This window comes from Podarcis cretensis (genome assembly GCF_951804945.1).
Source record: "Podarcis cretensis genome assembly, chromosome: 3".
In the NCBI taxonomy this organism is placed as follows: Eukaryota; Metazoa; Chordata; class Lepidosauria; order Squamata; family Lacertidae; genus Podarcis; species Podarcis cretensis.
Window position 1 is genome coordinate 106440356 of NC_137172.1, and position 132236 is coordinate 106572591.

At 43.9% G+C, this 132236-nt stretch overlaps 3 protein-coding genes and 3 long non-coding RNA genes across 22 annotated transcripts; 4 read left to right on the forward strand and 2 right to left on the reverse strand.

Annotated features, from left to right (window-relative positions):
* Positions 1-23455: 23455 nt before the first annotated feature.
* Positions 23456-25187, reverse strand: RHOB (ras homolog family member B). Its single transcript, XM_079970189.1, has one exon. The coding sequence runs from the start codon at positions 24670-24672 to the stop codon at positions 24082-24084; it is 591 nt and encodes a 196-aa protein (XP_079826315.1). The 5' UTR covers positions 24673-25187; the 3' UTR covers positions 23456-24081.
* Positions 25188-30617: 5430 nt separating this feature from the next.
* On the forward strand, positions 30618-34597 carry LOC307212713. The gene is made up of 2 exons (XR_013837131.1): positions 30618-32540; positions 32571-34597. It is a non-coding gene; the product is annotated as an uncharacterized lncRNA (long non-coding RNA).
* Positions 34598-35544: 947 nt separating this feature from the next.
* Positions 35545-46405, reverse strand: LOC307212504 (b(0,+)-type amino acid transporter 1-like). Its single transcript, XM_079969943.1, has 6 exons — positions 45405-46405; positions 41783-41916; positions 38828-38957; positions 36860-36984; positions 36143-36230; positions 35545-35977 (listed from the first exon to the last, which is right to left on the reverse strand). Exons 1-6 carry the CDS (start codon positions 46146-46148, stop codon positions 35744-35746), a joined length of 1455 nt encoding a protein of 484 aa, XP_079826069.1. The 5' UTR covers positions 46149-46405; the 3' UTR covers positions 35545-35743.
* LOC307212802 lies at positions 45708-46606 on the forward strand. Its single transcript, XR_013837231.1, has 2 exons — positions 45708-45807; positions 46395-46606. It is a non-coding gene; the product is annotated as an uncharacterized lncRNA (long non-coding RNA).
* Positions 46607-55535: 8929 nt separating this feature from the next.
* On the forward strand, positions 55536-116740 carry PUM2 (pumilio RNA binding family member 2). Of its 17 annotated transcripts, XM_079969685.1 has the most exons (23): positions 55635-55763; positions 64435-64797; positions 70267-70335; positions 72202-72307; positions 72503-72690; positions 74230-74405; positions 76216-76489; positions 76958-77051; positions 77533-77655; positions 79704-79846; positions 84145-84283; positions 88595-88672; positions 90138-90281; positions 92346-92627; positions 95035-95271; positions 104482-104749; positions 106463-106592; positions 106846-106980; positions 107205-107342; positions 109997-110122; positions 110439-110560; positions 111167-111359; positions 113937-116740. In XM_079969685.1, exons 2-23 carry the CDS (start codon positions 64474-64476, stop codon positions 114066-114068), a joined length of 3621 nt encoding a protein of 1206 aa, XP_079825811.1. In that variant the 5' UTR covers positions 55635-55763; positions 64435-64473; the 3' UTR covers positions 114069-116740. The 17 variants fall into 17 exon arrangements, with proteins under 17 accessions (XP_079825815.1, XP_079825816.1, XP_079825811.1 ...); XM_079969689.1 differs by lacking the exons at positions 55635-55763; positions 64435-64797 and adding an exon at positions 55536-55554; XM_079969690.1 differs by lacking the exon at positions 64435-64797 and having other exon boundaries at positions 55607-55763.
* On the forward strand, positions 81735-84138 carry LOC307212759. Its single transcript, XR_013837186.1, has 3 exons — positions 81735-81866; positions 82172-82540; positions 82672-84138. It is a non-coding gene; the product is annotated as an uncharacterized lncRNA (long non-coding RNA).
* Positions 116741-132236: the final 15496 nt, after the last annotated feature.

Sequence of the window (132236 nt, forward strand, 5' to 3'; positions counted from 1 at the left end):
GTGTGAGCTTGTGGAAATCTTTAAGAGCAACAGGCGTAACACTGGAGACCGGGGACTAATAGATCTTTGGAAATCAAAGCTACTTAGGCTGGATCTAGACACATCAAAGAAGCGTTTCTGTTAAATGCATTGCAAACTTTGTACCAGAACCAGGGCCTTTTTGGCCGTGGCCCCGGCCTGGTGGAATGCTCTCCCACAAGAGACTAGGACCCTGCGGGATTTGACATCTTTCTGCAGGGCCTGCAAGACGGAGCTGTTGCGCCAGGCCTTTGCCCAGGGAGAAGTCTGACCTATTTTCCTGTGTATAAGAACAAGCATGAAGGAGGCCTCCCAGCCTGTTCACAGGTCCTTATATGATCAGTGAAAACAGTTGGTCCTGGCAAGTATTAACCGCTCTCAATCTTAACTGATAACTGCCATTTGTCCAGATTTTAATTTGCCTGAATTAATTTTAAGATGTATTTTAATTAATTGATGCCTGTTTTTATGTATACAGTGGTGCCCCGCAAGACGAATGCCTCGCTAGACGAAAAACGCGCAAGACGAAAGGGTTTTTCGTTTCTTGAGTTGCTTCGCAAGACGAATTTCCCTATGGGCTTGCTTCGCAAGACGAAAACGTCTTGCGGGTTTGCTTCCTTTTTCTTAAAGTCGTTAATACCCAGGGAAACCGCGCTCCGCAAGACGAAAAAATCGCAAGACGAAGCAACTCGCGGAACGAATTAATTTCATCTTGCGAGGCACCACTGTACTGTGTCATTTGTATGATGTTAGCCACTCAGAGCCTGGCTTCGGCTGTGGAGGGCGGGGTACAAATAAAATTTATTATTGTTGTTGTTGTAATATTTATTGCATAAACAATGCATATAAAGCACTTTTTCTTTGCCAGTGTAGCTGAGTCCAGAGTCTCAGACTACACACGTGAGTTCAAGGAACTTTGAGGAAATCAAGCAGCCCTGATCTTGCAGAGATGGAGAGGCGCTAGCTGGATGATCTGAAAATGTACCATTTTTGAACAGAGATTTCATTTATTTCTTTATCAAATGCATGCACTGCTTTATATCCTTAAGAAATTTCAAAGTGGCTAACAATACAATAAAATCAAAATAAAGCAACTGGAATGTCCGTTAATGTTACTATAGAAAAATAAATTCCAGCTAGCAACTGGTGCAGTAACCTCAAAAACATAAGCAAGCAGAGAATTTGTCTCAGTGGGAGGCAGAAAGCATGGATTCATATGACTAATCTAGACATTGAGGAGGTTCAGATATATAAGATGAATTACATGACAGTCGATTACCAAGTAGTAACATAGAACAGAATGCATATAGCCACTTGGTAAACTGGTCATCAATATTATTAAGGATTTCTGGGAATTGTAACTCTGTGAGGAGTTAATTACAGTGCCCAGAATTCTTTGAGGGAAAAGATGTGCTTTGAATGTGCTCTAAAGGCATAACGTGTGGGCAGACTTAATCGTATGTAGGTGTAAATATGGATTTCACATAAACGCCTTAATAAAACAAAAAGAAAAATGGAGTGCTGCCCTTTTAAAGTTCTTTCTTCAGACTGTTACCACATCATGTTTTTAATTGGTTCACCCCCCCCCCCCAACAGTACCAGAAGTTCTCTTTTGAAGCTTGGTCTTTGCTGGTAACAAAGAGGGGAAATTGGCTCAATTTCACTCGCTGCAGTTACAAAGCAGTCTTCTTAAAATGGCTGCCAGTTGCCAACAGATTCAGGAAGGAAAGGAAACTTACAAGCCCCTTATAACACAAAGGAACATAGGCAGGCAAGGAACTTGCAATGTTGTTGGGGTATTTCACAACTATTTTGAAAGCCTGTAAAGAAAACCTCGGTAGCAAGCTTTTCCTATGGGTTCAGGGCTTTTCAGAGAGGACATAAGCAGGCATCTCTCTTGCTTAACAACCAGTTCCTAATTGTGCTGCGAGAACAAAAATCTCATTTTTTCACTATAGACTCACTGCCATAAAGGTGGCTACTCCATGCTTCAACTCTACTGAACATGCACAGAAATGTCCTTCCTTCATAATTCTGCTGAGTGGTTACATGCACAATGGACTAAAGCTAACTTTTAAAGGGTTGTCTACATTGACCTTACTTGACTCCTTCAATCGCATGGTGACTTTTTCCAATAATTGTACAGCAATACCCACAAATTGGGATGGCTGAAGTGTTTTGATACCATGGGGTAATCTCCGTATCGTTCCAGTTTTTAGTATATGTGCTCATCATACATAGATATTTCCAGCACGAAATATAATGACTCCTTCCTTTGAGTTTGTTTTATGCAAATTTGATTGTATTATGTGGGAAAAGAAAATGGCTGCTTATGTCTGGAGAGACAAATGAAGTATTTAAAACAAACTTAAAAACAACCCACTTAAAAAAGATAACCTCTAAAGATAAAACTATCCTTACTGTGCTGAAGAAGACCGGAAGACCTGGCTGAGAAACTTGTTAGTGTTCAAAGTGTTAGATGGTCCTCATCCTCAGAACAATTTTGTGAGGTCAGTTGCTGGAAATCCTGTGTCACAGATGGGGAAATGGAGCTTGAGAGAAGCAACTTGTCCCAGGCACCACTGTGAGGCCATGGCTAGAGTGATAGTCGGGCAAATGGGTCAATCTGTTGCATACCCCTAAACTGTCCAGCTTTAAGTGGGGCATCCCAGAATCGCAAAAGCCATCCTGGCTTCTGATTGGCTCCCAGGATGAACTGTTTGAGCTCTTGCATTTTGGTGAGCCATGCTCTCACATGAGTCACTGCCGAAAACTGGGATGCACAACTTTCGGGGCCACAATCCTGAGCAAGTTGTGTGACTCGTATGAGATCACAGCCCTCATCCCCATGCACATCTTTTGGGGACGTGATCTCACACGACTTGCTCAGGATCGTGGCCCTGAAAGATGTGTGTCCCAATTTTCGGCAGTGGCGTGTTAGAGGGGATGTTTTTATTCCCTCCATTGGTGTACTGTTGAGATCTGGTGCCACTGATATATTCCTAGCTGCCCAGTATAATACGATATCATGTGATGTCACTCTCCCTACCCATCCCTTCTTCCATAGAGTTATTGTTATGTACTGAGTTGAATAGGATCCAAAATGCAGCTGTCTGATTAGTCCTAGAACAATAGAATTCAGAATGCAGCAGTCTGATTGGTCCACAGGAGCTACCCAATCCAGCTCCAGGTGGAAGTGAATCCGCAACCTGATTGGCCTACAGGAGAATCCCAAAATTAGTCAATCACGTGGGGCCCATTGTGTAAATAATGTATATAAAGCAGACATTCTGGGGAAACTTCCATTCCTCCTCACCACTATGAGCTGAATAAAGAGCATGAAATCCACTCTCAACTCCCAGTATATTTCAGTTATATTCAGGTGTTAAGCTAAGTGGTCATTTGTGAGGAAGGCCATCTTCTGTCTTCTAGTCAGAAAGGCTGTAGAATGAAGTGGAAACAAACCCACTGGATTTCAATGAGGGTTCATTTAGTTCAGCATCCTGTTTTCCATTTCCAGGTGCTTCCCCACAAGCAACCTACAAAGATAGTCCACACACACACACACACACACACACCATTTTACATGACCAGACATCCTCAAAAACTGATTATCCGTAGATACAGCACAAAAGGGTTTGCGGCAGGAAGTGCAGAAGTGAAATGAGCCTGAAATAAATTTCAGAGCATGTGCCAAGATTACCAAAGGAGAAGGCTTGGGTGGGGTAGCAGGAAAATAATCTAAACAAAAAGAGAGAAATGCTGAATCATGGCTGCTGATAAACAAGTAGGCGAAATGAGCTGGAAATGAGACTTGACTCCAGAGGGCTTCGAGCTCCACTTTAGGTATAAAGGAAAGATATACAGTGGTACCTCGGGTTACGAACTTAATTCGTTCCGGAGGTCCGTTCTTAACCCGAAACCGTTCTTAACCTGAGGCATGCTTTCGCTAATGGGGCTTCCCGCCTGCGGCACACAATTTCCGTTCTCATCCTGGGGCAAAGTTTGTAACCCAAGGTACTACTTCCAGGTTAGCAGAGTTTGTAACCCAAAGCGTTTGTAACCCGAGGTACCACTGTATTGGCTTCTGTTACCACCAACAATCAAGCTAAATCAGCCTCCTATACTGTTAAACTGCACAGCAGAAGGTGACGAGTTCACAATGGTCGTCTTGCAGTACTAGTCAGTGAGGAGACACAGAAGCAGGGTAGTATTGCTCAGAGGCTGGCACTGTGGTCTGAAGTGAAGACACAAGACAGGTGTTGATCATCAGGTGAGCTATGCGGAAGCAAGCTGCTTGCTAAAACCCGCAGAGGCTCCTTTTATTGACACAATATGCAAAACCAGGCAGATACTTTTGGACTGTGACCTTTACACATCTTCCAATCCCGAGATTGAGGGGTGGTACTGGTTATTTGGCACCTGTTTCCACTGCATCACTTTCCGCTTGCACAATGCTTTTACTCGAAGGAGACAGGGGTCACAGGGCAGACTACTAAGACTGCAAAAGGTTAGACAAAGGGCATGATGTTCAGACAGCTGTGGCTTTGTCTGTGGGGGGGTGCCCCGCACCCCAAGGTCATGCGCGGGTTGCAATCTGGTGCTTCTATGCATGTGCAAAACCCGGAAGTACTTCCGGGTTTCAGCGGGTCCGTAACCCGAAAAACACAACCTGAAGCATCTGTAACCCAAGGTATGACTGTATATGTATATGTGTATATACACACACACACACAATATTAGCAATTTACAATAATGAACACCTTCACTTTTGTAGACAAGATGCTTACTTAGTTTATATGCACTAAATGAAAACACACAGAGGTCACACACAGTGACAGGATGTTGAGTTTTCCCTCCCGGAAAGTAGTTATGACTTCAGGTGACTTTCAGGATGGGATTTCAAAACAGTATGGCAGAAGCCAAACTTATTCCCTTTCCTTGTGATTTTCAGTGAGAATGGAGCTGTTTACAAAGCCACTCCAGGGCTGTTGTGTCATCCCCATGGCAGGGATAAGTACACAACTAAACAGAAAGATAGCCAGCGATAAGTTTGTTTCATAGTGCAGGGAGGCTTTTGTTTCCAACGCCCACATCTCAAGTCTGTTTCTTAGCTGATTGTTCCTCTGCCAAACTCCCAACGGCAACATCACTTCCAAAAATCTATCAACAGCTGACCAGGATCCTGTTCTGGTTTGAAACACTTTTGTACCATTTTGGATTATTGTTCTACAATGCTCCACACACTTATGTTGTTTGGTCGTTTAGTCGTGTCCGACTCTTCGTGACCCCATGGACCAGAGCACGCCAGGCACTCCTGTCTTCCACTGCCTCCCGCAGTTTGGTCAAAATCATGCTGGTAGCTTCGAGAACACTGTCCAACCATCTTGTCCTCTGTCGTCCCCTTCTCCTTGTGCCCTCCATCTTTCCCAACATCAGGGTCTTCTCCAGGGAGTCTTCTCTTCTCATGAGGTGGCCAAAGTATTGGAGCTTCAGCTTCAGGATCTGTCCTTCCAGTGAGCACTCAGGGCTGATTTCCTTAAGAATGGAGAGGTTTGATCTTCTTGCAGTCCATGGGACTCTCAAGAGTCTCCTCCAGCACCATAATTCAAAAGCATCAATTCTTCAGCGATCAGCCTTCTTTATGGTCCAGCTCTCACTTCCTCCACACACAAAGCAAGCTGTTTTAAACCCAAGTCCCAGAGTTCCTGCCATCTTCTCTTCTCTACCTCTCAACCATCAATTTCCCAGGTTTAGGCAGCAATCTTGCACATTCCTGCCCAGGAATAAGCCTCCATGAAACTCAGTGGCATTTACTTTCTGAGAAAACAATCACACGATGGATCAAATAAATCCCTTCTAGGGATTCCAGCAAAAGAACATTGCAACAATGCAATGAGCCCGTTTAGTTGTGTGCTGCACCTAAATCCCACCTTTCTGTCATGAAATTCAACACAGTGCAGTTTTTAAAAGTGAAGAATGGAAAAACAATGGCAGTTATGGCAGCAGATAAAGGAATTCAACAGGAAGCCAAAATGTAAGAAATTATTATATTGAAAGCAAATTGCGTATCAAATTTTGTGTTAAAAAACTAATAACAATTATTTTTAAAAAGAAAGGAAAAGCTTAGCAAGACAGAGCAAGTCTTCTCCTGCCAAGATATTATAAGAACAGCATGATATTCTTGAAAAATTGATTCAAATGGAAAGGAATCCAGGGGAAAATGTATAATTTACCTTAAAAATCATTGTAAACAATTTAAATTATTAGTAGGATTGGAATAATACTTGTAGTTTAATGTTAAATAATGGCTGTAATGGAGATTTAATAGAGTTGGATTAATAGAGAAGATGCAGGATGAAAAAATTAACTAAGGACCCACAAAGGGGAGGAGGGAAGTCCAGTGGAATTTACAGAATTCTCTTTTTATTTTGGTTGTTTGACAATTGTTTGTAAATTTCAAAATTTGAAAAACTAAAAAAATTCATTTAAAAAAAACTTTTAAAATCCAAACATTAATAAAGATTAGCCAAAGAGCAACCTAGATTCCAAAAAACAAACAAATTAATTAATAAAATTTGAGAAACCAGTGGTCTCTTCAGCAGGGTGGAAGGGTGGGGAATCAACTCTATGACCAGGGATTCTCCATAACAAAAATGAGGAACTTAAATGCTCTGATATACAAAATTCTGGGGGGAATTCAGCCATTGTGTTTTGACAAACCTGTTTAGAAGACAATAAAATCCATTGTGTAACAGGAAAAAAATAAGGCTTCAGTTATGGGAATTGAAATTCTGCCAGACATTGTCTGATTGCTGGGGAGACCAGTAGTGGGGGGGGGGGGGGGGGAAATGTCCCAGTTGTTCCGCTAAAGCTTTCTGGCTGAAACCCAGAATACACAGCTAGTAATAACATGGAAAGGGTGAGTTGGGATCTAGTACATTTACTCATTGGGTGACCACACTCCAAGGGTGTGTTCCAAGCAGGGGGGTGTTTGTGGCCCTCCAGATGTTGTTGAGGTATGACTCTCATCATCCTTGACAACTGACATGCTTCTTGGGGCTGATGAGAGTTGAAGTCCCAAAACATCTTGGCTACAGGTTCCAATCCATGCCCTTGTTTCAGACACAAGTATGCTTTAAACTAGAGTTTCCCAGCTGTTTTCGTACTACAAACCCCACCATCCCTAGCTAGCAGGAGCAGCAGTCAGGGATGATGGGAACTGTAGTCCAAAAACCCTGAACTAAAGGAATTCACAATGAGCAAAATAACTATTTACTCAGCCGGGGGGGGGGGGTCCCTAGATTAGCAGGAGGGAGATTTTACCACCACATCCAGTTTGGCAGGCAGAGAGCTAGTGCTTGCATTAAGAATTACCGCTTCTATCCTGGAAGGGGAAAATGGGGAAGAGAGAGGGCAAAATTTAGTAGTCTGCTCTTAGTTAACTTAGTTTATATTCCTGCCCTGTTAGTGCGCTATGTCTGGGACAGTCTTTGACTTTAGGGTCCAGACAATGCAGAATATAACTGCTAGCACTGGGATTGGGCATCATGATCGCATTACATCTGTGCATGGTTTCTGCTCACAAATTATAGTCTTGGTTTTGGTCTTTCACGCTCATCATAGCTCAGGACCACAGCACAACGCCTCCATATGTACCTACGAATACAGTAAGATCTTCAGTGGAGGGTCTCCTATGGGTGGCCCTGAAAGTTAAGGGGATGCGGGTGGTGCTGTGGTCTGAGCCTCTTGGGCTTGCCAATCAGAAGGTTGGCAGTTTGAATCCCCGCGATAGGATGAGCTCCTGTTGCTCTGTCCCACCTCCTGCCAACCTAGCAGTTTGAAAGCACACCAGTGCAAGTAGACAAATAGGTACTGCTGCAGCGGGAAGGTAAACTGTGTTTCCATGCGCTCTGGTTTCCGTCATAGTGTCCCGTTGCACCAGAAGCGATTTAGTCCTGCTGGCCACATGACCCAGAAATCTGTCTGTGGACAAACGCTGGCTCCCTCGGCCTGAAAACAAGATGAGCACCACAACCCCATAGTCATCTTTGACTGGACTTAACTGTCCAGGGGTCCTTTACCTTTTTTACCTTATGGATGGCCCTGTCATCTGTGGTGAGGAGGTGGGACTACCAGAGAGTCTTTGTGATGATGGTGGCATTCCACTTGTGGGAATGCTGTGCCCAGAGAACATACACCTGGAAGACAACTTATTGTCCTTTTGGTAACAGTTAAATACCTTTTAAGAAGTTTTTAGCTGACCTAACCGGAAGAGTCCGCGACCAGAAGGAGGAGGAGTATCAGGAAGAGTGGATTAAATTTAATGATTATTTAGTTAAATATGTTAAGTTAAATTAACTGAAAACAGCTTGCAGATACTTAATTGGCTTAGGATTTTATTTATGTTAAGTGATGAATTAATATGTTTAATTTCATAAAGTGAAGATTTAAGGATGTTAATGTCTAAGTTAAATTTTATAAGAATTGTGATTTGGGAAACCGTTAAAAGGATATGCAATGAAATTCAACCAATGGGAAGTGGGGAAAGTTAATAAGTGTAATTTTCAATAAGGCTACGATTTAAGTTTGTTTGTCTTATGTGTTTGTTTGTTTATAATATTGTGAAAACTAATAAAAAAATTTGGGAAAAAAAGAAGTTTTTAGATTAGAAGCCAAGAGGTGGTATGCAGATGTCCCTTCTTTCATTCTACAAATCATATTGTCAGGGGTTCAGGGAGAGAGGCGCAGAGGAGGGAGGAGACCGAGAGTGAGGGAGAAGGATTCCAGCCTGACGAGGAAGAGGACGACAATGACCCGAGATGGTCCATGAGTCCGTCCAGTGGATCGGAGGATTCCCAAAAGGGAGCCCCCCTGGTCAAGCCAAGGGGAGCCCAAGGGGGAAGCAGTCAGGAGCAGGGGAACGTAGGGGGAACCGCCAGTGGGAGTTGGAGATCGAGACCTGCTTCTCCACCGGAACGGAGTGAAGAGGGTGGAGTTACCAGTGTGTCGGGAGGAACAGAACAAGGAGCAGAGGGGGGAAGGAGATCGGGGCAAGACGTCCTGCCGGAAGGGGCGGAAAGCAGTACCGGGAGCAGTGTGGCTGTTGAAAGGAAGGTGAGGAGCAACGTACGCGCGCCAAGTTCAAATGTGGAGGCGCGCGGAAGTGGGGAGAGCTCTGGGGAGGAGCCTGGTGCTAAAGCACGAAGGAGGGGGCAGCAGGCAGGAGAAGACTCAGCCTCTGGGGAGTCCCGGAAAGAGGGAACACAGGGGGGCAGGAAGACCCTGCGGAAAAGGAAGGAGAGGAAAAGGTGGAGCAGCACAAGCCTCTTAAATTGGTGCAGGGGAGGGACGGACTCAGAGGGGACTTCTAACATCTAAGGGTAACAGATGTGGAGCCACGGAGTTTGGATGTAATGACGACAATGATCTTCAATAAAACCTTTTGTATATAACTTGGACTGGACTTTGGTCTCTTGTGAGCTGGGACCCAGGGTGGCTCTGACAGTAAGTCCCCTCCAAAGAACGCAAAAATTTTTTTTTGCAAAGCTCACGAACGGTGACAGCCATGAGTGCGGAGGAGCAGTTGACAGCTCTGCGAACTACAGTTTCCGAACTCACTGCTGCAGTCCTTGCGTCTCAGAAGAAGCATGACGAAACGGAGAAGCGCTGCCAGGACCTGCAAACCAGGTGGGAACGTGCAAGCAGGGAAGGGATTGGACTTGGACGGAGGGGGGGCAGCCTAGTCACCCACTTCGATGGGAACCTGAAGCACTACCCCAGTTTCAGAGCAGACGTTTTGTATGCATTGCACTTGCTTCGTCATGACTTTAAAGATGAGGAGGAGAAAGTGGGGTTTATTGTTTCTCACTTGCATGGGCCGGCCAGAGACTGGTTGCGCAATTTGTGGCGTGAAGATGGCCCTGCCCGCCGCGATGCAGATGAATTCATTAAAGCAATGGATGCCTGCTTCCAGTCAACTGTAGATGTGGATCTTGCACGCAGGGAAATTTTTGGATTGCGGCAAGGCAAAGCCACTGTGCGTCAGTACCATTCCAGATTTTTTGCTTTACTGACTGCGCTAAGCTGGGAGAAGGATTGTGCACCTGTGAGGGATTTGTTCTGGGAGGGGCTCAGCGGTCCCATTAAGGATGAACTTGCCAGGGGAGACAGACCCCAGACCCTGGAGGAGCTTGTGCAGAGGGCTTTGGCGATTGGGATAAGGCACGAGGGACGTCCTTGGCACACTGAGAAAGAACGTCAGGTGCGTCCACCAGCGAGGACGTCTTCTTTCATCCCCAGGGAGTTCAGTCAGTCACATCCTTCGCCACTGGGAAGGCAGGGGGAGGAGCCCATGGAACTTGGTGGTGCTAAGGCTCAAGCAACAGCCAGAGCCCCAGCTTCCGGTGCAGTAAAGGCACAGCCTCCTAGAGGGACCAGGAAGTGTTACATTTGCGACAGTGCACAGCACATGGCGAAAGAGTGTCCCCAGAGGCTGCAGAAACACACTGCAGCTTTAGCAACTGTTGCAGCAGAAAGGATGCAAGCAGAGCAACCTCAGGGAAACGACAGTGCCTGGCTGGAAGCAGAGCTGCTGGGGCTCAGCCAGGCGAATCTGTAGAGCAGTCCCCAGCGCTTTTGCAACGCACAGACCCTTTACCACCCAAGCCAGCGGTGCAGCTCACTGCAACACTTCAGTTGCCGAATGGAACCACCCTGGAAGTCCCCATCACGATTGATTCTGGTAGCAACGCAGATTTTGTGGGGACGCACTTTGTCAAGCAGCATCGCATAGCGCTTCTGCCAGCGACAACACCTCTGAACGTAGTCACGGTGGATGGCAGGAAATTGCTAGGAGGACAAGTTGTGCAACAGACGCCTCCCATGGTGATGAGGATTGGAAATCATCGAGAAGTCATCAGCTTCAATGTCACCCGCCTTTCAGACACGCCTATAGTATTAGGCATGAGTTGGCTGGAGAGACACAGTCCTGCTGTAGCGTGGTACCAACGGCAGATCACCTTTTGCTCATCGTACTGTGCTCAACATTGCATCCAGTCCAGCCAGGAGGAGGGAGCTGAGCAGCAGTTGCAACTTGGCATGGTGCAGGCAGTACCCCGCAAGTACGAGGGGTTCCTGGAGGTTTTCTGCGAGAAGGAAGCTGACCAGTTGCCGCCCCACAGGCCTTATGATTGTGCCATCGACCTGGTGCCAGGGGCGCAGTTGCCGACTGCAAAGCTGTATTCCATGTCTGAGGACGAGATGCAAGAACTCAGGGAGTTCATAGAGCACAATTTGAAGCGCGGATTCATCCGAGAATCGAAAGCGGTGGGGGGCAGTCCTGTTTTCTTTGTAAAGAAAAAGGACACGCCCCAAAAAAGACTCATTGTGGACTATCGATTCATAAACAGTAAGACCAAACCCAAGGCCTTCCCCATGCCCAAGATAGATGATCTCCTGGCAACCGTAAGGAAGGGGAAGATCTTCACCAAATTGGATCTGCGTGGAGCGTATAACCTCATACGCATCCGGGAGGGCGATGAGTGGAAGACGGCCATGTTCACGCCTCTGGGCACGTACGAATACAGAGTGATGCCATTTGGTCTCCAAAATGGATCTCACGTCTTTCAAGCATTTATGCATCACGTGCTAGCGGGACTTCTCTACAAGAAATGCGTGTGTTTCCTCGACGACATCCTGATCTTTTCGGAAACGGAGGAGGCCCATGAGAAGGACGTAAAGGAAGTCCTGCAGAGACTACGGGAGAACAAGCTCTACGCCAAGTTAGAGAAGTGCCAGTTTGATGTGACGGACGTGGATTTCCTAGGCTACAAGCTGTCCGACAAGGGGTTGGCCATGGACAGCGCCAAGGTCCGCGCGGTGTTGGACTGGAAGAGCCCTCGCAATCGGAAGGAAGTCCAAAGATTCATCGGCTTCGCCAACTTCTACCGCAAATTCATCAGAGGTTTTGCAAAGGAGACGGCAGCGATCACGGACACTCTCAGTTCCAAGAAAAAGAGGTTCGTGTGGACGGAACAGGCGGAGCGCTCTTTTCAGAAGCTTAAAAGCCTTTTCGCCTCCGAGGAGCAGCTGCTGCACGTGAATCCAGGCAAGCCCATACGAGTAGAGACCGACGCGTCAGACAGAGCGGTTGGAGCCGTACTCCTGCAAGAAGATCCACATGGAAACTGGAGACCCGGTGCCTTTTACTCCAGAAAGCTCAGCAAAGCGGAGCAAAACTACACCATATGGGACAGGGAGCTGTTAGCCATTCACGCAGCGTTCAAAGCGTGGCGACATTTCCTCATTGGAGCCAAGCACACAGTGCAGGTCCGCACGGATCACAAGAATTTAGAGTATTGGCGCACGGCGAAACTCCAGAGCCAAAGACACATGCGCTGGGCAGAGTTCTTCGCGGATTTCGACTTCAGGATAGAGTATGTCCCAGGGGACTCCAACGTTATAGCCGATGCGCTCTCCAGGAAACCGCAATATCTTGAGGAAGCGGCGCCAATAGCAGCCAGGCACATTTTTGCACCGCAGGCGTGGGCGTGCGCTGCCATCGCTGTCGACCTGGACGCAGTGCGACGCGCGTTGCAGGTAGATCAGTTTGCACAATCCAAAATAGAGGAGCTGCGTAGGGGTTCGCTGAGAGACGATGAGTTCCAGTTACGCGACGGACTGTTAACTCACAAGGGTGCCCTCTACGTGCCGAGCGACGAGCTCCGAGCAAAGGTTCTGCAGCAGTTGCACGACGCTCCCAGTGCGGGCCATTTCGGCAGGGAGAAGACAATAGAACTGGTGGCCAGGGACTTTTGGTGGCCCCAGATGCGAGGAGAAGTAGCAGAGTACGTCGCCAGATGTGACACTTGTCAGAGGTCCAAGCCAGTACACCAGAAGCCGGCGGGCTTGCTGGAACCACTGGAAACACCACAGCAACCGTGGGAGAAGGTGGCGCTGGACTTCGTCACTGACCTGCCCAGTTCCAGAGGCAAGACGGCGGTACTGGTGGTGGTGGACTTGTTCACCAAGATGGCGCACTTCATTCCCTGCGCGAAGGTGGCGACGGCGGAACAGACCGCCAAGCTCTTCATCGACCACGTGTTCCGGGCGCATGGGCTGCCGCGGGCCATCCTGTCCGACAGGGGGCGCCAGTTTATTTCCAATTTTTGGCAGAAGCTCCTAGGTATCCTGCGCGTCAAGATCAACCTAGCGTCGGCAAGACATCCACAAACCAACGGCCAGGCCGAGAGGGTCAACGCGATCATGCAGCAGTACCTGAGATGTTATGCAAATCAGCGACCCACAGCTTGGGTGGACTACCTACCGATGGCGGAGTTTGCCTACAACAACACGAAGCATGCGTCGACGGGGGTGACGCCGTTCTTCGCGAACAATGGACGTCATCCCAGGACCTTCCCGGGGTTCGTAGCACCAAGAGAGGGGGAGCCGCAAGAGGCCGACCAGTTCGCTGCAGAACTACAAGAGGTGCACGAGGAGCTGCGGAGACATTTGGAGCTAGCCAAACAAGCATATAAGGTGCAGGCAGACAAAGGCAGAAGATTGGGAGAGGACATCCAGGTGGGGGACTGGGTGTGGTTAGCGGCCCAGGCGATGCCAACCAAGTCGTTGGCCAAGAAGAAGCTAGGGCACAGGCAGCTAGGACCATACCAGGTGGAGGCTAAGATCAACCCCGTGGCTTTTCGACTGGCCCTCCCCGAAGGTTCCAGAGTCCACCCGGTTTTTCATAGGTCGGTGCTCACTCCCTACAAGGCCCCGCACAGGTTTCAGGAGTCTGAAACAGTACCGCAGCCACGCACAGAGTCACCTAGGAGGGAGGGATCGCCTAAGGTCGAACCACTCAACGAGGTCACAGAGATCCTGGACTCGAGATGGGGGGAAGAGGGAATAGAATACTTTCTAGTCAGAGAGGGTGCACCAGTCAGTGCCAGTGGGTGGGTGCCGGACTACGCTTTAGACGAACCTCTTTTAAAGGACGAGTTCCATGCCCTTTTCCCACATAGACCCATGCCAGCCGAGTACTTCGATGACTGGCTCTTTACCCCCACATGTTCAGGCAGCACTTTCCACGGCTTTTCTTCAGCCGAGGAAAGAACGCCGAACTCAAACTCGCCCAGGGGATCGTGTTCGGGGGTGGACACAGAGCCCTCTTATTGGTGGGATGAGCAACCAGAGGAAGCCTGGCGCAAGAAATGGCTGAAGGGGCCTTGGCAGGCAGCACCAAACGAAGTAGCAATGGAAGAGGGAACTGCGAACATGTTGGGTGAAGAACCCGAATTCGAACACACGTACACCGAGCTGCCAGCAGAGGTCATGGACGTAGCCGACCTGTATCCTGCATCTACCTCCGAGGAGCTGCAGTTCCCACAACCCGCACCCGATGGGGGGGAGGGGGGAAGGGGGGGCTTCGAGGGGGGGATGGATGTCAGGGGTTCAGGGAGAGAGGCGCAGAGGAGGGAGGAGACCGAGAGTGAGGGAGAAGGATTCCAGCCTGACGAGGAAGAGGACGACAATGACCCGAGATGGTCCATGAGTCCGTCCAGTGGATCGGAGGATTCCCAAAAGGGAGCCCCCCTGGTCAAGCCAAGGGGAGCCCAAGGGGGAAGCAGTCAGGAGCAGGGGAACGTAGGGGGAACCGCCAGTGGGAGTTGGAGATCGAGACCTGCTTCTCCACCGGAACGGAGTGAAGAGGGTGGAGTTACCAGTGTGTCGGGAGGAACAGAACAAGGAGCAGAGGGGGGAAGGAGATCGGGGCAAGACGTCCTGCCGGAAGGGGCGGAAAGCAGTACCGGGAGCAGTGTGGCTGTTGAAAGGAAGGTGAGGAGCAACGTACGCGCGCCAAGTTCAAATGTGGAGGCGCGCGGAAGTGGGGAGAGCTCTGGGGAGGAGCCTGGTGCTAAAGCACGAAGGAGGGGGCAGCAGGCAGGAGAAGACTCAGCCTCTGGGGAGTCCCGGAAAGAGGGAACACAGGGGGGCAGGAAGACCCTGCGGAAAAGGAAGGAGAGGAAAAGGTGGAGCAGCACAAGCCTCTTAAATTGGTGCAGGGGAGGGACGGACTCAGAGGGGACTTCTAACATCTAAGGGTAACAGATGTGGAGCCACGGAGTTTGGATGTAATGACGACAATGATCTTCAATAAAACCTTTTGTATATAACTTGGACTGGACTTTGGTCTCTTGTGAGCTGGGACCCAGGGTGGCTCTGACACATATATCCACTGGTGTGCACCCTGCATATGCATATCTCCTTTTTAAGTGAAATATCTTTACTTTTAAACAAATCAGTGCTTCTTCTTTTTTTTTAATGGAATGACATTCCTTAAAGAAACAGTATCACTGAGTGCACTGGTCTCAAGTGCTTGGCAGCTGCCCGCCCAGAATTCTCATGCTTCAGTTAAACCCTGGAGAAAGACTGTGTGAGTTAACTCCTCCCATGGGAATTCATTGAAGTCAGGAAGTGCAAGCAGATGCGGAGGCTACACAGTATTGGAAAATGCTTAGCGGGGAGAGAAACCACTCGCACGAGCCTCTGGCCCTTTGCAATGCTAAAGAAAGCTCAATCTTGCTCCCAGCAAAAGAATAATGAAATTCTAAAGTGCCCTTCAAAAGACGCAGGAAAATAGAAGCCTCTTTCATTGATGAGGAAGAAATTGTTAAACTACAGTTCTTGTTCTGCTTACACTTAACTTTATAAAGAGTTATTACAAGAAGAACAGTAGTGCTCCGACATTAGAAAAGCCTCTGTTGGCTCTTATCTTCCTGGTGACTAGAAGATGTCGAGTAATATCAGGCTACGTGGGCAGATCTGAAGTAGTTTGCTTGCCAGCTACTGGAAAAATGGATTTTGTGGCTACATCAAACTTAACAACCCTAAAGTTGCATGAGTTCTATACAGTGGTACCTCGGATTAAGAACTTAATTCGTTCTGGAGGTCTGTTCTTAACCTGAAGCACCACTTTAGCTAATGGGGCCTCCTGCTGCGGCCGCGCCGCCGGAGAACGATTTCTGTTCTCATCCTGAAGCAAAGTTCTTTACCCGAGGTACTATTTCTGGGTTAGTGGAGTCTGTAACCTGAAGTTTATGTAACCCGAGGTACCACTGTAAAGCCAAATGTCTAGATTGTTTAAGGCTGCCAAATGCAAAGAGCTACTGCTTTGGGGGGAAACTGCAGGTTTTGTTCAGGGAGTGTGATGTGCCTATTTGAGCTCACCAGCATTTTAAAGCTTCTTGTTTTTTTTAAAAAACGCCTCATTTAAAAGAATCCTGTTTAAAATACACCAAAATGTACTAGCATCTTGATGCTCATTCTGGAGGTTACACCCATAGAGGTTACATCTGGAGCTTACACACCTATTATTCCAGGTGGTAAGCAAACTGCTCTGTAGTCACTATTTGAGCTCCACCCCTCTGCCCCTTTCCTGAGAAATCTCTATGTGGGACAAGAAGCTACAGTTAGAACTGGATATGGAACAACTGACTGGTTCAAAATTGGGAAAGGAGTACGACAAGGCTGCATTTTGTCTCCCTGCTTATTTAACTTATATGCAGAATTCATCATGCGAAAGGCTGGGCTGGATGAATCCCTAGCCGGAATTAAGATTGCCGGAAGAAATATCAACAACCTCAGATATGCAGATGACACAACCTTGATGGCAGAAAGTGAGGAGGAATTAAAGAACCTTTTATTGAGGGTTAAAGAGGAGAGTGCAAAATATGGTCTGAAGCTCAACATCAAAAAAACGAAGATCATGGCTACTGGTCCCATCACCTCCTGGCAAATAGAAGGGGAAGAAATGGAGGCAGTGAGAGATTTTACTTTCTTGGGCTCCATGATCACTGCAGATGGTGACAGCAGCCACGAAATTAAAAGACGCCTGCTTCTTGGGAGAAGGGCAATGACAGGCCTAGACAGCATCTTGAGAAGTAGAGACATCACCTTGCCAACAAAGGTCCGTATAGTTAAAGCTATGGTTTTCCCAGTAGTGATGTACGGAAGTGAGAGCTGGACCATAAAGAAGGCTGATCGCCGAAGAATTGATGCTTTTGAATTATGGTGCTGGAGGAGACTCTTGAGAGTCCCATGGACTGCAAGAAGATCAAACTTCTCCATTCTGAAGGAAATCAGCCCTGAGTGCTCACTGGAAGGACAGATTGTGAAGCTGAGGCTCCAGTACTTTGGCCACCTCATGAGAAGAGAAGACTCCCTGGAGAAGACCCTGATGTTGGGAAAGATGGAGGGCACAAGGAGAAGGGGGCGACAGAGGACGAGATGGTTGGATAGTGTTTTCGAGGTTACCAGCATGAGTCTGACCAAGCTGCGGGGGGCAGTGGAGGACAGGAGTGCCTGGCGTTCTCTGGTCCATGGGGTCACGAAGAGTCGGACACGACTAAACGACTAAACAACAACCTCTGCCCCTTAAGTTCCACATGTGGCTCTGAATCGGGTTAGAGATACTGCCATGTGCTGACCAAGATCCCAGCGTCATCCACCCAGGAATATACAGAGGACTGTCCCTGTACTGGAATGTGGCTATTCCTTGAAGGAATTAGTAAGAGATGAGGACAAGTGTTTTACTATGTCCCTTGAAGACCCAAGTCTGCTCTCCATAAAATTTTCAGGGACACACAAGGCTTCAGCATGTGGCCATTGGCATGGTCTACTTGGCTTCTGAAACCATAGACCCTTCCTTTATTTGTTCTGGTCCAAGCACTGGCAACGAAAGACCTTCTCCCAGATGTTCCAGTATACCTGCCTGCTTCCACATCACATTCAGATGTTTCTGGGAGGATGACTACAAGAGATTGCACCATCTGAGGCAGAAGCCATCCACCCATGCACATAAGAACAAAAGGCAAGCCTGCTGGATCCAGCCAATGGCCATCCTGTCTTCACAGTGGCCAAACCGGATGCCTTGGGAAGCCTCTGCCCAACTGCAGTTCTCAGCAGCTGAATTCAGAGGCACAATGCCTCTGGCAATGAAGGTAAAATATATCTCTTCCTCTTCCCCCACTCCCAGCAGCGGGCAAACAGTGACTCTTCTTTAAGCTACTCAACAACTTCAAATAACTGGAGTGCAAGGGTCATAAAACTTGCCTGAGAGAATTTTGAGTGGAAACAGAATATCGGGTTTGGTATAAGATGATTAATGTATCAGTTCAGTTACATAACCTTTGTTAGCCAGAGCCACTGAAAAAGTAACATGAGGAAAAGACACTGTGTTTGGAAGAAATACAGTGGTACCTCAGGTTAAGTACTTGATTTGTTCCGGAGGTCCGTTCTTAACCTGAAGCTGTTCTTAACCTGAAGCACCACTTTAGCTAATGGGGCCTCTGCTGCCGCCGCGCCACCAGAGCACGATTTCTGTTCTCATCCTGAAGCAAAGTTCTTAACCTGAAGCACTATTTCTGGGTTAGCGGAGTCTGTAACCTGAAGCGTATGTAACCCGAGGTACCACTGTAGTGTGTTAAATGTACATTTGTCAAATCAGAGGCCTAATTACTTTCCTAGATCAGCACAGTTGCATTTGAAGGGAAACTTTACTCATGGAAACCGTGAAGGCCAATAGTTTGAATTTTCAGAGTATGCACAGGGTTTTGAGGGGGTTTCTACATCAACATATCCAGAAATGCCTTTGCTTGCTCCTCACAATACAGACAGCAAGACTTATGGGAGAGCTGCAAAGAATAAACACGCACAGTTTTTAGCTTTCAACTGCTAATCCAATGCCACTGTATTAGCATCGTATCTTAAAATACTGCACATCTAAATTTACACAGAGGGAGGAGCAATGCCACTTTTTGCACGGTACAAAAAGCATTTCACAATTCTTATTTCATGTCACTGAAGCAACCTTGCAAAGCAGGTTCAACTGAAGGGGTGTGAACATTGCCCAAGGCTCTCTGAAACCCTTCCAAAGGCCAAGAAAAGAACTGGACCTGAACCTTCTCCAAAGCTGAAGAAATCTATCCGCCGCAACACACTCAACCATAATGTGCCCCAATCCCCCTATTGCTTCATGGAGTGATGAATATTACGACAGTCTTCTTCATTTAAACTAGACTAACACAGACAACAAAATGATTTGTACTCCTTGGTAGGTTTGGAATAAACACCCACAAACTTATTTGTTGAATATATGATAGATAAGGCAATGATATGTACAATTTTACAATATGCAGAGGATTATATGTGCAAAGAAACTGGAGAAAGGAGCTGAAGGAAGTCCTGGGGGGGGGATAAAAAGGGGGAAAATGTAAATAGGTATATTGATTGATAATCTGGGTTTTTTGTGTGTGTGTGTTTGTGTGTACACACACACACACACACTAGACTAACACATGTGTTGGCAGGAGGGTGGGGGAGGGAGGAGAGAAGCTCCTTTTCTCTGTGGGCAATGTGTATTAAGTGGCCAGGCCAGGATTAATAACAATTGTCCCAACTCAGTTCTAATCTTGCAAAGGAAGTATTGACCCTGAATGGCAAATACACACAGCTAGCTCATTGGAGTCCCAATGAGTCCTGCAGAAAAATCATCCAGATACACAGCACTGCTGCATACAAATCTTCCTTGTTGTTGTTGTTGTTGTTGTTGTTGTTGTGGAGTGGGAGTTACTTATTGCTATTTATTCAATTTATAGCCTGTATTGTTTGCGTACCTAAATAGTAGCTTATGGGCTTGCTCAGCTAATTTCATGGCAGTTGAGGGGAGCCCATACAGGGTATAAGGGTAAAATCAAGCAGTTGATAAGGTCTGCAGCCCTTGTCACCAGCAAAACACCACCTGTAGTTTTTCACCATGGACCCTGGGCAGATTATTGTGGGGGAGCAAGCTGGTTTCATCAGACCACTCAAGGATTCCATTCAGTTGAATTTTCACTGAGATCATGAAGCGAGCACAGCAAAAATCCAACATATCAGCTTCAAGGGTTCATTATGGGCCGAGGCTAAAGGCAACAGAAAAACAGATCCTATCTTAAATTAACAACACAAGCTGCCCATTAGAAACCTATTCTGGCAGCTCTTCCCAAATTCTCTTGGTCTTCTGTGCTTTCTTGTCCAGATCCTGCATATCTAGCAGGATTTGGTATCCCAACATGACCCGATTAATACCCAGAGATACATGAATGTTAAATTCACTCTGAAGAGTTATATGTATTCATTTAGGTTGTAGGCTAATGTCATCTGAGCTTATGTTTGCAGTGCTAAAGGCTTCCTTTGTATCACATCAGCAGCAATGCCCTTTTATAGAACCATCTACCAACGCCTTTGCCTTCCAAATGACAAAATCTCCCTTGCCCTTCACAGAAAGAAGGGGGAAAAAACCCTCTGTAAGTTGTATAATTAACTCATATCAAGAGATGCATGTGATTGGCTGGGAGGTTTCCAAATTCCTGCCAAAATTAAAAACAGTTAATGTCAACTTCTCTTGAGTTTCTTCACCAACCTGCTGGTGTTGCCGGACTACAACTCCCATCACCCCTAAACACTGGCCATTCCGGCTGGAGCTGAAGGGAACTGAACATTCAGAAGGTGCCGGGTTAGGGGAAGTATCTGCTCCACCCATTCTCTCTCTCCCCCCCCCCAAATAAAAGCTTCCAGTTGTTGTGTGATCACACAGAATGGACCTTGTTTTAGCAGCTCTGTAAAATCAAACTTCCATGTACATTATCAATATTGCAAGATGGTTCTGTACCTAAAACAAAGGGTAGTTAACCTTTTTTGAAAGGGGGGGGGGAGTAGGATCTGAGAACTTCAGGCAGCTTTGACCAACCTTCAGGGACCCACATGCCTCTTGGATGCAACTACCCCACACTCTCTTGCAATAACATAGCCCCCCACCATGCAGATCAGCTGAGGTTATGACCCTTCCCCCAGTTGTTGTGGGCTACTTGATGAGAGTCCCATGGACTGCAAGAAGATAAAACCTATCCATTCTGAAGGAAATCAGCCCTGAGTGCTCACTGGAAGGACAGATCCTGAAGCTGAGGCTCCAATACTTTGGCCACCTCATGAGAAGAGAAGACTCCCTGGAGAAGACCATGATGCTGGGAAAGATTGAGGACACAAGGGAAGGGGTCGACAGAGGATGAGATGGTTGGACAGTGTTCTCGAAGCTACCAGCATGAGTTTGACCAAACTGCGGGAGGCAGTGGAAGACAGGAGTGCCTGGAGTGCTCTGGTCCAGGGGGTCACGAAAAGAACGACGATGTGATGACTAGGGACAGGGCAATTTGCATCCTCATTAGGGTGTTGGGTTCTGCCCCTCACTGCTGGGTCAATTTTTGCCCTGCCCCACCAACGAAATTGGTGGGGCATCGGAGGTCAGAAAAAATTGCTCATGGGGCCAGACCAGGCTCCCAAACTAGGGTTAGCCACCTGCAACCTACAGGAACAATTTGCAAGTGACTTGCATTGATACAAGCAGGATGAATTCAGATGAAATCATTTGGGTTCAATTTGTTTAAAAGCAGCAACAATTTGGAAAACTATTTCCAGAGGTTTGCTCTAGTGAGATGGCACCTTCTTGATTTGCTTCTTCCCACTAGTATTGTAAATCAAGATAGATCAGCAGGTTATGCCAGTGTCGCCTGGGATTTATGTTTTCTCGACAGGGAGGGTAAAGTGTAGCAAAAGCCCACGCCAGTGAAGCTCACATTCACACAATTCTTTCAGTTAAGCTCATGTCGCCAGGAACATATGCACAACAGGAAGGGGGTCATGTCAAAACTCGTAAATCTTTGTTGGAACAAGAATTCTGCCTGGTTGGCAACAGCCCCATTTCAGTCCTGATCTCATCAATGTCTGCAGCTCCCATAGCACTTTGTCATTTACGGCATGTAAACAAAAGTCAGCGGGCTTTAGGACCCAGAAGAGGCACTGACTTCACCCCAGCAGGACAAAGGCTTTTTATGCTTTTCAGCTGCTTGTTATAGAACTAGAGATCAGCCTCAAATACTCTCTCTCTCTCTTTTTTAAAGCAGCTTTCCCCTCACCCCATAAAAGAAAGAAAACTCTCCTTTAGTGCAAGATACTCATAAGCTTAGTGCAGCCCACAAAACTGCAACTCTGCATGCTTTTAGGCTGTTTAAATCCACAAAGTCAATGGGATTTAAAACAATTCACTGCACAGCATTTCAATCTATCCTAAAGAATAAATGCTTCTTCTAAGGGTGCCCCACTATTACAGTTGGGACAGAGTTCTGCAGCCAGAATTATAAATATATTGTCTCAAGAATCATCATCAGCTTCACTTTTTAAGCCTTTTAATGCTTTTTTAAATCCAGGTCCAGGATTCATTACACCTCAAAAAAATGCAAAGAGCATTTGTGAGTGTAGTCATAGAATTTTTTTAATACTTTACATTAAAAAAAACCACCTGCATATACAGCTTATATAATTTTAATGTAAACTACACAGGTCTTCTCTTTTTAACCAGGTTGATTTAGTAGTGTGTGTGTGTGTGTGTGTGTGTGTGTGTGTGTGTTTTAAGAGTCTTTAGTACCACTGTAAAAAAAAAAATAATTGTAAAGGGGAAGGGAAAAGGTGTTCTCCGAAACAGAAGTACAAATTATTCTTACACAGGCCTACAAGTTGCCCTGTGAAAATAAGTGTACTGCTATTTTAAATGAGCCCAAAAGAGTGCACTTAGTACTATATTTTTTTAAAAAAAACTTTTAAAAAGACAAGTAAATGTCACAAGACGTTGTTCCTACTTGTATTTTGAAGGCAACCAAAAGGAAGTTACAGTGGTTTTACTTCTTTGTAAATCAGTAACACAGAAAACAAAGTTGGCACAATCGAGTCAAAATTAAACATTTTCAAGCCCCCTCTTGATCACCAACTGGTGAAAGTGATTTAGGTGCTTAAATCATGACATCACCAGGGGTGTTTTCGAAGTGTTTTGCTGGAAAGTGCTTAGTTGATTTGTGCTCAGAATGAGGTTTGAGGTTCCAAGAGGGCATTTTGCAATGCTACAGTGTTCAGATGGAAGATCAGCAAGTGCATAAAGTGTTCAAAATTAAAATAAACAAAACAAAACAAAAACATCCTGGTTTGTGCAAAGTAGGCTCTTTTTTCTTTTTTTGCAAAGGAAGATAATTTATTTAAATAAACCACAGGGAAGCATTTGCTGACTCAAAAAGTAAGGGGAGGGGAGGGGAAGCAAGAGGGCGAGCAGGCACCAGGCTTATGAAAATTGTCAACCCATGTCCCTCTTCCCCTGCTCCACCCCCAAAACTCATTCTGCTGCCTCTCCATACCTCCAAACTCCTTTCTTAAAAAACCATCACAAGAACAAACACTGAGGGAACAGAGGCAGGCGAGAGAATAGGCCACAATTTCCCCAAACTGAAATATAACAAGTCTCAAGAGAGACTGCGGCCCAGTCCAGTGTTAAATAAGTCACACTATTTCAGTATTCCGGTTTAAACGAGAGAATATTTTATATGTACACACAGCAGAGATCCCTCCCCTCGGAAAACCACCACCCTCCTCCCCTTTTCAAAGCCTCAAGGAAAATACGAATTCACAGCAGGAGATTTGGGCGTGGGAGGGCGGGGAGAGAACGAATCTGTCCAGCACAATGTCTCTTTGTAGAGTTACTATCCATTCAGTCCTGGGTGGGGAGACACCTCAATAGTCTTACTATAGCCTCCATCACAATGGCTCGAGAAATGGATTCCCATATTTGGCTTGGCGATGGGTTTGCCTCCTCCCCAGCAAGGAAAGAAAGAAAGGATGGAAGGAGCCCGGTACATTCAAGTCTCACAGTAGCCCTTTTGGAAGGCGGGGAGAGTCGCTGCCTCTCAGTGTCAGCAAACAGGGCGATGCCTTGGCGAGGGGTGCGCCCTCTGCGAAGATGATCAAGGCCTCTCCGTGTCCCGTGGGGGGGTTCACACATGCTCCCGCGCCCCCTTCTAGAAGCATGCATTCCGACGGCACCCACCCATCTCTCCCCCCGGGTTTGTCCTGCGCGCGGCTCTCGGCTTTCCAGCGCGCCCCTCCAGAAAACTGCCCCTTCTTTGCGCCTTTTTGCGCGCGCCATTATAGCACCTTGCAGCAATTGATGCAGCCGTTCTGGGTGCCGTAGCGCTTCTGCAAGGCGGCTCGCGTGGCCGTCTCGAAAACCTCCCGCACGCCTTCCTTGGTCTTGGCTGAGCACTCGAGGTAATCGTAAGCTTGGATGCGGATGGCCATGGCGCGGCCGTCGTCGGTGCGCACCGGCTCCTGCTTCATGCGCGCCAGCTCGTTGCGCACGTGCTCGTCGTTGCGCAGGTCCTTCTTGTTGGCCACCAGGATGATGGGCACGTTGGGGCAGAAGTGCTTCACCTCGGGCACCCACTTCTCCGGTATGTTCTCCAGGGAGTCGGGGCTGTCAACCGAGAAGCACATGAGGATAACGTCCGTGTCCGGGTAGGAGAGCGGGCGCAGGCGGTCGTAGTCTTCCTGGCCGGCCGTGTCCCACAGCGCCAGCTCCACCTGCTTGCCGTCCACCTCGATGTCGGCCACGTAGTTCTCGAAGACGGTGGGCACGTACACCTCGGGGAACTCGTCCTTGCTGAAGACGATCAGCAGGCACGTCTTGCCGCACGCCCCGTCGCCCACCACCACCAGCTTCTTGCGGATCGCCGCCATGGCTAGCTGCGCCAAGCCCGCGCGATTATACTGCTCCAGCAGGGAAACCGCGGCGACCCCTTCCCTGCGATCGGCAGCAGCCGTCTGCTCGCGCCTTCTGCAGGGCACCGTCGCGAACCGACGCCGGGAGAGAGGCCGACGGGGCCGGGAGGATCTCGCCTGCGGGCTCCGGCCTTGCCGCGGGAACCGCCCACTTCGCCACGTCCAGGCGGGGCAGGTCTCTCGGCGGCTCTCCTCCACCGGCTTCTTCTTCCGACGCGCCGTCGAGGTGCTCTTTTCTGCTCCAAATCTGGACCGGCGGCCTTTTTCGTCGCCGCCTGTTGTCCGACGGCTCCGGAGAAAGGGATCAGTGGAGGCAGGCAGGCAAACCCTCGCAGGAAGGAATCCGACGCAGCTTTGCTTTGCCGAGCCTCCGGGCCGCGATCTGTTCTGCAACAACGACGCGCGCGCCTCGCCCTCTGCGCCTTCCAACAAGCGACTGCTCCCGTCGACTTTATTCCATGGCGCCGCGGCAACTCGGGCTGTGGTATTTAAAGGCGCCGGCTACTTTCTTAATATAGCTGGCCAATGGCGACGGAGAGGGTGAGGTCATCCTTTCCCGGGAAGCCCGCGATTGGCGGCGGGGACTGCAGGCGCTTGGGCGGGGCCAAGTGCCGAGTGACTGACAGCCAACAATGGGAAGAGGGCGGAGCCCTTTCTGCTCCAGAGTGAGGCGCTGAGATTTGCAAGGAGGGGTTTTTGCAGGATGGGGAGGGATCCGGCAGAGCTAGAAGCGGAGACGGCTTCCACCTTTGTGTTTCTAACCTCTCCCGTCCCTTAGGAAGCGCCCCCAGTTCCGACGAGCTCTCCGCAGGGCTGGAGAGTTTTCTTCCAACTTTTCTCCACGGTAAAGACATTTTTGCCCCTCTGATGCAGCAATGAAACTGCTAAATGAAACTGTTAGCATTTCAACTGCTAGCAATGAAACTTTAGCATTTGCAAAGCTAAAGTGGGGTACGGTGTGGTTTCAAATTGGATGGGGAGGGACTCTCTGTTTAGATTCTGACATTGCAGGGCGTTGGGGTTCCTTCCAATTCTATTATTCTTTGCTTGAGAGGTGCGCGGCAGCTGTTGCTCCATCATTCAGAAAAAGGGTCGTGGAATGTTGCTCAGTTCTCCATAAGCTGTTTTCCAAACACCTCTCGCTGTGTGTGTGTGTATTTGTACACAAGCTGCAACTGGTCACTTGTTGCCAGGCACAACATCGCCGAAGTCAAGGAGGTGGCTCTGAAACTGCCCAGTGGAAGGGAATGAAACTGCTGTGGCGTAAGCGGTTCGTTGGCAACTGGGATTTATTGAGCCGTTTGACAGGTTGGTGAATCGCTCATAGGTTCTGCTCTCTGCCAAACACACAACTTCATCATCATCTTGTCCTGTCATTTTCTTTTGTTCTGCAAGTGTCAGAGCTGATGGCAAGGGGGTGGGAGAGAAGCAACATTTCCAGGAAAGCGATTGTGTCCCAATAAGAACCTAAACCTACAAGAGCAACAAAAATACCCCCCCCACACACACAATAGGATTAAGTCCATCATTTTGCAGCCCATGTGGCTTCATTTAGAACACGGAATTGCAATGAAACATCCCCCTCCCCAACTCTTCTGCCCTCATGAGCAGCAAAACCTGTGGCAGGGGCACACACTCCTGTCACCAGATATCATCACTGCAAACCACAGAGCAGTGATAACCATGAAAGATGTGACAAAATGAAACTCAGCTGTTTGCTTATTATTTCCAGAGAGGTCAGGCTGAGGAAAGGAGTTTCCAAATTTTATTTTTATTTTTTTACAGTGCCAGAAAAGAATATGTTTCTTGAAGAATGACTAAGCCTTAAAACAAACAAACAATCTGAAAACCTCCACCCCCACTATTTTACAGTTAGTCGGCATTACTATTTATTTATTTATTTATTTAGCAGGAAATTAATATTTAGTTAGTTAGTTGGGTTTTTTTATACCGCCTTATACTCGTAGATCTCAGGGCGGTTCTACTAAACAATTGGTGAAAGTGTGTGATTCAGTGTTTGGGTTTTGGGGGGGGGTGTATGTTGTCTCCATAAGTTTTCAAGCAGCTTACAGGTTTGCAAATCACAAAAAACCCTAACTGAAACATAAAGCCACAGTGTGTTAAAAGTTATTTATCTCATATAATACACTAAGCATAAAATAAAAATTAATTTTAAAAATCAAAAGATACTGTCCAAAGCTCCATTGAAACAGATCAGTCGTCCATCTCTTTCTAATGGCAAAGAAGAAAGTAGACTCCTGAACCTCATTTTGGAGCTCATTTACTAGCCCAAAAGGCGTCACTGTAAAGTTTCTAGTCCTCAAATGTGTCCTGACATAATAAAGTTGGAATAAGTGGGACTTTCTCCCAGGTATATCTGCTGTACAACAGAGTGAGGGGTGGGGGAGACCTCTAGATGTTGCTGGATTGGCTCCCAGTACGTTTCCGAGCACAATTCAAGTGTTGGTGCTGACCTTTAAAGCCCTAAATGGCCTCGGTCCTGTATACCTGAAGGAGCGTCTCCACCCCCATCGTTCTGCCCAGACACTGAGATCCAGCACCGAGGGTGGTTCCCTCATTGAGAGAAGTGAGGTTACAGGGAACCAGACAGAGGGCCTTCTCGGTAGTGGCGCCCACCCTGTGGAACGCCCTCCCTTCAGATGTGAAGGAAATAAGTAGCTTTAAAAGACATCTGAAGGCAGCCTTGTTTAGGGAAGTTTTTAATATTTAATGCTGTATTGTTTTTAACACTCGATTGGAAGCCGCCCAGAGTGGCTGGGGAAACTCAGCCAGATGGGCGGGGTATAAATAAATTATTATTATTATTACTACTACTACTACTACTACTACTACTACTACTGCTACTACTACTACAAAGCAATAAAGGGCCTGGCTGTCTCCTGCCTTTAGCTGCCCTCTTGCCAGCAACTGCAACTCAGGTAAAGCCTTCCCTTCCACTTTCTCTCTGCAGCAAAAAAATATAAAGGGTCCCTTGCTGAATTTCTGCGTGTCAGTCTGCACATAAAGACACAGAGGCATGGCAGGTGGGGGGGGGGAATCAGCAAACCTACCTGTAAAGATTATTCTGTTCCTAAGAAATCAACCAGCTGATCCGTTTACTGTGCAGGTGTTGTTATTATTAAGACCATCACAGATCATGCCTCATTTTCAAAGATAACTTTGCCTGCTTATGGGAAACCACGAACCGTAGCTCAGTTGGGACTGAGACTCTTAATCTCACATTGGGAGAAGATTCCTGCATTCCAGGGGGTTGGACTAGATGATCCTTGGGATTCCTTGCAAATCTGCAATTCCATTAGTCTGAGATTCTGTGATCCAGCATGTTTTCATGTAGTCTTACTTAAGCTAGAAGTATACAAGAGGAGTTAATACTGTTGATTTTTGTTGGAGTTTACTGCCATCTTGTGGTCTTATGATTTTATATACAGTATAAGTTGGAAACCGCCCAGAGTTGCTGGGGCAACCCAGTCGGAGAAGCTGGGTACAAGTTTGATGATGATGATAATGTCTGGCCTGATGTGAGAAATTGCAGGAACATTGGAAGCTGCCTTATAATTGAATCAGTGCAGCAGGCATCTAACTCAATTTTGTCTATACCAGCAGGCATGCAGGTGGCGCTGTGGTTTAAACCACTCTTGGGCTTGCCGATGAGAAGGTTGCTGGTTCGAATCCCCGCGATGGGGTGAGCTCCCGTTGCTCGGTCCCAGCTCCTGCCAACCTAGCAATTCAAAAGCATATCAGCATGAGTAGATAAATAGGTATCGCTGTGGTGGGAAGGGAAATGGTATTTCCGTGCGCTCTGGGTCTCGTCACCAGTGCTTTTTTTCCCCTAAAAATATATATATATATATATATTTAGGGGTACTCTCATTTTCCTACTCATATTGAAATACTGCCCCTCAATGATGTCAAACTTAGAGTCACAAAATGTTTAGGGGTATGTGTATCCCTGCGTCCCCCCTGAAAAAAAGCCCTGGAAGAACGGTAATAAAATGAATAAATACACAAGGGGTGATTTCTGGTTTTCCACCATTCAGTAATATAGGACCAAAGAGGCAGAGAGGTAGATTAACTAGCTAATGCTTAGCAGGTGCAGGAACAACGGAAGCTTGAATATAAAGCAATAAATTTCATTTTATACATTTGTAAAAAGCTGAACATGGATTAAAAGCCATATAAGCAAATTTAGTAGTGTCAGTTGAGAGCAGTGTCAGTTGAGTGCTGGTGGTTGCTAGGTTGTGGAGGTCCTTGTGACACGCCCTTCATTGTGACACCTCCCTCTGCTGGCTCCTTGGTCACTAGGGCTCTAGGGGCATAGTGATCTCCTTTGGTTTGATCATTCAGCAATTGAGAGAGAAGTGGATGGAGATGTAAGTAGACTTTCTCGTCAGCATCTGCATTCTGTGCTGGTAATGCTCCATGACAGTCTTAGGGAACATTTAAAATAGGGAGGTCCTAAGGAAAAGCAGGACATTCCAGGATCAAATTAGAAACTGGGGCAGCTTCTGTAAATCTGGGACTGTCCCTGGGAAATAGAGGCACTTGGGGGTCTGCTACCTGGCCTTTGACACCAGAGAGTTGTATTTTCAAGACTCGCCCTGTTGACATCCAATGCCCTTTTGTGTTTGGGGGGGGGGTTATTGGGCTGTTTTTGTTTTTATTATGCATTTTGTATTTTAATATTGTGATCTTATCCTGTGAACTGCCCTGACATCTGTGGGTATAGGACGGTATATATCACACACTTCCCTTCAATCTGCAACAGAAAACACTTTGTGTTTGATTCATATACTTTCTAAAGGGAAATACCGTATTTTTCGCCCTATAGGATGCACCGTCCCATAAGGCGCACCTAGTTTTTTTTGGGGGGGGGGAAATAAAGGGAAAAAAATTATTTCCCCCCCCCAGGCGCGGGGCTGGGGCGGGGGAGGCCCGAGCTTCCCCCGACCCCAGTCCCCAAACAGGCAGCTCTCTGCAAGCCGTGGGAGCCCAGGGCTGGCTCCCGCCGCTTGGGAAGAGGTCCGCGAAGCCTGGACGCGCTGAGCTCAGCGCACACAGGCTTCGGCATGCAGGCACCTCTCCGCAAGCGGCGGGAGCGCTCCCGCCGCTTGCGGAGAGGTCCGCGAAGCCTGGACACGCTGAGCTCAGCGCACGCAGGCTTCGGCATGCAAGCAACTCTCCGCAAGCAGCAGGAGCGCTCCGCTGCTTGCGGAGAGGTCCGCGAAGCCTGGAGAGCGAGAGGAGTCTGTGCGCACCGACTCCTCTCGCTCTCCAGGCTTCAGCGAAAGCCTGCATTCGCCCCATAGGACACACACACATTTCCCCTTCATTTTTTGAGGGGGAAAAGTGCGTCCTATAGGGCGAAAAATACGGTAATTGTTCAAAGCATGATGAACCTACCTGGACCCTGAGATCATCTTCTGATGATCTCAGGCAACACAAGAACGGGCTCCCCATCTATGGAATGCTCTCCCCAGGGAAGTTTGCCTGGCACCTTCATTATACACCTTTAGGCTCCAGGCAAAAAGGTTCCTTTTTAACCAGGCCTTTCGTCAATCTGATTGACATCCAATGCCCTTTTAAAATGTGTTGGGGCTGAACATGGATTAAAAGCCATATAAGGAAACATAGTAGTGTCAGTTGAGAGTAGTGTCAGTTGATTGCTGCTGGTTTCTAGGTTGTGGAGGTCCTTGTGACACGCCTTTCATTGTGACACCTCCCTCTGCTGGCTCCTTGGTCCCCAGGGCTCTAGAGGCATAGCGATCTCCTTTGGTTTGATCATTCAGTGAGTGAGAGAGAAGTGGATGGAGATGTAAATAGACTTTCTCATCATCATCTGCATTCTGTGCTGGTAACGCTCCATGAGAGTCTTAGGGAATATTTAAAATAGGGAGGTCCTAAGGAAAAGCAGGACATTCCGGGATCGCATTAGAAACTGGGACAGCTTCGGTAAATCTGGGACTGTCCCTGGGAAATAGGGGCACTTGTGGGGTCTGAAATTTCCCCTATTCCAAACTCAGTGCTTCTGATGCTACAGAAAGTCAGGGATCTCAGATCTCTGCCTTCATAAGAATGAAGCTCTTCCCTCAAAATCCTATCCTGGCCAGAAAACAGGAATCTCTTACCCAGTCCTTTTTTTCTATAAAAAAAGTGTTTAGGGGTACTCTCATTTTCTTACTCATATTGAAATATTGCCACTCAATGAGGCCAAACTTAGATTCACAAAATGTTTTGGGGTATGCATACCCCTGCGTCCCCCCAGGAAAAAAGCACTGCTTATCACAGTCCTCCATTCGCCAGAAGCGGTTTAGTCATGCTGGCCACATGACCCGGAAAAGCTGTCTGTGGACAAATGCCGGTACCCTCGGCCTGAGAACAGAGATGAGCACCGCACCCCATAGTTGAATTCAACTGTACTTAACCATTCAGGGATCCTTTACCTTTACCTTACCCTACACCTAGAACCACTAGGCTTCTCCTCTTGGTGTGTGAAAACTCAATAGGTACTGTGCGCACGTTTAGGATAATGGTTTAATTTTCTGAAATGGGGATGTTTACTCAGGTTAAATTACTATGTACTTTTATCATGGGTTTTTTTTCTCTGGCAGTAGCTCTCATGTGATTGGCTGACTTTGAGTTACATGACAGAGGCATTCCATTCTGTTGTGACTGTTATTCTAGTAGCTGTCGTTTTTACCTGTCTTTCTGCTTCTCTCTCTCTGTGTGAGGGAGAATGGCTGCTGAGGCAGACTTCTCGGGATACTGCTGAGGACAGTTTGTGCTATTGTGATCTGTCTGAAGTGAAAGAGACAGAGGAAGATCCCTCAATATCAATAAATAAAAAAATTAAAATTTAATAGGGAGAAACCTGTGCAGGAGCTCTCTGCAAGGAACAAAGTGAATAAGCACAAGATTGCAAATATGTTCTTTTCAGTTATATGTTTATGAAAGTTCTTTTTGAATATAGAGAGTCTGGACATTGTACAGTGGTACCTCGGGTTGCATACGCTTCAGGTTACATATGCTTCAGGTTACAGACTCTGCTAACCCAGAAATATGACCTCGGGTTAAGGACTTTGCTTCAGGATGAGAACAGAAATCGTGCAGCCGCGGCGCAGCGGCAGCAGGAGGCCCCATTAGCTAAAATGGTGCTTCAGGTTAAGAACAGTTTCCGGTTAAGAACAGACCTCCAGAACAAATTAAGTTCTTAACCCGAGGTACCACTGTATAGTCTTTAGAAAGAAGTTATCAATCACTTAGAAGAGCTATTTAGCTTCCTAGCTGTAAGCTACTCTGTTACTTTACATATCAACAAATACACACACACACACACACAGAGTGTGTATACACACACACACACACACACACACACACACACACAGAGTGTGTATACACACACACACACACACACACACACACACGAAAAACCGCCAGGCTCTGTCTAGTTGATGCTCTATTATTTTAATTATTGTTTAGGTCACCTGATAGGACAATATCCTTTGTTAGTAGCTTACAAACACATAATGGACAAAACACAAATCCAGTAAGAAACACAGTGTGAAACAGCATATGAAGCACAGCTTCAAACAATGCAATACAATAAAGGCAGAGAACTCTATAAAGTGCTTTCCTGGCATCACCTCTGGATTTTATAAAAATAAAAGATCCACTTGGCAACCCCTCATTTGCACATTATTCAGAGCATGGCGATAGAATTCTGGATTGCACTGCTTCAGCCTGCAGATTTGTAGCAGGGTGAGTCATATCTTTGAATGCTGCCTCATGTTAAGAGCGCAGAGAGAAAGGTTTTGAGTAGCTGGGAGCAGTTTGCTAAGGAAACATTCCTAAAGACGAACCTTCCTAAAGATGAACATTTTTTAGACAATGAGCATTTATAGAGTGGCAAAGGTAAAAGTTCTTCCTTTTTCAATCTAGCACCCTTTCCTGGTTTTTTTAAATGTATTTTTATTTTGTACTTTTCAAGTTTATACATTTCACTAATTTTATACATTTCACGAATTTTACAATCATTTTGACATTTCAAAACTTGACTTCTTTCCCCCTCTTTCTCTGGTTCCTTAAATTTGTTTTTAGTATCTTCTGCATATCCAAATTAACTTAATTTGCTCATTTATTCATCTTTAAATATATACTCTTATGAAACTGCATATTATTACAATAACCCTGCCAATGTTTTTATCTGTTTATAATATATCTGTAAATATTCAATAAACCATTTCCATTCTTTTATATATATAAAAATTGTTATCTTGATTTCTTATTCTTCCGGTATGCATATTCCATAAGTTTTTGTATCTACCCCTTTCTGGTTAATGCGTAGATCAACTCCTATTTACCAGCATAGCAAAAAGATTTGGGTCTGTTCCCATTTATTAAGCTAGGCGAATCAATATTTAATTTACACAATGTAATGCTAAATTCATGGCCTAAACTAGGAAAATACTAGGGTTGTTTTTTAAAAAAGTTTTTTTATTTATTAAAAAAAACCACTCTAGGTATAATAGGAAAATATATAGTATTCCTCCAAGCAATTGAGCACTGTCATGCAGAAACAATGCTTTCATCAATTCAGTTTTGTTCTGTACTTTTCACTGTTCCAGCAGTCCCTTCAGCGCATGACTTCTGACTTCAAAGACAAGGATTAGTAGGTCTGGTCAAAATTCTTCCCAGCAGTGTGCTTTGATATATCAGCCAAAGGGTTATAACACTGTCACAGCAGAGAATCTATGCAACCAGCCTCTTTGGCCCCCATAAAGGGAGCCAAGATTCTTGAGTTGTATTCTACCCAGGGAGTATATTGACTCAGTTAAAGAACCACTAGAGCTTTGTCATTAATTCAGGTGACTGAAAGGAATATATCAGTGACTTCAAATCATGTTACGGTCTCCTCACAGAGGACTCAGTTACATTAGTTCCCTTCCCAAATTCATTTTGTTGTTTTTATTTGACTGTAACCATCTTGGCATCTCTACAGTGGTACCTCAGGTTAAGTACTTAATTCGTTCCAGAGGTCTGCTCTTAACCTGAAACTGTTCTTAACCTGAGGCACCACTTTAGCTAATGGGGCCTCCTGCTGCCGCCACGCCGCTGGAGCATGATTTCTGTTCTTATCCTAAAGCAAAGTTCTTAACCTGAAGCACTATTTCTGGGTTAGCGGAGTCTGTAACTTGAAGCGTATGTAACCTGATGTGTATGTAACCTGAGGTACCACTTTAATCCTCTTTGTCCCAATGTGTTCCTCCGTGCCTTTGCAAAATCCCAAACATGGCTACACAATTAATCTTATGCCTTTGTTCTTCTCCGCCACCAGCTTACATCTTCTTGGCTTGCTCCTCAGCCCTCATTTGCTCATTTCTGATGTTTTGAAGTTCCCAGGACATTTCACAACACTCTGCAACTTCACCCTCCTACACACCTGCCTACCTTCTCTGCTGTAGCTAATGCGTCTCCCGGCTGTTCTCCTGGGACCATATGTTTAGCAAAGAGCAGAAATGCTGCCACCATAGCCTTGGCATAAGCCTAAGCTACCCACAGGCACTCGTGCCATGCCAGTTTGCAGAAGAAGACTCACATGAAGAAGCTTTTCAGAGTGACAGATGCATGTGTGTAGGTAGTGGCAGGAGTTAGGCCAAAATTTGTACAAAAGTGTGAAATGGGAGCTATTACGAACACCCTCTATGGAGGTCAACCTCATCAATTCCCATTTACAGATTCAAGAACAGCCGGCATATGCTTAGAAAGTTTCTTTTCTATTATTTACAAATGGTACGTTTCTATGGTAAGATCTGCATTTTCCCTAGCAGAAAACTATCATGCCGTTAAATATGAAACCTCCTCTTGATTTCTATGTGCTTTTAACTGTACAGTGGTACCTCGGGTTACAGACACTTCAGGTTACAGACGTTTCAGGTTACAGACTCCGCTAACTCAGAAGTAGTACCTCGGGTTAAGAACTTTGCTTCAGGATGAGAACAGAAATTGCGTGGTGGCGGCGCGGCAGCAGCATGCCCCATTAGCTAAAGTGGTACCTCAGGTTAAGAACAGTTTCAGGTTAGGAACGGACTTCCGGAACAAATTAAGTTCTTAACCCAAGGTAAAGGTAAAGGGACCCCTGACCATGAGGTCCAGTCGTGACCGACTCTGGGGTTGCGGCGCTCATCTCGCTTTATTGGCCGAGGGAGCCGGCGTACAGCTTCCGGGTCATGTGGCCAGCATGACTAAGCCGCTTCTGGTGAACCAGAGCAGTGCACGGAAACGCCGTTTACCTTCCCGCTGGAGCGGTACCTACTTATCTACTTGCACTTTGATGTGCTTTTGAACTGCTAGGTTGGCAGGAGCAGGGACCGAACAACGGGAGCTCACCCCGTGGCGGGGATTCTGTGGTTTAACCCACAGCGCCACCTGCGTCCCTAACCACTGTATTAAATATCAGTGACTATAGTGGATGGGGGGAAATGTGTGTGTGTGTGTATGCATGTATGCATAAAGGTAAAGGTAAAGGTACCCCTGCCCGTACGGGCCAGTCTTGACAGACTCTGGGGTTGTGCGCCCATCTCACTTAAGAGGCCAGGGGCCAGCGCTGTCCGGAGACACTTCCGGGTCACGTGGCCAGCGTGACATCGCTGCTCTGGCCAGAGCCAGAGCCGCACACGGAAACGCCGTTTACCTTCCCGCTGGTAAGCGGTCCCTATTTATCTACTTGCACCCGGAGGTGCTTTCGAACTGCTAGGTTGGCAGGCGCTGGGACCGAGCAGCGGGAGCGCACCCCGCCGCAGGGATTCGATACCCACACCCAAAAACACACACATACACACCACAATTTACAAAGCTTGTTTCAGAACCATCCAGGTCACTTAAATAATTGGTCTCCAGTTTTGGAAACAGTGGTAGCTTGTGGTGGTTTGATCCCAAATGTTCAGACCGACAGTTCAGACCAGATATACAGACTTTGCCATGAGTCTCTCAAAGCAGGCATGTGACTATTGAATCAGTCCACATTCTTTTCAGTTGGGGCAACCTGCAGAAACAGCTGAAAATGCATAGTAAATTTTCTTAAGAAGGTGGGATGGTACTTGTAGTGAATCAGGGGAAAATAAAAGATGACCCCACTGAAAATGAATAGGATGACGTAAAGGAACTCCATTTGGGGCTCGTCAATGATGGGTGCCAACACAAGGTATATAGACGCCGTCAGAAAAACTACTGGTATGATGATTGGTACCTGTGTAAAAAGATTTTTAATAAAAAAAATTATAGTCATATCTTTTAGAAGGACCCCCTCAGGTAACACATTTTTTTTTTAATCGCAGGTTGTAGTCCAACAAAATCTGGAGGGCCATTTTTCTCTTTAATCAAGAACAAAGCCATCTTCTTTTTAAAGTCTCACCTTGTAAGATCTTGGCAATTCTGGTTTCTTAATCTTTAAGTACAGGAGACCAGCGACAGTTATCCCGTAAAAAAGCCAAGCTGTAAAACTGTGCAGAAATAATGTTAGTAGCATTTACTCTAGACGTGAGCCTTTCTGGCATTGTAGGGCTCCAATGCAGTTTAGCCCCAGTCCTTATGGCCAACAGTCAGAGTCAAGTGAGGTTGTAGTCCAGTAAAACACACACACACACACACACACACACACACACACACTTTTATTTCCTTCTCTCATGCACACGGCTTAAATGGGTGAGAGTGATCTAACCAGTCAATCATTGCTTTCTGCATCTTGCAAAGATTATCTCATCAGGCAGTCTGTTCCATGTAATGTAGGAATTGAGTCTTTGGAACATGCTCACATTATATCTCTGACAGGCCCTGCCTCTGCTATCTTTTTTGCTATCCTTTGAAGACCGTCCTTTTCCCACAAGGCTTTTCAGAGGAGATTTTTTGAAATTGTTTTCACTTTCACTTTTCTTCTTTTTACTGGTGTTGCTTTTATGGTTATACTGCATTGGCATGCTTAATGAAATTAATGAATGGCTAAAAAGTTGCTATCCATTCTTTCATTGCTTTTAAAACAAAAGGGGGGGGGAGAGAAGGCTGTGGAAGCAAAAATAGAATTAATATGATACTGAGAAACCCATGGAGTGATGAGAATACTAAACATACATACCTGAAAAGGTTCACAATCTGACTGAAGCTTCCGGCTATAACCATAATTATTGACACAGCAGAAGTGAATATTAGAGCAGGAGAAGGTGTAAGGTATCTTACATGAGCCATGGATAGAATGTCTGGCTGAAAATGAAGGCACAAAGTACAAGACAATCATCAACACGTTGGAAGTGTCGTTTTTTTTTCTCCTTCACTTCAGCGGAGCTTTCTCCAAAGATCAAACACAAGACTCTGATTAGGAAAAGAGCAGTAAACATGGCTGTTGAACTTTGAGAAATAAACAGAAATTGCCACCAGATGATTTCTGTTGCAATACATTTGTTTCATTTTGAATGTCACTGTTTTACCCAACAGCCTGTAAAGTCAGGCCTAATATAAAAAAAATCCTGGTTCTCCGGAAACTTAACTTGAATGGGAGCCCATTGAATCATAGAATCATAGAGTTGGAAGAGATCCCAAAGGCCATCTAGTCAGATCAGAAGAGAAACCACATCAAGGCACCAGGGATGTCATATGCGTGCACAAGAAAACCACAATGTTATATTTTATTTTGCTTTTGTATTTATTGGAAATCTCCTAGAGTGGCTGGTGCAGTCAGTCAGATGGGGGATATTACTACTACTACTACTACTACTATACTTGACTATTGGCACAGGTTGTCTACCACAGTGATAATTCTCTTACAAAAGAGAAAATATGTGAGCAATCACATAAAAAGGGAAGGAAAATCAGAGTATATTCCTCACCTCATAAATGTCTCGTATTTTTAGCCTTTTATATAGGTCCCTTCCCCGCAAAAAAGAATTGCAACTGCTGCCCTAGCTGGTTATAGGCAGCCACATTAGTCCACAGAGTATTGTCATGACCCAGGAGTCCAGCAACTATCAAGACAGAGGCTGCAGAGGCTCCAGCTAAATACAGTGGAACCTCTGATTAAGATCTTAATTCGTTCCGGAGGTCCGCTCTTAACCTGTTCTTAACCTGAGGCACCACTTTAGCTAATGGGGCCTCCTGCTGCTGCTGCGCCGCCGTCGTGCGATTTCTGTTCTCATCCTGAAGTAAAGTTCTTAACCGAAGAAGAAGAAGAAGAAGAAGAAGAAGAAGAAGAAGAAGAAGAGGAGGAGTAGTTTGGATTTGATATCCCGCCTTTCACTCCCCTTTCAGGAGTCTCAAAGCAGCTAACATTCTCCTTTCCCTTCCTCCCCCACAACAAACACTCTGCGAGGTGAGTGGGGCTGAGAGACTTCAAAAAAGTGTGACTGGCCCAAGGTCACCCGGCAGCTGCATTCGGAGGAGCGGAGACACGAACCCGGTTCCCCAGATTACGAGACTACTGCTCTTAACCACTACACCACACTGGCTCTACAGAAGGTACTACTTCTGGGTTAGCGGAGTCTGTAACCTGAAGCGTTTGTAACCCGAAGCATTTGTAACCCAGGTACCGCAGTAGTAAGACCAGGTGCAGGGCTTTGAGCCTGCCTGAGCCCGAGGCTGACAAACATGAGCAATCAGAAGAACCTCCTATTTTTGCAGGGCAGAGCCTGGACCCTTACAGGCACCTTTGCCTGAGCCTATGGACCATAATGCCTCCCCACAGAATCTCACCAGTCCAGCGAAACAGAAAGTACACCACACAGGAGGCTAGAGAATGGAGGAGGAGTGCCCATCTTTAGGCCAGACGGTTGCCCCTTTAAGAATATAAAGTTAGTCACAAGAGGGCCAAGCCTGGAGGCAGAAGCTTAAAAGGGCTCACGTCTGTTCACTCTGAGCTCTCCATGGTGCTGCTACTCCTGACCTGCCTTCTCTGTAGGGTCTGGCATCAGGCCAGAACATTACACAAAAGAGTCAAACATACATGTAATAGTAAGAGATGGGTTTCGCTTGGCTTGCGTTGCAATGGATGTAAGAGACTAAACCATTGTTTCACACACACACACAGGAATATCAGTGGCTTCACAGCTCTTACCATGTGGCCTTCTCTTGCTGCAATATAACACATGCGGCCTCCGCTGAAGAACGTTCCGTTCGCTGATCCAAACGAAGACATTGCAACGGACAATGACATCAGCCACACCCAGCTACCGAGGACCTTGTTCCTAAAAAGGGGGATGGAGAAGGGATTATGACAGTATGACTAAGAAGGGAAAGCAGCAGCCTTATTTTGTTAAACCACACACTCAACTAATGTGGCAGTAGGTATTACTGGAAAGGCAAGTCAGTAGGAGTGGAGGCAATTTTAATGTAAAGCTTCCTAGTTTGCACTTCCTGGAAGAATCAGCAAATAAAAACACAGATAGCCTTCAAATCTGCACATCCTTGCATTTCACAACGCAATTTTGCAAACAAATAATGTGTACAAAATGCATATATTAGGATAAGATGAGAATGAAAATGCACATATTAGTGCAAAATTCATAAATAATGAGTCTTCTCTTTGGAGACCTGTCTGGTCCAGCTCCAATTAAGAATCTTAAGGAGGAAGATGTTGGCCTTGGAGGTTGTCTGTCATTAGCAGCACCAAGATGACAGCCTTCAAATAATAATAATAATAATTTTTTATTTGTACCCTGTTCTCCCTGGCTGGAGCCGGGCTCAGGGTGGCTAACATCATAAAACTAACTCAGGCACATAACTCACCTGATCTGTCTCCCTTGATGAAGTTAGATGCATTTTATTCTGCTGAAATTATGGTTATGAGTTTTCATCTACGCTTATAAATTAACAAAGACAAATTATGTGCAAATCTTGCGTCCTCTTTTGTTTTCTCTTTGGGTGACAAGTTTCCTCTCTTTTTGGTAATGTGTAAATGGTCACAAGAGGAACACGGGTGGCGCTGTGGGTTAAACCACAGAGCCTAGGACTTGCTGATCAGAAGGTAGGCGGTTCGAATCCCCGCGACGGGGTGAGCTCCCATTGATTGGTCCCTGCTCCTGCCAACCTAGCAGTTCGAAAGCACGTCAAAGTGCAAGTAGATTACCGCTCCAGCGGGAAGGTAAACGGCGTTTCCGTGCGCTGCTCTGGTTCGCCAGAAGCGGCTAAGTCATGCTGGCCACATGACCCGGAAGCTGTACGCCGGCTCCCTCGGCCAATAAAGCGAGATGAGCACTGCAACCCCAGAGTCGGCCGCGACTGGACCTAATGGTCAGGGGTCACTTTACCTTTAAGTGGTCACCCTAATCTGCTCTAGGAGATACCCAGTTCTGTTGAATGCACCATTTAGTTCTTCTACCCCCTTGTTGCCTTCTCCCTGGAATGACAAGGTTAATCAGGCAGAAGAGGGTGTAAGACTTTAAAGGGGTGGGGCAGAGAACTGTAACAGAGAAGAACGGTAACAAATAACTTGTTAATCTGGAGTAATAAGGAAGGCGGTGCATGGAAAAGTTGTCTTGACACAGTGAAATGAGCTTTGTCACTTGTCTCAGTATATATTCATCATGTGAATGGGTATTAACATAAACTCTATAAAAAGATGCATCATAAGTATTATGCGGGGCAAGTTTGATAATGCGCAGACTGAACACCAGTTCAGGCTTGAACATTTCTGATATGATCCCTATATATAGGCAGGTTGATGCTTTGCAATTGACTATTTCACTTCTTTTGTCTTTGCAGAACAATAGCGTCTCGTGCACACTCAGACCCCAGGCTTATGTAAAAACCCAACACCTTCACTGCCCACTTTGTGCAGCAGGGATCATCTCCGGGAAAACTCGTAAAACACACACAAAAGATCATCTTCAGGGTGATGCAGGATGCTTTGCTGCTTTTTTCCAGACAGCAGCAGCTAAAGGGGTGTGTGTGTGTGTGTGTGTGTGTGTGTGTGTGTGTGTGTGTGTATGTACACATGCATACTAACACAGGCATGTAATAACTGATGCAACTTGGTTGTGCAAACTTATTTTATTTCGACTGACTGAAAGTTCAGGGAAACCTGAAAGCCTGAAATAGCCTTAACTATTGGTTGTATCCAACCAAGTCATCCTGTTAGCACAAGGACTTCTGCCTGTGGAACAGAACTTCCTCTCCCTCTCACCCCTAAGTATTGTGACACACCCCCCAAAAAAAAATCTGTTCTGTGTCTCCCCCCATCTTCTGGAGAAGCTTTAGGGGAAGCAGAGGGAAATGGGGGAGAACAAGGAGAGGGAGTTCTATTTCACAGGTGTAATTCCTTGCAGTAAAGGGATGACTTGATTGGATACAACCCATAACCAAGACAGACATCGCTGTGTCTTATTTCAGTTTGGCTTTCACAATCTGTTCTCACAATTCTACTTTCCTCAGTTCCACATCCCAGTTTTTCTAAGCTGGAGGGCTGACACGGTGGATTATGGTATTCCTGTGACAAGTGGATTATAGTATTCCAATGACAAGATCCCCATAGGCAGTGTGGTTTTGGCTTCCCCTTCCTCCTTTTCTCCAAACCACAGCCATCCTCTGCAGCTTGCCTGGTGGGACAGAGCCTTAGGCTAGGTTCCTAGCAAGTGACTCACTAATCCTGAGGGAGAAGCATAAAGTGGAGGAGAGGTTGATGCATTGCAAACACAATGGCAGAGAGAATCGGGGGCTCCTGCTGGCATGTTCGCACCCTGCCAACATCCCCACCACCTTGCTGCTCCCCCTCTTGGCAAGCAACAGCATCTCATCTGCTGGGAAGCCAGTGTAGTAGTTCCATCACTCTTGCACCCATGTCTGCATTTCTTCCAGGATTCTATACTAGAGAGTAGATACTTGACACACTTGGGAAAAATACTATTTCCTGATTAGTTGCAACAATGTGGGGTGATGTGCAGTGGTAACAGAAAAGCCACTTTCATTCAGCCTGCAGCTGAACGTCGATTTGCAGGAACTGCAGAATGAATAACATTGGGTTGCTTTGGGTGAACATGTAGGTAAGTCTTCAGAGCTCTGGAGCATCACTCACCCCCATGTAATGGCCACAGCACCTGAAGACAGAAGTTTGGCAGGAGTCATGGCTGCAAAATAGCTCACATTTACCAGCAAATAGAAGCAGGTAACTAGAGGAATAGCAATCATCATGGCCCTTGGAAGGTTCACCTGGAGAAAGAGTAAAGAAAAGCAAACAAGGCCTGATATGCACCTCTATATTTGATCTTTTTTACTGAACACATACACACACACATGTACACACACACACACACACACACACAGAGAGAGAGAGAGAGAGAGAGAGAGAGAGAGAGAGAGAGTGAGTTAGAGTTGTTTCCCCCAAAGGCCCCCAAACAAAGAGCTGTAGCCAACAAGTTTTAAACTCAGAGTAAACCCACTGAAATTAGGGAGCATCAGTAAGTTGTGTTAATTTAAATGGGTCCACTCTGAGCTTGGTAGGCATTTGATACAAGCCAGGAGATTGCGGGATCCAGGGAACTAAGAAGCATATACAAACTAGTGATGATACTAGAAAGCTTCCAACAGTTCAGTCCTTTCTAAACTGCTCATTTTCACTAGTTGGAGGTCATACTTTTATAATGTTAGAGAGAGATAGGTAGACTGCATAATTAAGGCTGCAGTCCAATGCACACTTACCTGGGAGTAAGTCTTAATGAATTCAGTTGGACTTACTTTTGAGAAGACATGCCTAGGCATACTTAGATTAATGTAAATCTCATTGACGACAGGAGGATGTACGTACTTCTAGCAGTCAATTCTGGGAACTGTAGGTCTGTGAAGGGAATAGGGATCTCCCAGCAACTCTCAGCACCCTTATCAAGCCACAGTTCCCATGATTATCTGGGGAAAGCACAATTGTTTAAAGTAGTATCATACTGGTTTAAAGGTACAGTGCAGATGCACCCACTTGGCTTAAAATCTAAACCAGTTAAGAGCTCAGGATAATTCAAAAGCTTGCTCACTGTTTTGGGACATTTTTATTGTATTGCTCAATTTTGGATTCTTAGGACTAGTATCTTGTTTTCCTGAACGGATCACAGTTATTTCCTCACTCCTCCACTCTCTCCTTTAGTGCAAATGCATCTGCATCATCACTTACTTAGCTGATGGTATAATCTGCACATCTTTAGGAAATGAATAGTGAAAGCTGACACTGATTGACTAAAAACTAGGCATTCTATAACCTTAGACTTTGCTTGCTATTTAAGCTATAAGTGGTAAAAAGTATCAATGTTCAGTTTGCACACGTATCAGAGCTGTAAGGTGCACGTTACAAGTTTGAACTTCAAATCTCAGCTGAGACCTTGGATTGTTGACCCCTGCTATTGTACACCATTTGGAAAGCCGCAATGCATAGATTCACGATTTGTGAACTCAGAATTTTTGTTACGATATTTGTATGCCTTGCGACTGAGTGCTGCCATCTCATGTCATAAATGCAAAATTTCAGGAACCCCATAGTTTGCCAACCATTTTTCTCATTTAAGGAAGCTCCCATCGCATCTCTCTAAACAGCAAAAACAAGATAACAAGGGAGCAAAGTTATCAGCCCAGGGCTGAAAGTAAACAATTTGCAATGTTTGAAAATGATGGCATGTAAAAAAAATTAGAGCTGTAGTCAGCTCTGTGTGAACAGAATTCCACTCCTGCAGATTCACTGTCTTCTCCCTACATGACTCCAATATTTGCTCATCTCCCCCAACCTCTGGAGCTGATTTTTGTGGGTACATGGAACTGTAGGGAAAAAGAGAGGAGTGGAAAGTTGCCTGGCAAAAGCGGAAGTCTGCTGCGCATGTCGAATAATACAACCCAGAAATAACCACTTATGAGAATGTGCCCAGTACAGAGATACGCAAGTGATGCATTACAAATTAAAGCCATCAAGGTAACATAACTGAATCAAATGCTACCACACTTGTCTGAAAACAAGTATAGTAATCTATAACTCAGAGAATCCACCCAGGTAAGTGAGAATTCCGACTGAATTGAATGGATAAAAGAGTTTTAGCTAGAGTAACTTCACACTTTATTTCTACAGGCACATTGGGTGTCAGTGAAATTTCAAATACAGTATGCCAGAGTACAACATTATGCAAGATTAAAAAGGTAAAGGGACCCCTGACCATTAGGTCCAGTCGTGGCCGACTCTGGGGTTGTGGCGCTCATCTCGCTTTATCGGCCGAGGGAGCTGGCGTACAGCTTCCGGGTCATGTGGCCAGCATGACTAAGCTGCTTCTGGCGAACCAGAGCAGCGCACGGAAACGGCGTTTACCTTCCCGCTGGAGTGGTACCTATTTATCTACTTGCACTTTGACATGCTTTCCAACTGCTAGGTTGGCAGGAGCAGGGACCGAGCAACGGGAGCTCACCCCGTCGCAGAGATTCGAACCACCGACCTTCTGATCAGCAAGTCCTAGGCTCTGTGGTTTAATGCAAGATTACTGGTGAGCATTTTGCTATGTGTATGTGTAGAAACCCACTGCCTAAGATGCTTTTCTAGCCTAGGTATGCATGGCTCTTATATATGCATAATTTCACAACAATCGGTATATATACTAGAACTGTGCACTTTCCGTGGTCCAGATCCCAATCTGGCACTCTGGAAGCAGCCTGATTCAGTCAGAAGGTTGTCCATTTTGCGTCTGGTCTGTGTCTGAATCCTGATTTGGAAAAATGAAGCACCACTCCTCCCCCTTGTCTTCAAGATTATAGAGAATTTTTTTTAATGGCTCTCTTTCTCTCATTGTTGTGTTGGGATGCAGCTCAGATTGTATTGGTTTGCATGGGGGGAGAGGAGACCGAGAGAGGAACCTCCAAACTTCCGAAGTGTCTCAGTCCTTTGTCTATGCTGACCCTCATCAACTCTAAAGCAATCACACCGAATCTCTTGATATAAAAAATAAGAAGGCTAAGTTTATTACAGGAAATACATTCTTAGATAGTAAAGGGTTTCTAGTTCTAGTTAAGTTGGAGATGCAAAGGGACATGCCTGCTCCTTGATCTGGCTTCATAAGGGCTAGTTACTTGCTGTTTTGTTTTTTAAAAAATGAAGCCAGGCCCACAAATAGGCCAACCAGCTATCGACTGGCATGTCCAGAATGCAAGCAAAACTCAGACATGTGGGCTATGTGGCAACTCTAGGTGTGAAATCTGCCAATCTAAGGACAGTCATACCTTGGGTTTCAGACGCTTCAGGTTGCGGGTTTTTGGGTTACGGACCTGCCAGAACCCGGAAGTACCAGAACTGGTTACTTCCAGGTTTCGGTGGTCGCACATGCGCAGAAGCGCCGAATCGCAACCCACATGTGCACAGACACGGCGTGGCGCTGCGGGTTGCGAAGGCTGCAGGTTGCGAACGTGCCTCCTGCATGGATCACATTCACAACCCGAGTGTCCACTGTACAAATACACACATACACACAATATAAAATATAAACAATTCAGTGTTCTATATCTATCTATCTATCTATCTATCTATCTATCTATCTATCTATCACCTATCCATCCATCCATCCATCCATCCACTATCATCAATCTATTAATCATCTATCTGTCTGTCTGTCTGTCTGTCTATCTATCTATCTATCTATCTATCTATCTATCTATCTATCTATCATCAATTATTCTCCACTCACCTCCGGCTTCTTAATCTCCTCAGTCACATAATTCAGGTTGTTCCATCCATCGAAAGACCAAAGCCCTTGATAGAATGCAATCCCGATAACCCCGGCTTCCAACCTTGTGTTTTGAAAGGCATTCTGGAAACGGTGAGTTTCCCCCTGAACGAGCAGCACCACGCCTCCCACCACGATGACCAGCAACGCCAACAGCTTGGCCACCGTGAAGACGTTCATGACAGAGGTGGCCAGCCTGACGCTGAGGCAGTTGATGAGAGTTAAAAGCAGGATGCAGGCCACAGCTGCGCATTTGACCGCTACCTGGGGCGAAGGGCACCCAGGATGAAAGGCGGCCACAGTGTATTCAGCAAAGCTCAGGGAGATGGCCGCCACGCCGGCGGGTCTCACGACAATGACAGAGGTAAAGGCAAAGAGGAAAGCGGGGAGGGAGCCAAAGGTCCGCAGGATGTAGATATATTCGCCTCCCGACTCTTTAATTAAAGTTCCCAGTTCAGCATAGGACAGGGCCCCCAAAGTGGACAATATGCCACAGGATGCCCAAATTATGAGGCTGCCAGCCAGGCTGCCTATGTTACGCAGCACCCACTCTGGGGACATGAAAATCCCCGAACCGATCATAGTGCCAGCAATTAATGACACTGCGCTGGCCAGCCCAATCTCTCGCTTCAGTTTCAACATCTCCGTGGCTGTGCTCGGCTGAGCACTGGCTGGACCTGGTCGGCTTGGTCTTCTCTTTCCCATGATGGAACTAGTAGAATTTGCTTCTTGAGAATCAGCACGTGACAGCAGTGAAATAATAAAAAGAGAGCTTTCCCTTCTAAGTTAATGATTATATGCAGCCAGCAAAAGAAAGAAAGAAAGTGTCTTGCCATGTGCGACTCTGGCAATTGAGTTCCTTGGAGAATTTCCTCGTATTGGCTTGTTTTAAGAATTGCTGAGAATTACAAGGAGGCGGGAGACAAGAGTGTTTGTTTCGTTTTGACACAGGCCCTGCTTATGTCTTCATCTTGAGACCTATCGTGCAAGCAAAAAAAAAAAAAAGCAAGAGGATTTTTCTCTCTCTCTTTTGGGTCTCACAGGCTGGTGAGTTTTGTGCTTCCTGTTTCTGGTGAGATTGGCGACAGATAAGCTGCCACCTTCCCTGTACTTTATTCTTTGTGACTGATTAATAAAAGCCATTTGAGGATAGTTCACAGCCAGCTCTGTCATTGGTTGTGTTCACTACACACCATACATCAAAGCACATTGCTTCCTGCAAAGAATTCTAGGAAGGGGAGTTTATCCCTTGCAGTGCTAGAGTTCCCAGCACCCTTAAGAAATGGCAGTTCCCAGGTTGCTTTGGGGCAGGGGTCAGCAACCTTTTTCAGCAGTGGCCGGTCCACCATCCCTCAGACCATGTGGTAGGCTGGACTATATTGGGGGGGGGGATGAATGAATTCCAATGCCCCACAAATAACCCAGAGATGCATTTTAAATAAAAGGACACATTCTACTCATGTAAAAACACGCTGATTCCCGGACTGTCCACAGCCGGATTGAGAAGGCGATTGGGCCACATCCAGCCCACGGGTCTTAGGTTGCCCACCCCTGCTTTGAGGAAAACTTTGTGCTTTCAAAATGCTTTAAATGTGCTGCGTGGATGTGACCGCAGATATAGATTATTGTTATTCTGTTAGTATTAATTACCTTTATTTGTCACTTACTACAAAAATGTCTCAAAGAAACTTTCAGTTAGAAAAGCATACATTAAAAAATCTAAAATACTTCATAAAATAAATAACATTAAAATAAAAGAACATTTTGACTATGTTTTCAAACACCATTTTATGTCTGAACATGTGAATGAAACAAGTTTATCAACTGGACAAATAAGAAGCAACCAAAAAACGAGCACAACACATTCAAGAAGTTTGTTTATTTATGTAGAACAGAGTTGTGCAACCTCATACCCTGTTGTTGTTGTTGTTGTTGTTGTTGTTGTTGTTGTTACTACCCTGCTTTTCTTAGGGGGAATGACATAATTCGCTGGGAATGACATATAAATCTGCCGCTAAAAAACACATCCAGCACTAAAGCAAACTATCATCTCATCAGCTGCCAGCAGCAGACGGCAAATGACCGTCCACTTTACGTAACGGAGGGATGGGGGGGGGGAGAGAGAGATTTATTCCACAGCTTTTTTACTCAGCGATCGATAATGATCCCGCAATCAACCACGATCAACCACCATCTCACAGGGATCTATCTGTTGATCGCGGTCAACCGGTTGGACATCTCTGACCTATCCTATTTTCATGTTTCTGGAGAGTGGCTGTACCATGGGAAGAATGTGAGTTTATCATTTTGCATGGGGATTATTTGAACGTCATGATGGCTCTGAATGAAGTCAATGACTTGCAAGTGATCTTTATCTGTTTATGACCTTTTGCACCTTTTAATGAAGGCATGGCCAAAACCTAAAAGGTTGGGCATCCCGCATTTTAAAAAGAGCTATTTCTGGTTTTGTTGTTTTTAAAAAAGCATCCGTACATCCCATAGAGATTCTGTGGTTGCAGCTAAACTCCCTTAGCACATAAGCAACATGGCTAGGAGTCATTGATAGCCTTATCCTCCAGGAACTTGTCTAATCCTCTTTGGACGCCTTCCAAGCTGGTGGCCATCATTACTTATTGTAGAAGCCATCCAAGTTGGTGACCATCATCTCTGAACTCTGGCTAGGGCTGATGGGCGTTTGGAGTCCAGTAACGTCTCAAAGGCCATGAGTTCTGTTTTAACTAAATAGGCATGCCTGTACACCTTTAATTTGAAGGTATATATGACACCTTATTGGCCCAATGTTGGCTTCTGTATTGGCTCCAATGCTTTCCCCTTACATTTAAGGCTTTCTAACTTTCTATGTTCATTCCACCATGCCTATTGTGCACAAGTTCATCTGCTGTCAGCCCCTTGTGCTCCTGCAGCTCTATGCCTTTCCTTCTATTCTCATTGTAATAATAATAATAAAAATAAGGTCTTAATAAATGTTCATAAATGTACCAAACAAGCACGTACATAGATATGTGGACCACATGTCTGGAAGACCATCCTGAAACCATTTTGACTCCCCAACTGACCAAATGTTTTCTCTGCAAGGAGGGAGGGGGTGAGGGCACCTTCCCATTGTCTCAGGAATTGGGTAATCATCATCTCAAAGGAATGGCCAGACTACCAAGAAAGGCAATCAGATAAGGCATTGTCAGATAACCTGGCAGACAGGAAAAACAACAACATTCAATTTTCTGTTGTAGACCGCCTTTTCCGATGTAGGTATGATGTTTGTGAGGGGTGGTCTTGGGTTACACCCCTTCTGTGATGTATGTATGTGTTAGTGTTTTCAGAACTCATAGGGTTAAAGAGTTCTGTGTGATGTCCCTCAATTCCTGTCACGTGATTCAGAAAGAGGGAGGAGTCGTTCCTCACTGTTGTGTGTCTGCTGCCTGAGAGAGACGGAGGCAGGAGGCAGCCATGAATGCTAGCAGTCCAGGAGAATCTGAGAAATGCTGAGCTGTAAATATTTTGCTGCAATAAAGAACTGTTAATTTGGATTCACAGAGCTTGGTGTGTTTGGATCTAAGCAAGCAGTAACAGTTTTTTCCGCTGTGTTTTTTACTCTGCAAGGCGAAACCGGAGAGAAGAAGGTCGGCGCAGCTTGGCTAAGAAGTGTGCCGGACCGCAATAAACTGGGCTAATTGGGGCCATAAAGCAATTAGCCAATTAAGATTTTATCACAGGTTATGGGAACTAATTACCGCTTGTAAAAACTGTTGCTGAAAGTCTGCCGGTGTGCTTTGAAGTCAGCTTGATCAGCTGGGAAGACGCTACCGAAGCGGAGGTCTGCGTTCTGTGTTTTGCCTGATGCTGAGAGGCAGAGAGCTGAGAGAGCAGCTGAAAAATCGGGTGCCGGAGAGCTGACTGGTTTTACGTGAGTAGCAGCTGGGGCCCCGGGGAAGAGGAGAGAATGGCAGACAGCCAGGTCCTTGAGGACGTTCCGCTTGACAAGCTCACTTTAAGAAGTTGGGCAACCTGGTCCAGAAGAGTAAGGGGTTGGTTTCTGGTTACTGGGCTTTGGGATGTAAGCCAGAAAGAGCCACTACCCCTAAATCCAGGTCCTGAAGGGACAGACGTTGCAGGCTTTGAGGCTGCGTTGCCTGAAGATAGCCAGCAGAGAATGCAAAGAGAGCTTGCTATGCTGAAAGCATGCGTACACGCATCGCTCTTGCCTAGTTTGGAAGGCATAAAGTCAGCAAGGGCTGCCTGGGAGGTGCTGAGAAGTTTGTGTGAAACTTCAGCAGGAGGCCAGGGCCCTGGAGAAGTCATGAAGAGCCTAGAAATGGCTGTAGCCCTTGTCCCTGAGGTGCAAGTCGGGGGGGCTGAGAATTCCAAAGGCAAGTTTCAAAAGTTTTCCACTGTGAGTGCTAAAGTGAAACGCAGTTTCAGCGAGGGCAGGGCTGGCACAGAGTGCTCTTCCGGAAGAAGGGGGGCCAGGCCAGCTGAAAGGAGCCCTGGGCAGTGTTTTTCCACTGGTGATCGTCGTCAGCCAAAGTCTGGAAAGCTGCGGAGAGCTAGACGCTTCAAGGTCGGCCACCTGGACAAAGTGAAGATAAGGCCTAAAGAGTTGCGTGGGAACGCAGAGGCCAGTCCGGTCTCCAAGGCAACGGAGGAGGCTACTTCTACGGAAGCTGCCAAGGTCCTAAGCAAGGGGGAGTTGGTTGCCGAGACAACCAGAGAGGACAGCTGCAGAAGCCCAAAGAGAGGGGGCAGCGAGACGTTTGTTGCTATGGCGTTGTTTGAGAACAGCTCTGAGAGAGACACTGACTTACGCTTTGTCATCGACTCAGGAGCTAACCGAAATCTGATTCCAGAGACCCCTGCAGTCGAGATGTGGAATTGCACAGCAATTCCGGCTGGAAAAACTGTTCAGTTCGCTAGTGGAGAAAAGAAAAATGTAACTAACGTTGCAAATGTATTTTTTTCTGTTTTGCAGGAGCAGATGGAAGTTTGTGCCAGGAATGCAACACTGTATTTTATCTGTGCCTTATTTGTTGAAAAAGGGGTTTAAGGTTTGCTTTGAACACGATTTTTGTACAATCTCCAAAGGAGGGAAGCAACTGGTCAGAGTTGCAAAGGGGCAGAATGATCTCTTCATTCTTAAAACGTCTCTGGAGGGTGAGGGGAAGGTTGAGAAAGCACAAGCCCTGCGTGCTACAGTTCCCACTCATGTTTCATGTGCTTGTGCGTGGCATAAGAAGACAGCTCATGGTTGTCTTGAAGAACTACAGGTGCTACCTGAGGTTAGCAAAGGCTGTAGAATTGAGGAATGTGCAAGAGTCCTAGATTGTCAGGCTTGCAGACAGGCGAAGGTAAAAGGGTGCAGTTACCCAAAGGTGGACAGGGTAACCACAAAACCTTTTGATCTTGTGCACATAGATCTGTTGGGTCCCATGAAGGAACCAAGTTTGGGAGGGGCCAGGTTTCTGCTGACGCTGCAGGATGATTTTTCGCAGAACACCTGGACACATGGTCTCAAATCCAAGGAGGATGCAGCACAGCTGATTAGAAGTTGGATTGAGGAGGTGGAACTAAGGTTCTCCACAAAAGTGCAGGCAGTCACTTGTGACAGAGGTGCACGGTTTACTGGGTCTGCTTTGCAGAAGTTCTTTCACAAGAAAGGGATAAGTCACACAGTGACTTCTCCTCAACAGAGGGGGGTGGCAGAGCTCAGAAGTGAGGCTCTGGTTAAAGCTGCACAGGTGATGCTGTCAGATTCTGGGTTACCTCCAAGGTTTTGGATGGAATCAGTTAAATATGTGAGCTTCACCTGGAATCGGTCCTACAATTCAGTGGTAGGAGACACCCCGTTTTTCATGCTTCACGGGAGGAAACCTCAGGTTCACTTCCTCCGTGCGTTTGGATCAATGGCCTCGGTGCCGGTGCCTGGAGCTTTGCGAGGGCCAGGTGAACCCAAGTTCCAGAAAATGATCTTCTGTGGGTATGAGCCAGCGGCTCGTGCATGGAGGTTTGCATACCCGTCAGGTGATCAGAGTAAGCTGCTGATCAGTAAACACGCTGAGTTCTATAAGCAGGATGAAAGGTCAAAGACTCCTGCCAGGCGTGATGTTCTTTCAGAATGTCTTTCTGATTCAGAGCAGGAAGGTTCTGATGAGGAGGAAGGAGAGCCAGGGGCTGAGTCTGTTGATGACGATCAGCTCACTGACCAAGGTCAGGAGCAGGATGGGGCATCTCCACAAGTTGTAAAAAGAGAGCCCAAGAATGAGCCTAGTTCTCCTGTGAGGGTAATGCAAAGGATTCGAAGACGCGTTAAGTCAGAGGGGGAATCCCGGGATGCAGAGGACACACCTGCTGACCACAGTGAGTCAGAGGAAGTGCCTGAGTTTGTGCCCAGACGGTCAAGTCGCACAACGAAGGGTATTCCACCTGAGAGGTATCAGGCCTCAGGTGCGTGGGTAAGTTTCGCACAGTGCGAATCTGAGAGTTGTGAGGATGTTCCACAGATGCCTGACAGGGACGCCAGGAGAGGGCGCAAGGCATTGGGGAAGGGATTAATCTCACAGAGGTCTGCAAAGGTACATCCACAAATCACCTCAGGAATGGAGGGAAGAGGGGGTGTTAGTGTTTTCAGAACTCATAGGGTTAAAGAGTTCTGTGTGATGTCCCTCAATTCCTGTCACGTGATTCAGAAAGAGGGAGGAGTCGTTCCTCACTGTTGTGTGTCTGCTGCCTGAGAGAGACGGAGGCAGGAGGCAGCCATGAATGCTAGCAGTCCAGGAGAATCTGAGAAATGCTGAGCTGTAAATATTTTGCTGCAATAAAGAACTGTTAATTTGGATTCACAGAGCTTGGTGTGTTTGGATCTAAGCAAGCAGTAACAGTTTTTTCCGCTGTGTTTTTTACTCTGCAAGGCGAAACCGGAGAGAAGAAGGTCGGCGCAGCTTGGCTAAGAAGTGTGCCGGACCGCAATAAACTGGGCTAATTGGGGCCATAAAGCAATTAGCCAATTAAGATTTTATCACAGTATGATGTATGGAGGGGTGGTCTTGAGCTCCAGGGCAGGGAATTTAAAATGTCTATATAAGAGCAGGCACACCTTTGTTCTGGGTCCTCCTCCTTTCTCCTGCGTGTGAGGGGAGCACCCTCTTGCAACAGCTTTAATAAAGATCAGGCTTGCTAGCTGCTTTGCTTCTCAATATTCTCTGGTTGGCCTCTGTTATTTTCTCCTACCGATAGCGAACCCACTTAAGGACTCTATAGGGGCTCTTGGATACCCCATAAGGGAAGAAGGGCAGATTTTGTTTACAACATCATATGACATAAGGTTTGGTTTCATATTTTTAAAGTTTGTCCTCTTGCGTTTCTTCTGTAGAGTCCTGGAATAGGAATGCACATTTGTTCTCGCTGTGACCAAGATAAAGACAGCTGCTGAAAGATAACGGCAGCCACGTTAGGAACTCTTCCACCATTTAATCAACAACACCACATCTGACAATTTGTCCTGTGAAATGCTGACTCACTATTTCATATATAATGATATGACTTATTTTCCTACATACATAAAAATGCAAGGCTGTCGCCACGCAGCTCCCCTTGGAAGTTCTATAGCACTGCATCACAACTCTCCCCAGTCGGGGCTGGCGAGAGGGGAGGAAAAGAGAAGGCAAGTTGCACAATGACATGGGAGTGAGGAGGGTGGGATACTAAGAGGGGGAAAGACATGTTTTAAAATATCTGCAGGGAGGGACGTAAATGACAGTTTTAAACAATGGCAGAGGTTTGAGTAAAGCACTATGGAATATAAGAGTGCTCAGCATCCTTTATCTCTCTCTCACATGATGCTGCTGAGAAATGGAAGATGGAGAACTTTGAGTAAAGTAAGAAAAGAAGACACTGAAAGTGGGGAAAATGTCTGCTTTAAACAAAGCAGATGTTTGAGTAATGCAGGGGTTGGCAAGGTTTATCTTGCCTGGGCCGGATTGGTCCCGCGGAGATCCCTTTGTGGCTGGATCGTGCTTGCCCATGATTTTCGGCGTCTGCACAGATGCGATTTCCGGCACTGTGGAAGCAAGTCCCCGCACCGCGCTGTGCCGGTTTAGCGCAGTGGTTTAGCAGGCAGCTCAGTTCGGGGGTGGCTCGTGGGCCGGTCAAACAACCTCCGCGGGCTGCTTCTGGCCCATAGGCGTTAGGTTGCTGACCCCTGGAGTAAAGCAATGCTGGAGGGTCACCAAGGAACAGTTTGTCTAGCTCAGTATTCATTGGTAGCAGCTCTCTTGAGTTTCAGACATAGAATCTTTTGCCATCCCTACCTGGCAATTCCAGGGGTTGAATAAATGCTCTTTTTTTCCTACCAGAAATGACATTCTGGGAATATACAGCAGAGGTACATGGTTTACACCCTGTGATGTACAAAATAAAAGCAAGCTCAGTTGGTTACATGCTGATAACGCCAAGGTTGCAGGTTTGATCCCCGTATCGGACAGCTGCATATTCCTATATTGCACAGGGTTGGGCTAGATGATCCACAGGGTCCCTTCCAACTCTATGATCCTATGAATTAAGGTACAGTACGTAGTTCCTGTGCCTAAGATCACACCTCAGAGTAAAATCTCTGTGGAATTGTTGCAGCAACCATTACAGCAATTTTTTGCCTAACTTACCAACAATCCCTCTTGCTTGCTTGAAGCAGCACTGAAGAGCTTCTCTAGAAAAGGCACCTGAGCTCTCTTTAAGCATTTATTACAGACCCCATAAGCTGTTGCACTATCCATCTGGTAAAGAGCTGGCTGTAATATGCAATGTTTTTTTAATGGGATTGGAACAGCGTTGGCTCATTCAGTTTAGAGAGGATGGGCCAGCCAGACCAATATGATCACAAACTTTGAAGACAACCGTATGAGAAAGAATCCATTTGCTACGATGTTTGTAGTACACTCATATATTGCCAGCAGTTTACGATTTGCCCCAACCACAAACCCTGACTTTATTAGTTAATGAAACGGAAGCGGCCATACAGATCTTCTTATGTACTGAGTTGCAAATAAAGAGCATGAAATCCACGCTCGACTCCGAGTATATTTCAGATCTCATCATCAAGGAAACAGAGGTGGGTTGTGACCTTGACTGTGACCTATATATCATAGCTATATGGAAACAGTGGCGTCTGTTGCCTCTGGAAAGTGTGTGTGTACTTCAGGCCACACACCCCTGCCCTGCTAAAGTCATTCTGTCTACATCAGCTCCATCCATGGAAACTTCTCCTAAGAGCCATGAGAGTTAAATTTTCAGAGGAAGCATACAGTATCTCTGAACACCAGTTGTGGGCTTGCTGCACAATGGGAGCAACTGACGGAGGAGACCAGCTGCGCCTCCTATTCGCCATGGGGCCGCTGTAGAGGCAGCATTGGATCTGCCGTCTCTAGGGACGCTGCCGCCCGAGGCAGTCGCCTCACCTTGCCTGATGAGTGGGCCAGTCCCCATGAGCGGTTTCGGTGTTGGTTTTGAGCATGACGGCTTCAAAGAACCGCAACTGAGAAAGTGCATTGCATTTACTGGAGTCCCCGCCTCCCCGCCCCCCAAACCGTTCCCATGCATTTGAACGGTCGCCCTCGGGAGGTGGCGGACTCTCCTTCCTTGGAGGCTGGCCACCTGTCATGGGTGCTTTAGCAGAGATTCCTGCATTTCAGGGGGCTGGACTAGATGACCCTAGGGGGAGTTCCTCCCAACTCTAGGATTTGCAACGGGTCCTGGGAACGCGAATGCCCGCTGGACGTGCCCACAGAGAACCGGAAGTATTGAGCACCGGCTCGTTTTCACCACCTCTTTGGCTTTACAATGCCTTTGTGCTTGGGAAGCCGTTCCTCCTCCTCTCTCGCGCCTTGTGCGCAGGCGCAAAGCGCGCGCCGCGCACGTTGGGCGGCGACGCACGCGGCTCCCGATACGCTCCCTTTCCTCCTTCCCTCCCTCCCTCCCTCCCTCCCGGCGTCGACGGACGGACGGGCCGGCGGCGCGCATGCGCCGTAGCGCGTTGCCGTTGCCGCCGCCGTTGCTGCTGTCTATGCCCGTCCCTCTCTTTCTCTCAGTCGCTCGCCATGTTGTTGTGAGTCTCCCTCACGGCGGCGAGGGTGGAGGAGGGGGAGGGACCACGACGGCGGCGGCGGGGGGAGGAGGAGGAGGGGGAGGCGGGAAGGCGACGGGGTGGTTGGGTAATTATAGGTGAAGGTGTACCCGGAGGAAGGAGGAGGAGGAGGAAGAGGAGGAGGAGGGAGCCCGCCCCCCCCCGTGTGTCCGTTACAGGCACACTAGCCCGTGAGTATTCGGCTGCTGAGGCGATGGGATGAGGTGGGTGGGGGAGGGGATGGAACGGCCCATGGAACGGCGGGGGAGGGGGAGCGCGATTGAGGGAGGAGCAGGAGGGCGAGTCCATTATTATCCTCGCCCGCCGCACGGTCGCTCACCCACGTCCTATTGTTTCAGACCCGGGGATTGGAGTATTTTCTTTGGGGTGGGGGGGGGGGAGAAAGACAGGCAGACAGACCCGGAGAAGAGGCCGCTGCTGCAGCTGCTCCGGGCCTGAGCGCACGTCTTCGGTGCCCTCTGTCTCCACCCCCCCACACACACCAACCTCTTTCTCCGGCCCTCCCTTTGTGTTGGCGAGCACTAGGCCCGTCGGGCAGGCCCCTCGCTGCTGGAGGCGGCGGGGAAGCCATAGGGAAAAGCGGGGTGGGGAGAGAGGAGGAGGAGGAGAAGAAGAAAGGAGGGCGCCTGTGTGGGTGTGGTGCTTGCTTGCTTCCTTGCTTGCTTGCTTGGAAGCAAAGAGAGGAAGGAGTCAATATGGTGCTGAGGACGACGTCTGCACGGCGGGCGGGCTGCCGTGTCCTGATCCGGGCAGCCGCGTCTCCTGCTTGTTTTGTTTCGCCCTCTCCGTTTTAAAACGTCTCGTTTTGCTTCGTCTCTGCCAAGCGGGGAGCGCGGGACAGGCGAGAAAGATAATTTTGGAAGTGGGTGGGGCAGTGTGTTGTGAAAGAGGGGGGGGGTTGTTAGAGGGATTTCCCCCCCTGTTTTTGGGTGGGGGAGAAGGATTTCAGTTTCTCCTCTATAACAGAGAGGGGTTAGGGGAATGAATAGGGTTTGTGTAGCTTTGCCCCCCCCCCCAATCGTGTTTGAAGGCCTGCTATTGTGGGGCTGCAAAGAGGCGAGAGGGTTTTTTTTTGGAGGTGCCAGCCAAAGGACTGTTAACCACAGCAAAGAGCACGAAGCAAAAAGGTTAAATCGTTGCCTGCAGAAACTGGTCTGACACGCTCAGCCTAATTTGGTGAGCCTTCTGCTGTGGGACTAAGGTAGTAGCGAGGAGGCTCTGAACCGTGGGGTGTTTTACGGAAAGTGGGTATTGTGGATGGGTGCTTGTTGTGGTGTTGGTCCCTTCCAGCCAGGGGACTGTATTTGATGGATTGGTAACCTGAGAAAGGAGAGAGATGTAACAAAAGGGTGCACAGAAGGGAAATGGCAACTAAAGAAGTGGAGATGGTAAACAGGAACATTCTTCTGTTACACTGGCTCTAGGGGAGGGTGTGCAAAGACTTATTGTAGACTTATTGCACAGTATGTCTTAAAACATTCATTGACATAGTAATCCTGGTTCTGTGGGTTGTTGGTTTGATGCCTATTGTCAGTTCCCCCTGTAGAAGAAAGGGTCTGGATGCCCCTTATATAGTGTACACATGATTCCAGGTGAGGAAATAGGTTACAAATTGATGGGATTCTCTTGATTGGAAGACACTTGAGAAGGTGTTTGGGTCTGCTGGAAGCATCCATGTGGCTTAAAGTGTGAGTCCTTGGGATTTGTTGAAAGGCCAGCCAAAGAGATACAACAGGGAATCTGGAACATGGTGACTTGGAAATTAGTCTAGTTAGGGAGAATTTGTGAGGTGAACTTATTTTGGTGTCTGGGGAAGAAAAACTTAGCACGTCTCTGTGGGAGGATCAGCAAGAAGTGTGGTGAAGGCCGCAAGAGAAGTGAGCAAAACAGGAACTAGTGTGGGGGAACTGTGAACAAGTTTGGTTATTGGAGGTATGGTAGGATGCTGAGTAGAAAAAAGGGAAAGAGTCGGATATGCAAGACACGTGGTGGTCATACAGGCAGATTTTCTCTTGTTCAGTAGAAGATTTGAATAATGTGCCTTAGGAAAAAATGTAAATATAGTATCTGTGTGAGGAAGCAGTTTGCATGAAATGAGTAACTGACATTTGATTATACATTCTGGTAAATGTGGTTTCACATACAGCGTTTCCCCCCTTTTAGTCTTTAAGGAAACAGTTTTTTTAGGTAGGGTATGTGAGTTTAAGTGTTGACTTCCTCTGTAGCAAATTATATTGGAGCATGCAACTTTTCAGACCTATCAGTGCATTATATATTTCTGTTGTATATTGAGGAGGGCTAATTGACAGCCTGTTCATTTTTATTAAGCATGATAAACAAGCATATGTTCTAGTGTATTTAACACTGTAATGAGTTTTGAGAATACTTTTCCTCCCAATTCCAGATCAGTGATACTGTATAGGAAGGTAAAATTCCAGAGTTTAAAAGAAATATTTTAAAATAAATAAATAGCTTTGATTCTCTGGCAGGTGGTGAATCTTTTTGGCTCCATGGGACAGATCCTTATCAGAATCAACCCTGTGGGACAAATTTGACAGGTGGGTGGGGCCACCCACCTCTCAATCAAATGTCATGATGAGGTCATGTTCAAGGTGCTTTGAAGTACAGACTTCAAAACAACTTGCAAGGTGCTGCTGAATCAGAAAGGGGTTTATGACCTATATGCAAAAAAAAAAAAAAAAAAAAATATTCTGGAGACAGTGAGGCGGCTTTCTCAGAAGGCCTCTAACATTTCAGCTCCTGGAATGAAGGAACCTTTGTGCCTTCTTCCCACTACTTTGCCACAGGAAACAATGGAAGAGACTGAAAGGAGCTTACCTGGGTGCTTTTCTAATTTCCATCCCAAATACATATGCATACTTTTTGAGTCCTTCCTGCTTCTGGTGCACACCGAGAGGCAAGAGTGAGAGAGTGCCAACTGACTGGCTGCCCCAAGGAATGCACAGTATGCAGAAGGCAAAAGCAACTATTCAGAAATGAGCAGCAAGAAAGGGAACAGTTCATACTACACACTTGAGGAGCAGCCTGTCTGTCCAGGGGCAAAGCAAACAGCACCAAGAGCCTAAAATTTTACTGTTGCTGCAGCAACTTTGAAATGGGCAGGCCATGCCTACAATGGACTGTTTTCTCCCCTCTCAGCGGGGGAGGAATTTCCTGCAAAAATGGAGAGTGGAGGAGCCTTTGTTTTAGCAGGGAACGTGTTTGCAGTGAAATCCTCTGCTAAAACGGATGTTTGTTTTCTTTGTTTTAGCAAATGCCTTCTTGATCTAGAAATTATCTCTGCCCATTATGTGATGTCATAAATAATGTAAATTGGTAGGTTTGGTTTGGGCAAAATGGCCTCACTGGCCAAGATTGGCCCATAGTCCAAAGGTTCTCTACTTTGTTCCATAAACATCTGAACTAGATGGGTGGCACTTAATGTCTCTGTAGATGTTTCCTAAACTTAACACCGATATATGTGGAGAAGCTTAAGTATAAGGATGCTCAAGCAAAAGGACTTCCATCTTCCTTTGAAATCTCAGAAAGCCTCATTAGGAACCATCCACAATAGCATGGAATTGCCACATTGTACCAGTGTTCACTTGTATTGTTGCATACTGTTCTCAGTCTGGGAAATGGCTTTTTTGGAATAGAGTGGGAAAGGCCTCTTGTGGAAACATCCTCATGCTTGCTGTTTTCTGGATTAAGCTTTATAGGAAACATGGCATATTCTCTAGTCCACATTGAAAAACTATTTTCAGGGTGTGATCCTATATGCCTCTCATGCTGGGGAGTGAGAGTGAGCAGTCATTGCTATGTTGGTGCAGCTACCGTTGCATCTTACATGGGGTCAGCCCCATACATGAGAGAGGAAAAAACTGCTCTGGAAAATGCACCATGGAATAACATACAATTGAGCAATATTTTGTCTATGGCAATATTGCCAGTATCCACTAATCATGGGTGTTGTAGTATTGACCCCCATACCACTCTTATGATTGAGGGAGTCAGTGCACTGATGGTGATACATGTCTCAGGACAGTCTTCTACCAACCCATACACACTGATGTCACCATTCCTCAGGCAGGTGTTTGGGTCTCATTATGTTGCATACTGCTCAAAATAATTGCATTTAACCACACACAAGGGGAATGAAGGACAGGCTGCTGAGTATAGTACCTGCATTGTCCCATTGGCAGGAGATCATGTCCCTCCTCGCTCCCAGGATTCAAGACACACTGTGGGAGAAAATAAATATTTGCCAAAGGGAGAATAGGAGGAACCAAGACAGAAACCATGGTATGCCACAACCACACACTGATAGCAGACATCTGCAGCAATTCACTGCATTGGGCAGTGGTGGGAGATTTGACTTTCCAGATGTTGTTGGACTGCAACTTCCATCGGACCCAGTCAGTGCAACAAGTGGTCAGGGATTATTTGGAGTTGCAGTCCAACATCATCTTGAAGGCCACAGGTTTTTCACTCCTGTCACATGGGGTTGGGAAACAGGAGATTGGAGCAGTAGCTCCAGGTGGGGATAGGGGAGAAAATGGCTCCCTCACTATTTACATGCTTTGTCTAGCAACAGTCATGATACAGACACAAGAGGAAGCTCCTTCAAATTGAGGCAGTTCTTCAAAAATTACAGAACAGTGCCTGCCTGGTCAGCCAGCAGGCAGGAAACAGATATCATTGGGCTGCCAGTGTCAAGACCCAGTTATGAACACCAGGTTCCTGTCGGTTGCAAGAGGAGCCCTGGAAAAGCAGCTGAAATTTCACATGCAGGAGATATTGTGTTCAAATCCAGGTATCACTAGAAAAGGAAAGGGACTTTGACATTCAGGAACATCTGAACCAATATGCATGAGCACCGAATAGTCCCGTACACCTTTTGACTGATGCTTTCACCCTCTAAACTGGGTGCTTCTATACACCCTTGTATCAGCACTTACCCCACAGTGCACCCTGAGTGGCATGTCCTCTTGCAGTTCTGGGAACCTGATTGATCAGAGAGTAGAGGGTCTCTGGCTCTGGCCACTGGTAGTAACAAGCTATGTGTCCCACCCTGAGTCCAGCTGAAGCTAGATTGCATCTGGGGATGGAAAAGGTGTCCCTAGCTACCAGTCCCGAATAAGAAAGGAACAATGCACATGGGAAAGTCATAGCACTAGCACCTTTAAGACACTCCATTTAGGAATATATTCACTTTTGACATAACTTTCGCACATAACCTGTGAGGAGCCTGCTTGGAAAACATACCATAGAGGAACAGCTGGGAGCATCCTGCTTACGGTTGACCATAATGACATGGATCTCCTTTGTGGTACTGTGTGTTGGTAGGTCTTGTTCCATTGGGAGAGGACCTGTGGAGATAATAATAGGCAAGCAGCCTGTAGCTGGAACACCCTGAGCTGGGCACACAAGTAGTAGGTGTTTTGAGGAAACAAGAAAGCTGAGCGGTGCCAGTTCAGTGTTCTGCCAGTACTCTTTCCTGGCCTTCCAATTCTCTGTGGAGGTGAGAGATTTCAGTGACTCTGGCAATAAACCCATTTGGATTGTAGTGGAACTCTTGTGTGCAATGACAGTTCAGTCAGCTTCATATATCTGTGCTGTGATCTGATAAGGCAAAAGTGCTTGAGTGGCCGGCAGTAACAGTGCTTGGATTCTAGTGCCTGGGCTTTGCCAGTGGAGAGGCTTGCCTGCATTTGGGAATGAGTGTTTTCCTTGAGTAGGTGACACTGCTCCCTTCTGGAAAAGAACTTGAGACAATGCAAACAGAAACAAGTAGTCTTCAACACTTGAATGGAAAGTACAATAGTTGTGATAAAAACTCAATGGGTAAGCTGATCCTAGTAATGGATTTAGCACTAGCCCTTGTTTAGTGCTATGTGAACAAGCTGAGCCCCCTTCCACACGTGTGCATTTCCTCTTCCTTTCTTCAAACTCTTAACAATGTGGAGTTAGGTTAAAATAAGCCAACTTTACACTGTAGTTTGTGAAGCTGAATTGTTTAAACTACGACAATAGATAATGGTAACTACAGTTCCTAGTTAGAATGACACTAGTTGACAGTTGAAATGAGCTAAAAATGGAAGCAAAAGCTTCCCAACGCCTCTTGGCTTTGCGTTAGGAGGATGGGGAAGTGGAAGGAGGGTAGGTTTGTTAATGTAGCATGAAAAGACATGGTTTAGCCCAAAATAACTACCAACATTTAAGTTCTAGGTTCTAGGTGACAAACAATAGGGGCTGGTGGCTGGGTTGAGCTTGCAGGAGCTGCTTGTTGTCATGCCCCGCTTGTGAGTTTTCCCAGGATCATGTGATGGCCATTGTTGGGGACAAAATGTTGGGCCAGTTGAACCGTGATCTGGGTAAGATAATTGCATCATGGACTAATAAAATAATTTGTTGATGCACTCTTAGAACTTCTTTCTGCCATATTTGATAAATTCTAATAACGCGAGTTGCCAAAATCCTGGAGATTGAGACAGTTTAAGAAAGGGGTGGTTGGAGAAGAGAATCTAGGAAACCACAAACCAGTCTGAATTTGATATCAGGGAAGATATTAGAGTAAATTATAAAGCCATTAACTAGTAAGTGCCTTGTTAATAATGTAGTGGTTTGTAGAAGGTGGCATAGGTTTAACAATAAATTCTGCCACACAAACTGCATTTTTCTCTTTATTAGCTTAAAGGGTGTTGGAAAACTGGATGTAATGTATATTTTTCTCGTTACATTTTAGTTAGGAAACTGGGTAAATGTGAGTTAGATAATGATATTGTTGGAAAACTAGTCTCTTGAGTACTCCGTGCCAGAAAAAACTGGAGAGAGAATTTTGAGTGAGAGCTCAGTCCTGGTACTCGACTACATTTTAATGAAACCTAAACATTTTATGAAATCGAAACTCGTCAACATTTTATGAAACTTAAACAGCAGTGACTTAGATGAACAGGTAGAAGGATCCTGATCATATTTGCAGTAGGTAACCCTACTGGTAGGGATAGGTGACACCACAGAGGAAAGGAATAAAATTCAGAATAAATGTGAATCTGGACTGAGACTTTCCAGGAAAATCAACAGAAACCAATGCAAAATTTTGCTATTACACAAAAGATCAAATAAGCAAGTGCAGAATATTGAGTCCCAGACTTGAGGATAATGCATGTGAAATGGATTTCAGGATTGTATTTGATCACAAGCTAAACACAAGTCAACATGTGGGGATGCAAAAAAGGCTGATGCTATTTTTAGGCTGTTTTAATAGAACTATAATTTCCAAGTCTTGAAGTGGCTGCACTTTATTCTGACCTCATTTGTAATCCTCCAGTCTTGGGCACTGCATTTGAAGATGGATGTAAACAAATTGTAATGGGCTTAGAGGTGGTTAGGAAGATAAGAAAATGTCCTTTGAAGAAAAGTTGAAATAACAGGGTATGTTTATTTGTTTTCTGCTGTCCTATAGTACAGAACTAACTATAATGGACTTAAGTTACAGGAGGGTAGATTTCAGTTTAACATGAGTAGAAATTTCTTGATGGTAGGAACAACTCGGCAAGAGGTCTGCCAAAATAGGATGGAACTTTTAGTGGTGAAATAATTTGCATGCAATGAGATTAGTCATAAATTGGTAGTTTCCACAGCTTTTGTTAATCCTAATGGTTACTTGATAGAAAAGACTCTTCAAAGTAGTTTTTTTGTAGCGTGGTGTGGGGAGTGGAAATAGAAGTGCCGCTGCATCAATGAAACTCTGCTGCTTTGAATACAGCCCACTTCTTGACTTTTATCTTTGAACAGACTATAGTTACAAAATTAAAAAGAAAATAATTCGAAACAAATAAAGCAACGACATTTGTTGCAGAAGCCTGTTTGTTGTTGCACTAAGTAGGCAGCAGACCAATTCATCAGTGTTACGGCTTTATGAACTATGTAACCAAGGTCAGTACAGTGGTTCTTCAGGTTACATACGCTTCAGGTTACAGACTCCGCTAACCCAGAAATAGTACCTCGGGTTAAGAACTTTGCTTCAGGATAAGAACAGAAATCGCACGGCGGTGGCGCAGCAGCAGCGGGAGGCCCCATTAGCTAAAATGGTCCTTCAGGTTAAGAACAGTTTCAGGTTAAGAACGGACCTCCGGAACGAATTAAGTTCTTAACCTGAGGTACCACTGTAGTTGACTGGCATGCCAATCCTTTAGTGCTTTTAGGCTCCTATGCAGAGAGGAGAGCGAGGTTTAATTTTCATTTATTGATACATGGTGAATGAGTAACTACTTTGAGTTCCTGATTTGAAAGGTATGGCTTGTTGGAAGAATAGTTAAAAGCAGTGCTTTTCTTCTAGAAAAAGGTACCGGTACTCACCACGAAGTTGTTACAGTAAGTGCCGCACTTTTAATTAGTGCTTTTCTTCTAGGAAAAAAAGGTTGGTACTACATACCCTTAAGTACCCCCACCAAAAAGCATTGGTTAGAAGATTGACAGGCAGCTGGATTAGAACATTTTTAGTATATTACCATACATATTCTAGGGCACGCATAGGCAAAGTTGTCCCTCCATTTTTTGAGACTACAATTCCCATCATTCCTGACCACTGGTCCTGTTAGCTAGGGGTGATGGGAGTTGTAGTCCCAAAAACATGGCGGGCAGAGTTTGCCTATACCTGTTTCTAGGGTAACGTCAGACTTTTGTGTTGGGCTTCCAAAGAGAAGCCAGTGTTTCAGAGCAAACTCCCTGTTCCTTATAGTTTGGATTTTTAGCTTTGAAATCCTAATTATAAGAACTGCATATTTTACGCTCCTTCTGTGGAAAGCCTTTTACGTTATCAATCCTTTTTCTTTTTAGGTATCTACATGGTATGAAATTACATGTGTCCTCCTAGGTATGAATGAAGTGTCCTGGCAGGAGACCAGAGGAATGATGCATGTGAACATTGGTCAGGAAACCAGAGGGGTTGAACAAGGGGTTACCTCAGCTGGAACAGTAGGTGGAACAACTTCAGGGCCCAATTCAGGTGGAACCAATCCTCACTCCATCCCTACATCTGCAGTGTCAGGTGCTTCCAGTGTCCAGGTACCCTTCAGTGGATGGTCTCAGGATGATGCCACAGTTGGATATGTCTTCCAGAGGCAGGCTGGTGAGCAACTGAGTGGCTACTTCAGTAAGCACCGTCGGCCCACAGGAGATAGCATTCATGTAGATCATTCGGTAGGTAGCTTATTTGTGTTTTGCTTATAGTTTCCCCCCCTTTAACTCATATCTTTCAGAAAGATATGTATAGGTTAATTTATCATAAGCACAGCATTTAATCATGGCTGTTGGAAGTTAAACTTCTCAGTGTAACTGGCTTAAGGCGTGATACACATTAATATGAAAATACCTAGTATTTTCCCCCTCCGGGATACTTTTAGTAGTTTTTAAAGTATTAGATTTCATGGCAGGTGGATAGGTGGTACCAAGTGGTTCATCTTGACAAATCAAAGAAAAGTGACAGGATGAAATTAAAAATGAATTTTGCATGTAATCTTGCCTGTTACACTTATATCCTACATTCAGTACAGAATAAATTGATCATGATTAATTTCCATTGCATGTTACTTAGCCATGGCTAACTGTTGCTGGTTCACTGAATCTCAGTAATAACACCTACATTATAATCTTATTGTACACAATATTGCATCCTGTTGAATGTTATTTTTCTAATGCTTTGGAGACTCGTGATGCCACATCTGGGGTTGCATCTGCCTACCCTGATGTCTGTAAGTTGGACTGACATTTTTATTTAGAATTTTATGTGTACAGTAGGGGTAGGGAACCCTCCACATATTGTTGGGCCTACTCCCATCATCCCTGACCATCGGCTATACTGACTGAGGATGTTGGAAACGTAGTCTGGAGAGCCACAGACCTGCTACACCTGTGGTACAGCATAACATGTAGACTACAGCCACATGATCTGTACACTGAACTCTGAATTTACCTTTAGTCATGTTCATTAAATTCAGTGGCTGTACCTGCATAAAACTTAGTTGAATGCCACCCTTTCTTGTACTTTGTTTCAGCATGCCTTGTTTATTGTAGTTGGCATTTTAGAGAGATTCCTTTAGTCTCTGGAACAATTCAAGTACAGCTTGCTGCTGCTGCTTTGAGTTTACCTACTCAAGATGTGAATAATTTTTTTCTTTAAATTCAGGATTATACTCCTAAAAGAGTTTCTTTGCTAATACCTGATAGGTCTGTAATGGCTCGATAACTCAGGGGTACTCACCTTCAACTTTCTTGCTGTAGAGGAAATTGTTTTTTCCATTGTAATTGTGTGGTTCCTGCAGAAACATCTATGGCCGCATGAACAGCTACACTTCTGAATAGGACATCTTGTATAAATTATTTCCTATGAAGAGCTTTATAGAGATCAGAATTGATTGTTCTCTAGGATCATATTCCCTTGTAGACAAAATTCCGAGGGCCATTTTTCAGTGGTGGGCGTGTCTTGAGGCAAAAGTATGTAGAGCAATAAATGTACATTTTGCCCTTGCACAGGAGGTAAGGTGCTTGACACAGTGCTCTGTCCTCCATCCAGAGAAGCAAAAGGCAGCATTGGAGTTCAAGGACACATTCCAGTTAGGCAGAAATGTTTGGTGTGAAGTGGAACTGGTGAGGTTTCCTGGGGAGATCTCCAAGAGTCAAGTAGAGGGGCCACATTCCAGCCTTGGCTCTAAGGTTCCTCACCAGCTCTCTGGTTGCTTAAGTAAGCTTAGCAGATAGAATGAATTACTGTTCTATAGTCCTGCAGATCACACTTCCTATTTATTCTCATTACTGTAGCATGCTTTTGGCTTTTCCTTTGGTATGCAAATTGTTTGTATCTTGCAGAATGCTGGAAATATTTAGAATAAAGAGAGTGCAAAAGGCACCATGCTTTCTGGGACATGACATGGTAACCAAGGACACAAAGTTGATTCTGAATTTAGTGTTTCAAGAGAAGACAAAGAGTGAAATAATTGACTTGTCAAATAATTTTTTTTCTGCATACTGATGCATACCTTTGGAATGCAGTCTTTCTAAGAATCCTTGATTTTAAAAGGTTTTGTCTTGCTCTGATTTTTCCTAACAAAGTTAAGAAAAGTTCATTATTTTTAATATTTGTTGTTTTTACTATATAAAGGTGAATGTAGTCTGGGGTAAAACATACTTTCTTGCATGGATCTGTTTAGTGCTCTTATTTTTTTTATTGAGCTAGGTCCTAGCATTGTACAGTGGTACCTTGGTTTACATCCATAATCCATTCCGAAGGTCCCGTTGAAAGCCAAAGCAGGTTGTAACCTAAGGTGTGCTTTCGCCAATGGGGCCTCCCCCCCCCCCAGTTTGGTTGTACAGTGGTACCTCAGGTTACATATGCTTCAGGTTACATATGCTTCAGGTTACAGACTCCGCTAACCCAGAAGTAGTACCTTGGGTTAAGAACTTTGCTTCAGGATGACAACAGAAATCGTGCTCTGGCGGTGCGGCAGCAGCGGGAGGCCCCATTAGCTAAAGTGCTTCAGGTTAAGAACAGTTTCAGGTTAAGAATGGACCTCCGGAACGAATTAAGTACTTAATCCGAGGTACCACTGTAATAATAAAAAAATGGGTTGTAATCCAAAAAAAGGGACACACACTTCTGGGTTTGACGTGGCTGTAATCCAAAACGGTTGTAATCCAAAGCGGTTGCAAACCAAGGTACCACTGTAGTTAGTTTTCAGAGTTCATGTCTGTCTTGGATGCAGTAAACGTAGAATGATAAGTCAACATTAGTTTTGTGATTTAAGTGGGTCTTCTGTGAGGGTGAATAATGTTGGCTGTCACCCATAAAGCAAATTATGAACCTCTATCTAACCCCTATGTTAAAACATGCTTTTATGTAAAACCAGGATAAAAAATCTGATTTTGAAAGTTGTGTTAATGACACATCATCAAGTAAAAATTAGAATGTGTGGACAGTGTTGACCATGCTTCACAAGTTAAAAAAAAATAATCAAAAATTCTGCCCAGTAATATAGCCAGTGCTTCTGTAAAGTCTTCAAATGAAGTGTCCATGCATGGCTCTAAACAGTAATCCTGAATCTCAAAATTTGCTCCCAAGTGTCTAAACCTATGCAAACTCTAGGGAAATCATGTGGGTTGCACAGCTAGAAAGTTTGGATTATGTTCGTCATTAGTGTAAAGTTACTTAGTTACAAACTAGGGTGCTGTAATTGTTTCTTCCAGTAGATGATGATGATGATTAGATAGATATCCACGCTTGACCATGAGGTGGGTTCCAGCAGTTGCACTGCAATATTTTTGTATGTAACCCTGTTCCTGTATACTAATAGCGAACTCATTCATCAAGTTCTGTTGCCTATGTAGCCAAGACAGCACCAGTAGTGACTAAGAGAGGTATTGGCATGCTCAGGCGAACTCTGAACTTTGCAGAAGTACAAAAAGCCTTAACACAGTGGGATGGAGCATGCGTGGCTGGCACAGAATGCTAAATCTTTCTGCCTGAGAAGGGAAAAACAATGGAGTAGGGAGAGTGGAATGGAGTATCTCGGGGAAGGCATGGCTGGCTGCCTGGAACGTTGAACAAGAGCATACTGCTGTGCAGCTTGTGTTAGGTCAACGTGTAAATTACATTTTCCAATTGTAAATATTGAAAAGGGTGCTTTCACTGCCTTGCATACAGGGTGTTATGGTATTCATCAACAAACCACAACCGGCAACTTGCACTTGTTTAGAGATGGGTAGATCAAACAGCTAGTGGATCTTAGCAGTTCAGATTTGCTCTTTATGAAGAGAAAAGGCAGCACTCTGTGTTGATTATCTTTTAAAGACTTCTCCTAATGTTACTCATGTCATGTCATCCTCCTTCTAGCTTCTTTGTTTCAGGAGCTAACTTTATGATCTGTTCTCTTGCACCTCATATAGGGTTGTCCTTTGAACACATGCTTTCCTTTCTTTAGCTCAGTTCTGATTCCTTCATCATTGTAGCAAATCCTTTACATGTCTTGGTGTTTGCCGGTCGAGCAATATAAATCAGTATCCTTCTTCACCATATTTTGGGGCTCAACCAGAGACATCAACTAGAGATCCAGTTCCTTATCTCAAGAGGTGGAGTTTCTGCTCTGGAAATGGACAATAGAGCCCATGTCTCCTTCAGATTTTGATTTAAGTTCTCTGTGCCCATTGTTCTCCAAGCTAGTAGTGGGGGCACTGTCAGCATTTTCACCTGGAGCTCAAAGTTCAAAATGATGACATTAACTCTATGTTGTGTTATAATAGCAACAGCAACAGTAACCAGTATTTTTTGCATGACTGGGCAGCAGGTTTGCTATAATGATAGAATAGAAGATGACTACTTTACTAAAATGCTTTTTAATGAGAATCAGTGTATTCAGGTTTTAATTTTCATTACACAGGCAATTGTAGGCATTCTGGTTTTAGACTTATTTTTTTTTTGTTGATTATTGTTAACTCCGAATTTAATTTGGTGTTTTGAAAATACACTAATAATGCAACAATTTGATTATAAAACATTGATTTGATTTGCGTAACATTTAAACCCAGTAGTAAATTTACTTAATCAGCAGAGTTTTGAGTCTTGGGTCCTTGCTTTTAAAATAATATATATCTGCTCACTGATGTTCCTTAACATTTGAATGTCACAGAGGTAGCCAGTAAGTTGAATCCAGTTGTGCTGTTTGGTTAGTGGAAGAGCTTTTGATCCATTGGACGCCTGTACTAATGGAATAGGAAGGAGGCAATTTACAGCAGCTTTCCCTACTTTCCCTCTGAAAATCTGCTCCAGGGTGTCAGGGTGTTGGGAGAACTGTTCAGAACAGCCTGGAAGGTTGTGCTGGGGATTGGGGAAGGCTGCAAGCAGCGGTTCTCAACCTGTTAGTCCCCAGATGTTGTTGGACTACAACTCCCATCATCCCTGAGCTCTGGCCTTGCTAGCTAGGGGTGATGGGAGTTGTAGTTCAACAACATCTGGGGACCCACAGGTTGAGAAAGGCTGCTGGAAATAGGAGGACAGGCAAATTTGCTGCCCCTCCTCTTGCACTCTAGTGGTGCAGTAGTAAAACTGCTAGCATATTTGCAAAGCTAGGTATGGTTTCAAAGACTCTTCTGAAAATTGAATGGCTATTTTTGGTTGTAGAAGGATACAAATGGATGCAAACAAGGGATTTAAAATGTACTATGATTATTTATATTAGTTAATATATTTAAGGCATGCTTGGGTTGTGGGAGAGATGATAAATCATGTTTTCGGTGTTTTTTGTTTTTATCAAGGCATTTCTTATTGTTGTAAGGTTCATCTTATTTGTTCTTGTAAACTTTTCCTTTTTAAGAGTGCTTATTAACTGCCTGAAATAAATTACTTAGGAAGTTTATCACATCAGTTTTACTTATTTGGGTATTATACCAGCAGTTCATGGTGACTAAATAATGTACTTTCAAATATTTTTCATAGTTCTTTTCATTCACCAAGTGAATATTCAAGAGAATTGTCTGTTTCTCTTCAACCAAGGAAGTTCAATTAATAAAAAATGGGGCATAGTGAACAGGGGCATAACAATTTGGAAACTACTTCTAAATTTTAAAAATATAACACATAGCTTTCAAGTGAAATCTAATTTTTATTTTTATTTTCTCCAGGTTCGCTCTGTGGATGAAATGAATCATGAGTTTCAAGCTCTTGCACTAGAATCTCGGGGAATGGGAGAGGTAAATAACTTTAATTGAAATGTATAGAATGGATTGTCGCAAGAATTTATAAATCACCGCTCTGTTAATCTTGGCATCACTTAAAAGAACCACAATTTAGGATATGTATCTTCTGTTGTTGGAGGAATTTTCAAGTCACCTTTTATGCAAGTACACTTTGAGTCTTGCATTGTACTTTCGGCACGAAAGCCTTAATACAAATAGCACATACATTGTGGGAGAGAATGCGTTGCCAAGACTGAGTTTTTCTAGAAAGTTCATCATCTGATGAAGGATTGATTCTGTGTGTCAAGCTAGTGTTCAAAGCTATCAGTAACTTGAGTTCTTCAAGCCACAGTTTTCAAGATCCGAAATCATAGTACCATGTCTCCAAATATTCTGGTGCTTGTGGCAAAGGTGAAATACTAAAGTGTACTAATATCTTCACCTTTTGCTTCCTGTTCTACACTTTTAAACGAACCTAGAGCTCTTCCTCAGTTCATTGGAATGCTTACGTGAAAATTACTGGGTAGAGGTATATCAGTTTTAAATGAGGTACTGTTAATATTGGCAAGCACTCAGAGAAAGCAAACATTGCTTATATTATGCAGAATGGCATCTGTTTCAGTTGGACACATGCACAGGGTTCCAGCAAGTATTTTTTCTTTAAACCGGAACATTTTAATGTATTGAAATAGCTGACATATTTTCCTGGATTTAGAATTAGTAACTTGGAAACCTCATGTCTATACAGAATGATAATGCTAAATAAAGCTCAGTGTAAGGAATTCAGTGTTGTGCTAAAGTGATTGTTTTGACACCCCCCCCCCCCCAGCCACGTTTGGGGAAGGAGGGGAGAAAACCCTATTGTGCAAATGTAGTCCTGTCGCACAGCTTCTGCTGACAGGACTCATAAGTTTACTGCTGCCCCATGTCTCTGACTTTTGATTTTAGAGACTTGCTTGGAAAGGGCTGCGTGTTGAGTGCTAGCAGTTTAGATTCATCCAGGGTGATCAAATCATCCCACCCCACCCTTTTTGAATTAGTTACTTGGAAACCCCAGGTCTATATAGAAAAAGATGCTAACTGAATTTCAAATATTGCCTGAAAGCCAGATCAGTTTACATACTTTTAATGAGTGGATGCTGAGAATTGCAGCCATTTGTGTATAACACTTTTTAAGACTGAGAGTAGCAAGATTTTTATAAGAATTGCACCTGACAAAGAGTAGCATAGATCACTTTGTACAAACAAGTTTTATGTCTGAATGGAAAAGAATCCTTCGGAAGCAGCCTTGGCTGAAGGGACCAGTGCATCTTTATTTTTTTGGAGCTTTTTATAGGTGTTACATTCTCCATGGCCCTAAAGTAGCAGGTATCAGGCATGTATACTGGTGCTGAAGTGTAATACGTATTAGACATGTTTCTGGTTTGATTTTCATTAAAATGTATTTCAGTTTGGATAGGTAAGGAACTAACCTGTAATGCTGCAGTTCTGTGCATTTTGTCCTGTTTAATTTAGATGTTATTAAATCAGGTACCTGGAGATAGGGTTGAAGTCTTAATTACAAACTATGTAAAGTGGGAATCTATGACCCTGTTTGACTCTCATCAGACTAGGCCACTAGGTCAGAGATAATGGGAGTTGTAGCTGAACTACATCTGGAGGACCGCAGGTTTCCCATCCTTTTTCTAAAGTTTTATGTACTAATGCATGCTAGTACTAAATTTAGCAAGGTTCACTTATAATGGGCTATACCACTGCTTCACTCTCCTAAACACCTCCTGTTAAGCAAAGCATGCCTGTTCCACAGGTTTGTGTCAGCACCAGTTTACAAATAAACTGAAAATTAACCAGTTTTAACTGTGGTATATCCTTTTTAAATAGCTGCTACCTGCCAAAAAATTTTGGGAACCAGATGATCCAGCAAAGGATGGACAAAAAGGCATATTCCTTGGTGATGAATGGAGAGAAACTGCCTGGGGAGCACCTCGTAAGTGATGTGCATTTAAGGAACTTATGGTCAGAAATCACTTGGGAAAGAAATTACTGGGGGAAGGAATCACACTCATTATGCTTTAGGGATCTAAAGAAGCTCACTGAACAAAGTGTCATTAACTTGAGTATTTAAAAACTTTATATGTATTCATGCAAGTAACATTTTTGTTTTTGTTTTTTTTTTAAACAGACCACTCTATGTCTCAGCCTATTATGGTTCAGAGAAAGCCTGGACATGTTTTTCATGGAAACAGTGAAGTGAATGCTGTCTTGTCTCCTCGATCAGAGAGTGGTGGCCTTGGCGTGAGCATGGTAGAATATGTGTTAAGTTCTTCTCCAGCGGATAAATTGGACTCCCGATTTAGAAAAGGAGCTTTTGTAAGTAACTTGGTTACATCAACAAAATATTAGACCATCCTAAGCTGGATCCCCCATTAGACCGCACTGGTTCCAAATCAGTATTAATAAGAAGTTGGACTAGCAAACTTTGGTTCCCATTCTGACCTGTGGGAAGCAGTGTTTTGTGTTAACATGATTATTTCCTGTAGGGCATTTGAGCATATATGTAGACAAGAATTGTGTATGCATAACCGCATGAGTCTTTGCTTGTATGAAATTCAGTTTCATTGAAATCTTTATGATTTACTTCCAAATAATAGCTGTGTTTAGAAACTCCATATGGGACACTTTACACATATGGAACAGGCTCCCTTGGGAGGTGGTGGACTCTCCTTCCTTGGAGGTTTTTAAGCAGAGGTTGGATGGCCATCTGTTATGGATGTTTAGCTGAGATTCATGCATTGCAGGGGGCTGGACTAGATGAACTCCTAAGATTTTATGTGTTCACCAGGGTATAAACTATTTGTCATTTTTATTCGTATTCAGCTGAAAGTTGTATTTTATTTAACACTTCCATATTTACGGAGAACAGTCAGTAATGAAAAAATAATAGGTATGAAAATAAGTTTCATCCCACAGCTTCATGACAGTGGGTTAGATACAGAGATTCTATGAGGGGAGTTGATTTTTACCAATTTTCTCCTGCTTGTCCCCCTCTCCCAAATCAGTTTTGAAAGGTTGGCAGAAGACCTTATTGAACCTTGTGGGAGGAGGCTACAGGTGGGAGAAGGCAGAAGGTGAATCAGCGAAAATTTCCTTGCCTCTGTGTGTACGGGATTCTCTTAGATCACCAGCTCTTCCACGGACGAATAGGGCTACACTGCTTTAGCAAAAGTTGGACTTTTTCCTTTGAGTGAAGATGCTCTCAGGTTGGATTTGAGCTTCCTCTAATGCTTGGAGGCAGGATTGCAGCTGAATAGAACATTTTGCCAGAGCAAAGAATCTCACCTATACACTCATGGGGTCTGGACTCTATACTGGCAGTAACTGACCAGGAATGTGTGGATAGCTTGATGAAAGAGTTGACCCATTATGTGGCAGCTTGAAAGAGGCAAGTTCCATCCCAGGGATCATTAGGCAATAGTTGAAAATATTTCCTAATACAACCAGAGAAAAATAGTTTGTTTCTTTGTGGTGTTACTTGTTTCTTATGTTGGGTGGATGCAACTTGGACAGTTGTGAAACTTGTGGGGCCTAGCCAATTGGGAGCAAAACTCTGATTCAACTGTAATCCTGTCCTCAGATGCTAGAGGGAGCTCACATCCCACCTGAGATATATAAAAAAAAATTCATTGAAAGGAAAATAATTTTTGCAGGTAAGCCCAGCAGTTCTTTCTGTTTATCCCAGCAGTTTGCTTTCATGCATCAGCTTGTTTTGTATAAGACTGAAACTTCCTCAATCAAGGTATATTATTGAGTGTTATATGAATCAGTGTGCAGTATAACATAGAATTAGATTGTTTTGTGGTGGTGCTCTTGCATTTTGTCAAATTCAGAATCAAACATTCTTTTCTTCAGGGCACTAGAGAAGCTGAAACAGATGGACCTGAGAAAGGAGACCAGAAAGGCAAGGCTTCTCCATTTGAGGAGGACAAAAACAGAGATCTTAAACAAGGAGATGATGATGATGATGTTACTAAAATAAATGGCAGAGGTTTGCCAAATGGAATGGATGCTGACTGCAAAGATTTTAAGTAGGCATTTACATTTTTCTAAAGATACAAAGTATATTTTTTAAGAAATAAAAATTCTGAGTTTCATTTTCATATGGATGATTCAAGTCCTACCTTCCTATTTTGCATAATATTCAGCCTCTTGCATGCACCCTCCCTCTCTCTCTCTCTCTCTCTCTCTCTCTCTGTGAATTCACCTTAAATAGACAGGTCATCTTTAAATAGTTTAAAGTTCTATTTGTGTAGGCTATAAAACAAGTCGAAAGGCTTTGCTGTTCTAAGGTTGTCTTAAAGCCATCATAGATGCTTGGCGAGCCAAATAAATGGCTGGGGGACATAGGAGAGCCTGTCTCCATATTTCACTTTGGCTTGTTTGACTACTGTATTAGAAGTTTGTGGGTATGATTTTGGCCGCTCCCTGTTCAACGATCCTTCTACGTGGGCCACCAGCATGTCTACTCTGTGGCAATATGCTTGACTGATCCCCTGTTCTGCTTTGCTTTGGTTTGTGCACACAAGTTGTCTATCCAGATCTTTCTATTTAATGCTCCCCAGCCACGATCACTCTTGCTGCTGGCCTGCCTCTCTTTCCCCCTCTTCACGCATTTGATGTGTTTAGATCTTCACTCGTATGTAATTGACAGGATTCTTTACCATGTCCCAAGAGCCTCAGTTGCCTTCTGATGTGTGTGCACTGGCTGAAGGAAATTTCTAGGCGGGTGAGGCAGCTTTACCAGCAGTGTCAAAAACTTTGCAATATATCTGGGGCAATGTAAGGATCTAAAAGAACCCAAGCTCCAAGGTGAGCACGTTCTTGATCTCCAGTGGGGAAATGAGTAAGAGGTTTAGGCACATCTGGAGCGACATAGAGGAGGTTTGAGTTCTGTTCTTTTAAGCTAGAGACCTATTGGAGCAGGGACAGCTTTTGCCAGGGTCTACTTGGCCTCTGTATGTTGAAAAGGGCAAGAAGGGGTTATGCAGGAAGCTCTTTTGGGTGGGTGGCTGATGACAACTAGAATAATTAATAATAATAATAATAATAATAATAATAATAATAATACCCCGCCCATCTGGCTGGGTTTCCCCAGCCACTCTAGGCTGCTCCCTGCAGAATATTAAAAACATGATAAAACGTCAAACATTAAAAACTTCCCTAAACAGGGCTGCCAGTGGTCTTCCAGGTGAACAGATGAAGAGGCCTTGATTACAGTCTCTCTCTCTATACTGCAGTCTGGTGGAGTGGCTGTTGCTGGATGACAGTTGAAGAGCAAGAAAAATAGGGTGGAGTTGACTTTTCAGCAGAGCTGATAGAATAGCTCTTCTTAATCTCCCCCTCTACGTTCTCTCTACCATCTGCACTTGTTGCTTTCCGTGTTAAATGGAGTCCCCCCCCCCATTAGACCACTCTGTTCTGTCCACAAGATTTGTCCATTCACTGCAGATACAGTAGTGATAAGAGCATCCTGCAACAAAATGTTGCAGAGTATCCTTTCTGACAGGAGTGCTACAATATGGGCTCAATTCACTCTCTCCTATTCCCAGCTTTCTTTTCTGGTTGACTTTTAACATTCTCTGGCTCCTGAAGGCCATCAGTCCTCATTGGGCTGTTTCTGTAGTTAACCACCTGAGCTTGCTGTTATAGAGACTAATTCTTTTCGTTTCCAAACATAATCCCAGCATTTCAAACTGTTCTGCTAACGCTATTCAGCCCAGCTGTATGCTGTTTCCCCTAGATCAGGCAACTACAGCTGATACTAATTAAATAAGCATTTTCACAAATGCTGTTGTTTAAGCAATGAAGCTGACATCTATTTTGCATTCTTTTCCTAAGCAGTCGTACTCCTGGAAGTCGGCAAGCCTCCCCAACTGAAGTAACTGAGCGTCTGGGGCCGAACCCAAGCGCTGCTGAAGGATTGGCTTCCCTTCCTAATCCTGCAACCCACAAGCCACTGGTGGAAGAATTTTCAAACTCTGAATCTCAGAATTTGGATGCTATGGAACAAGTGGGTCTTGATTCTCTGCAGTTTGATTATCCTGGAAATCAGGTACAAATGGACTCTTCAGGAGCTACTGTGGGACTCTTTGATTACAATTCACAGCAGCAGGTTAGTGTTTTTATACAGCCACATTAAAAAGTGGAACTACAACATTCTGGCAATCACAGGCTGCCACTGAAAATTGCAGCTTTGTAGAGATTTATTCCCACGTTCTTACCTATGTCCTGGAGTCATGGTTAGTTCCCAACATCAGTTCTGCATCATTGGCTGGTAGGGAAGCTAAAAATGTGATAACCTTAGGACATGGCTATATTTGACTGCATGTTAACAGTAAAAGATCAGAAGCTTGCAACACAGAGCTGCCTATTTTTCTTTTTTTTTTACTGTAGTCCCATGCTTATTATAATGTGTAATTCTGCCGTGATATTGCTTAAGAATGAATTACACCTGAATTTAAACTTCATGCATAGTACTATGGATCTTGGACAATCCTGTGAATGCATCTACACACAGTTGGTTTTTAAATTCTGATGTGGGATTGTTGCTAAAATTAAAGGTTTAAATTGTTGTTCTTAGCTTTTTCAGAGGACTAACCCTCTCACTGTCCAGCAGTTAACAGCAGCTCAGCAGCAACAATATGCATTGGCAGCGGCACAGCAACCACACATAGGTGAGACATTTTCCCAAGTTTATTTACTTAAATTTCAAGTTTAAAAAACTGGCAATGTATGATTGCTGCTTTTCTTTTAATTAAAAGCTTGCTAATTTGGGCAGACCTTTTGACAAACTTGGAATTTTCATTGCTTAAAAGTGAAGTTCTAAAGGTATAGTAATAATTTAAAAAGCTGCTGTTCTGGCAGTGTGATACATTTAAAAAATGTATTTGGTTTTATAAATTTAGTTTTATAGAAATGGCAGCACTAACTTGGGACTATGGTATGAACGTTTCTTAAAGTAGAGCATGAACCTGACAGTTAATGAGAGAAGTGAGAGATACTTTAGTCTTAATTACCTTTTGAAGCCTCTTCAAGAACAGTTGGCATAAATTTCTAAAGCTAATGCGTTTACAGTTTGAATGATGTAATGGTGTGGGTGGGTGTTTGTGTGGTGTCTTGTTTTTGGTGAAATTGAACTTTTTGTTACTGTAACAGGTGTATTTTCGGCAGGCTTGGCTCCAGCTGCTTTTGTGCCAAACCCATACATTATCAGTGCTGCTCCACCGGGTGCTGACCCATACACGGCAGCAGGCTTAGCTGCAGCAGCTACATTAGCAGGTAAGAAACTACCATCCCTCAAGTTAATTACAACAATCTCTTTTTCTCTAGAAATTTGAAAACTTTAGTGTTTGGGCACAAACCATCAAAAATGCACAAGGATGAAATACAGTCATACCTCGGCTCCTGAATGCCTTTGGAGTCGTTCCAATTTTTGAATGTTCTTTTGGAAGCTGAACATCCGACTGGGCTTCTGTGGCTTCTGATTCAGAGTCAGAAGCCACGTCTTGGTTTTCAAATGTTTCAGAAGGCGAACGGACTTCTGGAACGGATTCTGTTCAACTTCTGAGGTACGACTGAGAAGTGGGAGTAGATATACAGTGGTGCCTTGGTTCTCAAACGGCTTAGTTGTCAAACAAATTGGCTCCTAAATGCCGCAAACCCGGAAGTAAGTTTTCTGGTTTGTGAGCGTTTTTCGGAAGCTGAACGTCCGATGTGGCTTCCAGTTGAGTGCAGGAAGCTCTTGTAGCCGCGCCTTGGTTCTTGAACTGTTTTGGGAGTTGAACAGACTCCTGGAATGGATTCAGTTCGAGAACCAAGGTACCACTGTATACTATACACTTGACTCTGACTTTATTCTGGCTTGAATAGCTAGTAGCCCTTAAAGGATGAGGAGATGGCAAACTGTGATGGCAACAGTCTCTCATGGATGTGCAAATCTGCCCCTTCTTAGAAGCTTAAATAGCTACCTTAAGGCATGGTTTTGCTGCCTGGGGGAATTGGTATGCTGGGTGCGAATAAAGCATTGTGGCAGATTGCAAGGCTGATTGTACTTCCTAGCACTTTGAGTCCATGCATGCATGATCCAAATAGTTTAGAAGATATGTCAAATAGCTAATTTTCATAGTACCACAGCCATGAGAGAGCATGAACATTTTTAAAATGCTCTTGTTTAGGAGTGATTTTTTAAAAAATTGTGATGATAATCAAATGATATGAGAGGTTCTGTAGGATTTAGTAGAGCTCTGTTTGTACACTACCACCGTCTTTGGACCACAGGTTGTTCTGTTAACGGTTTTTGCATGTCTGCTATATCCCACATCCAGTTCTCCAGTTCTTTCCTCACTCACGTTACATGAGTTCTGGAGCTTGTGTAACTCTGAGAGGAGACGATCATGGGACGCTTGCCGCTATCTGAATTGTTGGGGTTCTGTGTTGCACTTCCAATTCAGATACACAGTAGCACCTTGGCTTACGTTACCCTCAGGTAACGTAAATTTTGGATTGTGAAAGCGGCAACCCCAGAAGTGTTTCATAGAATCATAGAGTTGGAAGAGACCACAAGGGCCATCGAGTCCAACCCCCTGCCAAGCAGGAAGCACCATCAGAGCACTCCTGACATATGGTTGTCAAGCCTCTGCTTAAAGACCTCAAAAGAAGGAGACTCCACCACACTCCTTGGCAGCAAATTCCACTGTCGAACAGACAGTGGCATGCTCACTGCGCATGCATGCTCAGAAGCACTCTACCATGCTGCATGCATACGCAGAAGCTGTCCCTCCGGTTGCAGAAACCTGGATCTGATCAGAGCTCTGGAACGGATTCCATCCGCAACCGGAGGTACCACTGTACTGAAGATGAGTGAAGTAACATGTTTGTTAGTTCTTACAGGGATGGCTCTTTAGGGCTCCTGCCCCTGTGCAGAAGAGAATTGTTTCCAATATATTAAGTGGTGTAGGCTGTTTTTTATATATAGGAAGAAAGGTGTTAGCTAAATGGTAGCTCTTCCACTCTTGGTATACCCCTTCTTATTTGTCTCTTTGCTGTGCTTGCTTATCTCTCTGCGGGAGGGTAATTCTTTTCCTCCCTCTTCTGATCAGAGGGTGAGAATGGTCCTCTTGGAATATTTACAGGGAGGAAGGGGGAAAATCTGTCCTGGGGGAGGAGTTCTGCTTTCAGGTATGTGTGCAGAGATTCCCTTTTTGGCATAGGATACTGGGTTTGTTTATACGTGTGGTTTTCACACAACAGAGTTAGCACTGATCTCGAGGCTTTTGAGGAGAGACTGTAAATATTTGCGTGTAAAGCCATTTTTTCCGTTTTGTTAGGGCCAGCAGTGGTCCCTCCTCAGTATTATGGAGTTCCTTGGGGAGTGTATCCAGCCAACTTGTTTCAGCAGCAAGCAGCAGCTGCAGCAAACAACACAGCCAATCAACAGGCTGCGTCACAGGCACAACAAGGCCAGCAACAGGTAAGCTGGGTGGACACACCTGAGGAGTTAATATATCTGTCTGCTCATGCAGTTTTATTGAATGCAATGCGTATTGTTGAATAAAAAATAATGGTATATCTAACTGCACAGTTTATGCGTTTGCCATGCTGGACAGCAGTCTATTCAGTCCATAAGCTTAATTTTGTCAGTGTATTTCATTATCAAATCAGCAGATATCAGTTCTCTCCGCTGAGGGATGAGGGCAGCTCATCCCTCAGAGATGGGGGAAAGCCTCTATTCAGGTTAAAATTTTAGTTTGCCTTCTGAACTACAAAGGTCAGTTTAAAGTTTATAACTAGAAAGACAGGCCTCTCCTTTTGCTTTTTAGTAGGCAGGCTTCAGCTGTGTTAAGTGTTGTGAGTTTGCCTGCCAAAATAACAGCAACAAATCAGCAAAGCCCAAATTGAGAAGGGAACAGAGCGGCCAGTATGAAACAAGCTGTCAGAATGTCTCCTACTTAAACCTCCCACCTGCTTAGCCTCCCCCCTGTTGTAGAGGAGCTAAAGCAAAGGATTTGACAACTAAGATCGAGTGCAACCTTTTTTTGATAAAGTTATTAACTTCGCGATGGAAAATTATAAGACTGGGCTGGAGGAGAAAAGTGGAATGTGAATTAAAATGCAACCCCCCCCCCCCCGGAAACCCCGGGAGCGATCTGTAAGAGCGCCGGGAGAGGAGAAATAGAGGTTTTGACAGCTGTTAAAGGAGCTGTCAAAGCGGAAGAACAAAAAGAGAACTTTGTTACGAGGACTTTGCTGGTCACATTTGTTACAAATTGGATATAAATTGTTTAAAACAAGGAATAATAAGTTACTTTGACTGTTGGGTGTGATCGGGAAGGAAACTGAGTTATTATAATCCCTCTAGAGGAGCTGTGGGACACTACAAGTATTGCTGGGCATCAAATTTGAATAGGACTTTTTATCGCCTGGGAAACTGCAGAAATGGAACACTATTTTGTCTACAGAGGTCTACACACTAAAGGAGACAATAGATTTATCTATTGAAGAATGGAAGGGACTTGACGTAATGTTTTGTTCCTGAATAACAAAGCCTCTGCAGAGGAATTAGAAGCTTTTTGGAATTAGAACATTTGTGCAGGAGAGCAGGGGGGGGGGAAAGAGGAGGAGAGAGAACAACAAGAACAATAAGAATAACAAGAACTGGACAAAGTTGGAAGATAGACTCCTTCCAAGATTGGACATGTGAAACCAAAGATGACCAAAAGATGGCAAAGACTAATAAAAAGACGGCAAAGCGGACTGGTGAAGGACTGTGGTTTAGATGTGGGAGCTCCAGGATGACAGTAGACATTGATAGACATTGGGAACGCAACCGGGAAAGGGGGGAGGGAAATTTGGAATCCAAAGGGTGTTAAATTACATTTTATTCTTTTTTTTTAATCTTTCTGTTTATCTTAATCTGTATTGCATATTAAAGAGGGGAACTCGTGGAAGGGAACAGGTCGATTTTAGGGGATGGGAAAATATTTTTTTTAAATTGGGCCAATGATAATAATTTTAAAATTTGGGGTAAGAATTTGTTGAATCTATTTGAAAGAATTGGAATACAAGAGGGGGAGGGGAGAGGAAGTCCTGGAAAGATGCCAATGAAAATAAGGTCTTAAATTTGGATGTTTTTCTTTTTCTGTTATATTTGAAAATCTTTAATAAATATTATTAAAAAATAAAATAAAATAAACCTCCCACCTGCTTAAAACGTTAGTGCTGGCTCTGAAGGGGAAAGCTTCCTCCTGTTGACCCCCACCCCCACTTTGCCTCTACCCACATATGTCGGAAGGAAATATAGTTGAGGAGAATTGCCCTCAGGACAGCTGAGTACCACCATCTCTTTTTCATGTCCTGCGTGGACCAGAAACTGTGTGTGCTCTGCCACTGCAACTCTCACTTCTCCACCTAGCAGTCTGTGTCAGCAATGCACCTCCACAAAGCAGTCTGTGTCAGCAATGCAGTGGCATAATGCAATGCAGACATCCTAGGTAATAATAATAATAATAAATTTATTATTTATACCCCGCCCATCTGGCTGAGTTTCCCCAGCCACTCTGAGCGGCTCCCAATCAAATGTTAAAAACAGTACAGCATAAAATATTAAAAACTTCCTTGACAGCCTTCAAATGTCTTTTAAAGATAGGATAGCTACTTATTTCCTTCACATCTGAAGGGAGGGTGTTCCACAGGGTGGGCGCCACTACCGAGAAGGCCCTCTGTCTAGTTCCCTGTAACCTCACTTCTCGCAATGAGGGAACCACCAGAAGACCCTCGGCGCTGGATCTCAGTGTAGGTAACATCTTCAAGGAATCCTGAGGACAAAGCTTGGGTTCCCTAGAGGGAGGCACATCTGGAACCCAAGATGGCTGCCACTATTAATTTCCTGTGAAGAAATACACTCCTCCATCCACAAGCCGCATAGGGGAAAGACCATTTCCTTTATCTCTTTAAAAACTACATTCCCAGAGTATGCAGTTGCTAGGTGCAATTGGGGTGGCTGGAACATGAAAACAGGCCTATCTTTACAAGGTGGCAAGGAGTCTAGCTTGTCTCCTAGTTTTGAGTAATACACAGTGTTGCCTGGTTCCTTGGGTAACAAGAAAGGTGTGATATGGAGTAGTTGCAAGAGCCACTACGCTAAAAAGAATCTGTTAAGCCAGTGGTTCTCAACTTGTGGGTCCCCAGATGTTGTTGAACTACAACTCCCATCATCCCTGAGATCTGACCTTGTTAGCTAGGAGTTGTAGTTCAACAACATCTGGAGACCCACATGTTGAGAAAGGCTTTGTTAAGCCAACCATGTACGCCTTGAGAAGGGGCACCATGTTTAGGAACTTCAGAATACAATATAACAAGTATTTATTTTGGCAGGGCCATCCAGATTGTGGGAAAGCTGCCATATTGAACAACAGTGGATTTCTAGCTAAAAGCATTCCTGGGCAGTATTTGGCTACGTTTTACTTAGCTAAGAGCTAACCCAGTAAAATTAATGGACCTAACTTAGTCATGTTTATTAAGTTCAGTGGTTACTTCAATTGCATACCATCCCATATCTCATGAAGCACATATGAAGCTTCAATGAGCAGAGATAAGAGTTGGATGACTTTCTGGACAATGAGTTGCAATATGTTCAGTAATAGTATAATAGTAAAATTATCTCAACTTGCAACATAGTGAGACTAGTGCTATGCTTTGCTTACGAGCAAAATTGTCCTTATTTAAATTCATTAAGGATATTTGAAATGAAATTAAAAAATCCCCTTAGTTATACATTCCAGTGAAATTTGCGTTTGACTTGGATATTTAGAACAAAACACTGGCAATTGCAGGACGTGTTCTTTTGATAGCTGTGATGACTTATGCAAAATCAGTACCAGAATGTGGAACCTCTGTTTACGAGCATCTCAGAAGTCAAACGCTTTGGCTTTCGAACGCCGAAAACCCGGAAGTAACTGCTTCGGTTTTGAATGAATTTCGGAAGCCGAACGTCCTACGCGGCTTCCATTTTGAGTTTCCCTCTTGTATTGAGGCTTCCGCTTTCGGTTTTCGAACGTTTCAGAAGTTGAACGGTCTTCTGGAACGGATTACGTTCAAAAACTGAGGTTCCACTATACCTTGCTCACTACAAGGTTCAAATTGAAGGTTAGGAGCACAGCCTGGTTCATATTGAGTATGCTTGATACTGGTAATACAGTAAGGAGCCATGGTGAAAGGCGGTAGTAAGAATTTTCATAAGCGGAGAGGCACTGGTGAATGGAGTGTGTCATTGCATGGTCGGCTAACAATCCCTTAAATACATTTTAAGGCCGGCAAGTGCTGTCTGCAAAGGTTTGGATTCTAAATATATCGCTAAACTCCATAATTACAGTTTAACAGTAATTGCATTTTAAAATGTTCAGTATTTAAAATTTGCAGGTTGAAAGGGGGTAGAAAGACTGTTAAAACTATAACCTGCTCACCACGCTTAACCTACTAAATGTCTCCACTTTGGGTTCCTTGCTATTTTTAAACTACTTTTCAGTGTTACTGAATTACAGAAGGCCTAGCACCTTAAACTTGTGTTTTCTTGTGTCATAATGCTTCCATTGAAGTAGTCTCTGCCTGCTTACTTTACCTTATTTATACACTGTTGTTGGGTGTGTGTGTTGTTTTTTTAAAAAAATCACAACCCCAAAGTACGCACAACATGTTCCAGCATTATTATACTATATTACCTTTTTATACTTCACATTTTAAGCAATTAGTGTCGCCATTGGTCTTTTGTAGGTTCTTCGTACTGGAGGAAGTCAACGTCCTCTAACTCCCAATCAGGGTCAGCAAGGGCAGCAGGCAGAGTCACTTGCAGCAGCTGCGGCAGCAAATCCAACTTTGGCTTTTGGTCAGGGTCTTGCCACAGGCATGCCAGGTATCTAATGATGAGTTAAGGAAACTAAGAATGAGTTCAAGCTAAATATCCTAAAAATCCTGCTGGGTTCACAGTAGTAGACTGATGAGATGCAATTTCTTTGTAACGTGTTTTTTAAAGCTTCGGTAAAAATTTGAAATGTGACTTTCATTAACCATGTTTATGGCTGGCAGAAGAAATGTGTGTACAAGATGGGGGAGAATAATGTAGGCTGCTTCCAGCCCCCTTAACATGATGAAGTGGTCTGTCTGTGCCCTCTCCATGGGAGAATTAAATCAACTGCCCAGTGTTAATCTCTTAATTATCACACCTTCAGATTATCAGGAGTAATAATGACTTGTATTTTAAGAAACATGAGTGGCATTCCAGTTGTGCAGTGGCACTTTCCCATCCCTCCTTCGTTCTTCAGCCCCTTGCAGCTGCCAAAAATTTACTGCTGAGAGTTATGAGAGAGTTATGGGATGGGATCTGCTGAGGTGAGGGAGCTGCAGCTGGGAAGGAAAGCCAGCTATTAGAGAAAATCTCCTTGTACAAACAGAAATGCTTTCCTTTTGTGCAATGAGCTGTTTGGATCCAAAGCACTGTAATTTTTGTGTGTATCTTACTATGTAATATTTACTATTTGTGACAACATGCAACACACAGCTTAGTCCTTTGTCAGCAGCTTTTCGGTGTTGATTCTGGAAAGTTTGAATTTCAGAAAAACAGATTTTAAACCACATTCCTAACACTGGTGCATAATATATTTCCACATTAGAATATGCACTTTGAAGAGCTTCACCTTTGGCGAATGGATGTCTTAAATTTGTCACATGCATTTTTACATTAAGAGCTTAGACTTGCATGGATGACATTTAAGGATAGCTACACTGATTTTTCTCTATTGTCTGCTTTTATGCAAGCTACAAAGTGTCATTGGTCATCAAGCAGTCCAGAATACCTAATACTTATAGATTGGTTAATAGCACAACAGTAATATTTCTAAGACAGCTCAGAAGGGCTAAGTATATACAGATGCTTCTAGAGCTTTGCTGCTGCTGCTTTGACTATGTATACAAAGCATCTTGTAAACATTTTGGCTCTCTGGTGAATGGGTCATCTGAATTGGTCCAGTTGAAGCTGTAACTTGGATATTTGTTTCGCCTTACTTACCTTCTTATCAGTTTAGTGTCATGTGAAAATGGCACCTTGTGCTGGTGGTGAATGTGGTAGATGATCTTTCAAAGACCGAAGAAAAAAAGTGGCCACTACAAATTGGATTGAACTATCAGGCTTAACTATTTTTTTCTGGCATAAGTTTGCTGGGAAGTCCTTTGAACTTAAGCCACTGTGTAATTATAACACAGTTTTGGTATCATTTGCTCTGGAGTGTTTCTTTGACTCTACAGTGGTGCCTTGCAAGACGAAATTAATCTGTTCCGCGAGTCTCTTCGTCTTGCGGTTTTTTCGTCTTGCGAAGCACGGCTATTAGCGGATTAGCGCTATTAGCGGTTTAGCGGCTATTAGCGGCTATTAGCGGCTTAGCGGCTTAGAAAAAGGGGGGGAAAGGGGGAAAACTCGCAAGAACTCGCAAGACGTTTTGTCTTGTGAAGCAAGCCCATAGGGAAATTCGTCTTGCGAAGCACCTCAGAAGACGGAAAACTCTTTCGTCTATCGAGTTTTTCGTCTTGCGAGGCATTCGTCTTGCGGGGCACCACTGTATTCTATATAATTATTGAACATCTAAAGAACTGATTGGCATTCAAAGATGGGAACACTCAGGTTCTGTTGTGTTGCAACTTCATCTTTTGGCATACATGAAGGTAGTTTGGGAGTAGCCCCCATTGGACAATTCAAGTAAAGAGGCATAGGATTGCACTGCTTAGCACAGAGCTTTCCAAACTTTTCGTGTTGGTGACACACACTTAGGACATGCATCGTTTCACAACACAGTAACTCAGTTTTGCATTTCGAGACAGTAATTCAATTTTACTAGCAAACCTAAGGTTAAACTAACCCTTTCTAGCCCCAGGAGGAGCGCAGGGAGCGTTTGTGTGACACACCTGCACAGTGCAGCTGACACACTAACATATCGTGACACACAGTTTGGAAAGCTCCGGCTTAGCACAATTCTATGTCCTGCTGTTCTCAATGGGGCTTACTTCTGTGTATTTGGGTATAGGACTGCAGCCTTAATCACTAAACACCTGTAGCTGGAGAGGAGTAGAGGTGGTTTGTTTTTTGTTCCATTTGTTATCTACATATGTAACATCTAATTTGTGTAGGGTTCTGTTCAATGGTGTTCCTGAAGAGGTGGAACAGATTTCCGCTCAACATGGTGGGCAAGGACAAGAATCAATGTAACTTCTGAGGCCAAACTAATAAAATTGATTGGTGTAAGGTTGCTGATTTGTCTTAGGGAGGCAATGCTTAGGTTTTGTACTAGGGAAAAGCAGAAACCAATACAATGAATGACAATGCTGTAGGAAAGGATCACAGAAACTAGCTTAGTATTTACTGTATAAGTGTGTTGTACCTAACTCAGGATATGGGGCAGGAGTCAGCTTATGAGTCCCGCTACCAGAAGCCCACATAAGGACCTCTGCTGGCACAGTGGGGCTTTCCACTTTTGTGTCCCCCAAAATTGGTTCAGGGAATCGGGAGAGCCCCCTAAATAGCACGTAGCGGTTGGGAAGGGGGATTATCTTGTCTGGTAAGCTGAAATATTTGTGCTGATGGAACAGTTGCCATTGCGCTTTGTTGAATTACTCCCTTGGTAAATGAAATGAACACTGACACAGTAATTAACTAATGAATTAATATTAGCAAAATATACCAAATTATTTAAGACAGATTCAAAGGCTGCCTTGGAAAGTTTCTGGAAGGGCAGTTTGTAAATACCTTAAAAGAATAAATGGTACAGAAATAGTAACAACTTCTCTGTTTCATATAAAGCAGCAATTCTCACACCTTTTTTCCAAGGAAATTTCCATTTAAACATTACTGGAGGTCTTGGTGGACCACAATAAACTTCTGTTTCCTTCAGTACCAGCTTTGTCAAAATCAGTGCTGTGATATGAAAATCACAGAGCCCTGGCCAGCTAGGGACCTTCAACTAACTGGTAGATGTTTAAAATAAATTAGGCTACACAAGTGCCATAGCATGAAAATCACAGGCCCTAGGTCAGGGCCTCATTAGCCTGTTTGTTAATTCTGGGTTGGGTTAAAATGGCCTCTATTTGTCAGAAGAAGAAAAAAATCAAGGCCAGATAGTCTTGACTGTTCCGTAACCTTTCTTGAATGAAACATACCACCAGCTTTCTGCAGACCAGAGTTTGAGAACCTCTGACACATAGAAAGGTAAAGGATCAAGGTCCTTTAGCTCAGAAGATTGGAGGTGATAGATCAGATCAATGAAAATAACATTTCTGTTTTGTGCAAGATCACTACAGTGCCTGTTCTGCTGTCATGATTTATAAAGTTTTTAAACAAAATAACATTTTTAACCCATAGCACAAGTGCGCCTTTGAATTTGCTGCCATTAATGTAGCAATGATTGGTATTAAAGTGGTACTATAATGATGTACATGATTATTAGGTCACCTTTTTGTTAGGGCCGGAAAGCCAGTCAATTGACTAAACAAATAATTCTCTGAAGTCAAGAATTCCCTTCTTGACTCTGTCAGTACACTTTCTTCTTCTTTTTTAAAAATGGCAGCAATTAGAGGAATCAGGATTGCACTTCTGCACACCCTTTATGTGGGAGTAGCCACTTCCCTCTCGACCCACACATCATAGCTTTCATTGGCTGTATGCTGTAATTGGCTGCTGCATTGATCAGAATCGCAGTTTACAAGAAACATGGAGAAAACCCATACATCCATCATCAGAGAGGGCACAGAGCACAGGTGTTAAAGCATCCATTGTAGTTGCTGTGAGGAGGGTAGGCTGCTGTATGATCATACACAGTGTTCTATAAAATTCCTGGGGTCTTCTAGAGTGGCTGCCTTCAAACTTGGGTCCTTGGATGTTGCAAGACTACAACTCAGGATCCCAGATCAGTGTCTGACTGGCTGGGAATGATGGGAGTTGGACTCCGAAAACAGATGGGAGCCCAAGACTGTTCGAGCCCAACACTGTTCGAGTTTAGTAGCTTCTCTATGACCTAAGTTAAATCTTTTAACTATAGTGGTACCTCGGTTTTTGAGTGTCTTGGAAGCTGAACGCCAAAAAGCTGGAAGTAAATGCTTCCGATTTCGAACGTGCCTCGGAAGTTGAACGGCTTCCGCTGAGTCTCTTCCCCCCCCCCAATTTTCTCCATTGAAATTGCAGGTTGCCCTTTGCGCCTCAGTTTTCGAACATTTCGAAAGCCGAACGATCTTCCGGAACTGATTGCGTTCGAAAACCGAGGTACCACTGTATTTTCAATAAATATTTCACTAGGCAAAATGACCTATATTTTTGGCAGGCTGCAGTACAGTAATTAAAATTTCACAAAACAAAATGCAAATTCTATTTTGTACCGTACAAAGGAACTTGCACCACACCTACATCGCTCTCAACCTTTATATAGGCACTCATACATTTAAAAATTTGAGCCTCCAGTATCATGCATATTTATAGTGATATATTGCACTATTGTGTGATATGCTTGACCTCAAAAAGCAGGTACATTTCCCGAGGAGTGTTCTTTATGCAAAAAACAAAACAAAAAATAAACCAGTTCTTGGCTCTGTTTGTTCTAGAGAAGGGCCATCTGTTTGATAAAGAACAGTTTTTATCTGTGAAAGAGTTTTTGTTATATTACTTGTAACATTTATTCTCTAACAGCCTATTCTGCATTCTTTACAGAGGAGCAGTAAAGCAGAGTGCAGTGAAAGCCTGACCCATTTGCTAGCATGTGAAAATGGTAGTGAAGGTAGTAGAAAAGAACAGCACAGTCTAGTTCTGAATATGCATTTGTAATATGAAACTACAATTCTCCTGTTCCTCAGAAGGTTTCAGTATCCCTGTAACTATATATAGTCCTTTGTTGATTTCAAATGGTATAGTGTCACATGCCTATGAACATGCATGTGAATCTCCAGTATCCCTTTCTCCCCATTTAATGTGCACTATTTGCTTGTATTTACAACAAAACAAAACACAGAGCCTCCTGGGCATAATCTGCCACTTGCATGCAGCCCTTCCATGCATGGAAGGGGGACTTCAGAAGAAACCATTGACCTTTTTCCCCATCTCCTTGATTGGCCCTGGGTTTCCACACACGTTGTGACAAATACACAGCAGTGCATTGGCTTTTACATGTCTGTAGATGTGACAGATTTGCAGGATGAATCAGCCCCACTCCCCTAAGTTGTTGGGAATTAAAAAAAAAACTGTTATGCTGAAGTGTCCTCCACGGTGGTTCTGTAGTGTTGCTGTTTGGGGTGGGGGTGTCACCAGTTCTCTAAAAACAGATGCCTCTGCCTTGGCTGTATACAAGCAGCTCTCTTTCAGGTCATGTTAGGCGGCTCGTGCAGCATTTGTTACATCCATTCCCACTGTCTCAGAAAAGCAGTTATTTTGCATTTCTTTTCCTTGCTTGGAAAGGTTGGGGCAGACAGTTCGGAGAGCACATAGATGAAGGCAGATGGGGGAGTGGCTCAGAGACAGTTGCTCTGTCTAGTCTTTAGACAAGCAGGTGCGTGGCAAACTGTACCTCCGAGCCAAACCTTTGCCACTAGATTCGGAATAGGATTGGTTCATCTTTTCTAGGAGATAAAAAGCTGTCAGTTTGCTCATTGTTTAAAAAGTGATCCGTCATATAGATGCAAAATAAAACGCTTATCCCAAAATAAATAAAATTTACTAATGTTTGTTTTGTATTGATTAGGCTATCAAGTCTTAGCCCCCACTGCCTATTATGATCAGACTGGTGCATTGGTAGTGGGTCCTGGGGCCAGAACTGGACTTGGAGGTCCTGTCAGATTGGTGGCTTCAACACCTGTCATCATCAGTTCTGCAGCTGCACAAGCAGGTAGGTAGATTTTTCACAGCACTTTCACAATTTAATGGGGAAACATTCTAACAGTAATCAGATCTCTCCCCCCTGCTTGCACTCTTTCAAATAGTGTTGCTTTATAGCTAGCATTATTTGCTCGTAGCTCCCACATATATGCAAGAAAGTTTGTGTTTGGGTTGTTTCTTTCAAGATTTGCATCTCCTGTCCCTTCCCAAGCATAAAAAGCTAAGTTACTGAAGGACTATTTCCTGGATTGTTCCAGAAATTCCCTTTTACCCCCACCACCAAATGCAGCCCTCTTTAGATATTGGACATGTGGAGAAATGATTATATGAACCAGGTTGTACACAGGTGAACAGAAGTAGATTGAGATCATCTGATAATGCTCTGGGAGATCTGCAGTGGACCTGCAATGGTTTTTGAATCTCAGTTCTTAAAAAATATCAACCACAAAATGACTTTCTCACCTTAAATTAAGCTGCTGAAATAAAGAAAGCCATTGTGTGAATGGTCTGGGAGCTTAGCCCTGGTCAATTCTGATATGGGAATTAAATTCTGAGGCTCAGAATGTGCTCAGAGGTACCTTGGTTTTTTCCTTTTTTTGTACTTGGCTGTAATTAAAAACCCAAGTAGAAACCTCAAAAGTAAATCTGCCCATACTTCAGTGCTGTAACTTGCATGCTTTGCATGCATAAGTTCCAAGGCTCATTCCCTGGCATCTCTAGGTAGGGATGCGAAGGTCTTCTGATTTGAAACCCCGAGGAACTGCTTTCTATCTGTGTGAATAGTAATGAGCTAGATGTAGCAATAGTTGGGCTCTGTATAAGGCAACCTAGCATGTTTTTATTACCACCCCCCACCCGGCTGCTATACACGTTGGTAGTAATTTCTGTGATGGCAGCATGCTGCAATTACAGAAGGGACCTCCTGCCATTGCTATGTTGCAGATACACCCACGTTAGGCAAAAAAGATTCCTGCATTGCAGGGGCTGGACTAGATGACCCTTGTGGTCCCTTCCACCTTGATACGATTCTATGGTCAGTCTAATACACACAGACATTTTACCATAACATAGGAAGCCATGCCCTATGTTATAGGAAGCAGTTTGGGGAGAGGAAGGGTAATCGCTGAATGTTAAAGGAGCGTTTTGCTTTGTTCTGCTCTCCTAATGTGGGGGTTGCTTCAAAGCCTTGCAGGTAAGCTTGGTGTACCTATAGAGTGAAAAATAAGAAAGGAGCTAAAATGAGTGGCTTGATGATTTGATTCTTTTTGTTTTGTTTTTGCATTCGGAAATTTTGGCATCAACCCCCCAAAAAAAATCTGGCTTAAGGTTAAGGGTGCCTTTAGTTTTCAAGAGATTTATTTGGTTGAGGCAGAAGGGTACCTGGATCCTATTCCTGTGCTTGCTGTAATAACCCATGAAGAAGAAGTGGGGGAAATTGAATAGCCATGCTGGGAAAAGAGTATATGATAGTGCCTGGGTTTCAGATACGATTTTCCCTCAACAGTGAGCAGGGAGGTGAAGTGACAGCCCATCAGATTCACCCTAACAGCAAACATTGAAAGGGGGAAAGCAGTGAGAAAGATGACAGCACCTGAGGCAAAGAGATAAGACCCCTTTGCTGCATGTGCAGTAGAAGACTTGGAAAGGAGGAAAGGTCTTTTAAATTCCTGCTTGTCTTTTAATTGCTGCTTGTCTTTTGCAGAAAGCAATAGCTACTCTTAATCCTTCAGCTTTCTGTGAAAGACCAGCATACAAGTGAGAGATTCTGCTCCTCCAAGCTCTTTACAGTTTGTGAAGATAGCATCCAAGGCAGGACAGCTTTCCACAGTGGGAAAGGCTGTTGAATTTGTAGACCCCTTTTCGTTTTCCCAACAATTTTCTCTTGTATTTTCATTGAAAATTCATTTCATCTACTTAACACCTTATGCAACTGGGATCGTTTTTACGTTGGATATTTCTTTTGTTCACTGATGATTTTTCTTTATGGGAGAGAGTAATGAAAATAGTAGTCTCATTTTTTTCTAAAGTCGAAATGTTCTAGAATCTGATGACTGAAAACCATGTCTCTTTACAGCAGCAGCAGCTTCAGCTGGAGGAACAGCAAACAACCTCACAGCAGCCACAAACGGGCTTTTCCGGCCCCTTGGTGCCCAGCCGCAGCCGCAGCAGCAGCAAACAAACAGTAGCCTACAGTCCAATTCATTTTATGGCAACAGTACTTTGACCACTAACTCCCAGAGCAGTTCTCTCTTTTCGCATGGTCCTGGCCAACCAGGAAGCACATCCCTTGGCTTTGGAAGCAGCAGCTCCTTAGGAGCTGCCATTGGCTCTGCACTCGGTGGATTTGGCGCATCTAGTAAGTTACATTTTTAAAGAAGGAAAACTGAACAGGTTGTATGAATTGCTGTGGATGAAAGAAAATCCTGTTTTTGCATATTTATTTCCTACATGCATCAAAAATGGTACATCTGGAGTTTCAACGGAAGGCAGTTTAGCCTGCTAGGCCTTGTACACGAGAAACAGGGTTGAGCGTGTTGATGCCTTTGACAGACAGCTCACATTTGGAGCTTTTCAAACCAATTCTCTATTGTGGTTGATTTGTCTTATGCTTTTCAAAGTTTATGTCCCTTAAATGCAACTATGGCTAAGCAGTGGGCAAGCAAAATTCCCGCCCTCCCATTCCTATTGGACCTGCTTTAGTTTATAAATGTTTAGGAATAGCCATTTTTTATTTTCATTGGACAATGATCTTTACTGTTTTATTCACAGCTTTGGTAACACAAGTACTTCAACACCTTTCTAGAATTTGTTAGGCTGTTAAGATTGTGGAAATTGGTTTATTATTGAAGGAAGTGTTGAATGTATGGTGAAGCACACATGAGTAGTTTGTTGTTTGCATTGCATAGAAGAAGGTATGTGTGAAGCACACACAATTCTGCGCACGTTACAAAATAGAAGTGCGCTTGCACACCCTGACAGTGGAAAATGTCCCATGTGAAACAATTTTTTTAATGTATTGGAGAATTTAATAAAACGCTTCAGTTTTGACCGTTATAAGCAGTTTCCCTTTTTAGTCTTGTAGGATTGTTTTTATCTTAGCCAGTAAATTCCATTTTTTAAATGAGGAGATATAGTGTAAAAAAAGGTGCCCTTTGTACAAATCTTAAAATGCTTTCAACAGAAAGCTATGAATGGCAAAATGGAGAATTATGTCCATGTGATTTTTACATAGAGTACCCTTAAGACTTCCAAAGTTTTGTTTTGTTTTGTTTTTCACTCCCTTAGCTGAGTATGATACAGATGTGCCCATTTATAAAAACAACCTTATTGTAGTCTTGTGCTCCTTGTACCTTGTAACTAGTTAATTGCAGCCATTTGTCATTTCCAAGTTTAATCCTGTAATCTTGGTTTGATTATATAAACATAAGTCCATTCAAGTCCCCAATTATGTTTGAAAGTGCTATGCATATACTATTTTTAAAAGAGCTCTTCATATTGATAAATCGTTTCCCCAGTTATTATGTTTGTTAATAATGCTATCCTAAATTAGAATTAAAATATTAGCTGCAACTTATTTCTTGTTACTTGACTAGTCCTTTGTAGTGTGCTAAAATCAGGTTCTACAAAGCAGAGTAGGGATATAGCAAAAATGTGTGTTACACATCTCCAGGTTGTGGGTGGGTAGTATATTAATCCTCTCAGGCAAATGTTATATGTTGCTTGAGTCCTAGATGATTGATAGACACCAGCCTGCTTCTGTATTTAATTTGACATAATGATGAGTGGCAGTTAATCTGGACATACACTGCATTTCTGAATTAAAAGCAGAATAATTTTGACTGCTTCTTAACAAACAGGTGAAGCAGTTCAAGATATTTGCTCGCATTTGCTAAACAGGGAAGCAAAGTTTTACCTAGTGTCTTCAAATATGTTTAGGTAATCTCAACATCTGCCCATTGCCTTTACTTTCACATAAAGTTACAGATTAAGATTTTTTTAAATGGTATGCCATTTATCCTACAAAATTCAAGTACGTCATTGAACTATTAGTCCATACTTTTTAAGTACATATCCCAGTTCCTTGTTTAAACGTGACCACGTATATTTGGCTATTGCAGTTCAAATCCCTTTTATGATCTGCCTTCAAAATGCCATTGGACTTTTTCTTTTTTAAAAGAGTGCTTACTTAGAGAGTGTGATCAATTTGAATGCTTCTGAGAAGTGTGGAATCTCAGGAAAAAAAATTTAGTAGCAATTGTGAAGTAGCATGGAACAAAATGTCTCTTAGGGATTCTCCTGTAGAACCAAATCCCATAGCACTACTGAGCTGGGGGTTGTTGCGGGGGGAGCTCCTGTCAATATAGTAATTCAGCTGGAGGGGGGAGGGGAGACCATTTACGGAAATTATTTCAAATTAATACTCTGTTTCATTGGTTCATTTTAACACAGTACGACATACCTGACTATTGGTCCCAAAGCCCGACTCCAGTGTATCAAAATAACCTCAGAAATGTTACTAAGTCTTGAGTGTGTCGAGACTTGGCGATTGCTTAAAAATCCTTCCTGATTTGAGGGATGATGCTTGTGCTCATTTTGTGATTTATATTAAATCATGTGTGGTTATCACAGTTAATTTGTCTTTGGAATAATTTTGATTGTTATAATGATTGTGATCACATCTGTTATGACCCAGCTGTAGGTTGGGGCTAGGTTTTCCTTGGTTGACGCTGTATGTAATAGGGTCTTTTTATTTCTTCCTTCAGTTGGCAGTTCTGCAAGTAGTAGTGCCACAAGGAGAGAGTCTCTATCTACTAGCTCTGACTTGTACAAAAGATCTAGTAGCAGCCTAGCACCCATAGGGCAGCCATTTTACAATAGTCTGGGATTTTCCTCCTCTCCAAGCCCAATAGGCATGCCTCTGCCAAGCCAAACTCCTGGACATTCACTTACGCCTCCGCCTTCACTTTCATCACATGGATCCTCATCCAGTTTGCATTTAGGTAAAAAAAACAAAAGCCCTTTTTTGTTTGTGTATGTATGTGTGTATATGTATTTTTCTATGTATATTTAATATTTTTATGTTGGGTTAAATGTCAATTTGCCTCTTCAGTAAAGGAAACAAATGTTGCATAACGGGCCGGGTCCCAGTGTGTTGCTCAGCACAGTCAAATCTTTTAATGGAAGCAGTTACCGAAAGTTAAATCAGCCCCCTGGAGCAACATGTTTTTCCATAACCACCCTTGCCGCATCAAAACGAAAGCCCGATTTCTAGAGAGAAAAAACAAACCAAGATTGGGTTGTTTTGTTGTTGTTGTTGTATGACAGGAAAAGGTGTATATATATTCCTCTTGTTTCTGTGTTAAACATATGTCTGCTATTTATGGAGTCGGCTTTAGGCTAATGTTTGGTGCGTGGTAGTGACATGAATTATTATATCTTTGTTAAAGAAAAGCACATGCAAAGTTTGCAGTACTGAAAAATCCTGCTTTTTGAACCAACAGGTTAGAATGATTTTGCAGGAAGTCTTTTAGAAACTTGCCTTCAAAACAGCTGGAGGGGGAACAGCAGTGATATGTAGTCTATAATACATCCTCTCCATCACACCTACTGCATTAGTAATATTTTCACCAAATTTTGTTTATGCTGATAAATGTTTTATTTAGCATGGTATTAGGCTTATTTTTAAAAGATTGAATTACATACATTTGGGGGGGCTTTTTGTGCAGTTTGCAATTCTGTACTTTCCTGTTAGTAATGCTGTGAGCCACGTATCTTCAGGTTAGTATAAGCTGTGTAACTTAAGGTGGTATGCTTTACGCTTGTGAACTGTAGAGGCACTGGGAATTTTGCTAGAGAAGGGTTTCTCCGCCACACAGATCCAAAAACATGGCTACCAGACATGTTTTAAAATGTCATACATATTATAAATCTACTTGTGCTTTAATGGCACAGTACCTAAATAAATGCTCTTTCCCATTGACTTGTAAAAACAGGTAGTTTGGGCATATATTTAATGGCCTGTTTTATATTGAGTGCCTAACTATTTAGAGAATAAAGTACTAAAAAAGTGCTGCATTTAGAAGTAGTACTAAACAAACCTATGTTAGATGTGTAGATTATAAAGTGCAAAGTATCCTTATTAAAATGAGGCTTTGGTCTAAAATATTGGCATTTTATTTATAATAAATTATATTATAAAGCAGGTCCTGATTGTAAGCTTACAGTAGGCAGCCATTGTGAGCACAGGAGGCTGGACTAATAGGCCCCAAATAAAAAGATAGATTCTATTATCCAAACTATGTTTTTTCTTTGTTTATTTTTTCCTAAAATAAGTTAGCTGGAAGATGAAGGTAGCACTTAACCCATTCTCATGAAGTTAAGTTGGTTTTAACTGCATTGAAACAAATACTACCAGATGTAAAACTAAGTTTTTAGATGGTTTCAAGTGTAAGTCATAAGGTTGTCTAGCCTAGTACTTGAATATTGTCTCTACTTGGAGACATTTTTACTTGGAATGTGTTTCAGGTTCTCTTGCACCTCTGCATTTGAGTAGGGTTTGCATCTTGCCTCTTGATCTGTCCCCAGGAAGAACTGAGGTTTTCCGTCACAATGCAAGGAAAAATACCAGCTTCCTGTAAGCACAGTGGTTGACAAGAGACTTATGTGCATATACCAAGGCTTTTCCAAGCCCATTTCCTACCAAAATGCTTGGCACACCCAGAAAAGCTGTTACTAAATACACAGTCATACCTCGGAAGTTGAACAGAATCCGTTCCGGAAGTCTGTTCAACTTCCAAACGTTCGGAAACCAAAGTGTGGCTTCTGATTGGCTGCAGGAAGATCCTGCAGCCAATCGGAAGCCCCGTTGGACGTTCGGCTTCCAAAAATAGTTCGCCGACCGGGACAATTACGGGTTTGCGGCATCCGGAACCAAAACATTTGAAAACTAAGCTGTTCGAAAACCAAGGTACGACTGTATTCCTGAGTGGAATTCAGTGTGGTATTTTTTAAATTTTTTTGCAAAAGAAGCACTTGCCCTAATAGCACACCACTCTTTAGATTCCATCCAGAATCAGACCTTATTTGTTCTCTGTAGTCGAGAGCAAAGGTGACCTGAGGCACTTCTTGGTTTGACATTACTCTCCTTGTAAATGACATATGATTAGGCCGGCTGTACTCTGGCAAAAACTTTAAAATTCTGCATTGGGATAATCTCAAGTTCTACAACAAAAGCTGTCCTATAGCTGTGCAAGTTATGAATTAAGTGGTTCTTAATTTGCATAGTTTGTGCTGCATTGTTTTATTCTGCTTTTGAATATTCATGGAAGACACAAAAGATGTATCCATTTATTATTATTATTATTATTATTATTATTATTATTATTATTATTAAGCCCTGCCTGCTGGAAGCCTGGAACTTAGCAACTACTCAGGCTTTTGATATTTTACCATACATTAGACACTTCATTTAATTCTGAAATGTATAAAAATGAAAGGTGAGATTCATAGCACTTTGAAATCTGCACCCAGTACATCTTCTGTGGCTTTTTCTGCTTGATCAGAAATAAAGCAGGCACACACTGTGCTATGAACATGACCACTTGTTCAAACCTGTACCCAAATGTCACAGTGTGGAGTACTGCTGTTTAGGATTAGATGTTCAATGCCATTCCTCCCTGTCCTGAAGGTCCGTATCCAACCTCATCCAAGTAGGCAGCATTCCATGCTCACTGAGCCTACAAAGCCCTTGGTGGGCTGCTTCTTGGAGTTTCCCCTAGATAGATAGATAGATAGATAGATAGATAGATAGATAGATAGATATATGTAGTGGGGAGGGAAGAGATGGAGTCATCTGGATGCTCATGCCCAATCCCAGATATGTTAAATTATTATTTTTTCCATTGTTGTCTATGGGCAGCTCTGCCTTCCAGCCTTTGGGGATATTGAGAAATAGCTTCTCAGTGTGAACCAGTAAGTGATCTTTCCAGCCAGTAAGATGGCTCTTTCTACCCTTTTTACATATACCTGCAACTTCATACCTCGCTGTAATGAAGTTTGACATCAGTGGCTAAAATCAGTAGTTTTGAAAGGTCCAATCCGCCATCTGGATTCCAAACAACAGCCAGTTACAGTGGTACCTTGGGTTACATATGCTTCAGGTTACAGACTCTGCTAACCCAGAAATAGTACCTTGGGTTGAGAACTTTGCTTCAGGATGAGAACAGAAATCGTGCGGTGGCAGCGCAGCGGCAGCAGGAGGCCCCATTAGCTAAAGTGGTGCTTCAGGTTAAGAACAGTTTCAGGTTAAGAACGGACCTCCGGAACGTATTAAGTACGTAACCAGTATATCCAAACATATATCCAAACATAGAAAGCAACCTGCTTCTTCTCAGGAAATAATAATAATAATAATAATAATAATAGGAACTATATACCACCCTTTATCAAAAGATCTCAGGTTGGTGTACAACATTAAGAACACATTTTATGGAGCATAAAAAATAAAAGGATAAAAGGCAGGATAATAAAATAATCATAGTGTCTCTCCCTCCCTGCCTCAAAGTTTTAACAAGCCATATATTATTTAATTGTGAAAGGCCTGGGTAAAGAGGAATGTTCTTGCCTGGCACCTAAAAACATGTAATGATCATTCAAAATTTGGTTATCTCTTAAAAGGTGTTCAAATGTGTGGCAAACAAACAGCTTTCCAAAAAATACTAGAGACGTCTGTTTCTCTGTTCTCATGTTCAGTCAATTCCCTCCTCCCACCCAATTGTCAGTTCCACTGAGGAGTTACAGTGCTGTATTGAGGTTTTAAGGAGAGTTTTCCGTTGGATTTTTTAATGCTTTTGTACACCTTGAGGTTAGTCTCAAGCCTGCCGAGACTTCCATCTTGTGCATTGATGGTACAGTGTGGGCTACATAAAGCACAGACACAAAAAGACTCAAAATGGAGGCAATCTAATATAGAGGCCCTCAGTCCAAGCAGGCTGTAAAAGCTGCTGCCTTTTTAATTATAATAATTTCAACTTCCAAATTACACTGTGTCCTTTTGTACAGTAACAAAAACCTCTTCATATGCTTTTATGACTGTCTAGCCATGAGCTCTGAAGGATGCTTTTGTGTGGACGCTTTTTACATTAAAAATTAAATTTTAAAACATCTAGGAAATTAAAATGTTAGCTTTTCAGATGATGATGTGAGAATTTCCTAAAGCATAACTTTAGGAAGCAGAATTTCAGTGACAATTTGAAGTGTGCACATTTTGCTTCTAAATAGTTAGTTGAACAATTTTTACAGGTCTTTGATGCAGAATAGTGCCTTGTACCCAGGGGTGTTCATACCTTTGCAGAACAGACACCTGCTCATGCAGCAGAACTTCCTCTTCCTCTTTTTCCTGACATGTACCCCCTCAATTTGCTGTGGGAGGGGGAGATTGCGGGACACCCCACGGAGCAGATTTGGGATTGCAAAGCAGAGGAGAGAAAGGGGATGCCCTGTTTTATGAACGGAAATAACCCATAGTGTTGAATTTCATCCATAGTATCCGGATAGACAAAAAATGCTTTGATTAAGGAACCTCTGCACACTGACAGGAGGTGTAGAATTAATATGCCCTGTTATCATATTGGGCTAATAAGGTTTCAAACTGAGAATTCCTTGCAAGTGGATGAAAAAGTAGCTGGTAGTTCTACTAATGTGTTGAATTATCTGCAGATTGTTTTCTTTCTTTGTTATATACAGTATCTGAGTCACTTTTCCCATAGTGGCTCAAAGTAACTTACAATAGAATCATAGAGTTGTAGAGTTGGAAGGGACCCAAGGATTCATCTAGTCCAACCCCTTGCAATGCAGGAATCTCAGCGAAAGCATCCATGACAGTTGGCCATCCAATCTCTTGTTTAGAAACCTCCAAGGAAGAGGAGTCCACCACCTCTCGTGAGAATCTGTTCCACTGCCGAACAGCTCTTACGGTCCAGTCAGAAAGTTTTTTCGAATGTTTATTAGGAATCTCCTTTCTTGTAACTTGAAGCCATTGGTTCCGAGTCCTACCATCCGGAGGAGGAAAGCAGGAAAGAACAAGCTAGTTCCCTCTTTGATGTGACAGCCCTTAAGATATTTGAAGATAGCTATAATAAAAGCAATTGAAAACGTCCTGTAAACATCTAAAAGCACAGTTATACAGATACAAGATGCAGGCTTAGGGATTGCATCCCACTAATAGAGGCTGTAATGTCACGCTTCAGATTAAAAGCCAAAAGCTCAGGTTAAGAGAAAAGTCAAACCTGCAGTTAAAGTAGGTGAGGGTTTCTCACCCCAAAATTCTCAGTACCTAAAATGGTATACACCATCAAGATTTATGGAGAGTTTCTCTCTCGAGAATAAGTGCTAGCTTTTGGAGTTGTACAGAAATGGGTTAGTCAGAGAGAGAGAGAGAGAGAGAGAGAGAGAGAAGGCTTAATTATTTCATCTTTGCAAAATTTATGCTGCATGAGAATCTGTATTTGTACTTATTATTCCAGCTTTCAGACATTAAAACATATAAAAAATCAGATTTGAATTGCTTATGGATCAGGACTGTCACCTCTCTAGTTCTTTGTTAGCTCTACAAAGAAGAATATCAGAATGTGTCTGGGTTGTACTCAGTGCTTTGTGAGCAGAACTCCACTCATGCAACAAGGCTTTCCCTTCCTCTCCCCTGAATGCCTCAAAAATCTGCTGTGGTGGGATCTGTGGATCTGATTTTAAAGGATGGCTTCAGGAAAGGCGATAGGAAGGAAAAGTTCTACAAGCAGAAGTCTCTTAAGATGGTGGAACATTGGGTATCTCCTTTTTTCAATATCACAAAAAGGATTTCTTAGCCTGTTTATATTGTATATTTTCTGTCTTAGAGAAAATTCAGAGGCCCAAACTAGTGAGAATAGTTTCTCTCAGAATAGAAATCTCATTTTATCTTTTGTGCATTGCTCCTTTCTCGACCCCTTTTTATTAATTGTTTTTCCCAGTGTGTTTACTCTATTTCTTTACTTTACCTGCCCTCATCTTCACCATGATATAGAGATGCTGTTTTCACCTCTGCTGTGTTTATTATTTCTGCCATCGTTCTGTCACTGTTTTCCTTCCACATATCTGAATATATACAGAAGTCTTGATCTAGCTAGTTTGATTTCTTACAGCGTTGGTGGTAAAAACATCAACAGATTATTTCATGTCACATTTTATAAAATGACTGGGGCAAGATTTTCTGTAGAAAATGGAGAACAAAACAAGATTATTCCCCTTTTGTATTTGCCACTACCTGCTAAATAAGTAAAAGAAAAAATTGTTTCCAGGGACTATTTTCCAAATAAGATTAGTAAGTCAACTTGTTCATAGCCTGAAGGATCACATGCTAAATGCAAATCTGATCACACATTTATATTTAGTAACTTTGGCTATCAAGTAAATTAAAATGGAAAAATGTTATGATTTAAATTCATGGGCTTTTGTTTAAAAAACAAACAAAAACAAATTGTGTGCAAGATATTCCTCATTTGTTATGCCTTGATTGTGTGCGCTAATAACACCACAAAGTGGGTGCAAACTAAATTCTTCTTATGAATAAGAATTTTTATGCAGATCAATAATACAGACTTTGGAGTCTGTGCACTTAAATTACAGGAAATGGTACCTAATTCTTTTCACTTGATTATTAAGCTAACTTTGCTGCCACCTGGTGGCTTTCACCTTGTTACTGCATTGAACCTAGTGCCTGTATTCCCAGATTTAAATCAACATTTAGTCTTCAGGTGTCCATATTAATAACACTGCAAAGTAAGTTTCCTCTTCATGCAGGCTGACTTCCAGGACAAGGACTGGTCATTTTTATTTCTCTGTACCTTCAGAAAAGAGGGCAGAAGGAAACGTCAGGTTCTATTCTTAACACACCAAGCTGCTTCACTACTATTCTGTCCTTTCCTCTTCTGTGGATGTTTAAGAAATGCAAAACTGATGTGTCTGTGTTTTACCTGTGCATAACTTACCTGTCACTATATCTCTGAAAACGGGCTGTTTGTAAAATCTCTATAAAAGCAATGGTTAAAGAGATCTGGTCATTTGAGTAGCTCATATAAGTGAAGTCCAATGAGTGGGATCCAAGAAACTGTTGCTTACAGAAGAGACTTTCCCCCACTGCCTCTTTGCTACTGCAGCCTGTGTTTCTTCCTATGAACTGTGCCAGGGAATTTGCTGGCCCCTCTGCAGTAACCTGGGACGTAGCAAAAAGGGGCAATCTGTTTCCACAATGGGATCTCTGGACCCTACCCCCATCTTGTAACTAACATAGTAGTCAAGCCACTAAATCTTTGTGCTGGCCTTTCGCTGTGAGCAGTACTTGTTCAATATGTACATTCTAAGCTGTTGTGTGTATCACTATCTCACCGGCTTTCTTCAGATTTGCTAAAAACTGATATCATGCTATGGACTTTAAACCAGTTTTGGATGATATATTGATATATATCGCCCAGGCCTAGCACCAACCATTGACCTCCACCTGGGCAAGCCAGAGGTGTTGTCCAGGGAACGTTCCGGACAGGCAAAAACTCCCAAGGAGAGTGTGAATCAGGGGCCATTGACGAAAAATGGTCTGGAGAAAGTTCTGAGTGTCAAGTAGAAGTCTGGGAGACCGCATCCAGGTTCCTCACTCCTATTCCTGGGGGGAAATAATTCAGCATGAGCTATTTTCTTAAACTGATCAATTGGGGGGGGGGGTCTTTTGCTAAATCACTGCCATTACTTGGGTCTAGTAAGCGTGCAGTAAGTTTGATGTATTGATAATGTAGCTATAGGTTTGTTTTTTTTAAAAAAAGCAGTTGATTGAATCCAAAGGTTGCACAAGCAGAAGACAGCTCATGCAACCAATCTTTTTATTGTAGCCGCAGCTCATGCTGTTCAGGAGGACTCCCAGCCCTCCAGAGAGACTTTGTGGAGACACAGGCTAAGAGGAAATACCAGTTGCATGAGTGGTCTTCAACTCATATACAGACTGTGGCTCTATCCCAGTGTCAGCTTGGAAATGTTCTATCACCTTTCCTAAGTGATCAGCCAAATTAAGCTGTGCTGGTTAGACTTGTATGTTTAATATGATCTGTATTTTATTTAAATTAATTACTCACCCCCCATTTCCCCCCATATTTGCATCAAAGATTCTAAACCAATATAATTTACGTGTGGATGACAAGTTGCCATACTTTACTTTCACATCCCACACAGTGAATGCTGGATTGGCTTCCCCTCTGTTACCTCACAGGCCTGGTTCCACGCTAGTACCATCAGCAAATGTTTGCTGTAGACTATCTGCAAGTCTCTAGAACTAGTGCTTAAATAACATGAACCAAATTGGCATGGTGAGTGCTGGCTAATCAATGTGGCTTAAGATGTCTTCTTTGCAAAAGCTTCCAATTTTGATGTTGTCTTAGTAGCAGTTGATCTTGTGCTTTGTGGAGGCGGGAGCGATGTGGCTGTTTTGGGAGAAGCGATAACAAAGCAGTCAAGGCAGGGCTTTGAGTATCTCTTCGGAAAACCTCTGAAAATCAGACTTCTAGATTTTTTTTCTATACAAACATTGATGGCATATTAAGAAGCTGGCCTACTGAACTTTCACGTTAATTCCTTAAGAGAGGAAGTGTGAAGGTCTTCCACTATTTCCATAGCGGGTTGCTTCGATTTATATCATAGAACAGACCCACTGAAATCACTGAAGTTAGATTAGTCATACTCATTTAAATCAGTGTATGATTTAAATCAGCATGATTTCAATTGATACAACTTAGCGTGCCAAATGTGAGAGTCCGGAAAGAGTAGCTGATGATTCGCTTTAGTTCCTGTGGTTGGCATAGCATGTATACTAGTTGCCCATTGTTGAAAGTTCAAGTTTTCTTTTGTGCAAAGTGCACTGGTGTCCGAAAGCTAGTTGTGGGGTTCTTGTTTTATGTTGGAGCTGTCTCAATTTTATTGCTGCTTCACCTTTATTATTATTACTATATTTCTTTTTTAAAAAAAGATTTGCTCGTTCCTTTCTAGTGGTAGAAACTACTTTACTCGAAATTTAATGAAAATGAAGTGCGAGAAGATGCTCATTATTCTAGTCTTCCTGATTTCTTGTACAATTTATATTCTTAGTATTTACGGCATAATTAAGACTTCTTACTAACACGGCTGCTTCATTGTAGGAGGACTGACCAACGGTAGTGGTCGCTATATCTCTGCAGCCCCTGGAGCAGAAGCAAAGTATCGCAGTGCAGCAAACACCTCCAGTCTTTTTAGCTCCAGCAGCCAGTTGTTTCCTCCTTCACGCCTCCGTTACAGTCGGTCTGACATTATGCCTTCTGGGCGTAGTAGGTTACTGGAAGATTTCCGAAACAATCGCTTCCCTAATCTTCAACTAAGAGACCTAGTTGGACACATAGTTGAGTTTTCACGGGACCAGCATGGCTCTAGGTTAGTATTTGTAACTTATGCTGATGTGTTTGGAGAACATTTACAATGATAAACATTCCCTTTAATTGGGTCTTGCGGGGAAACACATGGAATTTTTGTCATTTTAATTCTCAACGTGAAAAGAGCTGGAACTTCCTTCTTAATGGGCCTGTTCAGACAGTGCATTGTTACTTTAGGAGTAAGCAGGCGTGGCCATCTGGTTTTCAAGCCCGTCTTCTTAAAAAAGGCTAACATGAGAGAAATCTTCATTATCAGTAATGAATCACAAGCAATTTACATGGATTTCATTCCACTGAAGTTGATGATTTCATCCTAGTGTAGTCATAATAAATAATGGAGATATTAGTTTACAGTAATCTCTTCTAGGACTAAGCCAGAGTAGCTTACCAGTTACTATTTAACTAAAATTTCATAAACTTGTAAAGAAACCAAATATCCTGGAAGATGCGGACCATTTGGATCCCTTCCAATCAGTATTCAGTCCTCACCATGGCCTTGAAACTGCCTTGGTTGCGCTGGTTGATGATCTCTGGCGGGCTAGGGACAAAGGTGAGAGCTGTTTCCTAGTTCTGCTGGATCTCTCAGTGGCCTTTGACACCATTAACCATAACATCCTTCTGGGACGTCTAGAGGCACTGGGAGCTGGGGGCACTGCTATACAGTGGTTTCACTCCTTTCTCCTGGGCTGTGTCCAGAAAGTGGTGTTGGGGGATGAGTTTTCAGACCCCTGGGCTCTCACTTGTGTGGCCCTTCAGGGTTCCATCCTCTCCCCCATGCTTTTTAATATCTATATGAAGCCACTGGGAGAGATCATCAGGGGTTTTGGGCTGGGTGTTCATCAGTATGCAGATGACATACAGCTCTACCTCTCTTTTAAATGAGAACCAGTGAAAGCGGTGAATGCTAGTCCTGAATGGGGTAACTGTGCTCCTGAAAGACCAGATGTGCAGCCTGAGAGTCATTTTGTACTCACAGCTGTCCATGGAGATGGAGGTTAATTCTGTGTCCAGGGCGGCTGTCTACCAGCTCCATCTGGTATGCAGGCTGAGACCCTACTAGCCCACAGACTGTCTCACCAGAGTGGTGCATGCTCTAGTTATCTCCCACTTGGAATACTGCAATGCGCTCTACATGGGGCTACCTTTGAAGGTGACCCGGAAACTGCGATTAATCCAGAATGCGGCAGCTAGACTGGTGACTGGAGGTGGCTGCAGGTACCATATAACACCGGTCCTGAGAGATCTACATTGGCTCCCAGTACGTTTCCGAGCACAATTCAAAGTGTTGGTGCTGACCTTTAAAGCCCTAAATGGCCTCTGTCCTGTATACCTGAAGGAGCTTTTCCACCCCCATTATTCAGCCCGGACACTGAGATCCAACGCCGAGGGCCTTCTGGTGATTCCCTCATTGCGAGAAGTGAGGTTACAGGGAACCAGACAGAACCCTTCTCGGTGGTGGTGCCCGCCCTGTGGAACGCCCTCCCATCAGATGTCAAGGAAATAAGCAGCTATCCTATTTTTAAAAGACATCTGAAGGCAGCCCTGTTTAGGGAAGTTTTTAATATTTAATGCTGTATTGTTTTTAACACTCGATTGGGAGCTGCCCATTTCTTACGTTATTTTCAGCTTTTTTTTTTTTTAACTACTTTGCTCTAGTTATTCGACTTCTATTCAACTTGAGGTTTTTATTTATGTACAATTCTGGTGCTTACAGATTTATACAGCAGAAATTAGAAAGAGCCACTCCAGCTGAACGTCAAATGGTATTTAGTGAGATTCTGCAAGCAGCATATCAGCTGATGACGGATGTGTTTGGCAACTATGTCATACAGAAATTCTTTGAGGTAAGTGCGTAAAGGAAGCTGTTCAAAAGTTTTTAACCTCTGAGTTTGTTCTGATGGAGGGAAACCTAGACTATATTACAACTTCCGTGTTTGTGGTGTTGAAGGCTGCTCAAATGCTTTTCTTTCCAGCTTTTCACAGGTAATCTACTGATAGGCGATTTAAATTTCTTATAGTGGCGTGAGATGACTTTCATAGTAACACACAGAGAGGTGTGCTTGGTTTTTGTTAACAGTGCCTTCCCTTCTCTCGTAGTTTGGAAGCATAGACCAGAAGTTAGCCCTTGCTACGCGCATTCGTGGGCATGTTCTCCCATTAGCTCTGCAGATGTACGGTTGCCGTGTAATTCAGAAAGCCCTCGAGTCTATCTCACCAGACCAGCAGGTAATTGTAAGTTAGAACAATATTTTTGTATTCCATTACAAAAAAACCCACAGATGTAAAATGTTTCCTGTTTTGCTTTGCTGGTAAACGTGCTTGTAACAATATAGTAGTCTGATTCTTTATAGAAGGCACTGTTCTTGTTGAATCATAATTGGGAAATGCACACTTGCGGGGAAAGTAACCTGTTACGGACCTGTGTAACCTGGTAATGCCAAATTATTCCTCTGTAGAATGAAATGGTGAAGGAGCTCGATGGGCACGTCCTGAAATGCGTGAAGGATCAAAATGGAAACCACGTGGTACAAAAATGTATAGAATGTGTCCAGCCCCAGTCACTCCAATTTATTATTGATGCTTTCAAAGGACAGGTAATTAGGTTTTTTATATTTACTTTCTTTAACTGAGTGGTTACTATCCATAGTCGGGATGTGGGTGGCGCTATGGGTTAAACCACAGAGCCTGGGACTTGCCGATCAGAAGGTTGAAGGTTCGAATCCCCGTGATGGGGTGAACTCCCGTTGCTCGGTCACTGCTCCTGCCAACCTAGCAGTTCGAAAGCATGCCAAAAGTGCAAGTAGATAAATAGGTACCACTCCGGCAGGAAGGTAAACGGCGTTTCCGTGCACTGCTCTGGTTCGCCAGAAGCGGCTTAGTCATGCTGGCCACATGACCCAGAAGCTGTACGCCAGCTCCCTTGGCCAATAAAGCGAGATGAGCGCCGCAACCCCAGAGTCGGTCACGACTGGACCTAATGGTCAGGGGTCCCTTTACCCTTGCTATCCATAATCACAGCTTTTCAGATAACATTGGTTAGCACGCTGTTGCAAATATAGTCTTCCTAAGTGTGTCATTTGTTTAGGGTCCTATCCAGTGCTGTTGTTCTGCTGGTGCAATGGAACATTGTTTCCCCTGAACCCCCCCCCCCGAACCCTCAAAATCTGATCCAGAGGGTTGGAAGACCCTCTGCAGCAGGCCAAGGAAGGGAAGCTCCACCGTGTGAGCAGCACTGTGTGCACACAGGGTCGGATACAACCCTTAATTTGCCACACAGGGCCAAGCCAAGACATTTTGCCTCCTGAGGTGAACCGCAAAATGGCTTCCCCCTCTCTGCCAGGGAAGAGACGGGGAGTGAAGATTGATGTCAGGAATAAAGGGGGGGGGTAAAGATCTATATTGGGATCGGTTGCCCTGTGGATCGTGCCGCCTGAGGCAGTTGCTTTACCTGGCCTCATTGGTGGGCCAGCCCTGCACAGGCCTCTCTGCTCAGAGGGAGCATGGCCCACCTATATCCAGAAGTTCTGGTTGGTCACCAACTTCATCAGCTACAGGGATATGGTTGCATGCATCCACTGGCAGGCTCTGTGCTTACCACGGCAGTGCAAATGAGCAGGGTGGCAGGCAGATGAGGGCGAGAAGCTCACTATGTCCCTTGCTGCTTTTGGGTCTGGCTGTTACTGCCATCAGGAGGTACACACAGCCTGGGATGTATGCTGCTTCTTGGGATTGCAGTATACTGTTCTCCATGAGAAAAGCTTGCTAGTCGCCCCCCCCCCTTTTTTTTTTCCTCTGTAGCAAGTCACCAAAGAAAGAAAAGTTTGCTTACCTATGTATGATGAGAGTGGCATGTGCTTTGGAGTCTGCATGCATTGCTCTGCTCTGCCAGGTTGGTTCTGAACAGGGAAGAGCTTCCCTGTCATACAGAATCTCAGTTTAGATAAGTGGCTTTGCTTCATGAAGACTCCTGGTTATTTTTCAGTAGTGGGGTCGGAGAGCTTTAAATAATGCCAATATATTTGGCATTTGGCAACCAGTGCACCCCTTTGGTTTCCGATGGTACATGGGTAGAGAAGTATAAAAAGCCTGGGACACAACCCTCTAGCCTAAATGCAGAAGTATTTAGCCTAGCCTAAATACAGAAGTAATGTATTTGGCATTAACTCGGAAAGTGTACACTCGTTTCTAACCAAACTAAGCCTCCTAGAGCACAACATACACCAGGAGGCTTAGTTTGGTCAGAACTGAGTGTACACATTTATTATTATTATTATTATTATTATTATTATTATTATCTGTTGGGAGCTGCCCAGAGTGGCTGGGGAATGAATGAATGAATGAATGAATGAATGAATGAATACTACTACTAATTTTTATTACTACTACTACTACACTTCCAGAGTTAACACTAAATACATTACTTCTGGTAAATGAGCCACCATAGCTGCTAGAGGGCCATGAAAATTTGTGTCCCTGGCTTTTTAGGCTCGTCTACCCTTGTACTATGGGACGCAGGTGGCGCTGTGGGTTAAAGCCTCAGCGCCTAGGGCTTGCCGATCGAAAGGTCGGCGGTTCGAATCCGCTCCCGCTGCTCGGTCCCAGCGCCTGCCAACCTAGCAGTTCGAAAGCACCTCTGGGTGCAAGTAGATAAATAGGGACCGCTTACCAGCGGGAAGGTAAACGGCGTTTCCGTGTGCGGCTCTGGCTCGCCAGAGCAGTGATGTCACGCTGGCCACGTGGCCCGGAAGTGTCTTTGGACAGCGCTGGCCCCTGGCCTCTTAAGTGAGATGGGCGCACAACCCCAGAGTCTGTCAAGACTGGCCCGTACGGGCAGGGGTACCTTTACCTTTTACCCTTGTACTACCTGAAACCAAAAGGCACATTGGTTCCCCACTGCAGTGGTCTTCAGAATACAGACCCCTTCACATATTAAACTCTGTAATGGGACGTGAAGAAAAAGTTCCTGTCTTGTGCAACAGGGGATCAGAATTTTCCTATAGGTGCGGTGTAATTTTTTGCCAAAGGGAAAATGCATGAATATCTGTGTTCAGTGTTACACAATATATTAAAAAGTAAAAGTCACTTGTTTTCCCTCCTTCCAAAAACCATGTTTACATCGAATGTTTTTCAATAATGTGGTGTAATTAAAGATGGGAAAATCTCCTTTTGAACACCTGAGGCATCTTCATCTGGAATAGAGCAAATTTAATGCAGTATGTGTTAATAATTATAATCCTGTCGTTTTAAGGTGTTTGTGCTTTCAACTCATCCTTATGGCTGCAGAGTAATTCAACGTATTCTGGAGCACTGTACCGCTGAACAGACACTTCCCATTTTAGAAGAACTGCATCAGCACACAGAACAGCTTGTGCAGGTTGGTGTACACTGAAATATTCTGGGGAGCACAAAATATATTGTGTAGCTGTGTTTTTATTAGCAGATATTAATCAGAGTTTGGGTATATTGGAAGTAAATTCTTTTAAAAAAGATCATGTCAACCTTTTCATTTATTAGATTTTTGGTGTAGTATCTGTTGGGCATTATCAGTTTCCCTATATAACTTTAAATGCTACAATTCCAAATCACGCATATGTAACAGTGGTCTCCTCTTCAACTTAGGTTCTTTGGGAGCTTTAAAAAATGCTAAAGTAATGTATATGCTTGAGGCAACTTAAGTGTGTTACTTTCAGGATCAATATGGGAACTATGTTATTCAACATGTGCTGGAACATGGACGTCCTGAAGACAAGAGTAAAATTGTGTCTGAAATCAGAGGGAAGGTTCTAACTCTGAGTCAGCATAAATTTGCCAGGTATAGTTAACAGTAAATTACTAATTGCTGTTTAATATTGGGCAGTGAATGACTGCTTTATTATTCCTTTCTGTGCCTTTATATCTGCCTGTCTTTCATCTTGGAACCCAAGGCAGTCACCCCTTTAAGGCACCGACCAAACCCAGACCTGAAATATAATAGGGTCAGTTTAGCCATTGCTACTCCTAAGTGCTCCACGGGATAACTCAAAAAACTTGGGCCACGTGATAGGAACCCAAGCTGGGATGCTCCCTTTGCAAGCATTGCCTTTCCTAAAAAGTGGGCAACGCGGCCATGGGGAGCGGTTGTACTTCTCTCTGATGGATATGAGCATGTGATGTTACCTCTTCTGACACAAGGAGGAGTCATTTCAGCAGAATCTGCACCTCAGAGGTTAATGTACAGGAGAGGCCACAGGGATAGATTAGCACGATACAATAATGTTGTGTTGTCTCATAGTTTTAAGTGCCATGTATTTCATTTCAATGTGTTGCGTTTAATCTGCTTAGTAATGTATTTAGCTGGATCTAATTTGTCTCTTTATCTATTCTTTATTCCATTCCATTCAGTAATCTTTCCTGTATTCTGTTCTGTAATCTTTTTCAGCAATGTGGTAGAAAAATGTGTCACTCACGCATCTCGTGCGGAAAGAGCTTTACTTATTGATGAGGTGTGTTGCCAGAATGACGGTCCTCACAGTGCCTTATACACCATGATGAAGGACCAATATGCAAACTATGTTGTTCAGAAGATGATTGACATGGCTGAACCTGCTCAGCGAAAGATTATAATGCACAAGGTAATTGTGCCTATCTGTTCCAGACTTTGAAAGAACTCTTAATTTAAAAATCATTTCCCAGCTTTTGCAAACTTTGGATGACTCTTGCATGCTTTTGTGTCTGACAGTTTCTCTCTCTCCCCCACAACCCAGTAACTCCATGTTTTAATTCCTCATTTTGTAAGTAGCATAATTGAAAATAGGATGAAAGTTAATGATACTGATTTCAAATAGGTTATTTTAAAATTTCTGTGTTGTTCATATGAAAAAGGTAAAGGTTAAGGACCCCTGGATGGTTAAATCCAGTCAAGCATAACTATCATCTCACTTCAGGCTGAGACAGTCAGCATTTGTTCGCGGACAGCTTTCCGGGTCATGTGGCCAGCATGACTAAACCACTTCTGGTGCGACGGGATGCCATGATGGAAACCAGAGTGCACGGAAATGCTGTTTACCTTCTTGCTGCAGCAGTACCTATTTATCTATTCGCATTGGTATGATTTTGAACTGCTAGGCTGGCAGGAGCTGGGACAGGGCAACGGGAGCTCTCCCCGTCATGCGGTTTCGAACCACCACCCTTCTGATCAGCAAGCCGAAGAGGCTCAGGTTCATATACATATGGATGGAAATGATAATTTATCCACCTGGATAGCTCTGTTGGTTGGAACGTGGTGCTGATAATGCCAAGATTGCAGGTTTGATCCCCGTATGGGGCAGCTGCATATTCCTTCATTGCAGGGACTAGAAGATCCTCAGGCGTTCATCCATCTCTTATGATTCAACCATAACCATGCTTTTTTACTAGACTGTAGATACACACCTGGTTGCAAATAATGTTGAACTATAGTTAAAAAATAAACGATAGCTAAATGTGAACAAGCAGCATGCTTGTGTGTAATGCCTGCTTCACTCTTTCCATCCTTTATTTATTACTTATAATGCAGTGCTTTTTTTCTGGGGGTACGAAGGGGTATGCACACCCCTAAACATTTTGTGAATCTTAAGTTTGGCCTCATTGAGGGGCATTATTTCAATGAGTAGGAAAATGAGAGTACCCCTAAACATTTTTTAAAGAAAAAAACCACTGGTTACCGTATTTTTTGCTCTATAGGACGCACTTTTCCCCCTCCAAAAATGAAGGGGAAATGTGTGTGTGTCCTATGGAGTGAATGCAGGCTTTCGCTGAAGCCTGGAGAGCGAGAGGGGTCCGTGAGCACCGACCCCTCTCGCTCTCCAGGCTTCAGGAAGCTATCCGCAAGCCTTCGGAGCCCAGGCGGAGTTCCCGCCGGGCTCCCAAGGCTTGTGGATAGCAGCCTGCAGCCCGAAACCTGGGGAGCGCAGCGTTGCGCACCCCGAGCTTCGGGCAGCTATCCGCAAGCCTTCGGAGCCCAGCAGGAGTTCCTGCCAGGCTCAGAAGGCTTGCGGATAGCAGCAAGGTCCGGGAGCGAAAGCGAGGTTGTACGCAACCTCGCCTTCGCTCCCGGACCCGTTCTGGGGGCTGGGGTCGGGGGAAGCTTGGGCTTCCTCTGCCCCAGCCCCACGGCTAAAAAGGAAGCCAAGACAGCTAGCGGGATGGATCCCGCTAGCTGTCTTGGCTTCTGCCAAAGCCGCACGCAGCCTCTCCCGGCTGGAGAGGTTGTGCATGGCTAAAAAGGAAGCCAAGACAGCCAGCGGGATGGATCTTGGCTTCTTTGCTCTTTGGGGCCGGGGGGGGGGAATAATCCCCCCCCTTTATTCTCCCCCCCCCCAAAAAAACCCTAGGTGCACCCTATGGTCTGGTGCACCCTATAGAGTGAAAAATATGGTATATGTAATACATGATTCTCCCATTTTAGCCTCACAGTGAGGTCGGTTAGGCAGAGTGAGTGGCTGACCCAAACCATTGAGCTTCAGTGCTGAGTGGGGATTTGAATCCTGGTCTCCAAGGTGCTGCTCTTGCACTGCCCAGAAACATTCCACAATGTGGCTTGTTGTGATGCCTGAACCTGGGTTCATTCCTCCTCTCTAAACAAGCCATGTTCAGAAGCCAAATTTTGTTCTTGGCTTACCTCTTGTTTCTTCGGAGAAACAAACCACTAGCTTGGATGTGAACATCATTGTCTGTGAACTCTTGTGAAGGGAAGGCTTAAAGGAAGACATATCTGCCCCAGTAGAAGAGTTCCAAGCTAGGAAGCAGTGGATCAAAATGTGGTACAGTGGTACCTTGGTTCTCAAACTTAATCCATTCTGGGAGTCCATTTGACAACCAAGGCGCGGCTTCCGATTGTCTGCAGGAGCTTCCTGCAGCAGACGTTCGGCTTCTGAAAAACATTCGCAAACCGGAACACACACTTCTGGGTTTGCGGCATTCAGGAGCCGATTTGTTTGACAAATAAGCCGTTTGGTAACCATGGTACCACTATAATTTTTCTTAGGCCTGGTCCTCACTTGGGTTCATCTTAAATATGATTTGACTCTGAACATTTTATCATTGATCTTGGAGTTCACAAACATTAACGTAAAACTAACAAAGATGGCTTGAATACTCTGCTTCGGTTTATCATCTGCTCTCTTCGCGGTAGGAATGTTTTGACTAAACCCTGGATTTTTTAATTGCAGATTCGCCCCCATATTACCACCCTGCGCAAATACACCTATGGCAAACATATCCTTGCCAAGCTGGAAAAGTATTACCTGAAGAACAGTGCTGACCTGGGCCCAGTTGGAGGGCCATCGAATGGAATGCTTTAAGGACACATTCAGAAAACCTTGAAGATGAATTTTATTGTGAATTAGCAAAACACACAACTTAACTCAAAACCTTGTGATTTTTTTTATATAAAAAAACCCTATTTATTGACTCTTCATGCATTTGTAAAAAATTTTATTCATGTGTATATTTTTGGGGAATGAATTGCAACATATTGCCATTTCTTATCAGAGACCTATCAGATTGTGTGGCTCACAAAGCACAGAATGCCTGTAAATGATGTAACTATCCGAATAGCTCTCACATTTTGTAAATTTTTACCTTGTAAAGTCATTGAATAAAATAGTTTTTAAAGGGAAAAAAGTACAGTATTCTTTTAATATACTGGCTCACAATCTCGTAGGTCTCCCCAACATCACAGCACATGTTTATATAGTTGTATATAGAAATTAGTTTAATTTCTCCCCCCACCCCTTTGTGCGGAATCCTTTTTTTATAACAGATGAAAATAGATGATTGCATAATTATTATTTAACATATTACAGAAAGTTAAGTTCTGTATTTTGGTGGTTCACAATTTTATAATCCAAATAGCAATCAGGGCACTGAAGAATACCAGTAAGGAATGATAAAATGTGAACATTGAGGAATAGTTTCTACCTTTTTACTTTGGAAACAATTTTTCTTTTTCTTTTAATGTAATGTGCCCTTTTCTCTAGCAGTGTATAAAAGCCATGTATATACTTAGATATTTAATTGATGTGCAAGATAGGGGAATAAAAATCAAGGTGGTACTTTGGTCCAGCAACGTACTGTCTGGGAAAAGAGTAAACCTGCATTAAAATAATAGGCAGTCAGTGGGCATAAGGTGTGTGCTTTGCTTTGCATATACAGGATTTGAAAGTGTTGATAGGCTTTGTGTTCTCACAGGTAGCTGCAAACAGTAGGCAGTTAATGGTGGAGGAAAGGCCTACTGAGACTTTGATAGCTCAACATCTAAAGCATGATTAAATATTCAAATAACTTTTTGCTTCCTTATAAATATAAGCATTATATAAGTATAGTTAATAGATGTAAGTTTACCGTTTGTAAGCAGATTTCTTGTTTTCAATGTTTTACAAGCCTTGCTAATTGAGTAGTGACGCTTACTTTGGTTGTACAGATGTACATTTGTAAACCTCCATGCTGTAAATGTAATTTGTTTTACCCCTTTTGGGAAGAAAATTTGCATTTTAGTGTATATTCATACCCCTGTCCCTTTTTTGCCCTGACATAGTGTTGTATAATGTAAATTTATTTCAGCAAATCAAGACTGATTTTTAAAAAGATTCTATCTTTATATGGTTTCAGAACTACGAACCAGCTTTCTTTTATCTATTATGAGGAAATGTTTTTGTTTAACATAGTTGTTCTGTTAATATGGATATTTGGGGAACTTAATCAGTTTAAACATTAATGAGAATAAAGGCAAATTAATGGACTGAAATACTGACCACACAAACCAGTGCTTCTTCCATCTTAAATGTGGCACGATTTGTTTTTGTACAGAAGAGTACTGTATTTTTGGACAGCTTACTTCATCCTAAAGCAAATATGTATGATACTGTCAATTTTTCTCTGAACAAGACACTGTAACAGTAAGATAAAAGCTGTACATTTACAAGCGGCCTTATGTACATTTCCCAGTTTCCTTTTTAAGGCAGAATTGTGACCATATGTGTATAATTAAAATCCTTTTTAATCCTTTGCCTATGAAAATATTTTGGAAAGAAGCTTACTTTGTATATTCAGTTTCGGAAAGATAAAGTGCTTTGTATTTTGTTCAAGTCAGTATTTTGTGTAAACACTTCATTTTGATGTCATAACATAGGTGCTTTGTCTCAAAGCTGCTGGAAGTAGTGATTTGACTATAGATTGCATTGAAACCTTTTGTGGAGAGGCCTAGAGAGAAGATAGGAGAGCAACATGTCATCTCATTTACAAAACGCTCATTTTTATTAAAAATACAATCATAGCATACAGACATTTGCTTACAACAAAATTTAGTATGTTGATAATTTAACACAACTGCTCAACAGTTACTTACACCTTAAAATAACTCAAGTATCTCTCACAATTTGAATTTATATAGTAGTTTCCTCCTTTCCCTATATTTAACTTTTGAATTTAAGTTTAATGGCAGTTATAGAACATTTTCCCAGTAGATACAGGAAACTACTAATCTTTCCAGGGAGTTTGCCGTTGGATATGGTGGTTCATGAGAGGGGAGGTGTGTAATACCTCTAGTCTACCAAATTAAAATTTCTTCCATTTGTCTTAAACAGTCTTCAAACAATAATTCAGTATTCTTTGGTACATTTCAAGTCTGTTCTGTAACCTGTTGGCTGGCCTAAGTGGCATAGTTGTACTCTAATAATATTTTATCTTCTGTTAATCTGACCAATACTTTCTCTAATCAGTTGTATATTTCTGCAGAAGTAGTGTAGGAAACCAAGCATACTTTGCCACATAATAAGCTTTCTTGGTTTGAGGATGTTCTTCCCCCTACAGTCTCTTCCCAATGTAGATTTGGTTATGGAACATTTTTTCCTAGTCAGTTTAGGTCTGTTCTGCCTCTAGGCTGCTCTTAGTTCATATTGAATAATGTAATGTTCACTTGTAATATGCTGTAAAGAAAACAACAAAATGAAAATGTGTGAATAACTTTATGCAATATGCTTGGTCTTATGTTTTGATTCTTATCAAAAAGCCTTGGGTTAAACACTCGACTAAAATTGCTACTTTCATTTCTGGGTTTAGCAGGTCTCCAAAGGAAGTTTCTTTCAGTATTTTCTTCCTGGGTTTAATCAGTTAAAATTGTGGAATTTTTAATCACCTCTACAGTTTTCCATTTGCTAGAAGAGCCACTTAACAGTATTTTAACTGTCTGACTGGACCCTAATAACTTGGTGAAACTGAGCAAATCTTTGTAGAAGTCACAGTAAAAGTGGGCCTTTGTGTGTCCATTAGAGGCTTCATCTAGATTTGAGGGGGCTGGGGGCCCCCAAAGTTGATGGGATTGCCATTCCAATGGTGTGTGTGTGCCATGTCATGTGATTGATTATGTGGGGCAGGGATTATCTGGGTCCCTCCAATATTTTCTTCAAGTTGGCACCCCTGAGAGGAAGAGTGCGGAAGGTGATTTTTTTGGCAATTTCCCCTTTCTTCTATAATGCTCAGTACTACCACCTTTGAAATTCCAGAGCAGCTTTTCAGCAGAGGAGCAAGGTGGTAAGTGCCAAAAAAATACTGTGTTCCCCAGTCCGCTTTTCAGTGAGAGCGTTCCATGCGTGCAGTCCTGTTCACAGGAACTTCTGGGTCTTCTCAGCCTTTGGCCCTTCAGACATGGTTAGAATCCCATCAGCCTCACCCAGTGTGGCTGATGGTTAGAGTTGCTGGGATTTTAGTCCCAAACACCAGAGAGGCACCATGTCATGTAAGGCTGCTCTAGATAAATACCAATGAACCTGTGACCCATATTCCAACTACCTGGCTGGCTCTAATGGGAGTTGGAGGCCAACCACATCTCAAGGGCTACAGGTTCCCCTTCCCTGAAGTGTCTGTCAGCATTTTCACCATTAAATCCACACCACAGCATTTCCAGAGACTCCGATGTTTCAGGTATTTTATCTTGGTAGTGTCAAACAGTAACTAGCAATGGAGCCTTAGTTGCAAGCCAGAGCAGAGATACATCCCTAGGTCGCTACCCTATCACATAAGACTTGGCAGAAATGGTCAAATACGTTACAGTAATATATAAGAATGGGGCAACTAACCTGTGGACCTCAAAACGTTGAACTGCAGTTGCTGTTGGACTCAACTAGAATAGCTAATGGCCAAACGTATGGGAACGGTACTTAAGTAAGTTGTAGGAGGCCACTGGTCAGCCAGCCTTTATAGAAGCAGAATCTTCAGCCAGACTGATAAACATACATCAACTTGATGACCCCCAGTGGAGTTTTCCCATTTGAGAAGCATTGGCCCGATTTTGCATCAAGCTGCTATTGAAGCAAAGTTCACCGGATGGCTGCAGATTGAGAAATGGGCTCCCTGTGGAACTAGTCCTTTGGATCCAGGCCCAGGTGGTCATACTGCATCCCAGGCTGGTGGGTTGGTTGGCTGACTTATTTATTTAGATGACACTATTCTCTCTCTTCAGCGAAGTGTAGTGGAGCTCAGAGTTTTAGCAGACATAAGATAAGCAGGTCCACCTTCTGATTTCCTAACTGTGACCTTATAGTAGTTGCTTTAACTCAGTAATGGGAAAACCACCAACACACTTGCTTATGACCATATACAGTGTGCTGGCAAGTTTCTTGCTTGCATTTTGCTGCAAGGCTTTCCACCCTTTTCTGGACTGCAATGTTGAGTCACAGGTTACACCTCCAGAGCCACACCTATTTTGTTTTCTTTTAAGGTCTCTGCATTTATTCAGAGCACTCTTGTTTCTTTCCATTACCGCTCCTGCAAGGGAACAGGGAAACCTAATGAATGAGGTTTTTCATAGCCAAACATCCTACAGCTATCCCATGGGCCATCCCTTTTCCCAGAGACTTTGCTAGTGATTTTATGCTGGCTCTGTGGTTTCTATTAAGACTGTGGACTCTTCATGCATAGTCATAGTGTGGTGTAGTGGTTAAGAGCAGTAGTCTCGTAATCTGGTGAACTGGGTTCGCGTCCCTGCTCCTCCACATGCAGCTGCTGGGTGACCTTGGGCTAGTCACACTTCTTTGAAGTCTCTCAGCCCCACTCACCTCACAGAGTGTTTGTTGTGGGGAAGGAAGGGAAAGGAGATTGTTAACAGACAGGACAAGAAGCTTTGAGACTCCTTATGGTAGTGATAAAGCGGGATATCAAATCCAAACTCTTCTTCATAATTCAGTGATGATTTCTGCTGTTCAGATTCCAGCAGAGTGGCTACGTTGCTTAAGATTTGTGGCAGCTGGACAATGGAATGTGTTATAGTGCCTGCTGTAATTTTTTAAAATTTGAAAGTACATCCTTGAGAACTGAACGCAAGGGGAACTGGCAAATGTGTCCTAATAGCCTTACCTGGGTATGCCAGCAGGCAGCAGGTGCTCTAAATCTGATATGTACCGGAAGATATATTTTGTAGGGAGAGGAGCTCTAACCAGATAGTTTTGGAGGTGGGAGTGGGATGATACAGATGCAGAATACCAGACCCATGAGTTAGAAAGATGGATTAAATGAAACAAATGCTTAAAGATGCAATCCAAAGCATGACATCTGTGGGAAAAGACCAACTGAAGTCAGTGGGACCGACTTCTGAATGTGGGTAGGATTGAGTGGTAAATGCCCCTGCTTGATTACTTTGCTTAAATTGTGAGTTTTGCGCTGTGGCTGCTCATTCCTTCATTCAGCTGCCTGATACCCCGTGGCAATTTGCTGATGTTTCATCAGTGCTGGAGCTATTGCGGCAGGTGCTTTCTGAGGATCCTATATATACTGTACTTTTAAATGTGTTTGTAGGAAGGGGTGAAGGGTGTTACTGTTTTGTTGTTTATATTATGTATCTTGTATTTGTATGCTGTGAACCGCCCTGAGATTTTCAGATGAAGAGCAGTATACAATTTTTGTTGCTGCTGTTGTTATTTCCATATTTTGGAATAGGATTCCTATCAGAGATGACACACCTCCAGCTGAGTGGAGGAGCAGAAGATACAACAAAGGGAACAAAATTCCCTTTGAATGAATTTACAGTAGAGGGAGATGATGATGATGATGATGATGATGATGATGATGATGATGATGATATTTATACCCCACCCATCTGGCTGGGCTTCCCCAGCCACTCTGGGTGGCTTCCAACAAAATATTAAAATACAGTAATGCATCAAACATTAAAATCTTCCCTACACCGGGCTGCCTTCAGATGTCTTCTAAAAGTCTGGTAGTTGTTGTTGTCTTTGACATCTGGTGGGAGGGCGTTCCACAGGGCAGGTGTCACTAACAAGAAGGCCCACTGCCTGGTTCCCCGTAACTTGGCTTCTCGCAGTGAGGGAAGTGCCAGAAGGCCCTCGGTGCTGGATCTCAGTGTCCAGGTAGAATGATGGGGGTAGAACACTCCTTCAGATATACTGGACCGAGGCCGTTTAGGGCTTTAAAAGTCAGCCTCAACACTTTGAATTGTGCTTGGAAACGTACTGGAGGTGAGTTTCTAGCCTGAAGTAAGCACAACAGAGGTGTGTTGCTCTCCCAAAATTGGCTGCCTTATGAAGCAGTGTATATTTGCTTCCAGTGTGCACTTTGTGGGTATATTTGTACATAGAGCAAAGCCTGCAAATACACTAGAAGTCTCCAGTACATCCAAATGACACTAGGCTCAGTACAACTGACTCCAGAACATCTTCTGCTCAGAGGTGGGGAGAGCCAGTGTGGTGTAGTGGTTAAGAGCGGTAGACTCGTAATCTGGGGAACCGGGTTTGCGTCTCCGCTCCTCCACATGCAGCTGCTGGGTGACCCTGGGCTAGTCACACTTCTTTGAAGTCTCAGCCCCACTCACCTCACAGAGTGTTTGTTGTGGGGGAGGAAGGGAAAGAAGAACATTAGCCGCTTTGAGATTCCTTCGGGTAGTGATAAAGCGGGATATCAAATCCAAACTCTTCTAAGGACAGTTACCTCTCATGCCAGAATGTGACATGGTCCAGTCACTACTGCTGCCAAAGCACTTTCTTGAATATCTTCTTTAAAGATGCAGAATCCTCTCTTGGATAAAAGTATTTAATAGCTCTGGGCTTTCCTGCATTTGCAGTTTCAAGAGAGACCATGCAATGCTTTGCTAAAATGCTTGTTTGTGTTTGTGTGTGTGTGAAGTCAGAGAATCCCTGTCCCAAACTAAGGATGGCTTTAAGAAGCTGCTGACTCGGCACAGGAAGCCTGGATTACGAAAGCAGCCATCAATTAAAGGCTCAGCTGGAGGGCTATTCAGGTCTCCCTGTGGATACCTGTGAAGACTTGTGAAGTTGTGCTGATTCATCAATCAGTATGACTCACAGCCGGATACATGCACAGCCTCTCTTGCAACATACTGCGTTTGATGTATCAGGTGACAGGGAAGTTCTCTCTTGGGTGAGCATTTCCTACATGCAAATCATTACTTGGTGTCGTCTTCACCATAATTCATGCACGAATTAAGTCAGTACATCTGAAGACTGCTGAGTTGGGTTATCTCTCTTGCCCTCGCCCATTGCCCCCTTCCCTGCCCAAAAGACAGAATAACTTGAATAATATCTGCGGAGCACTTTGAGAGTGGCAGAAACAAAAGCAAAAATAATGCGGGGGAGACGCATAAGCTACGGGACAAGGATAACTGTGACTTTCAAGATGAATGGGAACCCTTTACAAAATATTTGAAGACGCAACAAAAGTGAATTGGTCTCCTTGGCAGGTTTTGAATAAACATTCACAATTTTTTTATTGACAATAATCAGTTAAATAATTTATGGATTCATACAACTTTGTAACATGCAGAGAACAGCATTCACAGAGAAGAAGAAGAAGAAGAGTTTGGATTTGATATCCCGCCTTTCACTCCCTTTAAGGAGTCTCAAAGCGGCTAACATTCTCCTTTCCCTTCCTCCCCCACAACAAACACTCTGTGAGGTGAGTGGGGCTGAGAGACTTCAAAGAAGTGTGACTGGCCCAAGGTCACCCAGCAGCTGCATGTGGAGAAGCGGAGGCGCGAACCCGGTTCCCCAGATTAGCAGACTACCGCTCTTAACCACTACACCACACTGGCTCTGAACTGAGAGAAGTCAAGGGGGGGGGGGAGGTTGTGTGGGAGGGAGGGAAAATGGGAAAAAAATTAAGGATGCTATGTTTCTGGATAATATGTTTTGTTTAAATCTTCAATAAAAAATTATTCTAACAAATAATGATGATAATAATATTCGGGGGGGGGGGGGAGAGAAGGGACTGGGACAGAAAGACCAAAGTGCAATGGATGTATGGGAGTTTTTGTCCTACCCACTGAATTTTGGAAAAAAGAATTACTTATTTCAGAATAATAATGTTCTCCTAGGCACAATTTCTCAGAAGCAGAGCCTATTGGTGTTTTTGTTTTTAAGTGGTTTTAACTTTTAAGGAAGTATGCTTAGGGTTGCATCATTGTTTTAATTTCAAGTTTACGATCCAGTTATAATTTCCACAGGGGTGCAGCAATGGGGGTTGGTGGGGGTACTTGCCATGCCCTCTCCCTTTGCTTAAGGGGGCACCTCATAAATTCATAAATGTGTTATGAAACCCCATATGTGGCCAGCATTTTGTCTCATTGACATAACCTGCTATTAACAACACGCCTGCTATAATGAACGACAAAGTGTTCCACGTACTTATTTATGTATCCAGCACCATCTGTGTACATCTGTGCTTTATTCTCAGCAATCTTATGATGACACTTTAAAGTAGGTTGGTAATTACATTGCAGATAGGAGAGGGCTTGCTGAGTCTCTGGCTGAATCCCCCTCCCCAATCCTGCTATTGATGGGTAGGCTGTTGTTGTTTTCAATTTTTAAAAAGTTAAATTCACTTAACAATGTGGCTTTGATTTGTGCTGGGAAGTGGGGAGGGGTGGGGAGTGCAAGTTATATTTGCCGACTACTCCTTTGTGGTTCAGAAAAATCACCACAAGCGAAATAACAGTTACAAAATAATAGTAGCAAAGTATGCACATCTCTTAAAATGTGCATAATAAAACCATGCGCCCAGGGATATTCAGCTGTACATGCTTAAGCCCCGCGAGCCCCCCACCCCCAACCCTGTTACAATTAAAACTACAAAAAATTGCAAGAAGATAGACCTTTTCGTCAGGAAACCTGATGAAGTTGTAAAAAAAAAAAAGGCAACATTGTCATGGAAGATTAAAGAGCAAACACTATTTTAAAATGTGCTGCAGCAGCAGAAGGCCTGCAGTTGTGTGATTGCTGGTATTTCCCTTCCAATATTACTGCTCTCGGAGCATGAATGTTTGTGGCAGGTCTTTTTTCTGTGTGAGATGGCTGTCCCTGGTGGAACAGAGACTCCTGCACCTTGACCACTGAGTTTGTGGACCGTGTAACACAGCAGCAGCATTTGATGCCCTCTTCCTCTTATTTGTATTAAACTCCTTTTGTAATTGTACACTTAAATTGCTATAACCCACCCTGACAGATAAGCAATCAAAACACTACTTTTATTACCACTAACAACTACTACTGTTTTTCATTCTATCAGTCTCTCTCATTCGTGTGTGTGTGTGTGTGTGCGTGCACACACACACACACACACACACACACACAAATGGGATTCACCAAACCAGCCCTCTCAGCACAAGCCCTGCACATGCACTTTCACTTGAGTAATGGGGTCCCCCCCCACTCCACATCACTTGTGGCCTCTGAAATTGGCTTGTGGCTGAGGCAGGAAAACCCAAGAAATAAAAAGCGAAAGAAGAAGTCTTGCACAGTCAAAGGATCATTAGGTTCCAGATCTTGAGAGATCCCCTTCGGGAGAATTAAGCTGCATCCATATTTTCATCTCCATCAGGCTCCCCCAAGGGAAGAAAGGAACAGTAGCTGTATCTTTCTCAGAGCACTTTCTGAATACCCGTCCCTCTTTTCTCCAAATGACAGTAAGAGTTTAAGTCTGTAACAGGTGGTGTAATATACAGAGAAAGGAAAATATTTTCCTCAAAGAAGAAAAACCTTCCTACTTCCCCCCGCCCCACCTAGACTTTATGCAGGGTAGATGTCAACATAAGCAAGTCTGGCAAACAGCATCGAAGGTAAACCCACACACACACAGAACACAAGACAACAAACCTGTCATACAGATCATTTCCACAGGCAGACCTAGAAGCCTCCACCTACGTGCTCAGTTCCCCAGTGCAGAGAAGATTTGGGCATGGAAGCAGACACATACATGCCCCGTGGCAAGAGGCAAAGCACTAAGCAACAGGGAAGAAAAGAGCAAAAACCTGTTTGATGCAGATGCCCTGTTGGGAGGATTGTCTTAAGGAAACAGGCTTCTTCGACTGGGTGCCTTCCATCAGTTTTGGATTACAACAGCCAGCCAGCACTGATGGGAGCTGCAGTGCAAAACCGCTGGAGGGCACCAGGTTGGGGAAGACTCTAATAAAATAAGGGGTGACATTAAAGTAAGGTAAAGTGACCCCTGACCATGAGGTCCAGTCGTGACCCACTCTGGGGTTGCGGCGCTGAACTTGCTTTACTGGCCGAGGGAGCCGGCGTACAGCTTCCGGGTCATGTGGCCAGCATGACTAAGCTGCTTCTGGCGAACCAGAGCAGCGCGCAGAAACGGCGTTTACCTTCCCGCTGGAGCGGTACCTATTGATCTACTGTATTTTTCGCCCTATAGGACACACTTTTCCCCCTCCAAAAATGAAGGGGAAATGCGTGTGCGTCCTATGGGGCGAATGCAGGCTTTCGCTGAAGCCTGGAGAGCGAGAGGGGTCTGTGTGCACCGACCCCTCTCGCTCTCCAGGCTTCAGGAGAGCCGCAGCGCCAGTCCCACAAGGTCGGGGGACAGCGGGGAGGCGGAACGCCGCCATCCCGCTGTCTCCCGATGTGGTTTGGAGGCTGACGGCGGGGAGACGTGTGCTTCTCCCGGCTGCCAGCCCCGCAAGCTCCGGGGACAGCGGGGAGGCGCAGCGAGTCTTCCCGCTGTCCCCGGACCTGGTCTGCAGGCAGGCGGCGGGGAGAAGAGCTCTTCTCCCCGCCGCCAGCCCCGCAAGCTCCGGGGACAGCTGGGAGGCGCAGCGCATGCTCCCACTGTCCCCGGACCTGGTCTGCAGGCGGGCAGCGGGGAGAAGAGCGCTTCTCCCCGCTGCTGGCCCCACAAGCGCCTGGGGGGGAAATAATTTTTTTTCTTTATTTCCCCCCCAAAAAACTTGGTGCGTCCTATAGGCTGGTGCGTCCTATGGGCGAAAAATACGGTACTTGCACTTGACGTGCTTTCGAACTGCTAGGTTGGCAGGAGTAGGGACCGAGCAACGGGAGCTCACCCCGTCGCGGGGATTCGAACCGCCGACCTTCTGATCAGCAAGTCCTAGGCTCTGTGGTTTAAGCCACAGCACCACCCGCGTCCCTACAAGGGGTCACATTAGAATCTACCATAAATAGGAAGCTGCCTTAGTCTATCGAGGAGCTGCCTGGCAGCAGCGGCTCTCCAAGATCTTGGGAGAAGTTTTAACAAAGAGTAGAAGACCAGAAGGATTATTTGTGTTGTTCTCTTTATGTTTTTGGCCATAATCCGGTCAATCAATATTTGCACGTGCACTGCTGATAGGGCAGGGAATGCTGATAGATTGGGTGCTTTTTTGCTGTTTGTTTTAGGAAGTTGCTGAGAATTGAACATGGGGCATTGGTCAGGACTTGCCGGCAGAGAACGCACCAGTCCACTGCCAAACGAAAAAAGTCATGCAAGAGTGCTGCCACTGGGTGGCACAAGATGAGTCTATATAGGAGCGACAGGATGGGTAAATGAATGGTGACAGATAAGACAGTTGAAAGAGATATCAAGGATAGCACTTGCACACATGCTACAAGCTCAAGCTCAGAACGAACACAAAAAAAGCACAGCATTATTGACATCTCTGATCTCAGGTTTCCTATATGGATCTCACCACATGGATACATGAACAAGAACTTCAATTCTGCAAATGCCTCAATGGACACAAGAGCCAAGGAACCCGTCCAAAGAGCCATCATCGGAGGTAAAAGCGGAAACTCATACTCAGTGCAAATCTATTTTGTGCCCTAAGCAAGGCTTGAGAACCGTCTCCTTCAAAAATAAATGAATGCTAACTTCAATTGTCAAAAACAGATGCCTTGTAGAAAAAAAAAATGAAAAGCACAAAGCAGCAGGTAAATTATATGGGTACCAAAAGGAATTGCTATGGAAATAAGAAATATGGGGTGGCTGGGATTGCCAAATTTTGTCCTCGCTCAAGGCACCACATTACCAAAGTCCACCCCTGAATGTTGAAAGTGAAAATAGACAGGGACCAGTTGGTAACTTAGCTAAGGAAGGTCCTCGGTCATGCTCCTCCTCCTGGACCACCCAGTATCCTTGCAAGCCTATGGTTGTGGGCTGTCTTGACATGCTAGCAACTTATTTCTTCACATGTTAAAAATGTTTATGTTGTGTGTGTGTGTGTGAAATGACAAGATCCTGGGGCTGCCGTGCAGTGGCCAAAAGGGCCGGCTGAGAAGCCTTCCTGACTTAAACCTTGCCTCTCTTCCAACTCTATGATTCTTCCAAAATCTTACTCAAGGGCCTGTGTTATCTAATCCTCCATCTGCAGTATGGAAATTGGTAGGAGGAGTTACGATGATGACTTAAGAGCACAAGCCTCCTCGGAAGTTAGGTCTTGGTGGGTTTGCACTGTTAGGGGTTGTTGTATGTAAGGCTTACTGCAGTGTATGCACATGAAGAAGAAGAATTTGGATTTGATATCCCACTTTATCACTACCCTAAGAAGTCTCAAAGTGGCTAACAATCTCCTTTTCCCTTCCACACCCACAACAAACAGGTGAGTGAGGCTGAGAGACTTCAGAGAGAAGTGTGACTAGCCCAAGGTCACCCAGTGCTCTGAACACTCAAAATTATTATTAAAAAACCCCAAAAGTAGATTTACTCCCATCTCAGACTCTGGTTTACACCTCCTCCTTCCTAGTCCATCAACACCATCATTTGCCCTCTCTCCTCTTCCTTCTCTGCCTCCCTATTATTTAGCCTTCTGCCACCTCCATCCAGCCTCTCACATGACCATAGTCTTGCCCACACACTTTCCATTGTCTCCATCTCCTGCCTTACCTAACTCAACTCGAGACAATGCCAAGAGAGATGCACAGGGGCATTTGCCTTCCTCATCCTTTTCACCCCACTTCCACTCAGCCTTACAGAAAGGGCATTAGACAGATGACTCACTAGCAACAGGACAGTGGGCAGACTGCCTGCATGGTGATTAAGCTGCATTGTTTCAACAGGAAACGCAAAATGCACGTTCGCCTACCAGATGGGAGACTGCTGCTAGGCAGACTGAAGGTGAGAAATCCTAACAGGTTGCATAATTTGATAAGCCAAAGAAGATGGAAAAATACAGTTTTGCAATGGACTGCGCTGGTACCTTCTCCTGTGAATGCAGGCAGCCATAAACCCATCTGTCACCATGCTTAAATATACCAGTTGTGGCGATGCCTGCAATGTGAAAGGACCATTGCCTTCCTCCCCTACTTGCAAGTTTTCTGGGAATAATCTGGTTGACTGCTCTTGGAAACCAGATCTTGACATAGGTGGTCTGTTGTTCTGGTCCTGCAAGACCCTTTTTATGTCTGTTGGACACTGGGGCGAAAGGAAGAATGGAGTAGTACTCTGAAACATGTCTTTCTTTCTCTGAGTTGAATCCAGACTTTGCCTTCCATGGTGGGAAAGCTACATTCTGTCCAGTGGATCTGGCAGCAGGAGAGAACATGATGATCGCCAATTTGCCCTTCTCACTGTAGCCTCCAGAAACACCTCCCATGCTGTTCCAGAAAGTTCCCTAAACTTTTGGGGAACAGTTTGGGATAGAGGAGGGGAATATGCAAAACTCTCCTCTTCTTCTGCCACCAGAATGGCTTGAGTCAAGGAGTGCTTACCTAATAAACCCAGTTCCTCTTTCATGCTGGACCCAGACTAACTTACGACTGCTTGCTGCTTATAATTTTGTACTCGGGTTCTGATATCACAAGTACAAAAGATATACAGTATCACGTTTCTGAAGAGTGCACAGGTAGATCTTTCAAATATGTTTGAATAATGAGTCAGAAATGTGCATGTATTTTAAATGGAAAGTGGCAAGTGCACAGCCTCTGCCTTTTGTAGCTGGTTGTTGATACTGCAAGTACAAACTGTAAAAAGCAGTTCTTAGGTTTGTTAGTAATTCACAATCAGGAGTCTAGGGCTTACTTTTTTTTAATGCAAAATGAGTAACTGAGAGGGTCATATTTATTTATGTAGAATCACTGTTTCACATTAACGTGCCCTTGAAACAGAGTGAGCTGTATAAATCAAAACAAATATTGTTTGTGGTCCCAGTTTGAATGATGCAGAGGTATTTCTAGGTAAATTTGACCATCTCATAAAATTGTCTATTAAGATGCAAAACCATGCTTATCTTTTGTAGGATTCTCATTCCAGGGTTCCTGGGGTGAGGGGGGGAAGAGCCATCACACTTCCTATTAGTTTGGCCAAGAAACAGAGCCCAGTAGCTCAATATTGCAGAAAGGTAGGTTGCTCCAGCTGCTGTCTAATTGCAAAGAAGCGAAACCTCCACTGGTGTTAAAGTCTGGAAAGAAGGATTTGAAGGAAGGAAAAGGGTAGCTATAATTAAGAAGCAGGCCTTAAAACATGATGATAATGACACATTTTTAATGCACTGTGGAAAAAATGTTGGCCATACACTTACATGGCTTGGCCCATCCCTTATACTGTATTTTAGTTAGATTTGCTAGTCATCATGAGCGTCAACAAGAAAGGAATGTGGAATGTTAGCATCCAAAATATTGTCAAAATACTAACTATCATGCTATCTGTGACAAAATGTGGAGGAATGCTGTTCCTTTTTTATGCCCAGCTTATCAGCTGCCAAGATGCATTTTGTTAGCTGCTACAGGACCAGATGCCCGTCCTTGGTTCAGTCCAACAGACTTCTTATGCTGTGAATGAACGATTTTTGATGGCAGCATCAGTATTTACTCAGTTTGACAACTTACAAGGTTTCGTATATGCCACTGTCCATAATTAAAGTATTCAAGGGATGCCAACAGTACACACAGGAATGTCTTATTTGGGATTTTGATTTCAAACGCAAAACTTTTCATTCAAAATGCCTATCTTTCTTTTCTTTTCTTTCTTTTTTCACATCTTCACACCAGTGCTAACTGGATTGTATTTAGGCATATTCCTAAAATGTCAACTAGCACAAAATCTTGCAGAAACCAAAGCCATTACTTAGCCAGAGAGCCTTCCTCAGAGACAGGAGCATGCTGCATTGCGAAGTGGATATTTTGATCACTTGTTGGAGGGCATCTCCAGTGACTTTCCCATCTCCACAAATCTGTCAAATTTGTTGGGTTTCCTCCCTGCCACCCCCACTGCCCCATCTGCAGCCTGAACCACAAGGGTGATTATCTCCTCAAAGAGCCTTGTATCTGCATACTAATTGCTCCAGGTAAAGGATTGGAGCAACTGGTAGCCCTCCCTAAGCATATCTCTTTGAAGTAATTTACACTGGGATCAATGGGGCCGAGTAAAGGTATGCTGGGGGAAAAATACAAAACCTCAGATTTGCAGCCCTCTGAGTAATCATAAATCATAGAACTGTAGAGTTGAAAGGGATCCCAAGGGATCCTCTATTCCAACTCCTTGTAATGCAGGAACCACAGCTAAAAAAGCTCTAGTAGATATCCATGCAACATGCCAGGTCCATAAACAACTGGGGGACAGTTTGGATTAAAATCTGTTGTTCAAAGTACAGTAATTTTTATTTATTTATTTTTTTAAAATCTCCCTAGGAATCCCCAAGGCTTGGGTTTTGTAGCTTGTTTGCTACACTTGTTAATACTGAAGTCTTTCAATACAGATTGCAAGCTTCAAATGTGTGAACCTAATGCTGTAAACCTATCTTGCACTTTTTAGGGAGTAGGTTCTACTGAAACTAGGCTTCTCTGAGATCGGGAACCTGTTGCCCTTTTGATGTTGCTGGACTACAACTCCCATCATCCTCAACTACTGGGCCATACAGGTTGGGGCTGATGGGAGTTGAAGCCCATCAGTAACATCTGGAAGTCCATAGGTTCCCAACCAAGACATTCATGATGCACAGCTGTGCAACATTCCCAATCTCTCTTATTCTCTAACTTGGTAAAAAGGGGGGTAGCTATCCATAGTCAACTTGGAAAGAAAGCAACAGATTCTCTAAGCCTATGCAGGATGTCTCACCACCCATCTTTGTGCAGAGCATCACCAAACTATGGAAACTGATCCACCAGGAGGCAGTGATGGCCAGCAACTTTAAAAGAGGATCATTAGACAAATTAATGGTGCTTATGTTCTGCTTACTGGTTTCCCACAGGGATCTGGTCAGCCCCTGTGAGAACAAAATGCTGGACTAGATGGGCCATGTCTTATGTTCTTATCTGAAAGCAGTAAAACTGCACCTGGAATTTCTGCCTAATAAATTTGGTGCAAGTGAAACTCCCATAGGTTTTCAGCTCAGTTTCTGAACAAATATCTCCACACACACACACACACCCCTTTGCCACTGTCAGTTTATTTTTATGCTACATTTTACACAAATATACTGCGCTCAAAGCCTGCACGGAAAAGAGGCGGCAATTTAAGTGCTTTTGACAGCGCAATAACCATAAATACACAATGAAAGCTCTAAAGAATTTCAATATAAATACTGGGAATTCAACAAGGCATTAAAGTGAGCAGGTATTGCTGATTTGCAACTCTCACCAGCCCACACCCAGCATGGCCAAACGGCAAGGAATGATGGGAGTTGTAGTCCCGCAACATCTGGAGCGCCACAGGATCCCCAATCCCAGTAATAACTTGTAGTCCTTCCTTTTCGTTTAACTGTGTTTTTATTTAAGGTAAAGGTAAAGGGACCCCTGACCATTAGGTCCAGTTGTGGCCGACTCTGGGGTTGCGGCGCTCATCTCGATTTATTGGCTGAGGGAGCCAGCGTACAGCTTCCGGGTCATGTGGCCAGCATGACTAAGCCGCTTCTGGCGAACCGGAACTGCGCACGGAAACGCTGTTTACCTTCCCCCTGGAGCGGTACCTATTTATCTACTTGCACTTTGACGTGTTGTCGAACTGCTAGGTTGGCAGGAGCAGGGACCGAGCAACAGGAGCTCACCCCGTTGCGGGGATTTGAACTGCTGACCTTCTGATCAGCAAGTCCTAGGCTCTGTGGTTTAACCCACAGCGCCAGCCGCGTCCCGTGTTTTTATTTAGTTTTGTATAAAAAAAGGCAACTAACAAATACAACAATATTAAAAAGTTAATTTGCATTTCAGAAGTTTAATCACAAAACATGCCAAGAGTTCAGTGAACAATACATAGCACCGATAATATCAACATTCCTTATGTTTTCCCCCTGAAGAAGATGCAGTGCTCCTTGAAAGAGTGTTAGAAGCTCAGATATATAAGTAAGGCTCCTTAAATGGCTCCTTAAACCAAGGTTGCAGTCACCAAAAGGGAATGACTAGTTGCCATTTTGGGGCAAGATATCTCTAGCCTTATTTTCCAAATGATGGACCGCCTGCGATTGACTCTCAGTTAAACAACTGGCTAGTTCAGATGACAAAACTGAGCTAGGTTAAGAGCTTTGCGAATTTAAAGAAGAAAAGTCACTTGATCCTGGGACAGTCCACATATATATTGGCTGTTTTCGACCTCTGCTCCTACTCAGACTGCACAGAATAAGCATTTTGGTTCCATAAATTCATATTGACTGTGCATATAAAATATAACTGATAGAATTCTACAGGATGGGGCATTAGTGTGTGAAAACAGCCCAGATCCAATGATCCCCAGGCATGCACCTCCGGATCCTGGCACCCAGGCATCTTCACTTGGGCACAAGCGGTCGAAACCCAGGTGCAAAATGTGCCAATTTCGAACACTATTGAAGAATCATAGAATCGTACAGCATCAGATTCCCGACTTTCGTAAATAAGCAGCTCACGTGAGACACACCGACTATTTGGGAGCACTGAACATGCACTGTTGCTGCTAATAACCTTACACCCATCTCTTAGCTCCAGCTATTTCTCTCTCTCTTGCGCATTTAACCTGACAGCTGGCACAGCTTTGCTCACAATTTAACCTCCTATCCAAAGAGGCAGCTTTTCCAAGCTTGGCAGGCAACAACCACCACAACATGGCAACCTAGTAAGAGAGATTGTGTTACCAGGAGATTTTTTCTCCTCCAGGCAGGCCTGGAGCTTCTGCACCTCTAGAAAATCAGCTGTGCAGAGCATGGGTAGGCACCCAAAGATATATAATTTGGCTTTTTCTGATTGTATCACAATTTGGAATGTTTGAATGTGGTTTTTATTGCTTTGTTAAAATGGAAACTTTAATAAATATTAATT

Bases quoted from the DNA above. Each gene is read 5' to 3' on its own strand.
- PUM2 (XM_079969685.1), top strand. From the start codon at position 64,474: ATGAATGAAGTGTCCTGGCAGGAGACCAGAGGAATGATGCATGTGAAC. The intron at 72,308-72,502 runs GTAAGTGATGTG...TTTTTTAAACAG, and splicing joins AACTGCCTGGGGAGCACCTC to ACCACTCTATGTCTCAGCCT. The intron at 92,628-95,034 runs GTAAGTTACATT...TTCTTCCTTCAG, and splicing joins CGGTGGATTTGGCGCATCTA to TTGGCAGTTCTGCAAGTAGT.
- RHOB (XM_079970189.1), bottom strand. From the start codon at position 24,672: ATGGCGGCGATCCGCAAGAAGCTGGTGGTGGTGGGCGACGGGGCGTGC.
- LOC307212504 (XM_079969943.1), bottom strand. From the start codon at position 46,148: ATGGGAAAGAGAAGACCAAGCCGACCAGGTCCAGCCAGTGCTCAGCCG. The intron at 36,985-38,827 runs GTAAGAGCTGTG...CTTCATTTTCAG, and splicing joins CAGCAAGAGAAGGCCACATG to CCAGACATTCTATCCATGGC. The intron at 35,978-36,142 runs GTGAGACTTTAA...CTTTTTACACAG, and splicing joins AATTGCCAAGATCTTACAAG to GTACCAATCATCATACCAGT.